Below are 107,759 nucleotides of genomic sequence, written 5' to 3'. Positions count from 1 at the left end.
AATCTAACTAACTTATGTCTTGATCTCTGCAGTCTATTCCTCTTTTAATACAAGAAAGTACTTTGCTAGCTTTCAATATTGCATGCTGTTTTTTAAGTCTATGATCTACCAGAACCCCCAGATCCTTTTCCATTTCTGACTCCCCCAAATGTATTCCTCCTAGACAGTATGAAGCATGCATGTTGTTAGCTCCCAAGTGCATAAATTTATATTTATCTATATTAAATGTCATTTGCCACTTGGCTGCCCAATCACACAGTACATCCAGTACATTCTTGAAGCCATGCTGACTATCATTTATATTATTTTCTAGCAGAAACTCCTCAATGAGGTTCTTTAATAAACTCTCTAGGACCTTTCAAACTATGGACGTTAAACTAACCGGTCTGTAGTTACCTGTATCACATCACATTACATTTACTGTGTTCATCTTTCTGCGATGAAGCATGAAAAAGCCAGCCTTCCGAAAACATGTTTAATGGGACCTTTTTCCGTTTGCTTCCATAGGTGGTGTGCTTAGCAGTGGTGATACTACATCACCCCAGAGGCTTCCCATAGTTTAGTGAATTCTGGATCCAGACACATGAGGTATAATTTGAGCCCAAAACCCACTGTGGCCTTGGCAGTGGCCTTGGCAATAGCCTTTCAGTTCTTTAATTTTTTTTCTAGGGTACACATTCCTTGTAAATGGAAATAAAATATCTATAAATAAATGAGTTATATTTATTATAATTTATAACTGGTATACAATTATTTAAAAATAAACCTAATTAACTCTGCTAACACTACTCACATAAATGTTACCGATTTTCTTTTTGTATGCATTAAAAAAAAAATCTTTGTGGTTTTGCTTTGCAGGAAAGCATATTCCCCCCCCCCAAAAAAAATTGCCCATCATAAGTATTCCAAAAGTAATAATTTTAGCTTAACATTTTGTAACTGGACAAGTATTTTGGACACAATAAAATTAATGGCTATAGTTTCTGCATCTAAACTGAAAAGCAGATGGAACAGTGAATTATTTTAAAGCAAGAGAAAGTTAAATAGATGTGATTAAATGTTGATTTTGATTTAGACCTGCTTCTAAAGTATTTTTTTTCAGGTTATAGTTTTTTTTTTTAATGCATACAAAAAGAAAATCGGTAACATTTATGTGAGTAGTGTTAGCAGAGTTTTTGGAATGTTATAATAGGGAGACCTGCATCTGTTACTTTCCCCAGCTGCTGCTGCATGATTACAGCATATACATTATTCTGGTTTTAGCTTTATGGACATTTAGCACTGGGGTGTCTCTGGCATATAAAGTTCCCCTAAATAGAGATCTGTCAAGTTATCGGCTTGCCACAGTCCCATTGACAGTGGCTCGCATGTGCGATAAGTGCCGGTAGAAAACAAAAAAGAAAAGGGGGCTTTGCTGTGACAGATCGGCACATGCGCAGTGCCTTCATGGAGACGCCAGGAGGGCCACACTTTTTTTTGTGGGGCGGGACCTTTACAGATAAATAGTTTGAGCTGTGCCTTCCTGAACCTATGGCACTGCAGGTGGGTTTCCAGCACAGTTAATACATCCAACCCTGCTCCTCTGCCAAAAGCCTGCAAAAAATACTATTCTCATAAGGAAACATCTGCAAAACCTAAACTAAAGAATCAAGGTAACTATTACTTGAGTTAATACATAAGGAGTTTTTTAGGACATCTAATACAAATTATAAATTTATCATGTTATGAAATTGAACCATTGTTCCTATATTAATCATCAACTGATTGGTAAATATCATGAACTTCCAGAAGCATCATGATCACTGACTATTAATTACCACTGTATGATCATAAAGGTTCAAACTACCATGGAGACCTAATATTTTTACCCTTATCTTTAAACAAAATTTAATGGTCTTCTCACCCCTTTTCATAGTCCCCTTATATTAAGAAAATATCCCTATTATTGCTTATCCCATGTAGCCTTGCCACATTATTTAGGCATTAACAATATACAAATTCTCACAACCCTAGGAGAGCTCTACATTGCTAACGTTTGGAAGCCCCAAAACCCCGGGACAGCTTATTATCTATACCATATAGATTGGAACATGTAAGTAGTAAAAAAAAAAAAAAAAACATCTTATATATTTAATATATACACATATAAATACACAACTTTCTCAAATATACTTACCAATGAAAATTATTTTTTCAATAATACTGATACTTTATGTACAGTCACTTACCCTTGTACAAATAGACATCAATAATAAAAACTATATGTATTTGGCTCTTGTTCTCCAGCTATTGTAACTGATGCCTTCACCTCCCTTGAAGAAGCCTTTTTCTGGCAAATTGCATCGGCATTGCCAGTACATGAAGCTGAGATATTGATCAGGAACATCCAAATTTATACAAAAACTTTTGCAAGCTTGTCCTTGACTGCATATTCTGAAGTCAGTGAATCTTTGTTAAAATACATGCACAATGGAGACATTTTTTCTTTCTTAAGGAATAAGAACTTATCTTGACAACTGTAATAATAAATGCACAAGGTCTTTAAAGCTTATTTATTATAAAGTACAAACAATAATAATATTTGCATAGAAAATTTGTTCATCGTAGCATCTACTAAACATAAAAGAAAGCTGGTGTACAATTCATGCCTAAATCCCATCTTGTTATATAGGTTGATTATTCTGAAGATTACAGATCAGTAGCTGGACCACCCCATCCATACTCTTCCTCCTCTGAGCTAGTACTCCTTGCTCGGTTAAACTTTCTGCGTAATGCATCATGTTCATATTCCCTGCTATGGAAAAAAAATACAAATTTATTGGCCAATTATCCTAAACAAAATTGTACTGCAATCAAGGACATTTTTAGCAGATTTTCCTATATCTATCATTATATATTTAAGTATTTTACACAGTATATGAAGTCCCAGGCAGACATTAACAGGCTATAGGTAATTTAGCAGCATTAGGTTTTGGTAGAATGAAGCACCGTGGCTCAGAGGTTAGCACACTGGCCTTTGCATCGCTGGGTCCCAGGTTTGAATCTCAGCCAGGACACTATCTGCAGGTTTTCCCTTTGTTTGCATGGGTTTCCTCCCACGTTCCAAAAACATGCAGTTAGGTTGATTGGCTTTCCCCAAAGAAATTTTCCTTAGACTGTATTAAAAACATATGACAGTAGGGACATTAGATTGAGAGCCCCTTTGAGAGACATGACTATGGACTTTGTAAAGCGGTGTGTAATGTCTTGGCGCTATATAAATACCGTGTAATAATTATCTTTTGAAGTATACTAACACATAATTACATAATTTCATATCATGTATTTATAGTGAGAACTATAACTGCTTTGCACTGGTAAGCTATGTCTAAAGCCATTGTGGAGACTTACATGTCCCTAAACCCACTCCAGGTTTTTCTACAAGGTTCTGAACACTGTGGGCTACCACAGCTAATCTTTTTCTTCAAAATCAAACTATTTAGGCTCCCATTATGCTTATAAATGTTTTCCAACTGAATGCTTAATGTGGGGGTATGTTAATAATAAATGTCAGGCTGGTGGTGATATCATACAAGGCAGGCAGACAAATAAAGGAACACTGCCATCTTCAGGCTGCGGCAAGGTCTGCAGTACAGGTTGACAATCGAAAATCCGGCCATCGATAATCCGGATCACCTCAGGTCCAGAGGTTGTTGGATTTTTGAATGTCAACCTGTACCATCTATTTAAGAGTGCCACAGTCCCATACATCCACAATATTAAAAATAGATTTAAACTGAAAAAAAAGGATTATATGCCCGTAGAATTGTGGGTAAGTGTGAAAAAAAACAGTACCAAGAAATTAATTAAATTTTAAATTCAAAGGAATCTGTAATGATTGGTGTAGATTACCTATTTCAATGGCAGGTTGTATTAATGTGATTAAAATTTATTTGGTTGCCACAGTTGCTATACATCGTAAGGAAAACACCTATCGGGATCCCAAAAAGTCCCCCCCCCCCCAGAATTTAGGGCATGTTTTATTCAGTGCAGCATGTGCAACATATCTTCACAAATGGAGTTTACAAGTTTTAGGATATTTAATGCTATGACTGATGTGAGCAGATTGCCCTTTTGGTAGCTTACCTTAGAAGATCTAGAGGAGCACATTACAAAATTTGGGGGGACTTACATATGCAAGAAAAGATATTTGCTTACTAGGTGGGCAACTTAATGGAGCTTGGGGGGGGGGGGGGGGGGGGTAAGGGCTTTATTAGAATGATTAGGCAGGGAGCAGAGTTTACTGTAGTTAAAAGTATGTTTGCAGGACACCAGCTTTTTCTTATGTTGAGAGTGTCTGATTTTTAAAGAAAATTTTAGATATATGCAGCTGGAATGTTTTTACGGAATTTTTAACCTAAAGCTGAATTGGGGTTTAAACAATGCAGAGCATGAGTAATCTGCCTTTCCTAATGCTATGGAACATGCACAGGTTCTCACAGTCAACTTTGCAGATTTCACTGTTCAAATTTCATATGCTCAAAAGGACAAAAAGTCAACTATTGGGTGGAAAGAACTCTGGCATGCTTTTAACCTCACTACCACCAACAGGCAGGTTCTTGCTACAGAAAGCCAGTAGCTACCATGCATGCACAGGTTTTTGCTCTCATATTGTTGACTGCTTTTTTTCCCCACCTAATGCTCTGATGTATATAACTGATGGTCTTGGATGGCTTCCCAAAGTTGTGTGGAGCTTGGCTCCCAGAACATTTTAGAGTGAAATGTGACCAAAAGAAGATCCCAAGGGTTAAGAAAAACTGCATTTTACCTTACAGGCAGTTTTATTTTTTTAGATGACAGGCAATGGACTACTCACTTTAAACAGATAGACTGAGCCTAGGACTTTCAAGCAGCAACCCAACATTCCCCATTGCAGACCAAGACATGCAGTGGCAACACAGTTCAAGCAAAACGTTGGTACTGCTGCTAAAACCAAATGTTGGACCTGTAAAAGACTTGTACTTTGAAACTTTGTTACAGAAGAGTTAAGTGTAATAACCCAGCTGTTAGAATTGGTACTTGCCACTACTGTGCTTAATGCGCATTCTGGAATTTGCCACCACTGCAGCCAACGCACAGTTTGGCATGTACTATATTTTTTTATATGTCCACTTATGAGCAAAGGAGGATAAGAATTAAGTAAAAGTTAGTAACAGGTGACTGTTGACAAATTATTGAAGAATAATGTGCTTATTTGACTGTACCTGTTTGTAGTTTCATTTATCAGCTGGTTATCAGGAGGCCGGTCTGTTTCCTAAAATGAAAAAATACAATTTTTTCTCTAAACCAAGCAGACAGCATAAATAGATGATAATTATGTAAATAAATAATACAATTTGCTAATATACAATGTAAACACAATTTAACTGTAATAAAGATTACAAACACTAGAAAAACTTTGGCGATAACCAAGAGATCAATGTGAATTCAAATACGTTTCACTGTTATATCCAGAACTAATGCTAAAAATTTGTGATCTCAAACTATTTGATAAGATTAGGCTATTCTTTCCTTAGTCCAAACATACAGCTGCTCAACAAAACATAAATCTGTTACCGATCAGAAAGGGCAGAGGACCTAATTTTTCTCTTCTACAGTCAAGGTTTTGTCCCTCCCTCAACTTGAGACTAAACGGTTAAAGGAGAAGCAGAATACTGAAAGGAGTTAAGAGTGGAATGATGAAGTGAGCACAAGAAGGTAGTGCACAGAATATAAAATAACAGCCACAAACTATTGTTGGTAGATACAACTATTGGAAATATTTGCAGGAAAGGAATGTGAATAGCATGATGATGAGGCACAATACGCACAAGACAAAAATGTGAACGTCATAACTGCAAGAATTATGTGGTGGAGAGGGTAGTGTGGAGGAATATATGCCCATGAAAGATGTATTACAGAGGGTATGGACAGCAGGGGGGATTTGTAGTGGAAAATGCAAGGGGTATGAAGGGGCAATATCTGCAGAAAAAGAGTATGAAGGACACTGCAGGAATTGTTGGGGAGCACTTGTCAAGTTATGAGAGTAATAGGTTTAGGGGAGGAGTGTGGATGGTACAAGATATCGAGAAAAAGATCAATGGGTGTCCTAAACACACATAAACACATATCTAGAGAGGAGTCCTCCTTAGATAAAAGGTCCCTTAATGAACCTTAACAAAGCTGTGTGGAAAGGAATGCTCACAACCCTCAATAAACTGAATTAATCTTGTAATGAAAAGGGAGCCAAAATTTCTCCACAACAATGTGAGAAACTGACAAAAGTCACACAGAAAATTATTGTGTAATGTATGTTAAATGTAAGAAGTATTAAAAAGCCCATGCAAGTTAGCTGGGTAGATTAACAATTTGTAGTTCAATGGAACGGTTGTTGAGTGGTTTAATAAGGAAATCATAACATGGATTTACAGCCATGGACTCCTAAGGGAGTAGATTACTGTTACCTACATGAGATTTTTGTAACTTTACATGAATATAAAAAAAAATAAAAAACTGTTGAGGTTCACCCTTCGTATTATATGATTTTACACAATTAAATATTTTGTATTTCAAATATTTTATTGGTTTTTGTACAATATCTAAGATAAAAGATGGTTTGTGTAAAACTGCCATTTTATCTTTGAGTAAACATGTCAGTTTATCGTTTGTCATTATCCAGTTCAATTTATTCTTAGTATATTCTAGTGGTATGTTGGAGGCTTTCCAGTAGCAAGCTATTGTTATTCGGGCTGCAAGGAGAATATATGCAATCAAGCGGGCCATTGGTTTAAAAAGTGTTTAGTCCAACCGTTTACGTAAACTGATTTAAATGACTGAGTACATGAGATCATATATTCAGATCCAAAATCTCTGAACCCTGTGGGCATTTCTACCAAGCATGCAATATCGAACCTATCTGACCAATACAAAATAACTGTATTAAATGCAATACAGTGGATTTATATGTCTAAAAGCAGTATGTTGTCTTTCAAGAACATTTATTTTTCAGCATATTATATTGGTATAAGTATAATATATATTTTTTTAATTTATTTAATTTATTTTTTTGACATGATTTTGTGTTTAAAACTTTATTATACTCATACTATTATATTATACTGTAAAATACATTTTCATGAAAAACAATGTACCACTTTTAGACAAATTCAGACAGAAATCAACCACCCAGGAGGTTAATGCCTTTTATGTCTTGATTTAGTCTAATTCCTATTGCAAGGGGTTCTATTGCTAATGCAAACAGAAATGGGGATAGCAGGCACCTCTGTCTAGTCCCTCTCCTTTATCTGAATCAACAGGAACAAATGGCCCTTTAAAGAAATATTTGCCAAGGACATGGAGTAGAGGGAAGCTATAATTCTGCAAAACACTATTCCAAAATCCATCTTCTCATGAAGCATGGAGAGATATTCCCAAGATAAACTGTCAAAGGATTTATGTAAATCTATGGAAATTAGCATAGTTTTTCTACCCCGAATACTATCCCATTTTCCTGTAATAACTAAAATAAGATCTAGTGTTCTTCTGGTTTGGTCTGGGGCCTGACGGTGACGCAGAAAAACCTACCTGGTCCAGATGTATATAATGTCCAAGAAATGTATAAGGTCTATCACTAACATTTTGGTCACTACCTTAAGGTCACAATTGATTATTGATATTGGTCTGTAGCTTCCTACCTCTGAATAATCTGGTTTGGGTATAACGCTAATAAGGGCCTTGTTATCTTCCTCTGGATCTACATTGCCTTCGCTATGATAATAAAAATAATGAGCCAAATGAGGGGCCAGTTCCAGCCTAAACAACCAAAAGTTTTATAGTATGGGTTAGAAAAACCATCTGGGCCAGAGGTGCTATTCCCTTTCATGCCTTTGATAGCTTCCAATATTTCTTCATTACTAAATTTCTTATCTAAGACCTTTAAGTACAATATTTCTTTATTAAAGGATATTCAAGTAAAAATACACATAGTTTAGCAATACTTATCCATATATCTATTTATTTAACAAAAACAGATATATAAAGTCCTCAATGGGACAGAAAAACATGGGTTAAGTGAAAGCAAAAAAAAGGAAAAAAAGGAATTGGATAGGGGAAGAAAAAACAGGATAGAGGTAGAAAAGGAATGAATACATAGCAAAAGATAATGTGTAAAACAGTAAATATAAATTTAACACCTCGTTCCGAACCAGGTGTTCCAGATTTCCTTAAATGTTATTTAGCGATGCACTTGTATCATCTCGCTTCTTAGTCTACTCTACATTCTTTCAACCAATAGATAGAAATTGAAAAATTATGGTTAGCTCCTATTCATCCTAATTCCTTTCTCTGGAATTTGTATCATGCTCCAGAGAGTTCCCCCTATTGGGTCCTATACATTTTTCACAGGGAATATGGCTTCAATGTAAAGATAAATTTGCCCTCACTACTTCTGCATCATTGCTTAATACTTTCCTATTTACCACGCTTCTCCCAAATAGTTTGTTGCGCCAAATGGTTCAACCATGGCGAGATAATTGCCTTTTCCAGTTTTATCTTATTGTGAACCCTTGCACCATACACCTACTGTCATTTTAGGAGCATGGGACAAGTTTAGGCTTACTCATACCTGATTTTATGGGTACCTTCATATACGACATTATGCACATTCTATTACTAAAAATATGCCAATTATTCACTTGACAGAATTTGAGAAACTGTGCGCAGGAGGACCCTCTCAGAGTGGGCTTATTTCTGGGATATACTTGATATTAAATACTGAACCAGCGTGCCCCTTTGTTAAATATACTGTAGTTATATGCTAAAATGGGAACATATCCTAGGGAGAGAGCTGCCATTGGAAATCTGGAAGATTCATATGGGATGGTTTGTAAGAGTTTTATCTGTACTATAAAGAAAATGCATACAAAATATATATGCTAGGATAAAAGAAGTTCAGCTTATGGTACATCGTACGGCCAGAATTTATGATAGATAGGAAAAATTCATGGAAATTTGGGCCCCTTGGGACTCATATCTTTTGTCAGCCACTAACATGTTCCAGCATATAACTACTAATCTTCAGTTAGGCCCTGGTAATATATCTCCTCCCATTACTTCCTCTAATTAAATTACGATATATTTGCCTTCCACTCTACATCCTGCTTGTACCTCTCTTTCCCCCTATCTTCCTTTTTCTTCTCTTTGCCCTCTTTCTATTTCGCCTACAAATTTTATGTTTAGACAATTGTATTACTAGATGTGTTTACTGCTGTTTAAGTTTATTGAAAGAACGTCTCTGTTTTATTTGCTACCTCTTAACCAGAATATTTATATTGTGCTATACTACTTTCCACTGAAACCTGTGATGCGCTACTTTTTTACAAGAGTTAGTATATGTTTTTTTATTCTTGGTTATTGTAAATTATTACTTTGTATTTCTGTTTAAAAAAAACTTTTTGTTTATTATTTAAAAAAACCTCGAAAAAAAATTTTTCAAAAAAAAAAATTACCAACACATATTACCAGCCTTATAGAGAGGTATCAACCACATAAAAAAAAAAACAATAACTAAAAAATAAAAAATGTAGCTGGGAAAATCATGTATTTATACATCAAAAACACATTTAGTGTGATGCAACCATATCCCCCAATCTTTATGATATTGTTTATAATGTTCTTTCTAAGGAACATTGAAATCATGCACTACATCCTATAAATTAGGTATTTCAGTACTTTTAACATTTTCTTAGTTAGTGTTAGTGTGTTAGTGTAGTACAAGTGTTAGTTTGGCACTTCTTAAAATGTGTATAACCACTGTTCTAGCTCCTGAAGGAATTTTATTTATATTAGGGTGAAAAACAACCATTTCTGGATTCGGTTTTATCGAATTTCCAGTGACTTCGGGTGCCAACGTGAAGACCTGGTTCCAAAATGAATGGTCCGATTTGCACTGCCACAGTATATGCAGTAAGGTTCCAAGTCTCCATATTCCCTCCAACAATCCCTAGATTTAGATGCCGAGAAATGTGCCAGCCTTACTGGCGTAAGATACCATTGGTTGAATATTCTCTGAAATAGATCCCAGTGATCTCATATTTTGTACTGCGATAAGTAACTAATGGCACCGACCAGCTAGCATTAGTGACTTTTATATCCAGCCCCTACTCCCATTTTATCATTGACGGGGTCCTGTGGAAATCTAACTTACAACTTATTAAATTTTAAAATATAGTGATTCCCTTTTTCCCTAAAAAGGAATTATTAAAGTATGTATAGATAGAACTGTCTATAGAAAGACTAGAATGCATATCAATTTTTAATTAACAGTGACGTATCCGTAGGTATGTAAAAATTTCCACTGGTGGAAGGCCATAGACATTCTGTAACGATTGAAATAACTAGAACAAATCTTAAATTTTAGTAAGCCCCCTTTGATACCATATGGAAAGATTCAGATGAGGTATAAATAATTCCAGGATCTGTAAATCTGGGGTAAATTGCATAGTTGTATGGGAATCCAGGCGGTAGCCTTGTATCCCCAATAGACCCCATCAAACTCCTTCTTTGCGTCTATAGAGAACAGCAGAGAAGGACATTTGTGCAACTCCACATAATAATATTAATTAGGCATCTGGTACCATCAGAGCCCTGTCTATCCCATACAAACCTGACCTGATCAGGTCTAATTACACATGGAATACCATTTAAAAATCTTACTGTCAGAATTACGTAGTGAGATAGGCCTAAATTGATTAAAGTAGGATCTTTCTCTCTTGGCAATGTAATTATTACTGCCTGTAACATTTCCCACTTAAAAGCACCAGAGGATTCTGCCTCATCAAACACATTTACAAGATAGGGAGATAATTTAAATATAAACTGCTTATAGAATTCATTATGGAATCCATCGTTACAGGTAAATTATGGTTCGGTGTTTATTACTTTATTATACTGCTAGCAGAGATAGAAAAAGCAGCAAAAACTGGAAAGGATTTATTCATGGGAGATTTCAATTACCCTGACATTGACTGGAGTGATGGCACTATAGGAACAGCAAAAGGGAGGAAATTTATGGTACAATTTTAATACAAGATAAATGACAACTAGAAATGACACTCCGCTGGACCTAATTCTTTCTAACAATGCAGAGCTTTTAACCAATGTGCATATAAAGAGAATCTGGGTAGCAGTGACCAGAATATGATTACAATCATGCAATATCACATCTCTAGGTGACCTGTCAGATTTAGGATTGCCCATCACTCAAATACTAGGCGAAGGCAGTCATGATCTGGCAGTAACCTTTCACTAACATCTAAATATTTAATTTATTCCGGACGTCCTCTGATACAAAAATTTCCCCTTCTCTCTCTATTCTCAAGATATTCGGTTTTATTTTGGGCTGTTTCTAGGCGAGATCCTCTAGCAAGGAGATAGCACTAGTGTTCTGTAAAAAACTTGGTGGACAGTGTCATTCATTTTTTTGTTCTATTAATTCTAAACGCTGACCAATAAAATAGAAATCTTGCTTTAAATCCACATTGATTAGTATAGCTTTTTCAAGCTCTCTTTTCAAAAGATCAGCAAATCAGGCTATTAAAGTGGCATTATCTGAATAGCTGCTGGGCTGCTGAAAAAATCCAGAGGGGGCCTTCTTGGGTTACATGGGTCTAAGTCATCCTCTTGTAGTAGACTAAGGACTCTGAGTAAGGAGTCCATATATTGGGCAGAAGCAGGGGATAGTGAATCTCCTTTATTGCTACTATGGAGCTGGAGAATTGCCAGGCACAGCAGTTGCATCAGAGGTAGAATATTTCTGGTTACCTCCCATATGAGATCCAGGGCAGCATGTTGCTCCATTGCTGTAGGAGACCTGCTATGCTCAGTCTCCTCCTGTCTGGCCTGGGATTACCCCTGGGAGCGATCAATTTCACTGGGTGCAGCAGTGGATGCAGAGGTAGAAAGCTCCATTGTATTAGGGGATCAAGTCTGTCATCTCTGTCTGTGCCCTGGGGGGAGGGGGGGTGGATAGAGCTAAACCATGTAGTGTGACTGTGGAAGAGAGTGCAGCCGCCATTTTGGAGGCGACAAGACCCCGTATTGTGTGAAGGGGAGCCTTCTGGAGCAGATGTGTGGCTGTGGAGGCTGTAGGAGTGCTGATGGAGCCATCGAAGGAACAGAGGGTCAGGAAGCGGATCAGCACTTTGTATCACTCGCCCATGCATGTTCACTCCCCACAACTAAGTCTTTTAACCTCCAAATGTTTGTTGCACTTTATTATATTGAAACAAAGTTTGTGAACCAAGGTTCCTTAGGGAGTTGCTAATGGTTTCTTGTGGAATGAGCACTTTATGCCTTTTGGGTCACTTTAAGTGACACCAAGGATCTTTTTTGGCTATCTGTAAGGGTCCTATTCCTCTCACTGGTCAGCAACGTAAAATGCATACTTCCCACTGATCATTATGCCAATATACTGTGAGCTGTAAATATGTATTTAGCAGCAGGGGTCCTGGATGATGACCTAAATGAATGGGAACCTGCTTGATAATATCTTACGACATAGACTTAGAAGATAGATTTGTTGCCCCACCATATAATTATAAGAAGTAAACCAATATACACAATACACACAAAAAGAGGGAGCCAAGTTAGAGTTGAGCAAGAAAAAAAAATAGATGTATGTATGTATTACTTGCAAAATGTTGCCTTCATGGACCTATGGTTGAAGGTTGAACATAGAAAAGCTTTGCAAATGATTTCAATCTAAGCAGATGTTGTGGGGTTGTAACTCAGTATGAGGGATGTGGCTTAGTACAAATACTATACTTATATGATTTTGTAAATATATGGTGTAACCAATGTTTTTGCCCTCTAAAGATACCTCTAAAGATAGTAAGGCTTAATAACCTGATTACTTTTATTAATAAACTTGTTTGGACTAATATAACTAAGTATAGTATATTGGTTGTATATATTCAAAAATGATGTTTTCTACCAATCTAAGCTGTGAGCTAGTATATACACTTCTTTTTTTTTGGCATTTACCTTTTTCAAAACATTTAGAACAGACAATTTTCAAATACCTGTGGAAGTCTGTAAATGTTGTAAGATGGTGAATTACTTCTGAAATAGGATAACTTTCCATCTGGGGACTGGGGACCGCTGTAAGATGGCTCTTCAGCAGGTGATTGGCCTCTGTAAATATAGGAAGGATCATATGAGGAACTAATGTCATGGTAGGAAGGCTGAGTTTCAGATACAGGTTCAGAAGACCGGGCTAGTGCAGGCTCTTGGAACTCCTCTTCCAGTTCATGGTCTGTGTAGGCTCCACCCTCTCCATCAGTCTCCTCATAATCACTGTTGGCACGACTGTCACAGCTCAGGTAATCTGTAGATTTAACTGCTGACTCATTTAAAAGGTCTAATGGGTCATCTCCTGAAGATTCAGCCTTTAATACAAAACAAAATATCAATTATAAAGAATCACTGATAAAGGTATCCCTGTAAAAAATGTTCTTGGGTAAACTTTTACCCCATCTTCAGTAGTCCATATTGCTCTTCCCTGTTCAGCTCGAATGATTTCTTTTAGACTTCGAAACCATGAATCACTTGCTCCACTCAAATTTATAACGGCTAAAACAAAAAAAATAATATAATAAAAAAGGTTTGCTATACGAGAAGTAAAATGAGGAAATATTAGTAAAGGATAAAGCAGAAAAGCAATTTAAAATCACCAGTGAAAAGATGAGAATAGTTCTTTCTCAGTTTGACAGCCTGGGAATACAAACGGCGTGAACTCTTCTTTGATTCAGGGAGTAGCCATTGCCTCATTGCTTTCACTCCTTGTCTGTTCTCAGGGTTGCAAAACACCACAATAGGGTAAAACTGCACATAATTAAGATGTTCCACTGCTGTGGGTGTGATGTCTAATAAAGCATGTTTATTCTAGAAAAGGAAGCAAAAAAATAGTACATTAAAAAAACCTGAAAGTTGCCTTACTGCAAGTTTCGCTTAACGCAAGCTGAATTTACAAGCAAAGCAATAATCAGTTAATTCGATTTAAAATACCCATGAAAACCCATCTGAGTAGTTTTCATTTATAAGTTTCCTAATTTCTTTAAATATACTAGAGTACAACTGGAGTACAACTAGCTCTCTGCATGTAAAGTAGTAGCTATAAAATCCTCATATGAGCTTTGCTTCAGACTTCTTCTAAAGGAAAGGACCACTTTCCTGTACTCTAAACACAATGCTTAAAGAGATACAATCTACCCCTGAAACAACATAAATTTACCTGTCTCAAGCTCCTCTGAGGCACCTATTAAGGTGAAATGCCTCACAAAAAAGAGACTAATGGACTTTGTTATACATGTTTCAAGTAACTCATCTCTCATATGGACCTAATAGGAGAATACATTTCTACAGAAATAGGTGTGTTTGTATAGTTGTATATGCCAAGGAACCCTGTGTCTAACCGCAGGGTTGAGACAACTACTTTATACAAGTTTTTGTGCTTTATTTTTTGATCTACATGTGTAAAACTATTTAGTACTACATTTAGCCAAAAGAAAACCCCTATGTTTGCTTCTTCTATTTCAAATATGTATCTTAATATTTTGGGGTTGGCTGACAGTATCTTCTTTCAAACAGAGGAAATGCAACCTTATCTCATTTACTTTTACTAAAACAATAAGCTAGCCTGATTGTATATACATTTTTGAGTTGAAGTGAGATTTCCTGGGGCACCTTGTATTTACTGAAAGGTGCCTAGGCCCAGTGGCTGCAAAGTCAGCCCATATCATTACCACTTCATTAGCATGCTTGACTATTGGGAGGAGTTTGTGCTGATATGCCTTGTCTATTTTTTTGCCAAACATGACGATGTGCAGTATGGCAAAAACATCTTCATCTTGGTCTTTGTCCAAAGGGCATTGTTCCAAAATATGGTTGAATCAAAATCAACTTTGCAAACCTAAGCTGTGCTGTCGTGTCCTTTTTTTTTTTATAGAGAAGAGGCTTTCGCCTGACAACCCTTTTTTATCTTTCTATATAAAGCCTTCTTTGTTCAGTAATTGTCAAATTGTACTGTCATAGACTTTAACATTTACCATGCTTAACGAAGCCTGTAAGTTCCAAAATGTACAGCTGTGTTCAGAATAAAAGCCATGTGTTTAAAAAAAGTGAATAAAGCTCAAAATCTTTTTAATAGCTTTTATTTCTATACACACAAATGCATAAGGGAACATGCATTCTTTTCCAAATCATAACATGAAGATTATCATAGTATTATTACTATACAGAAATTATAGAAAAGGGAATATTAGGCTTTCAAAAACAAATAGTAGTGTGGAGTTCAATTAGTGAGGTCATTCATCCTGTGAAAAAAAAGGTGTCAATTATTTAAGGCCCTTATTCAAGGAATGAAAAGAACAAATCATCTCTCAAATATGTCTTTCCAGACATTGTTCAAAAGAACAGCATACTTTGATTTACAATTTGTTTGGAGAAGGGAAAACCTATACATAAGTGCAGAAAATGATAGGATTATCAACTAAAATGATCTCAAATGTTTTAAAATGGCAACCAAAACCTGAAAGGCATGTTCTATCCATGTGAATGGTAGTTTTCTTCCAAAACTACCATTCACATGGATAGAAGAGTGGTCAAAATGGCAAATCATCAGCTCCAGGAAGATAAAAGAAGATCTAAAGTTACTTGTGAGTACTGTTACAATTAAAAGACACCAATGTAAAGGGGTCATGTTGCCTTATACTGAGGAAAAATGTCATTAAAATGACAATGCCAAACACACCAGTAAACGAGCAATGTTGTGGTTCCAGACCAACAAGATTGATAGTATAGAATGGCCAACCCAACCCCTGAACCTTTATCCAATAGAAAACTTGTGGGGTTAGATCAAAATTGCCGTTTTCTGAGGAAAAACCCCAAAAAATGTAGAAGAATTGTGGGAGGAAGTCCAACCATCCCGAACTGTAATACCTGTTTACAGGTGCCAGAATTTGGAGTTCTCAGAAATGGTAATTATACAACTAAATATTTGTTCAGTGATTCAAAAGAAATATGAAATATTGAAACATTTTTTCAGTTTACACAGTAAATGTTTGAATTTGTAAAGAAGAATGCAGACACCTATTTGAAAAAGCTAATATTCCCTTTTTCGTACCCTTCTGTAAAGGAATAACACAAATCTGATAAAAGAAAAATGTTCATGTTATTGTTTGGAATAGAATTTGCAGTGTTCCCAATGCATTTGTCTGTATGGAAGTAAAAGCTATTATAAGGATTTTGAACTTTATTAACTTTTATTTTTTAAAACACACTGCTGTTAATCTTAACACAACTGTAGCTCTTAGTTTTTTTGTAATTTCGGCACTCTGACCTTAAGAGTTTGATGGAACTGTCTTGAATGTCTTCAAATGTTTAAACTATTGTTCCACTTGCAAAATATGTAAGCAGGGAGGTTCTTTTTACAGACAGGCCTCCTTTCTTGTGTAGAGACTTAGCTTGGCAGATTTCTCATTCTGGCCTTGCTTCAGAATTATTTCAGAATGAATTACAGCTCTTTGATTTAAGCCCAACTAAACCCAAAATTATGCTATCCAAACTCTAACAGCAATTGGGGTGATAAATGAATACAAAGAACCTGATTAATTAAAGCTCTCCTAAGATGGAGAGGATGCACTTTCGTCAGTAAAGTTGGGTGATTCTGCAAACCTGAAATGGATCTGGTCCAGGACTGAAAATGTTTGCAAATAGAAATCCATTTCAGGTTTGCTGGATCACCCTGCTTCACTGATGAAAGTATCTTCTCCAACCTTGGAGAGCTTTAACCTCCCTGGCAGTTCGAATAATGAGTATTTTTAAATGTAAAAGCTGTACATTTAAAAATACTAATTATTTAAATTTTCCCACCTGGCTCCGCCTACCATCCCCATGGGATGGTAGGCTTGCAAGCAGATGCCCGGCCAGCATCCGCTTCCCCTGGCCTCGCATCGCCAACGCAGATGCCGGCCAGCATCTGTGTAGCCTGGTGATGCCGAAGCAGATGCCAGGCATAGCTGGAGGATGCTGCGGATATCGCTGGAGGATACCGCGGGCACTGCTGGGACGTGGGAACCAGGTAGAAGTGTTAAACTCCCTTACAATTCCACCCTGAGTGTGGCTCGGGGTTTCCGCTTTGTAACTAAAAATTAACCCAGAACCACACTCAGGAATACCTCCAGGGAGGTTAATAAATCAGGCCCAAGCATGTAGAGACATGCTTAGATGTCTGGGCTATAGGTGGGCAGAATAATGTTTTATGGGACATACAGGACAGTATCTGCTTGTATAATACATTTCCTCTCATCTCCTAATTATGTAAGTATAAGGGTCAACAGAGTAAGGGGAATAATATATGCCAGACTACATTTCCCAGAATACTTGCATCACAGTGGTAGTTATATGTCTACAGAAGAGAGTTGTATTCAAGAAGAAAGCGGTAAATAATTGTCTGATAATAAAACAAACTTCTCTGCCTGTTTACAAACTTTTGTTGAATGTATACTAAGCTAAGCATGTGCAGCTCAGTGTATGATCCTGGCCGACATAACGGGCTGCCAGGAATGAATGAATACACTTTTGTCCTAAAGTGAACCTAAACTCCCACATCATGTTTTTTATTAGATTTTTATTCTCACTTTCTTACTAGAATGTCAGTACCATTAGTGGCGCTGGTCTGTGTCAGCTTGCATCCATGACTATTAAAATGTCAATTATATGTATGAAGTGGCCATCTTGTGTGTGGTACTATTGACCTTGCCATCCATTCCAGTCTTTTTTCTCTGCCCTCACTCCTGCCCCCAAGCTCACACCAGTGTGTGCAGATGGATTGTGCTGAGATCTGCTGTTTTGCTTTTCTGCAGCCTCTGCCAAGCATTGATGAGTGACAAGCTCTAGAATGGCAGAAAGCCACTCCCACCAATGATGTAGGGCTCCATACCACTCCTATCAAACGACACACAACTCAAAATCACACCCACAGGTCAACACACAAATGGAGGCCACACCCACCAATTGCACATTCTCCCAGCAGCACTAGCAGCCTCAAGAACACTGTCTCTGCTATGAGAGTCTATGGGGTGAGATTAAGGTAAGAAACGCACAACCACAGCTACTTGTTTTGTTTTTGTATATGCAACTTGCTTCCCTTTACTTATTAAAAGTTTTTGGGGGTTCAGTTTAAAAAACTGTATTACTATGGTGCCATTTTTTACTAGGTGTAACCTGTCCATTTCTCTTCCTAGCCTTAGTAAATCTTTGTTTGTGTGTTTTTTTTCCTCTCACGGTACATTGTCTGCTCCAAGGTTTGAGAGCCTTGAAGTTTCTAAAGAGAATTGCTTTCTTCTCCTGTTCTGAAATAGCGCCTGGCTGACTTGCTACTGACTGGTCCCTCCTGTGTCCTCACTGTCCCTTTTTCCATCCGGGCTAATCCCCTCTCTATTTTGGAGCCTTCTGACAATATGGCTGTCCCCCACTGCTTCCTGTCTTTACCCATCCTGCATCCTAGTGGTTGCCCTCTCCAGCCTCACTGGCCACCACTTCATCTGGGCTGATCTTTGTGCCTTCTTGACTGCTGCATGCTATGTTGCATGTTTTATACGCCTAACTTGAACACTAGTGTATACAGAATAGTTAGAGTAACTAAATTAGCTAAGCTTTTATGATGATACTCAAATACAGTTGTGATACCCAATAGAATGTACAGAGAGGGAAAAAAGTATTTGATCCCCTGCTGATTTAGTACGTTTGCCCTCTGACAAAGAAATGATCAGTCTATATTTGTAATGGTAGGTTTATTGTAAGTGTGAGAGACAGAATAACAACAAAAGAACCCTTAAATACCCAGTGCTCAAAAGTCAGAGCTTGATGTGGATTGTAAGGAGTAAAATAAGTATTTGATCCCTTCACAAAAGATGACTTAGTACTTGGTGGCAACCCCCTTGTTGGCAATCAAAGACGTCAGACGTTTTTTGTAGTTGGCCACCAGGTTTGCACACATCTCAGGAGGGATTTTGTCCAACTACTTTTTGCAGATCCTCTCCAAGTCAGTAAGGTTTCGAGGCTGATGTTTGGCAACTCGAACCTTCAGCTTCCTCCACAGATTTTGTATGGGGATTAGGGTCTGGAGACTGGCTAGGCCACTCCAGGACCTTCATGTACTTCTTCTTGAGCCACTCCTCTGTTGCCTTGGCTGTGTGTTTTGGGTCATTGTCATGCTGGAATATCCATCCACGACCCATTTTCAATGCCATGGCTGAGGGAAGGTGGTGCTCACCCAAGATTTGATGGTACATGGCCCCGTCCATTGTCCCTTCGATGCGGTGAAGGTGTCCTGTCCCCTTAGCAGAAAAACACCCTCAAAGTATAATGTGTCCACCTCCATGTTTGACAGTGGGGATGGTGTTCTTGGGGTCATAGGTGAGTTGAGTTGATGCCAAAAAGCTCAATTTTGGTTCCATCTGACCACAACACTTTCACTCAGTTCTCCTCTGGATCATTCAGATGTTCATTGGCAAACTGCAGATGGGCCTATACATGTGCTATCTTGAGCAGGGGGTCCCTGCAGGCTCTGCAAGATTTCAGGCCTTCATGGCGCAGTGTGTTACCAATTGTTTTCTTGGTGACTATGGTCCCAGCTGCCCTGGGATCATCCCCCCGTGCAGTTTTGGGTATCTTCGTCATTGTTCTCATGATCATTGCAACTCCACGAGGGGAGATCTTGCATGGAGCCCTAGAGTGAGGGAGATTGACATTTATTTTGTGATTCTTCCATTTGCGAATTATCGAACCAACTGTTGTCACCTTCTCACCAAGCTGGTTGGCGATAGTCTTGTAGCCCAGTCCAGCTTTGTGCAGGTCTAAATCTTGTCCCTGGCATTCTTGGACAGCTCTTTGGTCTTGGCCATGGTGGCTAGTTTTGAATCTGATTGATTGCTTCTGTGGACAGGCGTTTTTTATACAGGTACTGTAACAAGCTGGGATTTAGGAACACTCCCTTACAGAGGGTGCTTCTTCATTAGAATGCACATCAAGCTCTGACTTTTGAGCACCGGGTTTTTGAGGGTTCTTTTGTTGAAACCTACCATTACAATTATAGACTGATCATTTCTTTGTCAGAGGGCAAATGTATAAAATCAGCAGGGGATCAAATACTTCTTTCCCTCACTGTATTGTTTTTGTGAGTTTGCAGTTATCTCCTGTGTGCTAGAATTTTACAATGGCATAATATTTTGGACTGTTTATCATTGATTTGATGACCCAAATATGACACTTAGCACTGCAATTAGATTATTTCAAGCATAACATAATAAATAAGATTACCTCCCCCCTAAAATGTGAAAAGTCTAAAAAGATCCTATTTGGACCTTTGCCTGCTGAAGGGATGTGAAACTCGAGTTCTGACTAGGTATTTAAAATGAGCAGAAAGACTGCATAGTTGAAATGACCTAATGAGCAAAAGATTAAAGACCTTAAAACCAAACAAGCTCCTATCTCCTGCATAAAATAATTAAAAGTCCTGGAGGTCATCGCTTGCCCCATTGAGAGAAAATGAAGAAACTTCCCTAAACCAAGTAATATTTTGAATATAATGAGGTCCTTAGTATATATTAGTATTGCCTATTGTCTTTAAATATTTGTATTGCATGCAGTTTTTTGTGAATAAATTTAGGATTAACAGACTAAGTGCTAAAGAATCTTTTACATTTCAGCTTGTCTACTCTCTCTTACCCTCTCAGCGATCTCTCTCACCACTGGAAGTTTTATGACTTTGGACATTCCATCATCCCGAGCAACAGATTCTGGAAATAAAGTCAGACTTTACAAGACATATTTACACTATATTTACAGTCAGATTGTTATCTAAATTCATTTTACATTTTGTTACATTTGTTATATTACTTTACAAATTACCTGTCCATAAAGACCATTTTTTTTAATATAACATGGAATCTTAATTTATAAGATTAATCTTAATTTATATACCTTTTAAAACTAGAACACCTTGGGAGAATATATAATCTTCCAAAAAAAAAAAAGAAATTTAAATACAAAAAGAAGCAAAACCATAACAGCTTTAAGAGAATCACAATTTAAGAAACTATACAAAAAACCTGGGAGAATCAATTCATCCAGCTTTACAACATACCATTTGTAAGAAATGCCCAATATTGGCTAGCATTCTTGTTCTCTCCATGTTTGCATAGGTTTTTTTTAGTAAGCACACAGGTTTCCTCCCACATCTCAAAAACATATTGGTAAGTTACTTTCCCCCAAAACTTAGCCTTGGCAAAATATTTTCCTTTCAAGATAAACTTTGCAGAGTGAAAAAATATTTTTTAAGGTAAGTTTGTCTCAAAAACATACTGGTAATTTACTTTCCCCCAAGGAGTTTTTTTTTTTTTTTTTGTGTCAGAAGATAATTTTATGTTGTGTACTAAAAATATAAACCTAACACTGACAATGAAAAGGACCAATGCTAACAAGACATTTGTGGAATTTATCAAAAAACAATGTTGAAACAATTTTGTCAGATGGAAAAATTAGGAACTGTATATTATTGATAAGAAAATATGAAAGTTGACACTTTCGATTGTTGATTTTTAGGCACTGAGGCCGTTATCCTTCTGATGGAAATAGAGCGGGGAAAGGAAGCAATTGCATTTCCTAAATTTCTATTCTAACAAGTTTTGTTTAATAGAATATGTGAAATAAATAAACTCCTTTTTAAGGGATATTCTCACCAGCAGCCTCATACTCCTGTGGTAACTCTGAACAAAGCTTCATGTGTGCGATGTCTGATATAGGACCCAGTACCACAACTGGTCGCTTGAAACTTGCTGCATAAAAAGATAAATAAAAAATACTGTAACAATAAACATTGAAATTACACATTTGTCGTTGTTGTAACAAAATGTAGCATGTTCATTTTTATTTTTCAATATGAATATAAAGAGAACACGTTGATATAAGGGTCATCTGTGTGCGTTAATGGTTGTAAAAGCTGTTCTATATAGTGTGCAATATGGTGGTAGTGCCCTAAAAAAAGAGTTTTTGGTCCCAACTATGGGTAGTTCACATTATCGTGGGACCCTCTCTCTCTAAACACAGGCTCAGCTGTGCTCAAGCCTGTGCATAAGGGAGCAGCTTCAGCATGGTTTGTTTACATTTGTATCAGTTCTCCTGCACACAGTTTCAGTTAACAACTACTGTTGACATATTGACAAGGTAAAGAGCAGCAGAGAGTAGTCAGAAAGGGAAAAATCTGTCATAATATGTACATATTTTATTTCTGCCCCTGTTTGCTTTATAAAATGCACTGTAGTACAATAGCAGTACTAATAGCATTATAATAAAAAGCATTATTTATATTTAGAAAGGTCTTTTTAAAAGATCCTAAATCAATGATACAATGTCCCTTGAAACAACACATTATATTCCTCTTTTTGTCTAGTAAATATGACTGGTTCCTTAAGGAAACGTGTAAGGGTACTAAATAGGGTACTGTAAGGAAGAGGTGGATAAAGTATAATCATACACTTTTTGATCTATAACCCCAATAAAAAAAAAAATTAAGAAAAGCAATGAAAATAAACGATAAAAGAAAAGAAATGAACCCTTGACAAAACATGCCTTATACGTGTGTTTAGCTTTTTATATGTATGTTTAGCCATTTAAAGATAGCATCATAGATGTAATTTTCTTGTGTGTTGGAACAAATCCAACTTAATTTTGAATTATTATACTATGGACACCCAGGTTTATTCTACATCAGTGGGTCCCAAAGTCCCCCTTTTAATTGACCCTTTTAGAACTGTTCCTTCACTGACACCAACATGGGGGTAAGGTTCTTTCTATTGACACCAATGATGGGACACCATTTCTTTCACTGACACTAATGATGGGCAACTAAACCTCCCAGTAAACAACCAACACAAATGACTGTACCACCCACTCATTTTCCGCTAACCATAGAACAGTGCTGAAATCCATTTTTTGGATATTTGACAATTATACTACTAGGGTGTTCAGACTTTTTCGCTAGATTCACAAGTTGTATGGATGTTATTTTAACTTGTATGTTACCAGAACACTACATTCTGTATATTGTGTTGTACAGAGTACAAATGCAGCAGAATTAGGTACATTGTGTATAGAGCAGAAGTTGCAGTGGAGTGTATGACTCTTACAGTACAACATATACAGTAGTATAGAATATGAAACATAAGGTAATAATGCACAGTGCAAAGTGGTCAGCTGTAAGTAAAACAAGACACTGTGAAGGATTGTAAGTATGTAGCATACAGTAGGATGTGCTTGGGTAAATTTTACACATTGTGCAGCTAGGTTAGTGAAATAGGGTAGAGAGAGTGGTCATCTAGAACATGAAAAATAGCTCTTTTACAAGTCATGTATTGGTGCTTTTGGAAACTTTTTGCTTTTTGGAAAGAATATAAAACAGTAAAAATGGAAATATCCAAAGAATAAATGTGCATTACCACTGAGTACAATGCAAAAATCATGGTCAAACAAAATTCATAGGATCAAAAAAAGGTACCAAGTATGACAATCACATACTGAAAGTGTCCATTCTACCTCAAAGGATTGGGTAAAAAACAAAAAAACAAAAAACAAACAATAAAAAACAAAACATAAGGAACCTAAGGGAGGTATAGGGTAAAGTGTGGTAAGGAATGCTCTCAACAGCACAACCATGGTTAAAGCACAACAAAATAAATTCAGTGCCACACTGTTAGACCTAATTTCGTTAAACCTAAATTCCAGTAATATCACACACCTGCAACTTTGCCTAAATGCAATACAAATGCTAACCACTCAAAAATTAAGGAAAATTACTTACTTGTAATTACCCTTTTCCACTCCCACTCTCAGAACCTAGCTAGATAAATTCAAGGTGGTCCATACACCTAGTGTTCCGTAATTAGCCCGTCTAAAAAAAAAAAAATAGGGGTGGGTATATATGCTTACATGAAGCTTATCCGGAAAGGAAAATTACAATAAGTAATACATTTTCCTTTTTAATGGCTGCTCTATGTTAGCACATGACAGGTAAGAACTAGTACACCCAGGGGGAAAAGTTCAAAAATAAGTAAAGCTCACAAGGAAACCAGCATGCCTTCATTTGACCAAAAAAAGCAGTTGAGAATGCCAGTTTAATGGAGTAGTAACAATGTGTGAGCAGGAGACTAGGTTGCGGCCTTACAGTAGGTGTGCAATTACACTTCAATAGCTGTTGCGCAGGAAGAGGAAATGCTATAAAGGAGCTGTGACCCCTAAATTGATTTCTAATTGTTTGTCCCATTTACTATGCAGATGATTCAGGCAATCCGGGCAGCATGGCCTTCTTATTCTTTGATGAGACCCCAAGGTGAAAAAAACAAAACAAAGTAAGGTATTCTGGATGACAAACGGTAGGTGCCAAGGCATTCAGGTATTCCTCAGGAGAGTCTTGCTGATGTAAGGTTTGCTGGTCTGTTAACCATCTACTATAGGAATGTGGGGAGCAGTCTCCCAATTAGATGATTAGATACAGGAAACATAGGGATGGAAAATCCAAAAAAGGTCCCACAGACTTCTGAACTTTGCTGGATTAGGAATTCAGAGTATTACATCATGGAACCCCTACTAACATAGAGAAAGCAAAGGCTTAAAATATTGCAAGATGGTATTTGGTCATAGTTGCATAGTCATCACTGCAGAGGTTCTGTCTCTTATTGCAAACTCTGTAGCAACGTTGATTGGAGATGGGGTCTGACACTCATGATGGCTTGAAACTAAGGCCTTTTTGCTGGTAACTGCCAAAGTATAAGTCAGGCCACGTATCCAACAATGTCGACTTATATTTCCAGTAGGCAATTAGTCAACATCCTCAGGTGTTTAATTGCAGTTGATATCTCAGGTTTACTGAGCTAGGTGAGTCTGCTAAATCTCCTCTGCCCAAACTTCAGAACTTTGCAATGGCATAAAAGCTGCACCAGCTGTTAAGATGATCCGTTAAAGGTCAATACTCCTCTGAGAAACATCACAAAAGCACATGACATAGTGAAGGGAGACCTATGGCTGGCAGAGACAGACCAAATCCATTCTGGGCTGAGGTGGCCAAAAACATGTTAGCTTGCTGAGCTGGGAAAACAATCTTCATTACAAAAAGTTGGAAAAAAAATCTTCATGAAACAAAAGGATGGTATGAAGTGCCACCCTACTACGCTGGTGTTTATTACAGAATTGCTCCACGTGGCCCATTTTGTCATTTCATAAATATATCTATGCACTATGTAAGGGGTAGGAACTGGGCCCTACAGACTGCTTTGGAACCTGAATGATAGGATAAGCATGCAGGAATGCAATTGAGAGGCAGGAACATGGCTCCGTTATTTTACAACAGGAAGGGTTTGTACTAGAACCTTCATGGCAGGATCACCAGGTAGAAGACACCATTACAGTGTATACACTTAGGGAGAGAAGACTGAAATCCTGCCTACAGCAGATACCAACGTTTTGGAAAAACTGTTTTTGCCGTGTATTGTGATGGTAGGAATTAATAATGCAGATTTTATGCAGTAACTGTACAGTTAATAAAGAGTCACCTTTAAGGGCTGTTAGTTCTTTACCTCTTGCATGTACACACACAAATTGTTCATACTCACTTCAAGGGCTGGTATTCCTTTTACCAATATAGGCACAAACGGTGAGTTGTCACTTTAAGGGCTGATATCCCTTTACACTTGCATCTAAAACATATTTTCTACAAATGGGGCCTTGTCACTTTGGAGGCTATTAATCCTTAAAATTCTGCAGGTACATTTGACTACCAGTATCTTCCATTTAAGGAAAATTACAATTTTTTTTTTTTTTTAACCTAACTTTCTTTTCAAATTTTTATTACCTTGTTGTTGGACAGAAGCTGTAAATGTAAGTACATTTTGATAACTATCTATACTAGGTGACACTCTCCTTAAACGGTCATTGCTTAGTGAACTTGCTGCCTGCCTAAGCTTACCCCTGCACAGCATTGGAATCCACAGAACAAAGATGACCATTTAATTGCACTGTAGTGCATGGCTGGGTTCTTTCCAAATTTTGATTTCTAATATTTAGCATTGAAAGACACATTCCTATTTGTCCGCATTGCACACAAGCATTATTTTGAACAATGGTTTCTTAGCACAGAGCCTAAACAGATCTACTCTTTTCATTCAGATCCTCCACCTGGTGTGGGATTTGCAGTGAACACAGAACTTGACAGACTCAATGCACTTCTGTCAGCAATGCAAGACACACCTGCTGTTGTATGTCTGAACACAGTGCTCTTGTAGCAAGTATTTATTCACATATTGTGTCTGTGGCTCCACATACAAGATTCTTTATGGCATACATTGGATATAAAGTTATCATTGAGGTGTCTCACCAGAACACCCATTATGCAGATTCCATTCACTTTATGATCCAAACATATAGAGCGATTACCATACCTCTGAGCCACAGATGAGTGTATGTGTAGATTAGTTGCTTAAATTTTTCAAGCACTATACCATGCCCCGAAGGACGACCTGGGTGACCTTTAGCAACCATACAGGGGGGACATCACCTGGACGTGGACTTAACCTGGACGGTGGACAGCCAGAGATTGACTCCAATCACGTAGGTGGTTACACCAGTGCAGAGAGTACACAGGAGGAAAAAAAAGATGGAACACTAGGGTATGGACCGCTTTGAATTTATCTAGTTAGGTCCTAAAAGTGGGAGTGGAAAGGGATTAACCTGCCTGAGATGTAGCAGTCAAGAAATAACATTTTTCACAAGTTATCATGCTTCCCACTATAAGGAGATATCCTAGTTTTTTTTCTGTGAAATGGGCACTTTTACAAAAATACAAGATTAGTGTAGGAAAACACTTTAGGGGAAAAAAAAAAGTTTTAAGCCATTTTACCTTCTCGGAGCACCACTTTCTCATAAGGAGGATATTTGGCCTTGCTAGTTATTGCAGACAGATCCTCTCGACTTTTTTTCAATATCTTTTTGGCCCCCCTCAAGCCTCTCAGCTTCCAAAATTCAGCTCTTGGTCCTGAAGATGGCTGAGGTTTGAGAACATTCTCTAGGCTAGCATACTGCTCTGCCCTAAGAAAAAAAGTAAATATAAATAGTCAATTAAACTAAATGTTTAAATATGAAATGCAAACAGAATAAGGAAAGTAAATTTACCTGGTTCTATTTGGTATAATTCCTTTTTTAATTTCCTTCAAATCTCGTCCAACACGGGTAGCTAACCAAGTCCCTATTTTTCCACGGTACATTGTGTCCAAAACATGGAATATTTCACCCCGTGTAAAACTTAGACCTGATGGGGTATCTGCTTCATACTCAAAGTGTGTACGAATATAAAAGGAGTCACCCAAGTTGGACTTTATCATTTTTCTGTAAACTAAAATAAAATTTCTATCAGAAAATAGAAAGTAACAGGGATAAAATGTATATAACACAACTGCAAGCATATATAACATGACATTAAATAGGCCTGCTAACAAAACCTCCTTTCCTAAATATATTTACACATTTAAAACATTTTACACACAATGTTTTCTAATATTTACTGGACTCACCGGAGCACACACTTAAATATTTCCATTTAAACTCACTAACTAGTTGAAATGAGAATGTTTCAAGTCTGTTGTATACAAACACACTGAAAAATATATTCCAATGGGTAATGAATTTAGGAGGCTAAAATTAAATTAAATGTGCAAAACGAAATGTTTAAAATGAAAGACAGATTGCAAAGGAAAGTAAGGCAAACACCTTTACACCCACCAGAAGGACCCCCCTTAGGGGGGAGGGGCGCATCGGCCAGAGCTGCAGGCTACGTCTTTCTGGGGCCACAGTGGTTGGGTTATTTCTCTGGACACAACCCATCCACTCTCCCATAGCAGGCTCATGGGTGGGTTCTGGCATCATGACATCACTCTGGGGGAAGTTTCTTCCCCTCCGAGTGACATGACTCCCTGCGCATGCGCGGTCCAGAGTCCGTGCATTTAATGGTCCACTAGCTCCAAAAGGTTGGCGACCACTGCCTTAAGGCATGTCTCTGGGTTGGTAACTGGGGGAAAAAGAAAAGGCGGATTTACTAAACACTTTTTTCAGCTCTGTGTACAGAAAGAAAAATGACAGAGCTCAAGTCCAAATTACTGATAGCAATGTCACTGCCTTAAATGGACCACAATGGCTTAAAATTAATATGACTGAAAACAATTGGGCAAAACTAAGGTTGACAAAGCACCAGGACCTGATGGATTACATCCATGTGTCCTCAAAAAGCTGAGCGCAGTGATTTCAAAGCCATTGTTCCTAATGTTTAGAGACTCTTAAATCACTGGCATGGTACCAATGGATTGGCATTAGGCCAATGTGGTTCCTATCTTCAAAAAGGGAACAAAGTGATTACCAAGTAACCATAGACTGGTAAGTTTAATGCCCATAGTTTGAAAGGTCTTAGAGAGTTTGATAAATAACCACATAGAAGAGTTTATGCTAGAAAACAATATTATAAGTGATAGTCAGCATGGATTTAAGAAAGACCAAAAACAAAAATGTAAATAAACAGGTAGACAGTGGAGTAGCAGCTGACATAGTATACATTGACTTTGTTAAAGCATTTGACACAGTACCCCACAGATGATTATTATCCAAGTTAAAGTCTATAAATTTAGAAAATTAAATCTGTAAATGGATAAAGAACTGTCTTAAAGACCGAATCCATAGAGTAGTGATTAATGATACATACTCTGAATGGTGTAAGGTTATTAGCTGTGTACCCCAAGGTTCAGTGTTGGGACCTTTACTGTGTAACATCTTTATAAATGATACAGAGTTTGGCATTAAAAGTACCATTTCTGGGTTTGCAGATGACACCAAACTATGTAATGGAATTAAGTCCATACAGGATGTCTATAATCTACAAGCAGACCTGGATGTACTGTTTGATTGGGAAGCCAAGTGGCAAATGACTATTATTATAGATAAATGTAAAGTTATGTACTTGGGTCTAACATCATGTATGCTTCATACTGTCTAGGGGGAATACAATTGGCGGATTCAGAAATAGAAAAGGATCTGGGGGTTCTGGTAGGTCATAGACTTAATAATAGCATGCAAATCCAAGCTGCAATATCAAAAGCTAGCAAAGTACTTTCTTGAATTAAAAGAGGAATAGACTGCAGAGATGGAGACATAATCCTGGCCCTGTACAAAGCATTGGTCAGATCACATCTGGAATATGCAGTCTAGTTTTAAGCACCAGTTCACAAAAAGGACATTGTGGAATTGGAGAAAGTGCAGAGAAGGGCAACTAAACTATGAAAAAGGAACGGAAGAATTCAGATATGAGGAGAGATTAGCTGAACTGAAACTATTCCCCCTCAAGAAGAGACATTTAAAGGGGAGAATGATCACTCTTGTATAAATCAATAAATAAATGGTCCATATAGAGAACTCTCATCCCTATTATTCACTTTAAGATCATTACAAAGAACATGAGGGCACTCTTTATGCCTAGAGGAAAAAAAGTTTAAGCTCTGGATAAGGAATGGAGTATTCACTATAAGGTCTGTGAAAATGTGGAATAGGCTTCCTCAGGAAGTAGTTTCAGCAACTACTATAGCTAGCTTTAAAAAAAAAAGCTGGATGCTTTTCTAGAAGCACAGAATACAACTGGGGATTAAAGCTTTAAAGTAAAGATAACAGAGACTATTGATCCAGGGAACATTTAATTGCATCATGGAAATTGGGAGGTTATTTTTTCCCTGCTGGAGCAAATTATACCAGGGTTTTTTTGCCTTCCTCTGAATCACCTATATCTATAGGGTTTTATATCTGGGATATGTTTTTTTCCCTAGGGGTTGAACTTGATGGACTTTATGTCTTTTTTCAACCTGATTTACCATGTAAGTATTGCTAACAGAATCAGGTAGTAATTAAAATCAGCAAGATAAATGCCATCTCTTATCTCCTCTCATATATGAGCAATGAAGACCACTTATTCATAGATTTGAAAGCAACAGACATTTTTAACTGTTATTTCTTATGCCAAACTCACAGAACTCACAGAATATTTTACATTCCTACATATAAGCCAGCTGTAAATAGGATAGGTTCTACAAAAGAGTGAATCTCAAGCGGATTATTGTAGATTTGTAAAAAGTGTTCATATTACTTACTGTCCTCTTTGCCCTGTGTTAATAATATAACATCTTCATTTTGTGGGATGTTCATTAGATACTGCACTGCATCTTCACGTGTCATGTTATGGAAGCTTGTTTCATTGACCTTTAAATGGCAACATTGAATTACTGCTTTAACATAACAATATAAAAAAAAAAATCTCAACGTATAACAATCTGTTATACTTTATCACAAATACAAACTATGCAATACAAATGGTGTAGTACCTTTGCATAAACCTGCACTTTCACTCCTGCATGCAAGAAGAGCTTGACTAAACACCATAAAAATCTGCAGCTATGATCAAACATCAACTATATTTAAAGGTCACGTTTATAGTCAACTAAATCCCTTTTCTTCATTATTCTGATGCTCAGTTTATACATCAGCAGGTCGACTTGACAAAGTCAATTAATAATATCCACAATTCCCAAGAGGGTAACTATACAATTACATATAATAACATTTAGTTATACATATTATAACGTTTACTTTTTTCGCCTTGTTAATATAAAAAAGAGATGATGTTATTGAGTTTTTGTTTACATACAGTGTAAAAATTACTGTATGTTTGCAAAAAAATCCTTTTTATGAACAGTGTACTAATAAAGTATGTTTGATGTATTTATCATGATTGCTACCACAAAAACTCCCTTCATTACTTGGGCCTTGAAATGTCCTATGAATATATTCTAATTTTTTGTAAGGTAGCAAATATTTGTCTATTAAAACTATTTGTGCTTATTTTTAACTGACAGGAATTACAGCTGGTGATCTCATGCTCCTGTAGCACAACTTCTTTCAGGTTTGACATGTTGTGCAGTAACAAGTTATGAGGAATTAAACAGGTGTACCTAATATATTTACTACTATATTAAGTACACCTGGATGTAAAGCTGATTTTTTTGGTTTCAGAAATTTTAGTTACACATCTTAAACAAGTATGTAACTAAGGGCTTGGATGTGTTGCAATCTACTATGTTGCCAATTGCAGCACAACACATACAGATGTAGTAAATGATGCATTTACAAAACTGCAATGCTGGGTAGCATGTCAGTACATATGGAGTGCCATTATCAATAAATACCAAACATCTAGAACACCTAGACTGCGTACTTTACATGGTTCAGTGATCTAGAGGGTATTAAAGGCATAAGATCAGAGAATATAGTGACTGTAAATGCTTGTAAACAAAATGGTTACTGGGTACCAGTATCACATATCACAAAAAGGAAAATCTTTACAGCAATTTTGGGATCAAAAATCTGAAGTCTCGAGAAACCTGGAGAGAGCTCAAGTATGAAACAAAAATGACAGTCTCATAAAATGTAAGTGCCATTGCAAAAAATACAGCTGCAGATCAAATGCAAGGCTGTTACGGTGATATGTAGTCTGACTGACTGAATCAAATTTTTACACTATAAGATACTAATTGTTAGCACGTATCACAAATCCAAAAAATTCCTCTCTACTCAACACACTAAAGAGTGATGAGACAATAATCTAGTGCAATGTTTCTAAACCATGGTTCCTCTAGAAGTTGCTAGGGGTTCCTTGAGCAATGCGCAATTAATGCCCCTCAGATCAGTTTAAGAGACAGCAATGATCCTTTTGGCTACCTGTAGAAGTGACATTCTTTGCAATGACCACAGCATTGATGTACTGTGAGTTGTAGACATACTAATTATAGCAGAGTGATAGTGATGTCCCTTCTGCAATAGAACATTAACAAGAGACTGTTCTGCTTAGTGCATCCTGGTTCACTTGCTGATGGGAGTTATATGATCCAGTTCTTTAGTTTTAATGATTACAAATGAAGAAACAGGATGGATCAGCAGCAAACAGATTGATGAATAAAGAACGTGTCCAGTTGAATGTGTCTACTACCAGCTATACCATTACCCTGGATACAGAAAAACTTAGCTAAGCAGACAGCTAAGCAATCAGGGTCATTTGAAGTATGAAATTATTCAATATGACAAATAAACTGTACAAATCCAAATCATAAAAACAAAATGTTATCTCTTTAAAAAGGTGATAACTTACTGAGTTTTTGCTATTTGGAATTTCAAGGACTGAAAGATTACTACTTTCGTAGCATCGGATACATAGGAATAACTGTACACTTTTCTTTTGGTCTTTGTATATGTATGCTATATTGAAACTTATGTATACTGAAATACACAACGATTGATATTTTTTTTATATTGTTGAAAAAGTCGAATAAAAAAAAAAGCTTTAAAAAAAAAAAGGTGATAACTACACCTTTTCTGGTCAGTCTTAATAAGCCAAGTTATATTTTATGTTGTTGCCATCACCTGCAAGATCTGGTCACCTTCCTTCATCCCTTCTGCAGCTGCAGGGCTTCCTTCCTGAACAGAAGCAACAAATATTCCTACATCATTTCCTCCTGCAAGTCGCAATCCAATACTTTTCTCTTTTGTGAACTGTATTAAGCGTGCATCTGGGCTATAGCTAAGGATAAAAAACTTTATATGAGATTAAGACGAAATTGTGGAGATCCTAACAGAAGTCCAAAATAGGAAAATAAAAGGAGATAATATGATACTTTGGAAATCACGACACATAATAAATTTTAAAAAGTGTACACCAAAGTAGTGTTCGATAGAGGGTTTTGGACAGGCTACAAGATTTAAGCAAAAACAAATACATGCATATAATAAAAATAAAAAACCCACACAAAACAGAAAAGAAAAAAAAAAACGGCCACCACTGAGGAAAAAAATGTTAAAGGACATGTTCTACCCCACTCGTGGGTCATCTTTCTGCTGGTCATAATCTTGCCCAGGCAAATCCTTGTATTCTGTAATTAGTTGTGTAGATACTTTAGGACCTGAAATAACACAGTGGAGAAAATAATGCCACAACAAAACATAAAATGAGAGTCTTACGCCAACCTAAAAGCAAACAAAACACCACACTCTACAAAACGTTTTTGCATTTTCATTTTTTCAATTGTATTTCTATTTTTTTTATCAAGCATTTGAAAAATTGTAAACTCTCCAAGATCATTATCTGAGAATTCAAGTTAAAATAATATGCCATTTAGGAGGAACCCTGGATATGTATGCAGGCTTACGGTTTTCGTGCTGTACATCATCTTGGTCTAAAAAATGTGTTCCATTAATTTCATGGCTGCAAAACAAAAGCATAACATCACATAATAGCAAAATTTTTAAACACATAAATGAGAATTATCTTTTACTCATTGTAACATCCTTTTCTAAAAAGTCATTGAAGGATACAGCACTGCAAAGAAAGATCTAGAGGATAGAATGCCAAATGTAGGAGAAATCAAAACTGAGAACAATCAAAACAACAGTTACTTTATATGAAAAAATATATTGATGGTACTATACATTAAATGAAAAAAACAAATTCTTAAAAAATAATACATTCTAGTGATTCATAATGCCAAAAGTAAGCCTTATTAAGTGGGATGGTATTCCCTTTGCAAGGTGTACTTCTGGTGTTTTAGGCATATGTCACAAAAAAGGCAGTACTCTTCTGCAATAACTGCAGAATAACATTTGCTAGTGGATCTCCAGACCTTGCAATAAAACCTGCAGCTTCCTGTATAAGTCAGACTCTACGTCAGGTCTACATCTGATGCTCCTTCCCTAAAACAAATTTGTTAAAACACCTGCTGATTTAGAGACCACTCTCCAGGATCCAGACATTTCTAGGTAAGTTAATCTGCATGCCAATGGTCAGGAATGTAAGCCATAGAGAACTACTTTTCCAACCAGCAGAAGATGTGATCTACTTCCTGGCCTGCTGCAGGATTCTTGGTTCAACCTTTGTGATTAACATACAGCACCAGTTCAAAATTGCAAAGAAAAGTTAAGAGTGCATTTGTATTTATCTATTTGGTATGAAAGAACAGAATATCTGATCCAACTACCTTTACAAGTTCATAATTACATAAAGTTCATAAAGTACATATTTAGTTCATTTGAGTCCACCTGTGTACAACCAAAGTGTCACATGATTCATAATATAATGTCATAATATACATTACTACAGTAAATAAAACAGTTTTGAAAGGCCCCTGACTCCACCACAGTAAAGTAACCACTGACAGAAATGAGCACTGCAAAAAAAAGTTACCGAGACAACAAAAGTTGTGGAAAAGTAGGGATAAGGGTTAGGTTACAAAACAAACTCCCAAACATTGAGTTCAAAAACCAAAATGCTAAAAAAAAGGCAGCACTACAAACAGATACCAGGTGGTTGACTCATGAAAGCTCACACATTGAGCAAGAAAGGTATTAATCAAAAATTGAAAAAAAGACACCAGTAGTAACACTGAATGAGCTGCAAAATCTATCCAAAAGGATGTAGGATTCACAGATGGGGGCTGTACAGAAGGGTGACCACGAAAAAAAGTAAATGCTTAGAGAAATAAAAAACACTAAATGAAAGAAATAAGCTAAAACCAAGAGCTCTTGTTTCTGTCACCTTAGGTTTGCAAAAGGTTACCCTCAAGACTGTGGACGCCAGCGTCTGCACTTCTCTATGCTTGACCCATGAGAAGCCCCCACCCTCCACCACATACTGCAGATATCCAAATTCAAAGCAAGTGACACTGGCAGCAAAATCTGACTGGTAGCATTATCTGACAGTACACTGAAACACAGTGTAGCTTGCCACTCCTAAAGCGCTGGCCTGCAGTTACAGTGGCAACAGTATGTTAGCCAGCAGGGTTGGGAAAGAATGCAAACTGGACCTGGCTTCACCCACAGCATGGTTTGCCAAAGAGGGCCCAATTAAGACTTCATCCATTCTGAGGGTAGACCAAGGGGCTGAGAAAGCAGAATCACTGGTAAAAAGATGGGAGTAGTGTGTGATGGGGGTGATTGTGTTTCCTGTTTCTGCTGTGTGGAGTCATGCTTTCTCAGGTACTGTCCTGGAACAATGACTGCAAAAGAGTAGGTTTGATTAGGGTTCTGCACTAAGCCACCAAAAATTACAATAGACATTTAGAATAAAGCACTGCATCACATAGATACTTGCACATCCAATCTGTTATCTCCATCATATGTGGTGGTACATGAACCCTTTGCTGTCAACATAAAATATGGACCCAGACTGAAGGTCTGGGAGATCAATGCTAGGGCTAGAACGAGTTTAACTAAGGATTCAATAAAGACATATACCTATGAGGCGAAACATTAAAACCATTAACAGGTGAAGTGAATATTATTATTTCTTTACAATGGCACCCATCAAGGGATTGATTTGGCAGCAAGTGGATGGTCTGTTTTGAAGGTGATGTGTTTGAATCAGGAAAAACATGCAAGTGAAAGGATCTAAGTACCCTGCATGTGACAGATCTAGTTCCTAGAGCAGTGAAAGAAGGTGGCTTGGTCAGAAAAACTCAATCTTCATTTATATCATGTGAAGGTTGGGGACATGCAAGTTGATTACCTGGGAAAAAATCTCAGGTTGTTGAATTCTTCCACTGCAGCTTTATTCAGAATGAACCTTTGTGAAGTCACAAAAGTTTAGGTACTAAACTTTTTAGAAAAGTTATCCACAAAGTATAATGGACTGGGTGAATTCCTGCTCTGTTTTTTTCTAATACATTCCTCCTGCAGATATAGGTATATATCATAGGTATTCAATTGTAGAACTCTGTCCTCCAACAAAAGATGCAAAATAACAATTGTGCTTCATGTTGTATAGGGACTTACACTGTGCTTTCTAAGCTATTAGCAGAATTCTGCCATATTTGTCCGGCAGGTGGAGGAGGAGGATGAGAAGGAGGTGGTGTCTGGTCAGAACTTAATTCAGAAATATCTGCAAGGAAAAAAAAAGAAAGAGTAAAAACAACTATATGAATTAACTAATAAAATGACCATATAAAAAAAAAACTCTAGAAGTGATTTGATGCTTGACAGAACAAAAGTGTTAATTACAGAACAGAATTGTTACGGTGTAGGACACAATACCAAAAAAGTGGACACACAGACAATGAACTCCCTGAAATCCTCAGCTTTGGCAAAGCTACAATTTAGATTAAAAAAAATGTTTTAATGGTTTTTAAATGTTTGTGCAGCTGCCAGTAATCCAAAGATATCCTGTGAGTGCCTGATCCTGGTCCCAGGAGTATCTTGCTGAACCAGGATACCTTTTACATCAAACTGCCTGATTAGTAAGCACTGTTTGATCGGAAGCATGTCCAGTATTTCACTGCAATCATGCTATTGTACATTATAAAATTTGGAACAAAAAAAAAAATTACATTTTTTAAACAATTCCTTCAAGAGATCCAGTTTTTACATTGGGTCAAAGCATACTTAAAATACTTGAAGCCTACTTAAAAATAAATAAAACCACCCAAACATGCAGTTACAAATTGAGCAGCCAAATAAAGGATAATGAATGGACCTATTCTGTCCAATGAAAAAGTTTTTCCAGGCATTTTTGAGTGGTAAAACTGCTTAAAAACACTTGAAAAAAACCTCAAGTCTGACCAAACCTTTATCATCATATACAGGCATATATAATCATATATAAAAGCATTAATGGATCATATACAGGCATAAATAAAGACAAATACAATACCAGGTTCAGACTTGGCTTGGGATCGAGAGGTCCTGCACGGCTTCCATCTAGTCACTTGCACCACATTGTCTGCACATTTGACTGCTGGAAGCAGCAGTGAGAGGTACTGAACACGGCTCACTGTTGCCCCTATTTATTATTTATGGGGCTGCTGTGGGCAGAAGCTTTGTGTGGTATCTTCACTGAAATGATGAAGCAGTAACCGCCCTACAAGCTCATGGCCAGTCTGAACAAAGCCTCAAAAAGAACATGTTCAGACTTGCCATGAGGTTGAGGTGCGTTTTCCACTTCCTCATGATAGGGAACCACTGCCTCTGAGAAGACACTAATGTAGCCACATAGAAAATGAATAGGGGTGGCAGTGTGTGGTAATGGTACTGCTCATTGCCACCAGCTGTCAAATGTGTAGATGCTAGTTCCAGTGGTGTGGTATGTGTGACTGTCTGGCAAGGTGCAAGCTGTTGAGGGCCTAGTGCAATCACTCGATCCAGATGCTGGTGTGAACCTGCCTGCAAGATGACATCTTAGCCTAGGCAAAGTAGTTTTCCAGGTGATCAAATATTGCATTTTCAATGACAAAAGTCACTATATGCCTGTTGACCAGCATTATTGGACCCATTCTTCAGGGCCCAGGTCATTCTGAACCTAGCCTTATACCCAACAGTGAAAACAGAACACCACAAATATAGGTTTATTGCTCATTAGTCCTTCTCCTTTTCTATCAGCATACCTCCCTCTGAAGGTTATTACCAGTTCAAATTCCGGTAGTCACACTGTTTGCTTTTAACAAATGCAATAAACATCCCATTACCCAGAACGACCTGGCATGAAAAAAAAAAAAAAGTGGCATAGACATGGCATAGACGGTTTCCAGCGTTTTAAAGGCAAGCTTTAAAACGCTAATAAAAGTGCATTAAAACGCATATTAATGCAGTAGGAACGTTTACATGCGTTTTTTAAAACAACCATGTAGACCCAGCCTAAGCCATTTAATAGTGCATCACTCCTGTGGTTCCCATGGTTTCTCGGCGCCCCAAAACATCCATATTTAGGATCTCTAATGCTTTCCCAGGCTAGTAAATTGAGTATAGACTTTCTACTGCAGCTATTATACTGCCCTGTGCTTTTGTGGGACAATCTGATTATATAGGACAGGTATTTTTATCTGACTATAAGAGGGTTTTGCAAATGGACATGAACAGGTCTAAACAAGCCCTTAAGTTTGATCCTTTACAGGTAAATATAACTAAAAATGATATACAATATATAATAAAATATAAAGGCATATAAAGATTTCATACAGGCACATACAGGTTCAGATCCCACATGGCTTTCAGCAGCTTGGACTTGAAGGTCATAACCATGCAGCCTTATATCGGATGTCTAGGTGTGATCCACCTATCGGTACCGATATATTGCCAAGCATCAGGCTGACAGAATTTTCCTTATATACATTTTGAGAGTGTCTATAATTGATATTGGGCTCAAGCAGATTATAGGATGGCCTACAGATCAAAATACACAGACAGATAACTAATGAGTTGTACGGCTATACTGCTTTAACAATCTGAAATTGGACACACTTTTTTTTTTTAATTCTCTTTAGTAATTGGTTACAAATTTGTAAAAAACTTGGGTAGTTAAAGCTGCATATGAGGTAAATGAGAAAACCTGCATAAGCAGAAGTTAAAATTGTAAAATTCCTGATGCTAAAACATTAGGTTTATCTCCTTTTAAAGTTGGGTACTTACTACCTCTCATACCTTCACAAATTATAGGGAGCCTTAGATGTGAACATGGATGGGGTCAAGCTTAACTTCCAAGAAGAGCTAAAGTTGGTAAATTCAGCTGCCTGGTAAATATAAATTACTGCTTCATATGACACATACATTTTCCCTGAAATAAGCCTGTGCATGTTTTTTTTTAAGCTCTTTTAATTGTACAGAATTTTTGGAACTGTACTGTCCACAGGAGTTAGAGGGAATATGTCAGAATGTAGAACACTTAATAAGACAGACATTCTTCAGCTTATGTGTCACATGCTGGCTTTGGGGTAGTGAAGCTGAAACCTAGTCACCATTCTCAAACTAGTATGCAGCATACGACAAGCGATGCCTTGCTTCCTTTACACTTTTTTTTAAGCACCTTTCTTTTGAATATGGCAAGGTGCTCAGCTCCTGTCATATTCAAAGACAGCTGTCCACGGCTGCCCTCCTTTGCTACTACTGCTTAGGCTCTTAATATTTTTACATGTTCTCTTTAGGATAGCAACTGTTTAATGTTCTGCAGTTCTTACTATCCCCTTTTTGTTCCCCCTCCCCAATCCATTTTTTTGCTCCTTAATCTACAAGTTTAAATACTTGGTTAGTAATTTCCTGTTTAACGCTTATCTGCAAATCTGACAGACCCAAATTCAAAACACCAAAGTACACTATTAAATACCAGGGAACTGGAAGTGCTTGTTCTACAAGGTTGTAACTTGGTTCTAAATGGCAGTAATTTTAATATGAAGCTAGCCTAAGGAAGACATGACTTGAAACGAGCAGGAGGAGCATCTATAAAACATAATACTTTACAGTTACCTAGGTTTAACCCAGGTGTTTTTTTTTGTGTACATTTTATTTGTTTGATTGGAATGCATACACGTAAAAGCCTAAATAAAAAAATTGGGCCAGTGAATCAGTCAAAAATTAGTATAAACGTTATTAGGACAAACATTGACCTATACACTTTAAACTCTTTAAAAATATATATATAAATTACTCTTAGTATACAGAACAAGTGCATCCATATATATTCATCCAATAGGCCAGCTGGATCAGGCGTATTTACACATTTGTGGCAATCCTTCACAAAGACATTTTGGTGGTGGAATTGCCAGTTTTAAAAGCTGCTCAGATTGTTGTCATCCCCCAATATTAATAATAATATCAAATGTGCTCGAGTGGTAATTTCAATGTAATTTATTTTGGATTATTTAAGTAACTTTTTTGAAATTCACTGGAAAGTCAGGAGTTTGCATTAGGCACCCTTTGTAAGCCTGAAGCAAGATTTTTTTTTTTATTACAACAATATACCATTCATTCTTACAACCTTTATCCCTGAAAGCCTTTCTCCAGTTTTAACCCTGGAAGGAACAGGCCTGATTTCATCTATGCTATCTAGTCTATCCCCTTTAGAGAGGCTTTGTATTTTCAAATATGAGATAACTCAATTCTCAATTTATGCCTACCTACAAATTTGGTTGTTCGGTTGTTTCATTACTTTCCCCACAATACCCAAGCTTACTCCTCTATAAAGATCTGTAGGGAGGGGCTGGTTTCCTCTATTTATAAACTCCTTCATTGTAATAAACAATTGTCCTCACACAATTTCCCTATGCTTCTGTTGGGAAAGTGTCTTGGAAATACTTGCTATAAGAACAGAGAAAATGCATACAAAACAATTTTCAGATGGTACTCCAGCAATTTCCCATTGTCTTTCTTCACTGTAATGATCACTGCTATTGTGTTCACAGAGGTCATTTAAAACAGATTTTCTGGAACAGGCATCATAAACAGGAATGCCGAGATCAGTTCATCCTATGTATTTGAAGTGTTAGGCTACGTACACACTTGCAATGCTTCTCGTACGATAATCAGCTCAGGGCTGATATCATACGAGAATATCTGGCGTGTGTACAGCACCCGTCTCTCATCATCTGAACGACCATCCGGGCAGATCCACAGACAATGGACGACAAACGTTCGTAATGGAAGCGAAGGGGGAGAGCATGCAGTGAGGTGCCGCTCCGTCGTTCTCCCCCTCCCCTCCATAGAGCGGTGCTGTATGTACAGCATTCGTTCATGCATCGTGCAGTCCTGAAATCATGAAAGATCCTTTCCAACGACAATTATTGCACGTGTGTAGCCAGCTTTATGGGCCTCTATATCACTTTTGATTTAGTCACTTATCTCCTATATTTCCCCAATTTCTATCCTAATACCTCTGGCAAGTAAACTATGCTCATTTTCTCACTGTTTACCACACACGTGGAAATCAGTTTCTGCCCCATCTGCTTTGAAAGTAAACCAAGCTCGATGTGTTCTTACCTTCAAAATCTATAATGCCATGGGTCACAAACATTAAAAGTTCAGGTTAATCAAAAAATGGATGTAAACTACAGTCATCAAGATACTCAAACAACCAATTTTTAAGCTTTATTTTGACCATTAAAAATTTTCAATTTTTTACCCAAGAGTTTATCTACAACGACTACTTTCAGACACCTATTTCAAGTTTTACACATTATGGGAAAGATGGTATCTAAATATCACTTACTGTCAAGAATGGAGTTCCCGTCCTCACTCTCACTGTCATTAATTGGAGGAATGTTAACAAGAAATTGACGATTATCCCTTAAAACTGTGAGTGTAAGTTTGCCTTTTGACTTCTCAATAAGCCGGCGAGTGTCAGCCAAAGACATATTTTCACTTGTAACTCCATTAATCTATAAAATAAAAATGTATTTTGCATTTCAGTGTTTAACAAAACTTTAAATGACTGATTCAATGTCTATTACTATGTCATCTAACATTGTTGCAAGCTCTTTATTGTTCCTTCTCTTCTGTCACTGCTCTTTAGCGATCCCCAGATAGTAGCTGTAAAAACTGAATTTTGCCAATAAAAGAAAAATATTGGGGTTTGTGTCATTGTATTTAGGTGAAATAAACACGTGGTGTTTTTTTTAATTCAAAATTATGAATTTTGTAGCCTGACGTGTTTCATCTAGTGGCTTCCTCAGTGGTGTAAAGACGTAGATAAACTCATAACTCTTTAATTTAATTTAAGAGAACAATCAGTGGTACATTTAGTACAGTTTAAAATCAATAAAGCAGATCACACAATCAATCACAACTCAAAAGCTCAAAAGTAATTGGACAAATTAAAAAGCTGAAAATAAAATGTTCATTTCTAATACTTCGTTGAAAACCCTTTGCTGGCAATGACAGCCTGTAGTCTTGAACTCATGGACATCACCAGATGCCGAGTTCCCTCCTTTTTAATGCTCTGCCAGGCCTTTACTGCAGCAGCTTTCAGTTGCTGTTTGTGGGCCTTTCTGTCCGAAGTTTAGTCTTCAACAAATGAAATGCATGCTCAATTGGGTTCAGATCAGGTGAGAAGATTTCCACTTGCTTTAATAAACTCCTGGGTTGCTTTGGCTGTATGTTTTGGGTCATTGTCAATCTGTATTATGAAACACCTCCCAAACAATTTCACTGCATTTAGCTGGATTTGAGCACACAGTATGTCTCTGAACACCTCAGAATTCATTTGGCTGCTTCTGTCCTGTGTCACATCATCGACAAACACTAGTGTCCCGGAGTCACTGGCAGCCATGCATGCCCAGCCACGTTTTACAGATGATGTGGTATGCTTTGGATCATGAGCTGTTCCACGCCTTTTCCATACTTTTTTCTTGCCATCATCCTGGTAAAGGTTTTCTTGGTTTCATCTGTCCAAAGAATGTTTTTCCACAACTGTGCTGGGTTTTTTAGATGTTTATAAGCAAAGTCCAATCTAGACTTTCTATTCTTGAGGCTTATGAGTGGCTTGCACCTTGCAGTGCACCCTCTGTATTTACTTTCATGCAGTCTTCTCTTTATGGTAGACTTGGATATCGATACGCCTACTTCCTGGAGAGTGTTGTTCACTTGGTTGGCTGTTGTGAAGGGGTTTCTCTTCATCATGGAAATGATTCTGCGATCATCCACCACTGTTGTCTTCTGTTGATGTCCATGTCTTTTGGCGTTGCTGAGTTCACCAGTGCTTTGTTTCTTTCTCATGATGTAACAAACTGTAGATTTTGCCACTCCTAATATTGTAGCAATTTCTCGGATGGGTTATTTCTGTTTTTGCAGCTAAAGCATGGCTTGTTTCATCTGCATGCCCATGAAATAGCCTTTGATTCAATGGTCCAATAGCCCCTGAAATTTAGTAATTGTGTATTAAAAAAAAAAAAGCCTTTAGTTCCTAACATTTTATGCAATATTTTTGTTCAAACCACTGAATTAAAGCTGAAAGTCTGCAGTTCAACTTTGTACTTTGAAAAAAACAACTTTTCAAAGTTGTCTGTCCAAATATTTATGGACCTAACTGTATACATACACACACAGTATGATATTTCATATTATTGATACTAGATCAAAATGAATGAATGTACTATAATTTCAAAAGCAGATATGTATATACAGTATGATATTGTATATTATTTTTATTAGAACAATGTATATGAATGTATATTGAATCCCAAACTATCCAATTTAGGTGTATAATACGTATGATGAATGTACCGTATTTTTTGCCGTATAAGACGCACTTTTTCTTCCCCAAAACTTGGGGGGAAAAGTTAGTGCGTCCTATACGACAAATGTGTTAAAAAAAATATTTAAAATATTATACTCACCCGATACCCGATCCTGCGTGTGTCTCTGGCTGCAGCGTGTCTCTCTTCTCTCCTCTGCCAGCATCGTGTTGTCTCCTGTCTGTAAAGCAAAGCGAAAGAAGCCGGCACAGCGCCACCTGCTGTTCCCTGTCCTAACTGCCGTACAATAGAAAAAAAGCACAGAGTGATCAGAAGGGGAATTTGAATGACAGAGTGAACAGAAGGGGAGTTTGAATGACACAGAGTGATCACAAAGGGAATTTGAAAGGTACAGAGTGATCAGAAAGGGAATTTAAATGGCACATGAGTGATCAGAAGGGGAATACCCTTTCAGAATCCTTTTTTCTAGATTTTCCTCCTTTAAAATTGGGTGCGTCTTATATTCCGGAGCGTCTTATACGGCGAAAAATACGGTAAATCTAATTATTTACATAAACATATCTTTTTCAAACAAAAATTCTGTATTGTGTCTTGTGATCTTGGACATGCTTTTAATAGTGACTGCATTATCCAGATAGAGGATTAAAGAAAAGAAAAAAAAAAAAAAAAAACACTGTGTCATAACCTAGCTTTTTACTATAGACAAATATACTGATAAATATGTTATTTTCTTGGTTAGAGTTGGTTAAGTTACCCAAAACATCATCAATGATCATGAATTATTCGTAAATATGGCTCCACATGGTTTAAAGGATGCCAAACGTTAAACCACGGTTTTCATATGCTCTACAATTATATATATATATATATATTCATTCAGAAAAGATCAGTAGTGGTGAAAAAAAAGATCATTTTAAATACCTTAAGAATAAGATCTCCCTCCTGTAGGGACTTTTCCTGAGCAGCCAGCCCTGTGTCTGTGATATGTTTAATAAAGATTTGACTACCAAGCTTCAAACCATATTCTGTAACATAAAAGAAACATTTTATATAGAAGAAACCAGTGAAATTCACTGTTATTTTGTAGTTTATGTAACTAGGCTCAAGGAAGAACAAGTGTGTAAGGAAACCAATGTCAATAAAGTATAACATACCTTGGTTTTCTGTGTGTTTCACTAATATAGTTTTAACAGGTTTGGAGGGCACATCCTGAATTGGCAATCGCTTGAAACCAGACACAAGTTCAAGACCGCTAAAAGGCCTTTCTGCAATATCACTTCCCAAGTCTGTTTTTGAATAGTCTCCAGCATCACTATCGGAGTACCCCCTACTACTAACTGTTTCTCTCCATCTGTTTGAGCCAACTGAGTCCCTTTCAGAGCCTTGTCTCTCTCTGCCAGTTCTCTTTTTTGAATAATTTCCTACTCCACTTCCAACACTCTTCATCTTGTGATGTCTCGTATGGTAAGATGAATGAATAGATCCCCCTGAGCTACGTCCACTGGAAGAATCCCCTTCATAACCTCTTGCAGTATCATCATGTGGCTCCCTGCTGAAGCTCTCATGTCTCTCTCTCCAGGCTCCAGAAGAATCCACTTCCTCTTTTCCTTCTTTATCAAGTGAACTTGAATACATAAGCTCTGACGTGTGAGACACCCTGGAGCTTTGAGTAGGGCCTGTGGAGACTGGGGGTACAGAATTGCTTACAGGAAGTTGAATTGTTCGTGGACGTTTCACAGTCTGTAAAAGGAATGTGCAAAATAGAAAATGTGAAGTTTAGCATATTTAACTTGATTTATTAAAATAAATTTGATTTACTTTGCAAATAATTTCATGCAAACTCTACATAAATTTTTGCTAAACAAAAGAATATTCTTTTTCCAAATATCAATGAGGTACTTTTCAGTTATACTCAAAAACCAAAGACCAAGATCAACTTAGAAAATTTTAAAGACACTTCAGAGTATGGTGGAGAATATCACCTCTGTGAGAGTGATTACCCCTACTAGCAATTTGTTAGGCCAAGAATATTTTATTGCTACAGAGGATCATGGACAAAAGCGAGCTGACAAGGTGACAGCGCATATTTAAAGAAAATCTACTAAGACAGAAAAATGATATTTTAGTCAATTCTGCCATCTATCTTGTCATTTTTATTCTAAATATTCTTTAGTCATCTTCGCATAACTACAGCATGCATCTAGTGAAGCCTGAAAATTGCAACTCCTTTCCAGCATAATTGCCAAGACCAAAGACAAAATAAAAAGCCAACATCAGGACTTAAATACCACTGTGATTGTGTAAGGATGCCTAAGAGTGATCAGAAACTTTAGAACAGGCATGACAGCAAAACCTCAACAGTTACTAAAACAAATCAACCTATTTAACTTCAAAAAAGAAAAAATTCATTAGCAAAATGACTGATAATTGCTTATTACAGACACCAACACTCATTGAATTATAACCAATACTGTAAACAAGTTCAAAGACTTGGAGTTACCTGGATCCCTTGGAGAAAAACATTTCTATTGTACAATGTGTGCTTTCTAAAAATATACAATACTTTACCTGTTAACATAATGGTGTAACATTTTTAGCAGGTGTTTAAATTTTAGGTTCACCAAACAAATTGTCAGGATCCAAACCCAGGGTATCTTTTCCTACTAAGCCACCTGAAGTGCTGGATAGCTCCTTGCCTGATCTTACAGTCAGCTTTCATAGATACCCAGTGACTAGATCAATATCAGGCTTCTCCATTTTTCTTGCTATTTAAGCCACTAGAGGGATAGGGACAGTTAGTACTTGGAAAAAGTACCTGGGGGCAAATCTTCAGCAAGTAAAAATCAAAGCAGCTAGCAGAACACCAGCACCACTACTAAGCACACCACCAATGGTAAAGGACAGAAAGAGGTTAAAACATGCATACCCAGACAAGATAGAAAGACAGATTCCCCCCAAGCTTCAAAGTGGACACAGGTTTTTAAATGGCCATTCTGTTTTGAGAAGATGATTCTTTCTCTCAAGAAATCAAGACAAGTAATTTGTGTGAATCACAGGACAAAAAGAGCTGATGAGGTAGAGGAGCCGTGTGATAATGCACAGCATTTATTAAATCAGGAGGAGCTATAAGAGCTGAAGAAGCATTGGTAGCATTGGCATAGCACAATTGTTTTTCACGGTATTAGATCAGCTGCTTCTGCTGGTGGCAGTAGTGGTGTCCCATATAACAGCAGGTATACTTGGCAGCACTTAGTGTCAAATTTTCGGCATGCTATAAGTCAGAATCAAACTATGATGGTGATGTTGTTTCGGATATAAAATGGGAATTGAATAAATACAGTAGTGAGGAAAATGACTAAGGTACTGTTCAGTAACATCCATCTGGAAAAAATCAAGTTTTTGAAAGGCAGGAGTTCTCAAAGTTACAGGTTTCTGACTTTTGAATGTGCAGTTACCTCTGACTCACACAGCCCTGACAGCTTCAATTTGTTAGAGTTTAGTTCATCAAGAGTCCCCCTGTGTGGACCTTTTTTAAGTCAGTGCATAATTTATCTTTTGTTGTGTGTAACATACATAAATATAGGGTAAACTGTAAGCCACTGGGCACACATTATTTCCCCTCATCCAGCACATAAAGAAGCATCATCTGCTTATTTAGGAAATCCTACCATATACTTGTCATCCACCATCCATATCTTAAAGGGATAAAAAAAAAATGTTTTTGCTACTACTGCGGTGTTGTTGGTCATGAGAGTCAGTCATTATCAGCGCAGGAAATTAACATTATAGATGTACAGGAAGGGCCAATTTCACCTCTCCCACAGAGCCCTCCCCTTCCTTCACTTTTTCATACCACTCCTCCACTGGAGGATGTCTGTCCAGGAAATAGAAGTATGCTCCCGGCCATCCATTGGCATGCCAGCTGGCCATTCTCCCAACTAAGCTACCAGTGGTACTGTCAATGCCATACAAGTTGGTAAAAGCCAGCTAATTTAAAAAAACTTATAAAAAAAAAATGCTCCTGGAAGATACCAAGTCAACGTTACTTTTCAAACCAAGCTGTGATGGAACTTCCGCAGATTGTATGTTGCTAGAAAAAGCTCTTCTGCCCTTGCAGAGACACAATGATCCCCATTCCATAAATTGATCTACATATCTACCTGCTAGAATTTAACATTACATACACAGTATTGGACTGTACAAGAAAGGAAACAGTCATCGATTATCTGAATTTAACAATGTTAAAAAAAAATTTGGTAAAGTAACAAAACACAATATAGCTAATAAACAAAATAACATTTTTAATGTATTTTTTTTATTGAAGTCAACTGTTGAAAATACAATACAAAATACTTTAACAATATACATACATGGAAATACAGGACAAGTACAATAAATGGTAGTATATTTAGGGGCATTTTTTACATAGTCTTCAATGATAAAGTTGCATGGTTGTTGCATTCTAAAAACTGAGTAGGCCATATTACATATTACCAAAAAAAAAGTTTTTTTTAACCAGTCTTTAAACAAAGGGTTAAGATACATTAGGTGAAGGCAGAAATAAATAGCTTGTGGCTGAAACAAATGGAGTTGTCAAGATTATGGTTCTGGAAGTTGTTGTGTAATAAAATCAGTTGTGTAATAAAATAGGAGGATCACCTTCTACGGTTCTGCAAAGATACCAAGAAGTGTGACAGAAGCAGTTATATACATGAGTTTTAGTGGGATTGTAGAGGGTATTATAAAAGCTTTCCCATGTTTCAAAATACACTTGCATTTTTGTATCTTCGTGAAGGGAGACTTCAATCCATTCCATGATGTTTTGTTAAAAAGAGACACATCGAAGATGGGAAAGTTGAGATCCAGCAATGTAAGATAATTTTTTTCCCCACTGACGATAGGAGTAAAAACAATCTGCGTGCCCCTTTGGAGAACTGGGTTCCATTCTTCTCCGCAATACCCAATATAGGCCATTCTGGTGTAAATGGCAAGTAGTTTATTAAAAATTTTTAATCACCGGGCATTCCCATACATTGCGATATAGATATGTTGATGGCGTTCCACATTTTAAACAAGTATCCAAATTTGTCAAACCTATATGGTAAGCTCATCTAGGGAATAAGTAAGCTTTGTGGAAGGGACGGGAAAACATTTCTCAGTATTGTATTGCTGTGATAGCTTTCCATGAAACCCGGTACATTTTGAGGAGCTTAGGTACTTCTGAGAAATATCTGTCAATCCCTGGCTGTTTTTTGAATAATCTAGCTCATCTACCACAAGATGTGGTAGAATTTTGAAATTACTTTGGAAGGCTTGGGACTTTGGTCATTCAAGCACTACAGACTCTAGTTTGAATCAGAAGCAATATGCTGTTCGACATAAATGAGAATTTCTTCTTTAATTGAGGCATAGTTGCCATATTGAATACAAAAGAGGACTGAGAAGTTTTTATGAATATAGAGGATGAAGATTAAAGTCTATTTGAGTATATGTATAGTAAGAGGTCGAAGGGATTCAATCTTTTAAAGCTTTGCAGCAGTGCCACCTGACTATATAGGGCTATGTCTGGTAAATTAAGGCCTGCATGGATGTTGGTTGTTGGAGAACTCTATGGCTGGCTGCAGTACACTTGCCTCCCTAAATTAATTGTCGGAATATGAGGATGATTTCTTTCAACTTTTGGAGGGACAAATATACTGCAACAGTTTGTAAAAGGAAAAGCAGGCGGGGAAATACTATCATTTTAACCAAGGATACTCTGCTCATGAATGAAAATGTGAGCGAGGACCAAGCTCTCATGGTTGGTGAGAATTAACTTCATATGAATTAGCGAGATTTCTGGGGATCTGCACTCCTAAGTACCGAAAATGTGATTTTGCCTATTGGAAAGGATACTGTGAACTCCAATTAAGTTTACGTTTGGGGTAAAGAAGGGCGGCTATGGATTTGTCAAAATGATTGATATAACTGCAGACTAAATGTTTGGAATAGCTGCATGGTAACTAGGAGGGAAATAAATAACTGGTTCAGAAATGAATAAAAGAATATCATATGCAAATGCTGTTACTTCATTTCCGTGGTGCCAAATTTATTGCCTCAGAATTGTTAATCTTTTTCCAGAATGCACAGTAGTGGGTCTGGGGGTAAGTTGAACACTAGAGGAGATTAGACATCCCTGTCGAGTACCAGTGTTCATAGGTATGGGTTGAGAAAGTTGATTGTTTACTAAAGAATGTGTAGTGGGGTAGTTATACAGATATTTATTGTAAGTTTAGAACTGGGCACCAATTTCTCTAATTACATCAAAATTGAGTGTAGGTAGGTCCAAAGGATTTTATCATTTGCCTTCTTCACGTAAAGGCTCAATAAATGATTTTAATTGTATGGTAGGGTGGTATCTGCTATGGCGGTATATTCCTGTAGTGATCCCCAGCCATCTGTTGGCAATTATTAAGGCCATATTTATAATATGTGTTCAAAAGAGCTATAGAAGGTCAATAAGAGGGTCTTTGAAAGGTTTCAATATGAGCAAGGTGTAAGCTTCCATAAAGGTTGGGAATGGGGTTTGATTAGTGAAGAAGTCATTGAATATCTCTTTCAGAAATGGTAAAATGTATTGCTCTAAAGGTTTATAAAATTTAGCTAGGAGTTCATCAGGACCCAGTACATTTCCCAGAGGACGATCTCTGAATGCTTTCGACATTTCTTGTATGTTAATCAGGGCATTCAAAGTAGTTTGTTGCAATGGTGAGAGAGTTGGTTAAAGTTAACCCTTTGTAAGAAAGCATCCACCTTTTCTAGGTCAGGAGGGACAGCTGAGTAAATTTGTGAGAAATATTGTTCTAATAGCTGCACAATTTCGTTTGTGTAGTATTTTGTGCCTGTGGTTGGGAGTTTTGGCATATGAATAGTTTGTTTGGGTACTGAGGGTGTTGCTAAATTAGCTAAAAGGGAATCTGTCTTGTTGTCCTAGCGATAGTATTTATATTGAGTGTATGTTGCTTTATTAGGGGCTTGTGTATGTGGGTGGTTGCCTAAAATTAAGGAAGCTTGTATCTTCATTAGGGCTATTCGTATGTACACAGTAAGTTGCTGTTACATTTTCCCAAAGTGACTTGCGAAGCTTGGTTTCTTTAGCATTGGTTTTAGCTACATAGAATGCAATTTGAAGAAGAAGAGGTATCTCAGTGTTGTATAATATCATCCTGGAAGTTTGCCCAGAGTTCACTATATATGGCTTAACGGGGAAACGCCATGTGAAAGTAAAAGAAATAGGGCGCAGTAATGCCAATGGAGCATGATCAGATAGAAAAATGGAAAGGAGTAATAGCTAATCAATGTTAGTAAGAAATAATTTGACAGTAATCAATCCTAGAAAAGGTTTTGCGGGCTTTAGACTAACATGGGTACTCTCGTGATGTTGGGTTTCAAACTCGCCATGGGTCTAAAATTGGTAGGGAATTTATGAGGCAATAAATTGCATCTCAGTGGTGGGGGCCTGTGGGTGTGATCAGTCAAGGTTTAGTTTTACTCTAAAATCTCTCGCTTCTAATAGGTTTGGGCAGGCATTGGAAAGGGGTATGTGAAAATAATTGTGAGTTTAGGCTATTAGGGGGCGTACAAATTAAGTAGCGCATAGATCATGTCTTGGACCTTAATTTTCATTAGTATTTATATCATGATATAGGATTTATCACTGTCTTTACTTTTTGGAAGGCCAAGGATTATCAGAAAACAATGGCCACACCTCTTTCATTGTGTTGGTAGTGAGCACTTCTTCTACCCATGAGCCAGGTAGGATAGGTTAATAAATTGTACATGAAAGTACAATTGTCATATAAAAATGACAAGACTGTCCCTTTCATCAGTTTTGTTAGGATAGTAAACTCAATATCGGCCACAGATAACACAACCCTGCTAAACCATACTGAAATATCCCTAAATAAAGTACTTGCATTTTAATCTTTTACAAACAGCAGTAACAAAACAACCTATTTTCCTAACAATTTATAAACATTCTATCCGTTTTAGGGAAGGCGATCAGCTTAAAAATAGGCACCAGCCTGATAATCCCCACTAATTGGGGACAAGAGTCTAGTTACAAACCGTAAGTGGAAGTGTCAAAGACATATAAAATTGCTGAACTGCAAAGATAAATACGTAATGTTAAAAATTGAGGCAACCTCAATAGTACTGTAATAACTCAGATAATCTATCCTCTGGTAAGGATTAAAATGATTCCTGAAGACAGGCTAGCAATGTATCTGTATCCTCAAGTATCATGAGGAATCCACCGATAATGACTCTCAGTTTAGCTGGAAACAGCAAAGCAGATAAGAGGAGTTCATCGTCCAGGCCATGGAAAAATTTTTCAATTACTAGGTGTGGTTTTGCCAAAGTTATCAGTCTTTCTGGACCAATGCGATGTACCCTTTTGATTGCACTTGCCCAGAAGGGGTTCCAGTTGCAAAGCTTACATCAAATCCACCAACAGGAAGTGTTGTAGATGCTGTTTGTTGGTTTCCAGGATGTCCAGGTAACACAGGTTAGAATGTCTGTTTGTATTTTCTAGACCCTCGCATTTTTCTAATAGGGAGGACAGTTGATCTTTTTGCTCAGTAATTGTCACTTGGTGTTCCAAAATTTGGCCCTCTAGGTCACTCACTCTCTGCTCTAGTTTTGATATTAATGTAGTTTTGGCGAAAACATGTTGCAGGGCTGAATCAATGGATCAAAGTAGTTCGGTAGTATTAATCAATGTTGTCAAAGTAGGGGAGTAGCAAATTATAGAGACCTCTTGTGAAGGTTGTGATCCCAGCAAAGGGGCCAGTGATAAAAAGGATTTAATTCGTTCAATGGTGTGTCTTGCTGCTGGACAGACTGTAGTGGTGAGTTCCCTGTGGCTTAGTTTGATTTGCCCATATTATTTGGTGTTGCGCGTGTGATGTATTTTTACATTCCCTGATATGAGCAGCCAGGAACTCAAAGAAATTTATAAAGCAATTTTCCCACACCAAAGTAGAAAGTTCAGTAAAGAGGTTGTGCCAAGTGAAGGCAGTGCCTTAAAATACCACTAGGTGAAGCTGGAGGCCGTGTTGCTTATTAGTGAGGTACAACCCAATCCTGATCACAAAGCAAAAAAGATAATGAGAGGTAACAGACAGGGTCCAGATTCCCAACTGTACTCAACAGCCGGGTAAGTGTAGGTAGCTCGTCCCGAATGCCTGGCCAGAATAAAAAAGGAGGAGAGCTTCCAGTGGTAAAGAGGGGTGTTTGTGGCAGCACTGGTAATATGTAGTGCTGTATGGGGGTTAGAGTTGTAGAATGCCCAGGCCATGCGGCCAAGATGGGCACTGATTCTTTCACCAGGCTAATGTGAGCACTGGGATCCAGGAGGGGGGTGGTGCAATCGCACTCCATTTTCAAGCACCACTCCTGCTGAGCATGGATGTTCCTACAGCTTGTCTTAAGCAGGACGCTGTTCACACAATTTATTCTACTGCAAGGGAGGGGCAGGAGAGGGCAATGACAAGCGTCCCCCCAGGACCAAGGGTTCAATAGGAAAAGTCATTGGTCTGAAGAATCAACAGATCTTAACATGAATTTAGAATTGGGAGCATGCAAAAAAGATGGAAGACCGTACACAGGTTGATCATTTTAATGGTTGCAAACCTTTCAAACAAAGATGGAGGAGAAACAGATCATCTTTTCAAGCCATCATAGATTTGTCTGTAGACTAAAGTGTAATTAGGCCCAGGAGAAATTATAGTTCTGCTGAAGAAAGGTAGTGAGCTAATGTTGCAGGTTAATACAGAAAATGGACAATTTTGTTCATTCTAAGGCTTGAAAAAGAGGCAAAAAGAATAAAATATTTTGAGGTCATAATGTATACAATATAGGCCTATAGGTAGGGATATCCATTTAATCTTTACCTGATATGGAAATAACACCGATGAACACAGAGTTTGCATTTAGGGAAAGCAGGTAACCCTGCCTAAGGTAGTTATGGTGCTTATTTATGGGTGAACTTGTGAATCCATCTGGACGAGGTTCACTGCCCATTTAAAGGAGTTTGTGATATCACTAAGTGTTTCCTGAACAGTAATGAACCATCCGACATTTTTGTGTGGAGGCTTGGGATTTTGTGGGTTGCCAGTTGGAGCAGGGAGACATGCTTAGGGTCCCTGAAATAAAAAAGGTCTTCGATTTGTCTAACATCTAAGCAAAGTGATCCATCCCTAATCAGGGTTGCACTTAGTTATCAGTTGGTCTGGGGAGGTCCCCCTCCTAACCCTGTTAATTGAAATATCAGTGGGTCACAATCCAAAGGGATAGTGGACAAAATGCAGGCCACCAAGATGGAGGAGACTATGATCTGATCTGATCTGATGGGGTTTCTTTAACACAGGGCAGTGGCAACTTTCTAGGAAGACATGTTGCTTGCTGAAGCCAATGGGAGTCAAATACATTTGTTAGCTGGGAAAACAGCAGTATCAATAATGTCAGCCCACTCTTTTTTTAAAGCCACTCTGGATTTAATTCAGCATAGCAAACATAAGGAAGACATGTATCCTTTGTTTAGCAACCATGGAGGTATTAGTGGGGAGTGTACAACTTCGAGGGAGGCAGGCTACATGAAGAGTATGGGAGGAAAAGAAGGAACGGTCAGGTATGATGATAGGGGTTGACACAGGTTTCACCCTTTTGGGCCTCCTTAGAGAAGAGTAAGATACATAGGCAGATACATTTGATTATGTAGAAATATGTTGAAAGGGTATCTTCTGGATGCTCAAATAAGTCAAGTTGTATGTTCTCTTGTTTGTGCAATAACAAGCGTATAACTGTCAGAGAGATGACTACTGGATAGCCACACTCTCTGACCCCTTCTATCACTGCAATTTTAAGGATTTTTTTCAAGCCTTTTGAAAAGGGAGGCACACTAATATAAACAAACATTGTGCAGCCTTCTTAGGATAGCATTTTCCTGTAAAGTGCATTATAGTGCCTTTTCTTGCCAGCAAGCATCTCTCTAGTCTCCACTACATTGGTCCTAAGCCCCTTTGTCCCAGCCAGCACTGGCAGACCCAGCAGCAGAAGCACTAGCACTACAAATCAGGCCACCTTCAGCCTAATGGTCATAATGACCAATTTCCATTAGCTGCAGCAGCATGAAAGAATCCCCAAATTTGTTTAAGCCAGGTTGTTGGAAGCTGTAGCTAGGTGGTAAAAAAGTGGGCGCAGCAAGACACTAGATCCTAGTTGCTTAGTTATTTATGCCATAGGTATCCAGTATTCCCTAATATTGTGTCAGTGTTCTACCTACCCCCTTTATTTTGTTCCAACTTTCTAATGCCTGACCCTTTAATTTGTCTCATTTTTCCATCTATTTTGTGTTATGCCCTAACGGTCCATTGCCATGCATTGAAACCCAACTTTCTAGTGTTCTCCTAATTTTAGTTCATATTACCAGTAAAAAAAAAACTACTGGCAACTGCTAGATTAACCTAAATCTTAGGCTAAATCTATTTGAAACAACTTTTGTGGGGAAAAAAAATCACCCTTAATTTTGCCACAAACAGACCATGGAGTCCCGCGCTGCCTCGGCTTTCCTTTGCTCACTATTCCATCCATCATTGTCGCCATTGTTTTTTTAGGTTCTACCTCACATCACCTGATCTTGCACTGTGCAGGTGTGAGATCAGGTGATGATTTCCTGAAAATGTAAAATAAAAAAAATGCTGATCTCACTGTGTATACGTGAGATTGAGCACTTTTGTTTTCATTATAGTAAAGCCCCTGATGATGTAGAAGGAGCAGCCCACAGCCTCCTGGGATATGTGATGCAATTATACAAAAAATCTGCGGGTTTCCATCTGTAGCGGTGCAGATAGAAAGGGGGAAGGGTTAAATTATTTTTTTAAATAATTTTAAAAAGTATTAAAAAAAAAAAAAGTTCCATTATACAAAAGGGATAGCCACCCTCTTCTATAATGTTAAAAATGTGGAGATGCTTTAGGAACATTATGCATGTGAACATGTGATATCAGATGAGGGTGGGACTGCTGGTGTCACCTTTTCATCACTGCACAGCATGTGGTAGGGGTGGGACAGGCAGTGTTCTGCTTCATCAATGCAAAACAGTCATAAGCAAGATGAGGGAGTATGATGGCCGTGTACCCGTGTGGACTATAATGATGTAATTTTTAGCACAGTATGATAGTGGTGTGTGTAAAAGCTGCATGTCATATTCTGAAGACTAACAACTCTCGGTGTCACAACCTTTATATCTCCTAAACCATCGACATGCTGCTTTTACACACACAGCTATCACAGTGTTGCCAATGTCTTTGCACACTCCCATTTATACACAGTCAGCTTTTTTTGATAAAGCAAAAAAGCTGTTTGTGCCTAGCTATCATCTGTTCAGATGACAAGATACCAATGATAAGAACTGAGCAAAGAAGGCATGTGTGGTGGGCGGATCGCACGTGAGAAGGCCTCCGCAGAGAACTAGCTGAATAATCACTCCAAAACGAATTACACTGTTTGCTACGAGTATGGCGTGATGAAACATTTAAAAAGAACCAATCCTGGATATGTGATCCAGAGACCTGTTCCTGATGTGAAGGAGTACATGTGGAACCAGCACAACCATCCAGAGCACAACTGGAGGAAAGCAAAACAGAAAAAAGGATTCAGACTGCCCCCATGCAGTCCAAAATTAGTCAAAGAAACTATTTAAAGTAATTTTATGTTTAATTTTTACACAGAATTTCCAAATCTAGTTATTCTATTCCACTCACTTCTAATCTTTCTCTACCATTTTGAAAACAAATTTACTAATCACTCACTCTGTTTCAATCCTGATACAATCAATTGGTTTGATCACTAACTATTCTACTGTTAACACTACCTGTTTACTGAACCTGGCCTGTTTACAGCAATGGACTTGCTTGCTATTGGATCTGACACTGTTCCCAGGTCATGACACAAATATTAATTCTGAACATTAAAATACTAGCTAATTATACTATTTACAATCTTACAATTTTAAGTTTGGATATTTTTGGAAACATGTAAATGACTTACCACATTGGCCGTCTTGGAGCAGGACTTCAGTGTGTGGATTGCAAATGATGAAGTCACATTTTCCATTGAAACACCATTGACCATTACAATGCGATCCCTTGTGCTGCAAAATGCATAAATATCAGCAAACACTATACACATTTAGTTTAAACAGAACATCTATGACCAAAATAATAATAATTGAAAAATTATCTTTTGCTTACTGTAATCGACCATCTGCAGGTCCACCAGGAATGATGTCTGAAACAATGACTGAGCAATCACCATCTCTGCTACTTGGACGGTCTCTGCCTCCAGCGATAGCAATACCAAAGCCTTTTCGAGGGTCCTGCAGATTATTTTGATACAAAAAAAGAAGAGATTGTTCACTTTATTAGACATTCTACATAATGTTACAAGATGATTCTTCAAAAACCCAACCCAGAATACCAATCATTTGCAGGGGAATAAGACATTTTACCTATTTCATTTTTTCAGTTTAGCTGTGGTCAAACACTAAAGTCAGACTTAATTTAACAGTTGGATCAATAGTATTAGAATGGCAAATCTGAATTTCTAATCATTGAATTACCTGACCTGTGCTATTCTTAATGCTGTGGTTATCTGAACAAGTAGAAAAATCAGTTCATGTGTCGACAAGAATCGTGTTGATGATAAAGAGCTCAGAAGGAAGTGGATTGAATGAAGCTGGCTATCAGAAATCTAGCAACAGATAAAGTACTGCATGGAATATTGATATTTAATGGTTTAAAACAGACCTAAACTTGGGGAAAAAAACATACTTACCTTTAATCATGCAGATTCCTAGATGGCACTTGTCCTTCCCTCAATCCGGTCCCACGTTGTCCTAGAATTCATGTTCCTCCCGGCACGGATCACACTATGTGCAGTGTGATGCAGAGCAGGGATTGGCTGCAACACAGTAACACACTGCTGCATGCATTTCTATCCCATGAAGTGTACTGCCCAATTCATAATGGACAGAAATACAGCTGAATATGCATTGTGGTTGGACATAGATCACTGCATACACCACAATGTGACCAAAGACTAACTCCAGGAGTAGCAATAGACACTACGTGTACAACATCATGGCCAAACTTGAAATAGAAACTACAGTAAAAAGTTAACTTAAAAAGAACAGTACAATATGAACAATATGTTTCGTGTTTTCTGTTTCCTATTTTACTTTTCCATCACATTCCTGCACTATTTTTTGTCCTCCTTCTGCATCACAGTCCTGCGCTGTTTTTTGTCCTCCTTTTTCTGCATCACATTCGAGAGCTGTTCTGTTCCCACACTCTCTTATGCTTTAATTCTCATTATTCTATCATATTTATCTTGCTTTTAACCATGAGAGTCAAAAAAAAATTAATAAAAAAAGTAGGATATAATATAATATATATATATATATATATATATATATATATATATATATATACACACATACACACACACACACACATACCTGTATATATATATATATATATATATATATATATATATATATATATATAAATTTTTACTGTACATGTATATGTACGTTTTAATAAAATTTTGCTTGCTGCAGCATCAGCACGCGGTCTGCACCCCTCACCACCTCGGACACAGTTTAGAGCGTTGTGCTCACAGTCTTAATCCTGTGTAGTAGGTTTTCCTTTAGTTTTAGCGATATTGGTGAGAGCATTCTTTCATGGAGCATTCCATTAAGGTAGGTATAAGTGCTCTGCCTGTGCCAATTCTTTTATTTGAGTGGGTGGTTTACGTTCAAGTTGACTAAACAAATTTATGAGTTTCACTATGTGAAGCACAAAAATACAAAACTTGTGCACAGTGTTCAAGAAAGAACTGAATAAAGTAAAGGCTTCACAATGGTCAGGTGCTGGCACAGAGGATGTGTGTGTACCCAAACCGTGGTACTTTAATCTGCTATCTTTCACCTCCGAGTACAAGGAAAGTCGTTTGTCAGTGTCCAACCTGCGAGATGACAACAATGATGCAGGGACAAGCACACAATGCCTGGATGGCATGCTGTTAGCTCAGAAGTTTATAAAAATAAAACAATTTTACAGATTTTTATTGAAGGCAATGCTAAACTCTCATGCTATCCTGCCATTCCACTGCTCCAGATGTATTGCAGTACTGCATGTACTGAATACAGTTTTGTTTAGCTTACACTGTAGCATTTTGAGGTACCGCATGCTGAAGATCCACCAGACCCGTGAATTGGCTGCTGTTTTCCCCCGAAGCCATTTGTGCTGCTGTAGCATATTCTTGCTCCATTTGTGGGCCAAAAGGTGCACTGTTCTAGAAAATTATTATTAATTTAAGAAAAGATCACCTTGTCAATTTTGTCCATACACAGATTAATAGCACTATGAAAGAATAAGAAGTGATTTGCTAGAATGCCAAATTCATTTTCAACCACCCTCCTCGCACGGGAAAGCCTACAGTTGTAATTTTTTTTCTTTTGTTTTTATTTTTTTCTGAGGGAATGGTTTCAATAAGTTAGCATGTAACATGAAAGCTTCATCTGCAACAAACACACAGTTCATACCATCTACAGTTTGGTTGTTACTAGGAAGGTGCAGTTGCTTATTGATCAACTTTTAATGTAATGGTGTCGTGTCCAGGACCCCTCCATCAGACATTTGCTTGTTTTTGACAATATGTTTCCAACATGTTTCCCGTCAATTGCTCCTACACAATTCAGGAAGTTCCAAAATTGTTTGAAATTTGCAGCTATGATCAGCCATTCCTCCGGTGTTTTTTTCTTGCAGACTTCCTCTAGAGACCTTGCAGAGACTTCACATGCTGCAACATCCACTCCAGTCATTTCTGACATCACCCAAAAAAAAGAGGCGGAAATGAAAACAAGAGGAGCTGGAAAAAAAGAAAGCATTGAAGCAAGCTATGGCAATACTCAGCCATCAAGAGGATGAGTATAATGCCTGTATCTAGTTACCTTCCATACCACCAATATGAGCCCTGCACCACTGCTCTTCCTCAGTTCAGCCAAGTGACTATGACAATGAAAACCACCATTTTACTAATTTTTAAAAAAAGAATGTTTCAAACTTGTTTTTTGCACTTTTGTTCCCAAATGTGAGACTATATAAATTTGGCATGTATTACTCGCCATGTTATAGACTGGATAGTGGATACCTCCAGGTACTCCAATTTTGAGTTGGAAATGAACTTGGTAACACCATGGGATTTGAAAGCTTTACTCCACTGTAAGGTCTCACAGTTACCTGCCTTAATCAGATATAATTTGCTAGTGAGGGATACGGTACTCACTTGGAGAGAGATTAGACGTAAATTAAAACTACCTGCGTATGTATCCAAGTACCTTCCTATTAATGGTGATCCAGGTTTTGTATCTGGATATATGAGTAAAGTGTTTCATAAATGGAAAGAAAAAGGGCTATGTTAATGGAAGGATTTATTGGAGAGAGAGACCAACCGAATGTTGTCTGCTCAAGCTCTTCAGACGAAGTATGATCTGCCAGGATGGTCGGTTCACCCCTCGTACTATTTACAAGCTGTGACATATTACAAATCAATGACACATGTGCAGGATGATCCTATATGTGCGGGATGATCCTATGCAGCAGGATGTATTTGATAAACTGACTAGCGTCACCCTCTATATTTAATATTTACCAATTCTATCAAAGTATCTTTAATAAACCACTTACAGAAACAAATGTGACACAGATCTGGTGGCTTATACAAGGCTACCAGAATGTACGGAATTGTATGGTGAACGAGGTCTGGAGGGAATCACATTTCAAAATTATACATAGAGCATAGAGCATGAGGAAACCTGATTCGGCCGAGTTGCAGAGGACATATTCATACTGTCCTAAATGTGGAGCATTAAATACTACATTAACACATTATTTGTGGACTTGTCCGCAGATAGGTCAGTTATGGGATGAGGTGTTACAATTTATAAATTAAACCACAGATCAAATGCTCCTTAAGGACCCCATTTTGTGTTTATTTGGTTCTTGGGAGCATGAGGACTCTGTCCCATTCCCAGTTAAATATAGAGGTTGGACCAGTATATGTCTACTAACGGCTAGGAGAGTGATTCTACAGGATTGGATTAATTCTGAGGCCCCGTCTGTACGGGAGGTACTCGCATTGGTAAAAGTAGTATTTGATAGGGAATTATTTGAGTCAGAGAGAGAGGGAGATAAACGGATCACCCGCTTCTTCCAGATATGGTACCAATATATAGAAAAAGTACTTAGTGTACAGGAAAAATTGATCATCTATGAACGCTTCAAACATTCTACGTGGATAATAACACAGGGACTGCTGTAATTTAAAATGATTGTGAGCATCCTGGACGGTATGGATTGTTATGTACTATAATGCTTTCCAATAAGATTATTCATCATTTATGTTTGTAAAGAATTTTCGGGCCTATAGATAGATAGATAGATAGTTAGAGTTTTTGTGTTTATTTACTTTTCTTTTTATGTTATGTTCTATGTTTTATTGTATTGTATTTTATTTGGATTGTGATATGTTATGGAAACTAGCTGTGAAGTAACACTGGAATTGTATTTTTGTTTTTTTTTATAGATTGTGTTGTATTATTTTTTTTTTGTTGTTGTACTAGTTGGAAAAACAAAATAAAAATTTTATTTAAAAAAAACAAAAAACAATGGTATATTTTTTTGGAAACCAAATCTTTCTGTAATAATTGTATGGGATACCTACCTTCATGTATTTATCTTTCAAGCATTCAATAATTGCTGCACATGTCTTAGGGATAATATGACCTATTACCCTCAGTAAGATCCCAGTAGAGAGCTTCATGTCCTTCCAGTGGCAAGAAACCTCTGTTCCGCTGTTACGGACTTTCGCATGCAGGGTTTTTGTTTCTGGAGAAAAGGCCCTACTGCTGTATGTAGTTTTGAAAGTACACATCTGACATTCGAAGATAAATTTTTATAGTCTTCAGGGAACGTAAAGCGCAGTTCACATAGATTTTTCTTGTGGGAAATGGTGTCACAGTTCATCAACCAATCTTTAAACCACACTCTGTGTTTCTTCACAACTTGTCCTTGTACATCATGTTCATCACCTAACAAACACACCATAGCAAGGGCTGCTTTCTTTTTATGTAAGAACATGTGGAAAGACATACTGCAGGAAGAAGTAATCGAGCAGTGTTCAGGACGAACGTTCGTTGAGAAAATGACTGTTTGTTCTTGACCGCATTCTTTTTGTGTCACATTTCCCCTGTGTATATGAAATGTGTGCTACACCTCCACTTCCTATTTATGCAAATTCCCCAGGAAGCAGGTCAAACGCATGTACAGCAAAGGTGAACCAAAGGTAGGAAATGATCCCTTAGATGCCTTTTTCAGAGTAGGCCAAAAGCTGGTGGTCAGTGAAACATTATTTCCTTGTGCTGGTGGTCAGCAAATTCAAAAAGAACCTCAACTGAGAATCACTGCCAAAGAGTGTTGATTCAGGGAATATCCATTTCTTTAGTGTTAACTAATAGTGTTAGTTATTTGTGGTATAGAAATAGATTTGTATTTGGTGCTTCATTTTTTTTAAATTTTGTGTTTTTGTGGACTCCAAGTCTTGAACACCCAAAAATTAGTACAGCAAAAAAAAAAAATAGTAGATGATCGTTCCAAGAGGCCTGGACAGAGTCAGTTGGAGTGACTGAACGCAATCTGAAAGCGTTATGTATTCTATGTAATGAAAGTGTTGTGTGTCGCACATCAAGTGTCAGACAGCACCTTGACACCAACCACAAAAGTGTCGCCAAACTTGGTGAAACTGAAAGAAAAGAGTTTCTTGAAATTGAGGAAATATCAATCCCAGTATGCAACTATCTTTCTAGAACAAGTCATCTGACAGATGCCAGTTTTCAAATTTCACGGTGCATATCAAAACATTTCTGATGGGGATATCATCGAAACAGACATGTTGTCTGGGAGTAAATCCCTTTTTCATCATTTCCCAAACAGGGATAAAACTATTCAAAGCATGTCTGACATGCCAGCAGAAATACCGTTAAAGATGGAGACCAGCGCATGGCAAGTGATGTTAGTCAGCAGCTCACCACTGACTTACAAAAGGCAGCCTGTTACTCCATGTGCTTGGATGAAAGCACAGATATAAACTAGGCAAGGCTAGCAGTAATTTTGCGTTATGCTGTTGGTGACATCATGAGAGAAGAGCTGGTGAAACTGGTGTCTTTGCCTGAGAGAACACAAGGGATAGATATCTACACGGCTGTGATTGAGGCTTTTTTGTTACAAGACATAAATCCAGAAAAAGTGGTTTCAATTACTAGTGATGGGGCACCTTCTATGGTGGGAGCAACATCTGGTTTCATACTTCTTTGTTAAAGAAACAAAACATCAAGTCATTGAAAAGATTACATCCTGACTGTCTGATCGAAACTATGAACATTTCCGACTAATTCCCTACACTCCTAGAGTTAGTAGGTTAAGCATAAGGATATTTTACATGTAACAGAAAACAGTTTACCTTTAACTATAGTAATTACACACATGACTTTCAACAAGTCAATTTTTTTACAAAAATCCTAGCATTATATTTTTTTTCCAGTGTCAGACCAAATGCTGAAAAAGCCTGCAAAGAGTTTATTCTAGAATCCTTTTTATTCTAGGAAGCTAACAAAAGCCTAAAAGTTTTCATTGCATCCCAAAGTCCTAAAATTGTTATTATGAATCAGGATGGTCTCAGAATTGGAGTGGTTAGAAATTATTAACTTTAAAATTTCAGTGTTATGAATCAGGATGGTATCAGAATTGGAGAGGTTAGAAATTATTAACATAAAAATCAAAACAAAGAAATTTTAATGTTAGTACATTTTTTTTTTTTTTGCTACATTTAAGTAATTGTAACAGGTCTTGTCCCTCCCCTAGCCCTAGTTCATCTCTGTCAATGTGCTAACTCCTCGTACCAACATGCCACTCTAAGTACATCACTACTGGAGTACACCTGATGCTTTGTGGTGCTTCTCCCTCTCCCAGCCAAAACACTACTATGAAGGGTAATACCGCTTGACACAAACTCTACTTAACCTTTATTATTTACATCAATAAAACTTGGCAGGACTCCCTAAAAAACAACTGGTGGAACCTCTATTATGTGATAAGTGATAATTTACATTTTATTATCGTAGCAAAGTTTGATTTAAATGAGGAAAAGGAATTCCAACAACTTGGTTTCCGCTCCATCCATATTAATATTTTATTAAAACATCAACATAACAATTCAATCTATTCTGAAATTATATAAAATAAATCCAATGCCTACCAGCAGTGTGTTTGAGCACTAGATGCTTAGTTTTCTTGCTAATTTACTGTTCAGCTTCAGGCAATACTTAAAAGGTGACAAGGAAAAACCAAAAGAAACTTTTCTACTCACTGAAATATCTTTGCCTCCTAATTTACTAATGACACAGTTCTGACCTTGAAAACAAAGATCTTGAGATTGAGATCTTAAAAAACAAAACAGGAAAACAGCAGAAAGAGTGTCTCCTACTTCTTATCAATCAGTAATTTTTCACCTAATATTAAGTGCACAACTTGTGACTTTAAAGAGCCATTTGTGTCTAAAGAGAGAAGTTAAAGACATGTTTTGTTTTTGCCCCAAACCCCATACATATACCACATTAACATATGTGCCATTATTCAAATGTTATGGACTATGGGCTAGCAATGTTTATAGAAGTTAGATATTGCTATTGTAAATATAAAATAAAGTCACAGGCTACTGTTATGTAATCAATATGTAGATTCTTATTTCTATTAACTCACCTAGTACAAATATAAAATTTTCAAATGACTTACTCGGACAAGTGTAACAGTATACTGTTCCCATATTGTCATCTCCTCCATCTCAGGGACCTAAAATAAGGGAAACAAAAATAAACATCATTAAAAAGTAAATAAATATACAGTTAAGTCCATAAATATTTGGGCAGAGACAACTTTTTTCTAATTTTGGTTCTGTACATTACCACAATTAATTTTAAATAAAAACTTTTAGCTTTAATTCAGTGGTTTGAACAAAAATATTGCTAAAAAATGTGAGGAACTTAAGCCTTTTTGAAGACAATCACGCCATTTGGGGGGGATCAAAAGTAATTGGACAAATTAAAAAGCTGAAAATAAAATGTTCATTTCTAATACTTGGTTGAAAACCCTTTGCTTGGCAATGACGCCCTGTGGTCTTGAACTCATGGACATGACCAGATGATGGGTTTCCTCCTTTTTAATGCACTGCCAGGCCTTTACTGCAGCGGCTTTCAGTTGCTGTTTGTTTTGGGGCCTTTCTGTCCGAAGTTTAGACTCCAACAAGTGAAATGCATGCTCAATTGGGTTCAGATCAGGTGACTGACTTGGCAATTCAAGAATATTTGACTTCTTTGCCTTAATGAACTCCTGGGTTGCTTTGGCTGTATGTTTTGGGTCATTGTCCATCTGTATTATTAAACGCCTCCCAATCAATGTGACTGCATTTAGCTGGATTTGAGCAAACAGTAAGTCTCTGAACAACTCAGAATTCATTCGGCTGCTTCTGTCCTGTGTCACATCATGGATAAACACTAGTATTCCAGTGCCACTGGCAGCTATGCACACCCAAGCCATCACACTGCCTCCACCATGTTTTACAGATCATGTGGTATGCTTTGGATCATGAGCTGTTCCACGCCTTCCCCATACTTTTTTCTTGCCATCATTCTGGTAAAGGTTGATCTTGGTTTCATCAGTCCAAAGAATGATTTTCCAGAACTGTGCTGGCTTTTTTTAGATGTTTTTGAGCAAAGTCCAATCTAGCCTTTCTATTCTTGAGGCTTATGAGTGGCTTGCACCTTGCAGTGCTCCCTCTGTATTTACTTTCATGCAGTCTTCTCTTTATGGTAGACTTGGATATCGATATGTCTACCTCCTGGAGAGTGTTGTTCACTTGGTTGGCTGTTGTGAAGGGGTTTCTCTTCACCATGGAAATGATTCTGCGATCATCCACCACTGTTGTCTTCTGTGGACATCCAGGACTTTTGGGGTTGCTGAGTTCACCAGTGCTTTGTTTCTTTCTCATGATGTACCAGACTGTAGATTTTGGCACTCCTAATATTGTAACAATTTCTCAGATGGGTTTTTTCTGTTTGCAGCTTAAGGATGGCTTGTTTCACCTGCATGCAGAGGTCCTTTGACCACATGTGGTCTTCCACATACAGGCAAACCCGCCCCTCAAATCAACTCCAGGCCTTTTATCTGCTTAATTGATAATGACATACCGAAGGAATTGCCCACACCTGCCCATGAAATAACCTTTAAGTCGATTGTCCAAATACTCTTGAGCCCATAAAATGAAGTGATTGTGTAAAAAAAAAAAAAATAAATAAAATAAAAGGCTTTATTTAGTTCCTCACATTTTCAAGCAATCATTTTGTTCAACCCACTGAATTAAAGCTGAAAGTCTGCAGTTCAACTGCATCTGAGTTGTTTCATTTAAAAATATTTGTGATTATGTACAGAACAAAAATTAGAAAAAAAGTTGTCAAAATATTTATGGACCTATCTGTAGTTATAAAACAGAGGTGTTAGCACCGCCAAACTGAATACTTTTACTATGCAGTACTACAATTCACTTTGTAAAAACATTTCTTAAATCAGAAGAAAAAAAGCAAATGCATATTTTGTTTTTTTTTTTTTTGTATAATTTAAAATTAAAAATGGGATAGGATGAACATTTGCCAATTCTATTTTGCTTGAATTTTTAGTCATCCCACATTCTTATATATTTTATCTTTATATTTACATGAAAATGAAATGGCTGACATATACACATTATTTGTTTGCTGTTCATGTTTTGATAATTATATTTCATGTACACATTTCTAAATGTACTAAAGAGAACGTTTAATAAATTTAAAGTAAGCACATATTTTAAGTTATTTTTATGTTATAAAAAATAGTAAATATTGAAAAAATAACCCAATTGAAGCAAGGTAGATTAGAAACCTTAATTTGTAATAGCTGATGAGGGAGTTTTGTGTTTTATCTAAATATAAACCATATATTCCAGGAAAAAAAAACATTTGAACTGCAATAAATAAAAATACCAATGAATTTAGCACAATCCCCCAAGCCCTGACAGTATACTTGAAGCTCAAATTCAATACTGAATATTTAGGGGACTCTACTCTTTTTGCACGTTTTTCTGCCCTACTAGAGAGGGAACAAAGCCAGACTCAAAACAAGACTTTCAAACCCTGGGTTAGCACCTAAATTTAATGGAACAAAAGTTGGATGAAACTATCTGCCGAGTAACACATCAACACAACGCAATTACCCCTTTGGAAGATTGCTGGGAAATAGCTTTAAATAAATTAGAAAACCTGTAAAACAGATCCAGGTATGGTAATTTCCATATCCTTGGTCTTCCTGAAATTATTAGGAACCTTGATTCATCTGTAAAAACTTTTCTTAAAAAATTTACTCCAATCTTTTGATGATTTACATCTAGAATCTGACCACATACACAGGGAAATGATGGAGCTTCTAGAGATGTTATTGTAAAGTTACATTATTATCAAACCAAAGTAGCACTCATGAAAGTGGTCAGATACCGCTCCGACTTATCTATTGAAAGCTATCCTATACAGATACTTGCAGGCCTGTCTCCAGCCACTACTAAAATAAATTTAATGCTGTTTCTACGTTAACAGAAGGAGAAAAACCCTGCCAAGCCCTGGTCTCCAAATATATTCTTTTTTATTACCTAAACATAAAGTTTTGAGAATTGAAATTGCTTAGTATTAAATTGTGCTTATTCATACTTAAATTCCTGTTATACTAGGTTTGATGTTCGGGGGGACAAACATGGCCTACCTTGGAGTGGTGAGATGCCCTTTTTTACAGATCCTGCTCCTCATATTGTCAGGTTCCCTGGCCTTTCTTGTTCTGTATTTAGTCATAAATTTTCTAACAATGATTACATTATCCTTTCAGACAACCCCCCCCCCCCAGTGATCCCCTCCACCAGTTTGTGAAAACTGGACTTCTATTTGATAAGTGGGTACTCTAGGTAAGGGTGAAAATATCTTAGAACTATTTAAAGGTTTAAACTTTATAGTATATACATTTCATGCCGACTACTTCTAACCAAGGTCTAACTCGTTTAACTCATAATGTACAAGGTTCTAATTCTCCTGTTAAAAGGGTTAAGGCTTTTCAATATTATCATGCTAAGGGGGAGGATGTACTAGCGTTGCAGAAAATCCTTTTCTCTCGTTAGCACCCCAAATACTGTCACAGACGTTTTCCTTTGGTATTCCTGGCTAATGCCAAGGAAAACAAGGGAGGGGTGACATTATGCTTTTTCAAGTCAGTCTTATTCACAATGCACTCTGAACACAGGGAACAGGATTGCCGATATGTCATGGTAGTGGGCAATCTTGGAGGATCTATGGTCTCTATACTATGCCCCCACCGTGAGACAATATACATTCTTTAGTCTTTAGAGGGTTCTTTGATCGGAGACTCCAACTTGGCCTTAGACTATGCTGTTAGATAGTTTTGACTTGGTAATTTTAAAAATAGCTTGCAAGCCAAAAAAGTGTGGGCACCCCTGCACTGGATACTTTTTTTGTATCACCCAATGTAGGGTGATACAAAGGTAAATTACATATTAGCATCTGGATTGTTGCAAGAACCCATGAGTAAAGTCTGCTTTAGTATGCTGTGTGGGCAGCACAAAAGGATTCTTTCCACGACATCTTTCCACGAATACAGTCACAGACCTCTGATTATACAGATACCCTAAGACAACATTTTATGAAGGGAAGCAGCTTCAGAAAGCCCGGGAGTGTTTGGATGCTAAGGGTGCGGATTCGAACTGCCATCCAATGCATCCTGCTCCCCTGCAGCTATGGTGTACTTGGATAGTGATGATCTAGGAGAAGGAGGTAAGAACATCCCCTCCTCTGTTAAAATATGCAAGCAGCCATGTGTTCCCTTGTGCACATGGGTTAACCTGGGGATAACCCCCCCCCCCTCCCCTGCTCTCAAGAAACAGACTCACTACTTGGAGTCCTCAGCCTTCCTTCAGCAGTGGATTATGACCCCTCCAGCCCAGATAGTATACCTTCAGCCCAATCTCATTCCATGGAATTTTCTGAGAATGTCACTCTTATAGCCAAATTTGTAGCCTTGTTGGAGAGGGGACTAGATAAAGCCAGAATAAAAACCCCCTCTGACCTGAAGCAAGACTTCCGATCCCTGGGTTAGCACCTAGATTTATTTGAACAAAAGTTAGATAAATCCATTCACTGGGTAACACAAAATACTACAGCTTTTTCCTCTTTAGAAGAACGATTGGAACTAGCACAGAATAAAAGAGAAGGTTTGGAAAATCGATCCAATCATAATTTTAGAATCCGAGGTGAAAATGCCTGAAAATATTAAAAATCTTAATACAACTGTAAAAGCATTCCTTAAATCGTTACTACCATCTCGTGATGATTTACATCTAGGAGTTTGACCTCTTGCACAGGGCCGCATTGGCACCTAGAGATGATGATGCCTCGAGAGATGTTAGTGATAGCAAAGCTTTATTACGTTTACACTTATAAAGGCGGTTAGATTTCTCCCTGAAATATCCATTGAATGTTATCCTGTACATATATTTCCGGATTGGTCACCGGCTATGATCCAAAAACGGAGGACATAAAAATTTCTTCTCCAGTGACTTCTATCACACAACATTAATTATTGCTGGGCCTTCCCCTTTAGGCTATGTTTAGGTTACCAACATAAATGCCATGCTATTTCAACTTTCACTGAAGGTTAAAACTTGCTCAGGGACCTGGGACTTATCCTTCCAACAGATCGCCAGCAGGTGGAGCTACATCACCACTTTCTCCCATCAGGACCAATTGCCACCATCTCCCAAACCAATAAGGAAGAGTTTTGAACAACTAGATTGTTTTATATCAACATAAAGTAGTCATCCTTTTTTTTGGACATCTGCTGATTACTTATATCAAGCCATTATTATACATTATATATATCCTTGTCCATTAAACTTGTATTTAGCTATGTGAATGTTAGGTTGTTGAATTGTATTTTAAGTTTTTTGTCTTTTTTTGTTTAATCCAATTTCATATAGCTATATTGGATGGAAGACCAGAGGGAGTAAACATGGCCTCTCCTGGAGTGGTGGTATGCAATTTTTGCCTTTTTTGTTTTGGTTTTTGCCAAAAGCATTTCAATATGGTTTGTTATACTTTGGGGCAGGGTCCTCTCCTCCTGTATCACTGTCTGTATTAGTCTGTCATTTGCAATCCCTATTTAATGTACAGCGCTGCGTAATATGTTGGCGCCATATAAATCCTGTTTAATAATAATAATACTTTATGAGGCTTTTTTCCCCCTCTTGAACTGCCTGCCTGGTGATGGTCGGGTCAAACAGAATTTTTTACAGGTTATAGGGATTTACAGGCTGTAGGGATATAGGGATGATGCAGATACGCTCAATATGCATATTTTCTGTTGGTGAATTTATTACCAATGGATAACACAGGTCAACATGTCATTTTCATCAGATATAGTTTTATGTGGGCTTTGTAGTATGTTTGATGCATTTTTTTTTATGTGTATTGATGCGTATTGTAGTATTTTTTATTATAATCAAAAGTTTACCTTTCATTACCCATGATATGCAAGGTCTCAATTCTTTCATTAGGAGGACCAAGGCCTTTCAATATTACTATGCAATGGGAGTGAGTGGATATACTAGCTTTACAGGAAACACCTTTTTCCAATGAATCTTATCTCAAATATTTTCATAGACACTTCCCACAAGTGTTCCTATCAACTGCCCATGTAAAAAAGAGAGGGGTGGCATTGTGCTTTTCCAGGTAAGTTCACACTGCATTCTGAACATAAAGACCAGGATGACCGATATGTTATGGTGGTGGGCAATCTCGGGGGTCCATTGTCTCCATAGTATGCTATTATGCTCCCACAATGGTACAATTTGTGTTTTTTCAAGATATGTTTGGTAAACTATTCCGTTAAATAGGGAGCTTTGGTCCTGATACGGAACTAACTTGGCTTGAGACCAAATATTAGACAAGACATCAAGACCCACATATAAACACCCTTCAAAAAAAAAAAAAGCTTGCGGTTTCAGTCTCTGTTATTATTATTATTATTATTATTATACAGTATTTATATAGCGCCATCATATTACGCAGCGCTGTACAGAGTCCATAGTTGTGTCACTAACTGTCCCTCAAAGGAGCTCACAATCTAATGTCCCTACTATAGTCATATGTCATTAATGTAGTCTAGGAAGAATTTAGGGGGAAGCCAATGAACCTAACTGCATGTTTTTGGGATGTGGGAGGAAACCGGAGCACCCGGAGGAAACCCACGCAGACACGGGGAGAACCTGCAAACTCCATGCAGGTAGTGTCCTGGCTGGGATTCGAACCTAGGACCTAGCGCTGCAAAGGCCAGAGTGCTAACCCCTGAGCCACCGTGCTGCCCTGTTGCAAGATATTGATTTGGTGGTGTTTTTGGTGGATGTTTGAAGAGAACACAACCCTTCTACCAGGGATTACACATTTTATTCAGCACATTAACAATACTCGAGAATAGACCATGTCTTTATTTATTCTAGCATTCTAGCCACCCCATGGTCTGACCATGACCCGGTACTATTTCGCCTAAAAGGTATTGTCTCAAAAAAAAAAAAAGGGATCGCAATGGAGAATAAATGAATCCTTATTAAGTGACCCCATACATTGAATGTCCATTTGAAACCATCTAATGGAATATTTCTGATTTAATGACCTGCAAGATACATCCCCAGCTATTAATTGGGACACCCATAAGGCGCACATTAGAGGTCAATTTATTTTATTAGGTACTAAACTAAGAAACAAGCTTCTCTCCTTAAAGAACAAAAACAACAGAAGTTACTTCAGTTACAACAACAACAAAAACAATGCCCTCAAGTAGACCTAGGAGGACAAATTGAAGCTCTTCCAATGGAATTAAACCTTTGTCTCACAACTAAAGCAGAAAAGTCACTGAGATGGACTAGATGGACTAGATACATTTTTTACCTGGGGGGGGGGGGATAAACTAGGAGCCTTATTAGCTCATAAACCTAACCCCAGGGGAAACACTTTATCTCTTAAGATGAAATTTGATGATGGGAGGTTGTCACAGAATCCTAAAATGGTTTTAGAGGAATTCCACGATTTTTATCAAAAACTATACTATAAGCACTGCCGTCTATGTTGGAAGCCATATTGGAGTCCTTTTTTCCCCCAGACTTCCAGGTACTTTAACTATGAGATAAAGGATGTGGAGAGATGAGAACTCTATATCATGCGGGATGGCGGTGCCCACAAGTCCAGAGATTCTGGATTCGTATTTATAATCCTTTATACTCAGTCAACATTCCAAAACGAGTGGAAAGTGCCTATTTTCTCAAATGGAAGACTCTGTTCTGAGACAGTCAGCTAGATTGGTTAGTTATATTCTGTTAGCAGCCTGCATTACTATTGCATGGAAAGCTTCCACCATACCCCATGATTACACTAAACACAAAATTATTTGGATTATGATTAATGATAAATTGACCTGTACTCAAGAACAACCTAAACAAATTCTACAAGACATAGGTTTGGTACATGTTGGTAATGTGTAAATTTCTAGAGTGGAACCCCCTCCATACTTAACCCGATGGTTTCACCTCCTTTGTGGCCACCTTAAATGTCTTTCCCCTTGTCTCCACCCTATGACAACTCCCTGACCCCTGGTTATTATAGATACTTATGACAAAGGTTAAAGGGAACCAAAAGACAAGTGATGGTTTTGATATAAAATTTAAATAAGTGGAGGTTATATGCTATTTCTTTTTTTTTTTTTTTTTTGTGGTAAGGGAATTTAAAGAAACTATATTTTTTTATTATGAGTAAGATTTGTTTATGAATTGGCTACCCCTTTTTAAGAGGATCCCTTCCCTCCTAATGTTTCAACTTACCTGTAATTTATATTTGAAAAACTTAATAAAAACTTTTGTCTCTTTTCATTCTGTTTGAAATTGAGAACAAGCAGACCAATAACCTTCCATTGAGGATCATTGTATAATCTCATCCTGATCTACCGATTTATTTTGTACATGGTGAAGTTATGTAATTTATTATTTATGCCCTCTCCTCCTTTATTTTTAAAACCATTCTGAAAAAATAACAAAAACCTTTGAAATAAAGATACTCAATGCAATCATCAGAATGTTTGCGAGATACTGCTTGTGAGGATGTGGGTTTGCATTAAAAGTGCAAACTGCAGTTTCTGCAATGTGGGTCCAGACTACTGTGGACAAAGCTGACAGCAGCAGCTTTTGTACCTGAAGGCTGTGAATGAAAGGTCAACCTTTGTTTCTGAGGTCTGGAGGCAGCAGTATTTATCTATGTAAGGCCGATTTCTTGTGCTCTACAGCTGCATCCATACTGGGACAAGTGCTGACATCAGCAGAGACTCCCATCTTGTTTTTAGCTCCAAAGTACATTATGCATTGCCACATTAACACCCCATCCGTGCAATAAAGTTTGCTTGTAAGTTATCTTTTTTTTCCCACTGCATAGCTTAGTGTTATATACGGGTATTGAAATTATACTTTAATTGCAAAACAATAGATCATTTAAAATAGGTTAAAATGTACTGGTCCCAACACTAAACATTGGGATATAAAACAATCAGCTTTAGACCCATAGAGTAATTATATTTAATCACTACTTTTTAAATAGGGGATTTAGGCCAGTTTCTTTTTACAAACAGAATTTTCTAAACCATCGGACATTACCTATTATTCATCAGAGGTGGTACCTAAAAGACAAACACATTTGCAAGTCCAAGAATGCTATATTACATCCACTTTTTGCTTTCTTCCACATAAAATTCAAGTAGGTTTGTTTGACAACTTTAGCCTTTTGTAAACCCATTCTGAAAACTGCTTATAATATAACTTTGTAGTAGCAACTCTTCTGTGTGGTTTTCGAACTCTAGAAGTTAAACTTAAGAGGTCTATGTTTACTTGAAAACTTGGATTCCTTTTTTAAAACAGCAACCACAATGGCCTGTAACCAATCCATTGCTACCAAGCCAGCTCATTAAAGAGTCTTTAAAAATGAGAAACAATGGCTAAAAGTGACAGCTCAATTCTTTGAAAACAAATGAGTAAGAGGCAGTTGTTGCAGGTCCCCAACATATAGTTGAGCTCCACAGTTTTCTTTTGCATTTGATAAGCAGTAGAAGGTACCTGGGAAGGGACACAGTGTGAACCTAATAAATAGAAGTGGTGCTTAACCACTTCAGTTCTCACACTCTTATACCCCCCATGGACAATTTTTACATTTCTGTTATGGGCCTGTTTATCAGTGAGAATCTTAATGATAGTTTGAGATAACTAATACATATTGTACAGTCATTTATAAAAAGCATATTACAATAAAAACATCTTAAGACAATGTTAATATTTCTATGTTACAAAATAAATGTTTTTTCATTGCTGAAGCATGGCCATAGCATCATTAAAGGCTGTTTTTTTAAAAAAAAAAAAAAAGCTTAGCAGAAGGAGGGGCCAAGACATAGCAGTGGAACCATTATTTGTAATACGTTGTGCAGATGCAGCTAGAAGCTGAAAGCCGGTTGCTGCTGTATGTTTTGGCAGCTCATTTCTGTTTGATGAAGCTTATACCCACTTTTTAGGGGTAACACAATTGACATTCAAATGTTCAAACGGGCATGCCTATAGTTACCATTTAATAGCCAGAGTTCAGTTCTAGCCAAAATGTATTTACTTTCCTATTACTATGATGTAATTTATAAATTCATCCACACTGCATATGTGGCTGAGTAACCTTTTAATTTTTTATTAACAGGTTAGAACCTTTTTTCACCGTACTTATTATGCACCAAATGAGAATCAAACCACACAGAAGAAGGCATCCTGTTGCTCTCCTGTGAGCAAGAACAATGTCAGATTTTAAGAACTTATAGTATTCATTTTTAAAAATAAAATGTTATTAAGAAGAGGGCAATTTATTTTATTCTATGGTCTGGATTTAATGAAAACTCTGTTGTGTGCTCTACAATAGCTTTCTGTCCTACCAGTTGTGATGAAATCATAAGTGTATACTTTAAAATGCCAGGGCACAAGACGTCTATTGTTTAAACAGGTACATAAGGACAGTAAAAATATTCCATGTTCATTCAATGAGCACATTCATTAATGAGTGTTGCTCACATACTTTTCAAAGGAAGTGAGATTACTTTTCCTAAATAATAAACACAAAAATTTTACACAGCATTATAAAGTAGAGGATAGGTATTTTAGTACCTGAAAAAACTTACAATATGGTAATACCATACTACATATAAAAACACACATACATAAAATCCAGGTTGATCAAATACCAGTTCAAATCATTATGTTTTAGGTTGTGAGAGACCTGGATGTTACAAATTTAAAATGCTGTCCAACAAGACTATCTTATTTTTGCTCATGTGTTTGAACAGTAAACTATTAGAGCAGCATAAAAATGTATACAGCTAGCTACAGACATTGGATTGAGGTCAGCAGTGGTTGCAGAGCAGTGAACCCAGTTGAAACTTTAGGTAAATAACAGAAGATCAAAGTTTATAGAAATGGCCCCTAGAACCTTCAAGATTTGAGGACAGTTTGTGGGGAAGAATGGGTCAAAGTCACACTCGAGCAATGCATGCTACTTGTTTCGTCATATAGGAGTAGTCTTGAAGCTGTCATTATCAACAAAGCTTTTCTAATAAGTACTAAATAAATTTCAATAAGCGTGTTCAATAATTATTCCCTGTGCCATTTCACTCTACACATAATTTATGGGCACACTTGTTTTGATTTCTTTTTATATGTGGATCGCATAGGTTTCTACCAACATCTCATGTAATTTTCATGTCAATTGCCCCATTAGAAATATATTTACTGGGAAAAATGTTGGCGTGTTCAATACAAATTTCACCTGCTGTATTTATAAAATCGATCCCTTATTGTAAATGTCTTTGAGTACATGTTGGAATTTGTATAAAGATTATTTTTCAGCCACTGGCTACTATATTTATATTGAAATGTATTCTGTGTATTGATTATATAATATATATATATATATATATATATATATATATATATATATATATACAAAAAAATAATAATAAATAAATATCTGCGTAAACTTTAGGCATCTTTTTTGAACAACAAACAAAGATTATAAAATACTAACTGAACCACTATATATTAATGATCTCCCAAGCCTAAAGTCTTTGTGATCCCCTTAGGAATCCTTATGGCCAAAGGTGTCAGAAAGAGACAACCCTGTTACATTTGAATTTGTTTTTTCACTAAAGCAAAGTTCTACATTACAAGTCCAGTTGTGCTCTGTCTAGAGATTATATTGTTTGTATCACATTTCTATGATAAATACATGTTAAAATTGCCCAAAAAAAACCCTCGTTCTTTACCTTCTTCAATTGTACCTAGTATCCACAGGAGGGTTTTGGCAAACTGATAAATTACAAAGAGGAGTTTTGAGTCTTCCCTATAATTAGTCATGCATATCTGTTCACTCAATGCCCTGATGGTAGGCTCTATTTTTGTGCATACAATTTATAAGGGTTTTTAGTATTTGAACTCCTAAGTATTGTATCTTCCCCTTGCATCAAAAAAATGGGTAACGCTCACTCCATGACTCTCTCACATACTTTATATATAAAGCACTGGTTTTATTGATGTGTATGTTACCCCAATATAAGGCTACATTGAGTAAAATAATTCCAACATGAGAGTAAAACTATGTTTGGGATTGGATTTATACAGTAATAAGTCCTCTGCAAAAGCATTCAATTTCTAAGTATGTGAGCCCACCTTGATGACATCAAAATCTGGTAATGTTTCAAGAAGCCTAAGAAGGGGGCCTAAATTAGATTACAAAATTGGAGAATGGGGGCAGCCCTGTGTGGTTCCCCTGTACATTACAATAGAGTTCGATAAGTCACTATTATTAAACAATTTAGTGGACGGACAATGATAAAATATACTGTATATATAAGAGAATAATTGCTCTGCTTGATCATATGGCATTCAATAGTGGCCATTCTATTTTGTCAAAGGCCTTTTCTGCATCTAGACTCAACAACATGGATCTAGAGTTGGCGTGTCATGTGGCTTGTACCACGGCTATAATAATTCCTATGCTGGAGTGTTTGTTATGTGCAAATCCCAGTTGGAGATCGGTCAATATAGCAGGGAGTAAATTCTGCAACCTATTTGCCATTATTTTAGCAAGAATCTTGAAGTCACAATTTAATAGTGAAATTGGTCTGTAGGAAGCTAATAAGTTTGGATCTTTTCCCGGTTTAGGAATTAGTGTAGTGTAAGCCTCATTAAAATCTGGATATGGAGCATGATGGGACAAAATCTGATTGTAAACTTCTGTGAGCAGAGGGCTAATTTCTTGAGCTGAATTTGATCCATCAGGGCCTGGGGTTTTATTTGTTTCTATTGTACGGAGAACTTCTGATAGCAGGGCATTCAAAATCTCCCTGCGCACTGCTGAAAGTTTGGGTAATTTGGCATTTTATAACAGATGCAGGAGCAAATCAGGTTGGGTTTCCTGAGCCAAATACAATTTTGATCATTTTCAAAGGCTGCTAGAACCTCCGGGTGGGTTGTATGGATGGCATTGGTGGATGGGTCTTTCACCCTCAGTATGTGGTGTTTAGGAGCAAGCAGGTTGGCCAAACGGGGAAATAAGGTGCCAATTTTGTTTCCCCATATTTATAAAGTTTGTGCTTGGTAAAAGGCTATGTGTTTTATTTTGGGTGGAGAAAATGGGCAGTTGAACTACCGCCTCTTGCCAAAATTTATTGGTATCTCTATCAGTATGTTGGAGGTACAATATATATGCTTGTGTAACTTGTTCCTGAAGGATGTGGTATTGTTGGTAGTATTCCCGATTCTGTTGTGAGGTAAATGTCATGATATGGCCTCTCATTACAGCCTTCATGGTACGCCACAGAAAAATCAGGGTATCCCAGTGAAGCAATTTATCATCCAAGCCATTTGCCCAGTGAGATTGAAGAAAAGCTTTAAAAGGAGGAGGATCTAGATAAAAAGGCTGGGAATCCAAACAAAAATGTTTTCCCAATTGGCTTCTTCCGGTTAAATCGCAGGGTCAAGGCGGCATGGTCAGAGAACGTAAAGTTACCAACTGATACTTCAGACACCCAAGTAAGCAAGCCCTATGCTAATAACATAATCAATACTAGAGAATGTGGAGTGCACCTTTGAATAACAGGTATATTATCTCTGTGTTGGGTGGAGAAGACGCCACACATCGTTACTGTGGGGTTACTGTGTAACCTTCTATTCAGTTCTCTACACCCATTATGAATGCTGCAGCCAGACTCACCCATCATTCACACCAGTCCTTTTCTGCTGCCTCTCTTTATAGTTTTTTTCACTGGCTTTTATTTCACTTTAGAATCAAATTCAAGCTTCTGTGCTTTGCCTTCAAATGCCTCCACAGCTCTAGTCCCACTTACCTGAAAAATACAGCCCTAGCCACTCTCTTTGCTCCTCTGATGTCCTACCGATGACTTCCTCTCTCATAACCTCATCACATGCATGGCTCCAAGACTTTTCTAGAGCTGTTCCGACTGTCCTTCGTGTCCAGTATGGTTTACCCCTTCTGCTCATTTAAAAGAGCACTCAAAACCCATTTTGTTCATACTTGCCTACCTGTCTTCAAGACCCTCACTACTTACCCACCATTCCATATCCCTCCTTCCTAATGTGCTGCTTTCCCCAACTCTTAGATCGTAAGCTTTTCTATAGGCAGGGTCTCTCCTCCTTCTTGTATAACGGTCAGTATCTGTCTGTCATTCGCAACCCTTTTTTATTGTACAGCGCTGTGTAATATGTTGGCAATATAAAAAAATACTGTTTATTAATATTATGCAGATGACTTAATATTATTTAATCCTATATTATTCTTCCTATGATTTAGTCCTAGATCTGTAAGAACAGTGTCCACTTTCTCTGTGCGTGCAGGGAATGAATGAATTTCATCCCAGCCAAGCCAATCAAGATGGCCAAACACCTCAAAGAAGAAGTGAAGAAAGAAGACCGCAGCGCCCTGAGGAAATAGGGACAGGTGTTTAGGGTCTAAGGGTCAAATGTCTTATTGAGTCATGGCCAGGCCACTATCTGTAAAAAATTGGGATTATTATTTAAGTTGGTGTGGGTTTCAGGTCTAAGTGGGTTAAGAGACTTCCCCAAATTGGCATTTGTTAATGACCTATGACTTTTGTAGGGAGATTGTAAGTTGCTCTGATTTACAGTTAATAGTTCTCCCCAGAAGGTTTTAGCCAGTTGCTCTGCCCGGCAGCCATGCCTCCACCATCAACACCATCCATCTTTTTTTGGTATTTGCTTAGAATTTTTTCATTGGTAGCACAGTGTGATAGGTGTGTGTGTCTGTGTAAAAGCTGCTTGTCTTATTCTGCAGCCTAAGAACTTACTGTGTACAAATCTTCATAAATCTTAAACCATTGGTAGTAACAACAACAAAAGCAACTTGCATCAGTGGGCGATGAGGATCGAGAGCACCCTGCGGCAAAGAGGTGAATGATATGAAACTCTAAGAACTAACAGGTACTCGCTCTGAAACAAGGTTGACTGCCCTCAAAATGTTCCAATCCATTGTCTGCCAACTTGAACAACATGCATTGTAACCACTGCAATAATACCAGGGTAAACGGTATACCTGTGTCAACATCTTGTTCTGATCTATTGGCTTTGATAATTTCCACTCTCAACTCTGCCCTCAGGCACCCTCCTACCACAGCCCTTGAGTTAGATAGTGTACACAGAGTGGGTAACACAGACACTGCAGCTCTAGATCGCCAGCGCAATATTCTCTGCAGGGTCCACTTTTACAATCAAAAACAGAAGATTATGTGCAGAGCTTGGCACAATGGTCCTGTGGACATTGATGGGGCTACGGTCTCTTTACTTGCGAACCTTTCTCAACTAACCCCTACAAATGAGACAAGTAGTAAGTCCACTCCTTAGTGTGATCCAACAAGAAGGTGCCCAATACCAGTGGGGCCATGCATTCCATCTCCAAGTCCTTAAAGGCGACCAATTCTTTACAAGCCAGATCAGCTCTCAGAACTTTCCCGGTTTCTGGACACTGTCCTGGTTTCTGTACCCGAGTGTCAACTGAGGCAACCTCTTATTCACACCAGGCACAACAGATCCAGATGCTGGCAGGGACAACTGCTAGGAAATTCTGTGGAGTCAGCAAATTCTTGATCATAGGCTCCTTACCTCACCTAACAGGACCAATCTTTTTCTATATATTGTTAGCTCTGGAACTTTTACTATTGTTTACATACTATTTTTATCTATTTGCTGTCTCATATTGCATTTTGATTCAGACACTTAAAAGGCCTAGATTTTGTTTTTGTTGAAGTTTATATGCTTGTACTTATATTACTGAAAGCCAGTTGAGTTATGGTTTTTATGGACCAGGACTTGATTTTTCTCCTGGTTATGTGACTCCAACTGTTAGAGTTAATTCAGTGCATATGGATGACAATGCAGGGCTCAGTTACTATAATATGCTACGTTATTAGTAGTCCTGAAACTGGTATTTTTGTTCATGCTCCTTTTCTTTTACGGTCTCATATTGTTCATCACACGGTACGGGGAATCATAATCCTCAAGGCCACAAATTGTATGTTTTTACTGAGGCTCTCAGCGTGATGTACAATTATTTTTCCAGAGCTAGTTCAGAATTTGCCTGTGTGTTACTTTTATCTGAACATAGTATATTTCTTAGTTTCCTTGTTTCTTCTCCCTACACCTCCCCACTCCCCTATCAGGCTTACTCTCCTCACCCCTCCCACTCCATGCCTCTCCCTTTTGGGCTGACATTTCATAACAAAAGTTATGGATACATTTTGACTAATGTCATTTAATGTAAAGGTCACCAGATTTTAAAGCTAAGGAAGTTTGTAGTTTCATTTATCACACTCGCTCATAGCAATTTGTGGAAGTGCAGAGTGATCCTCATGATAGATGTGTGTTTGTAAAGGGAGTTGTCCAACAACATAATTTTTTGCCCAACAACATTTGTTTGCTTTTATGTATCCAAAGTTAACCAGCTTTCTTTTTTGGATGAAGCCTTTTAGATGTTTCCAGAGGAGCAACTCACCTTTCCTGCACTACCCTAAACATAATTGTGTACGAAGTTTAGCTTCTTCCTTTCAGGTACCCTTCACATAAGAAGTAATGTGTCCTCTTAAAACTGCCTTACCTGTTTCCCATACCAACAATGAGGTATCCCAGTGTTGGATATTATCATGTAGAAACCAACACATTTATATATACATATTCCCTGCCTGTGGGATTTCTTACACGTCAAAGATCCAAGAGAGGGAGGTGTCTAATAATTCGGTGAACTGGGGATGCACCACCAGTTCTATTAGAGGAAGATATATCAAGTTTTACATCTAAGATGCCATTAAAATCCCCTGCAATAATGAGATTGGAATTTTCCCCTTCCAAAAAAAGTTTTATTATGTGATCAAAGAAATGTGCATTGGGTCCAGAGGGGGCATAAACATTAAGAAAAGAGTATATAGTGCCCTGGATGTTTGCTTTCATCAAAATATACCAAGAACCCGAGTCTATCTGCAAGTCAGTAGTCTGGAAGGGTAGAGATCTACGTATTAAATCGCCACTCCGCATTTCTTTTTTTCCCGTATAGGAAAAGGTTAGCACTTCCCCCACTCAAGATCCAGGCATCCTCATAGTAACACCTGCCTTCAGATGCGTCTCTTGAAGAAACACCAGGTCAGGAATCTAAGTGTGCAAATGTGAAGTTACCTTGTGCCTCTTAATGGGATGGTTGAGGCCTCCCACATTCCAAGTAATAATTTTAAGGATGGATGAAGAAGCCAGGAGGATATTGTTAGAGTAAAACCTTGTGGCCATCATTATCTATACAAAGGAGAACAATGGGGACAAGGCAAAAAAGGGATGACTTGGCTGTCCCAGACTGACAAGAGCTCTTAGTGCCCTTAGCACCCAAAAGCGACCAAAAAAAAAAATGAACAGTGAGTGATTAGTGAGACTCATCAACTATAATTATTTTTAACATTTTTTCCCCCACTCCTAAATAGGAACGGAAGAAAAATGTGCTTTCCCATAAACAGGGAGGGCTTGCAACTTGAGAAATCAAGTGACATATAAGGAGTGAAAAGAAGGGGTAATCTAATTTACCGTTGGGAAATAAATTGTGCATGGGAATATAAAAAGTGTAATATATATATAACTTTGGTATTATCCAAAAGCAAAAACAAATAAATATAAAAGGGTACTATGATAGCTCTGGTAATTCACTTGGGACATATGAAGGGAAGGAACTGATTTACCATTAGGAGATAAATAGTGTGTAGGAGATGTAAAAAATATCCAACATATAAATTAGAAATTCCAATAAAAAGGAGACTCAAAACGAATTTTAAAGATACATTGCCTATGTGTGTTTAAAGATATATGTGCATATCATTTGTTTTCAAAGTCAAGGACGCACACCATATTCAGCAAGCAGGGTATAATCCCAATTAAAGCCCAAAAAAAGAAAAAAAAAAATAGTATTCAATTAGCCGAGTCAGGTACAAAAATCTCTTCAAGGCGAGATAGGACCAAAGAAAAACATTGGCTTTGGAATATTCAGAGCCTGAGGGATGTCCACTGTAATAAAGCAGGCCAAATCAACAGATTTGTAAGATTCTGGAATGCTAATCAAGCAAAGATTGGCTTGGCGGTCATTATTCTCCAAGTCTTCACACCTGTCAGACAGGGAAGCAAGTTGTTTGACATTCTATGGCCTGGTCCTCTAAATCACTGATACGCTGTTCCATCTCAGCGATTCAGGTAGTGTTATAAGCAATCTGTTAAAATGCAGTTTCAACTGAGGAAAATTTTTTCTCAAAGTAGGGTAATAAAATGTTAGATACCTCTTGTGCAGTAGCACAACAAGTATGTTGGGAAGGTTGCATATTAAGTTCCATAGATGGAGTTGCAGGAGGAGAGGAAGAAGCACATGTTGCAGCACATTTAACAAGTGTGGTGGATTGGTATAGACACAACGGCTGCAAAAAATGGACCACAGTAAAAAGCTCCTTTTCAGAATCAATTTTATCCGGCATGCCTTGCGTTGCACAATTCTACTCTAAGCAGTTATCTAAACATTCCGTGACTGGCAATATTTGACACATAGACAATATTTGTAATCATTCCATGGTTCTCCGAGTTTAAACAATTGTGCCAACCTGGAATACCTTTCAGAGGTAAGTTATCTTAACTTTTCATACGCCAGTGGAAACAAGAATTTAACTACACATCTTCAACTAATCAGACTGAGCTATCTTATTTTTCTTATAGAGCTTCAATAGCCAGCTGCTACCAGAAGATGAACCATATGTTCCTCTCCAGATGGTATGATGGAAATGTATTTGGTACTTTTTAATCCTGCTTTAAACTACAGACATTTTGGAAACAGGTTTTTAAATATTCACCAACTCACTAGTCTCCATTATCACTGGCCAAGAGACTATTTTCCCCTTCTCTTTCATTAAAATACTCTTTTTTACAAAAGATATAAAATATTAATTTGGTAAATGCTGCTAAAGCTTGTATTAAACCAGTCTGGAAAAACATCAACCCACTCACAGTGACCCAATGGTTCCAAAGATTAATATTATGCATATGGAAGATCTCATATCCACCATTAAAGGGACCACAGAACAAATTATTCAGATATGGTGTCATAGATCACGGCAGGACCAGGGGATCTGTGCCTTTGTCTGCGCTACCCACCTCACATTCCTCTGCAGCCAGCAGAAGCAGCAGCCCTGTTCAGAAGTCCTGTCCGCTGATCACTTTCTGCTCTCAGTCATGTGATCCCGAGAGCTTTACTTCAGAGAACCAGAATATTCCACAGATATTACAATTCTTCATCTGCTGGCAGAAGTGTAAAGACCAACTGAGCTGCCTCTGCTCCAGCACTCCCTCTGGTGGTGAGTTCACTTACTTGCTGGTCATGCGATTCCCATTTGCCACATGACCTCCCCTATAAAAGCAAGCGACTGGCAACAGGAAGTTCTTCTTGGCTCTGTTCCCGGGTTCCAGTTGTTCCTGTCTGCATTTCCTGTTACCAATCCTCCTGTGTACCGACCCCGGCTTTGACAACTACTGACCGCTGGCTGCCCTGACCTTTGGTTATTCTCGACAACTCTGTATGCTGCCTGTCCTGACCTCTGGCTTGTCTGACCATGCTCCTGTCTCACGTACGTTTTATTCCTGTCAGCAGTACAAGCCTCTGCGCGCACCGGAGCCCCAACCTGCTTGGACTCTGCGCCCATGCACGTCTCTGCCAACTGGGCTGATGACAAGGAGGGTCAACCATCCCACCTTGTGGCAACATGACACATGGTTCTACTGGCATGACTTAATGACTGATAATTGAACAAACTACTTTTGATATACCTTATTTTAATGATGCCTTGCCCTGATCCCCCACCCCCTTCCTTCCTTCTCTATACCCGATTTCTTTTGATCTTTACCCTCAACGGAAAAATACTAAAAAAGTATTTACGTGAAACTAAATTAGCATAGATCTCGACAATCTGTGTATGCTTCTCTAATATGTATGACTTTATAACCAATGTTTATTAGTGGAAAAATGTTGAGTATCTGAATGACATGTTCTATGTTGTTAACGAATGATGATAAATGCCTAATGTGGGCAGGCAGTAAGTTTTGTGGGGTAGAGTTTCTTATGTTCTGATGATGCCATGGTAATAAAATAGAGGAGTTTAGCCACAAGTGTCCCTCACTTGCACCTACATTTTTGGTTTCTTAGACCTCCCCAATGAAGTTGTGGTTCAATGAAAAAATAACATTGAACAAAGAATAACCTCCTGATTTATAACTCATATGGTAAACAACTTATACATAGATCATATATAGTTCATGGTTTGGATTCATATATATATATAAATTTATTTGGCTTATTTAATAAACATGGGGTGTAGGGGAATTAGGAGGATATATCTTGGGTCACACCAGGAAAACAGCAATAATTGAATGTAAGGCCAGTTAAATACTACGTATCATATATGTACATTTTATGGATAGTGGTAGAATTATTCTATGAACTCATTTATGTAAACATGGTTACAATAATAAACTATGTAACTTATTTCTAGTCTTATACAAAGGGATTATCTCTTGTAGATCCTGTATTTCCATTGAATGGTTAAATAATCAGTTTCTACTTTGGTGCTGTGTCTCTCCTCTCTCTCCTCCGCTTATCCTGCTGCTTGTAATTCCACCTGTTGTGCTGGTGTGATGGGATATTATTGGGCCATCATACTCCAGTAGAAGCCTGACTTACATACGCATATCTTTGTTTATAATATTTGTTGAGAAATCCCTTAATGTATGTATTTGTGTTTTTTAAGTATTGTATTTTTTAAAACTTTTGTAGATCTCATGGTTTTTACCTAAGGACTGGAAAATAGTTCCATGAAACACATTGAAAGCTACTAACTGACATTTGTTCAGCTATGTGATGATATAATTTATATGATGTATTTCATCGGTTTTAAATATTGTGTTTTATTATGCTTGTTAAAAAAAATCTTGATGTTTTAAATTAAATTTTATGTTAAGTTACTTAAACATACATCTCAAAATCTAACTAAAATCTAGTTTTAAAGTGTTAACTAGATATAGTCTCCGGGAACATCTGAAGTTAGGCTGAATCCACACTGGCGGAAAGGTTGCATTTACTGCACTTACCCCTTCCTCACGCCAGAACTACTGCTGGGTGAAAAAAACCTAGCAGTTACTGTCCGTTTCCAATCCCAGGTGCCCAGCAGTTGCCATTTAGGAGCAGTAAATTGCACAGTTTTTACTTTTAACGTTAACTATACCTACAGTTATTTCCATAAATATTTGGACAGGGACAACTTATTTCTAATTTTGGCTCTGTACATTACCACAAATAATTTTAAATGAAACAACTCAGATGCAGTTGAACTGCAGACTTTCAGTTTTAATTCAGTGGGTTGAACAAAAAGATTGCATAAAAATTTGAGGATCAAAAGCCTTTTTTTTTTTTTACACAACCACTTTATTTCAGGGGCTCAAAAGTGGGATAGGGTTTTTTTTCTGGGAAATGTTTATTTCCTAGTGGTTGAACATATGAACATATGGATAAACAATGTCTTTCTTGACTATGCAACTATGTAGACCACTGCAACCTGAAAAATTTGGGAATTAAGGAATTGGATGCAGAATTTGATGTAGCAACCTTTCTGGAGCCAAAACTCCTGAATTACCTGAAGCACCTGAATGATGTAAACACCACTTACTAAATGTACAATCCTTTAAACAAGTGGTCAGAGTATTAAGGACATTTGTCAAGCAAATGAGAAACAAATTTATAGTCTACACAACAAACAATTTTTTGTGTATGTGTTACACCTGTAATTCTGGGCAGATAACTGGGACAGATTAGCACAGGTCTGCAACTGATTTAGCACTGCAGTTAGGACAGGTTTTCACTCACAACAGAAGCACATTTCAAGGGTCATTGGCAGTTTTATAAAAGAACAGAGATAGGAATTTAATAAATGCACTGACAAATTATCCTAAACCTGTCTCCCTGCAGATGCCTATCACTGCCATGTGACAGGATTGATAAATGCCCCCTTTACATCTTTGAGGCTACAAATGCAAAAATAAAGCTGAATGGGGCTAGGAATTTAATATAAACATACAAATAAAGCTGAAAAAATTAGGTTTCAAAGATTCATGACCAAGAGAAACTGCCTCTCAAGCTGGTTTGACTGGTTATTATTTTCAGTGATAAACATTTCATCGAAACTGAGCTCCCTAGAGCCATGGAATGTGCAGTCCTAAAACCTGATTTGCACTGCTACAAAAAGTTACAACATATGGGACAGAGTGACTGGCAATGAATCATGCTACAGCAATTTTTAACATTCATAAAACTTATTTCTGGCAAAATGTTAACAAAAATTGGTCTTGAAAGGAACTTTTAACCCAACCCACAAGCATTAGCATAAAGAACACACACAGCTAGCTACATCATGGAGCTGGAGGAGAAATACCAAACAATGTGTGCATAGACCACGCTGTAGTACATACCGCCAGTGTTTTGTAACAAAACTTGGTGTCTACGTAAAAGTACATTTTCAACACAAAGCAATACATTATTTATGGTGAAAATGCAGTATATTATGGGAACTGTGTGCTAGACTTTTTCTAAAACTGGTGGTTTGGCAGGGCATGTGTATACACAATATTTTAACTGTATTATTTGCATATACAGGGTGTGTTACAGAAGAGGTCAGGTCTACTGCCCACAGAACATGTATGGGAAGGGAGGTTACCACTTACTGTTTTAAATCTGAAGTTTATTCTGCCTATAGTTTGCCTTCCCTAGTTTCTACCCCCATTAACATGCTAATCAGATTTTTAAATTTACCACTAAAATGAAAAAGTGTCTAAATACGTCCCTTCAACTGAATCAATATTGACTTTAGCTCTGTCTTGCAGTCCTTCCCCCAAAAATACTGCAGAAAAAAAAGAGTGGGTAGAACTAGGTGTTATTAGGTGCTCACTGACATAGTAGATGTATGTAAATCAGCAGTACCTGCAAAACGTTTTGCATTTAGTTGTATTGCAATACTTGCATACACAGCCCTAATGGGAATGCCCATTCTGCTCTGAATCTTATAGGGGCAGAGTAACAATGTTGCCATGCAATCACAGAAAGCTGAATTAGGTGGCACTAGCAGGCTCAACAGGCATTTGTCAAACTTTGCAGACTAATAATAAAACAAAATATTAAAAAAAATAAAAAACTAAGTGCAGATACATTTATAGTATAGTGCTGTCACAAGCCATTGTTTCATTTGGATAAAAAAAAACTTCCTAAAGTTTTAATGATTTTTTTTTTGTACAGCTTAGGAGCCTGTACAAACTGAAGAAGAAGATAGACTTCAGCTTTAAATAAAGGCTGGTTAATAGTCATCATTAAATTCAGGAATAAACACATTTCTAATACGGAAAACAGTATTATGGGCGCTTTGCTTGCTTTTATAAGATTCTAAAGTAAGTAAAATTATTATAGTTGCTTTATCTGAATTCACAAAATTAACAACAACAAAATACCATCAACCATGCTGCCATGTACATTATGTTGTTTTGTGTCATGGTACCTTTACACACTAACTTGAATAAAGCCATAAAGTTGCTGCACGTAAAGGACCATGTCATCCACATGGGTGTTTCTCACCCCACCCTCTTCCTGGTAAAACTAATGGGTATAGTTTTTTTAAAGTTAATATATAGAGTATTAAACAACATATATCTTGAATTATTACTGCAATTTTTCCTCCTGCAGTAATTTTTGATGTGGCAAACATTTTTAATGAATAACTATTTTTTCATTTCAGACACCTTCTTAGTTTAATTTTGGGCACTGAAAACTTTTTTTGGGGATGATATCAGTTAGTCAGTAGAACTGACTGTGAAGAAAAGGGTTCATAAAAGCCCTCCTGTTTACCATCTGCAATTTTTTTTGTCTAGGAACCTGCTCTAAAACTGAAGATCTGTAGATATGATTAAACTGGTCTTTAGCTGCCCAGATAACGTTTCAAGTAAACCACTACACTGAACTCTGTATTTGCATATACATTATATAACATGCATTATATCTGTAAGTGCACTATGCAACTAGATGAATAGAGCCTTCAAATACACAATTTGAATATTCAAGTGTGTATACATCTTTTTTTATTTTAGTAAGAGCATAAAATGCTTCCTGTTTTAATTGTTGCCTATATTTGTACATGTCAGAATTTCCATTCACTACCTCATCCAGAGATTGAAACAGATTTAGAGGATATCTGTACTAAATGTGTTAAATTCCTATTTCAGACAGTTGCCATTCGAATGGCCATTAGTACAAAGAGAGGGGTACAACTCACAAGTGGGAGAAATAAAACTTGACAGAGGGTCTAACACCTCCTGACTCCATTAATAACTCTTTACCTATATAGATGTTTTTTAGGAAGTAATTTGCTGTTTAGAGACATCACTCTTTCTCAAAGAAATATTGTACGGCACTGAAACTTTGTTAAATTATTAAGCAGGTAAAACAGAATTTAGTCCAGTTCTAACCTGAGATACCATGTCCAACATATCTACCACATAGCAAAACAGACCTGTAATCTTGCAAGCAGCAATAAAGCACAACCATGGTCAAGCAGTTCAAACCAGGAAACAAAGCATTTATATTTAATTGAAAAGCATGGCACATATTGTGTTGCAGAAAAAAAACATGTATTGTTAATTGAAAAGCATGGCACATAGTTTGTTGCAGCCTGATACTACAATAGTTTTTTTTCTCAAATCTACACTCAGTACCCCATAATGACAAAGTGAAAACAACATTTTAGATAATTTAGTAAAATCTAATAAAAAGGCAAAAAATACTACATTTACATCAGAAGTATTCAGACCCTTTACTTACTACCTAGTTGAATCACCTGTAGCAGCAAATACAGCCTCAAGTCTTTTTGGGTATGATGCAACAAGCTTTGCACACCTAGATTGGATAATTCTTCTTTGCAAATCCTCTCAAACTCAGTCAGAATGGATGGGGACTGTTAGTGGAGAGACATTTTCATGTCTCTTGATAGACCCAGTCAGACCCTTGACCCGAACCCTTTCTTGGACATTTACGGAGCATTGTTGAACAAGTTTACATTAGGGATCTCTGTACTTTGATCCTTTCACCTTTCCTTCCACCCTGACCATCTCCCAGTCACTGCTGCTGACAAAACCCTCCCACAGCATGATGCTGCCACCACCATGCTTCACTGTTGGGATATTGGACATTTAATAAACATTAAGTGATTAATAGACATTAGGTGTTTTGAGTCCAAACCATTCAATCTTGGTTTCATCAGACCAGAAAATCTTGTTCCTCATAATCGAAAAAGTGATTTTTGCAAACTCCAAACAGGCTTCCACTTTGCCATTAAGCCCAGTTTGGTGGAGGGCTGTGGTTATAGTTGACATTCTGGAACTTAGTCCAGACTCTCAACAGATCTTCCACTAAAGCCTTTCTCACTCACTCTCTTGCTTGCATGCTTAGTTTTACCAGGCAACCAGATATTGGAAGAGTTCTGGTTGTTGCAAGCTCCTTCCATTTTAGAACTATGGAGGCCACTGTGATCTAGGCTTTGAGCTCTAGGGTCTTCTGTAGAGAGGGGTGCACCTTTCCAAATCATGTCCAAGCAAATTAATTAACCACAGGCAGAATCCAATAAAGGTGTAGAATCATTTCAGCAGGGACCAAAAAATGAGTGGCACCTAAGCTAAATTTCAGATGTTGTTGCAAAAGGTAAATGGTAAAGGTAAATGTGATTATAAGTGTTTTTTTTTATAAAATACAAAATTATGTCTCAAATTATGTTTTCACTTTGTCATTATAGGTTAGTGAGTGTAGATTATTGAGGGGAAAAAATATTTTTAAAGATCGTAATGATCATCAGGCTGCAACCAAACTGAAAAAAATGAAGGGGGTATGAATAATTTCTGAAGCCACTGAATTTTAATAATAGAATAATAGGAACTTGCTTTTGACTTAAATGTATAAAAAAATTAAACATTTACACATTTTTATTATCTGAAGGTATTCAGCTTTTTTAAGCCTCAATGCTTCTGTTTTGCTTTTTTTTTTCTTCATCCTAATAAAACTACAAACTATCACTTTAAAATGAAACTAAACTCAAAACAGCAAAAAAAAAAAAAAAAATACACTTACCTTCAATCCCGCAGGGCAGTCCGATCCTCCGGGGGTATCCTGCATAGGGCCTCACGTCACTCCAGCATTTGTCCCTGAGCCAGCGCTCCTGACGCCGCCATCTTCTTTTCTTCTTCCTACATTACCCGACCCAGGCGCAAGATTGGGTACCGTAGGATACCCAAAAAAAAAAAATTGCCTATCCCACTGCACAAATGTGAGATTGGCAAATTTTTCTCTTTGCGCAAAAAGGCTTCTTCTGCGCATCCCCGAGATGCTCGGGCATGCACACAAGGAACGCCCAAGAGCCTCCCAGGATGCCTGACGTAGGGATCCCAGGAGGCTTTGAGCTCCTATTCATTCTCGATCGCCTAGAATTAGGGTGGGGGGTACTGCTCCTTTTTTTTGTTACTTCTTACTTCTCTACTCTGTACACTATGTTGTAAATTGCATTGTCTTGACAGGTACACTTAATGTCCTGTGCAGTATGTTACATAGACCTATCCCCTGCACTGCTTGTTATGTTGCGTATTCCAAAGTGTAAATATTCTGTGTTTTAGGTTTTAGGTTTATGTGTGCCTCGCTCATAGAACAGTGATTATGAAGTAAATTGTTAGTATGACTGCAGTCTATGTACAGTGTGTGAAATACGTAGTCTCAGACTTTAAATTTTATTTCCATACAACCTTTTTTTTCCCTTTTTGGTTTTGACTAGAGCAGGGTCGGTTAGACCCCCTTTTTGTGATGTTGGCCACTGTCTTCGAGAAAGAAAGTAAATCTAGGTACACACTTGCAATAATTATCATTAGAAAACGAACGACTAATGATTATGCATAAGTATTCTAAAACGATCGTATTGTACGCAATTCTGTACATGTTGTAACAATACGATTGTTCAAATATAATCCACCAATAGTGTACACACGCTAGATACGATTGTTTGAACCATGCAGGGAGTGACATGTAAAGGAAAAAGGGTATTGCAGAAACACCCATGATCACTGAATGACCGTACACACAATAAATAGTAAACGATCCTCGCTCAATCAGATCCGCTGAGACGGTCATTCGTTTCCAGCGACAATCCTTGTCCATCGGCGTCGGTCAGTCATTGTGCACTTTATTTGTTAACGATTATCGGACGATCGGTCATTAGTCGTTCGTTTTCAACGATAATTACTGCAAGTGTGTACGCAGTTTAAGAGTGAAATCCAAAATTGTACCATTGTCTCTAGAAAATTAATTGAAAATCTTAATGGGAACACCTAAGAGAGGCATTCCTATTGTGCCCAACTCTGTTTATAATCCTGATACAACTGGCTACTAGGAATGAACATTCATATTGAATGTAACATCATTCTGGCCTGAACAATCAAGACGGACAAAGATCCTAAAACCTGACACAAAAACACACACACACACCATTATTTTATTGCATCGCCTTTCCCTTTTTCCTACTTACTCTTTTTTCATACCAAGGTTTAATTCAATTTTAGCCATTTTATATTTAGCCACACACATTGTGGCACTTCATGTGTCTCCCTCAGCCAGGTGACATTCTCTACCCTTGGTCTTCTACAGGTACCATAAGCAACATTCCATACCATAAGAAAATTCCTCTTCTATCTAGCAAAAGCATTTTTAAGCCATTGGTTTATATTAGGTTATCAAATCTACTTCTGGTGTAAGATATTTTCTGAAAAGCAGGAAATGAGTCCAGGCTAGATGGGATCCCTGGGGAACTCTCCTACTGGTGCCAGCTTGTACACAAACAGCACACACTGCTTGGATTATGTGGCGGCTGACCATAGGTTGCTTCTTACTTTACAACAAATACAGTCACGTTCTTTACCGTAGTAACCCGACCAGGACAATAAGTTGTTTCTCCCCAGGGAAATATAACAGTCACAACCTGCGCCGGGGTAGTGAAGCGGCTGTGTAATGGAAGCTTTATCTCTCAGGCTGCACCCAGTATTATCACCTCCATGCAGGTATAGTTCCCTTCCTCAGCGGAAGCCGCGATACAGCGCTCCAATGCGCAGGAAATAAAATAGTTTCCCGACTTGTGCGCCTGTTTCAGTGATGTGACCTCCAGTAACTACATTCAGTCACACAGGCCACACAGCCCATTCGGATGTTGCAGGTGGCCACCATAGAGAATATATTTAGCTGCTGACGGTTTCTAAATATTTTACCAATAATTCAAAGACATATTTTATCCGGGTGACCCGCAATACAAACACTGGTTTAGGAAAAAAGGAACAATATAAACCTTACCTGGTGACGGCCGGGCGGCTTCAGCAGGCGCTCTTCCCTCTACAGGTGTATGCAGTCTCTGAGCATTTCCTGGTTCAGTGCCGCTTAACCCTGTCACTGCCAGGCATCCTCCCCCTACACTTCTATCGCTTACAGCTATAGGCAAGTCTAACAAACGAAAGTCTATTGCTATTGTATGTTTTTATGGTACATTGGGCATGTAGAGAGAGCTATGCATTCAGCTTAGTGAAGGTGAATTAGTTATTAGTTTTTACACTCAACAGAAAAGTCAATTTATTTTTTCATTTTACTAGCACTTGACTAGGTGGCTCCTTTGCATTATGTGGAAATGTGTTGCTGAAGACATTAGTTGGTGTGCTGGGTTTGCCAGTCATTCATAAAGCAAAACCTTTGTGCTGTAATGTAACCGTACCTGCCTCATTGTAATTTCTGTTTAAATACACTCACCTGTCCCCATTCCTTCTTCTCTTCCTTATTTCAGTCTTTAGGCATTTTGATTAACCAGGCCTCAAATTTTCAAACTGGGACTTTATTTAATTTGGCAAATTATAAGATCATGTTGGCTTTTTATTTTGTTCCACTTTATTGGCACCTTAGCATCGCTGTGTGCTGGACATTTTCATGTGATGTGGTGTGATACAATGGGCTTTTACCAACTTCATTTGAAAGTACTGATGTGTAACTAGATTTGACATTATAGTACATTTAGGCCTTGTTTCCACTGTCTGCAGTATTTTCTATAACATACCTGCTTTGCCTTGCATTGTGTCAGCAGTCCAAATATATGAATAGCTAAAAAAAGTTAATTCAGTATTTAGTAAATGTGAAATGAGCACTTGTCAGTTGATCCAATCATTTGTTTGCATAATAATTTTTATGGTCTGCAAAACAATATTATTTGCCTACATTTTTTTAAATTAAAAAGTGTCCCTTTTCTCTGTCCGTAAAAGTTTGGAGGTATATTATTGTCAAATCCTGTCATAACCCTACCATGCAGGATCCCAAGGGAAAATTCTGTTAGGCACAGTTTTGAATCCCTCCAACTCTCCAATTCCCCAATATTGCATGGCCCTATGAGCTACTTTTTCTGTTCGCACTTCAGCGCACTATCATTACACTTTAAGGTTTTTGGGGGCCACCTAGAGGCAATTAGCAGAACTACACCTGAGTGCAGGACACTATTATATTTATTATTATTATTATTATTATTAAAAAAGTATTTATATAGCACCAACGTGCATTTTACACAGCACTGTACATAATCAGGGGTTGTAAATGACAGACAGATACAGGCTAACACAGGAGGAGGAAAAGACAAGTCCTATTATATTATTTATTATTGTTATCCTGTATTACAGCCAACATATTATGCTGAGCTTTTCAAAGTCAATGGGTCTTTACACCAGCAGTGAGGTTGCAGTGCGTTTCCTTCTTCCTCACTCCAGGAACCACTGCCACTTGGGGAGATGTTACATGTAGCATCTCCCCAAGCGGCAGCCGCATAGGGAAAGAATAGGGGCTGCATTGAGCTGTACTAGTACCATTCACAGCTGTCAGATGTGAAAATGCTGGATCTTTTTGAACTAACAATACTGTGGGAGTGCTCAAGCGTCTGGCAGGGAGCAGAATAAAATCACGTGATGCAGAGGCATTTGTGAAACCATCCATAGTCATGTCACTAGCTGTTCTTCAAAGAGGCTCACAATCTAATGTCCTGACCATAGTCATATGTCATTAACACGGCTTCAGGTCAATTTGGGGGAAGCTAATTAACCTAAAAGCATTTTTTTGGAATGTGGGAGAAAACCAGAGTACCTGAGAAAATCCATTCAAACATGGGGAGAACATACAAACTCCATACAGATAGTGTCCTGGCCAAGATTCAAACCTGAGACCCAGTGCAGCAAAGACTGCACTAACCTCCACCATGCCACCCACACTGGATGATCTATGCAGCCAGCACAAAAGTGGGTCAGTGTAGGAAAATGGGGGTGTTGGGACACAGTGAGAGGACCTCTGAAAACCAGAATTGTCATTTCAAAACAGGAATGGTTGGGAGCTATGTGACACTGTAACATGGGCATAGATAAGAGACACTCCTGAGTGGGACACTGAATGATGTTGGAAGTCCTGGCTCTTTACAGGCTGAGCTGTTTTGAGGGACAACTGGGTAGTCATAATGATAGCAACAAATGTCAGCAGTACAGTTTGCACAGACCTAGACACTGATCAGGATATGACGGATTCACTGTATGCCTACAACTGCTTCAGAATGCAGATATGCAGTAAGACTGTAAGGCTTATAACAAGTACTAAATCATAAGAGCCAAACTCATTTGTTAACTGTGCTGCAAACTGTGATTTATATATACTATGATTTATTTTATATATATATATATATATATATATATATGAAATCAGGTGGTAATGCTGTGGACAGTGTACGAAGAAGAATGACTGAATTTCTTGTTAGCGTGTAACACGGTTATGGACTGGGCTCTAACAGGTGAAAGTATAACATGGGTGTAGCAGCAACTAGAATATGGGGTAGTTACAGGGTGTAACAGGAACCTTCATTGTATGGAATGTATGATAAAAAGGACCATGTTTGTGTTTATCATTAATGTAGTGTGTGACAATTTGTGGAAAGAAATATACAACAAGGAATCGTTCATGATGAATCATGATGGTAATATTTGTAATGTGTAGTAATGACTGCAACAACTGAATGATTGCAGTGTTTGGCCTCACATCAGTATTGTGAATAATGCAGGCTATTTTCTTGGATTTTCTCATTACTATTACTACTACTATTACTAAGCTGCACTGTATATAATTGAATAATGAATGTGTTTGCTTGTGGAGGAATACGGGATTTTAAAACTTGAACATATACTGATATTTTGTCAACAACCATGTTAGAGACCCAGGCTTACGGGTTTATAATTTTATTACATATAAAGTTTAACCTATTTCTTTTCAAGAATAGCATGTTTTTGAGGTAGCTAAAATAATATATGTCAAACAAACACAGAAAGACATAAAGGAATGACATAAACTTAAGTGGAGAGTTTGCTGTGTGTTTAAGTAAACTGTTTACAAAATGTCTAATCTGTACATATCTGAAAAGCTCGCCCGAAGGCAGAGTCCAGTGTTCCTGCAGATACGCGAAGGACCTGATCCCAGAAAACGAGAACAGGTCATACACATATCGGACAGGCCTTTGTGCCCACCAGAGAAAAGCTCTTGGGTTCTCATATGCTGGTGTAAAAATAGGGCAATTTATAATACCAATTAAGGGGGTGTGAACAGACATCAGGCCTGCGGAAACCTTCACCCTATCCCATATACCCAGGGCATAAGACAGCGTGGGATCAGACACCAGAGGGTGTTTGGAGGAAGGTAACCATAGAAGATTATGTATTTGCACTGCTGGGAGTTCTGCAGCATACAATTGAGCCCAAATTGGTAAGCCATTAGTGCAGTGGAGTGCCACTAATGGAACTAGTTGAGCAGCCTGCATATACCTGCCGAAATTAGGGACCGAAAGCCCCCCTTTTAATCTATGTCGGTGCAGTACTTTATCTGGTACTCGTGGTCTCCCAGGGTCCCAGATAAATCGTAACACTTTCTTCTGTTCGTCTTTATGCACTTGCATGGGGACTGGAACTGGAAGGGTACGAAATAGGTACAATAACTTCGGGAGATAGGTCATCTTTATAGCATGTATTCTACCTATCCAGGACAGCGGGAGATTCTGCCATTTGGAGCGCAAGGTAGAGAGTTCGCGGAACAAAGGCGGATAGTTAGCCTGATATATTGAGGACATTTAGGAAGTGATATTTATACCTAAGTATGGTATAACTCTCAACCATTTATAGGCAAAGTAATGTAGCAACGCTTCAACAACCGGTAATGGCAAGGAAACATTTAAAGCTTTAGATTTTTCATTATTTATTACTAAACCTGATATCTCTGAAAATTGGGTAAGTAAAATGTGCAAATTTGGCAAGGTCATGATTGGGGCTGTTAATGTTAGCAATATATCATCTGCAAACAGCATAATTTTGTGCACCTTATTAAACACTGCTATACCAGCTATATCCGGATGTGAACGAACTGCCGCTGCCAATGGCTCGAGGGCTAATATGAACAATATAGAAGAAAGAGGGCAGCCCTGTCTGGTCCCCCGCAATATCGTGAATGGAGTGGAGGTATGGCCCATATATTTCACAGTAGCAGAAGGCGAGGCATACAGTGCTTCAATCCAGTGCAAAAAATGAGTGCCAAAACCCCATCTACCGAGAGCATAGAACAAGTATTGCCATGATATAGAGTCAAAGGCCTTCCGCACATCCAACGATAACATCATACATTCAATTGATTTAGCCTGTGATAGATATAACAATTGAAGGGCTCTGCGAACATTATCTCCAGCTTGACGTCGTGGGACAAAGCCCACTTGGTCACTGTGTATTAGACTACTTAGGAATCTATTCAGTCTTGTAGCTAAGATTTTGGCCAGTAATTTCACGTCTACATTTAGGAGTGAAATAGGTCGATAGCCCAGGATGTATGGTCGGTCGATGGTTTAGGTATCATGGCAATAGATGCCTTCAAGGATTCCGGATGAAAAGCACGCCCTTGGTTCAGATCATTAAACATAGTTTGCAAATGAGGCGTTAAGGCTGCTGACATTTTTTTGTAGAACAATGGAGAGAAATCATCTGGACCCGGACTCTTACCCACTTTTAAGGATTTAATAGCCATTTTAATTTCTGAAGCCATGATATCTCTCTGTAACCCCTCTAAGTCTGTACTATTGATTTTAGGCAAATCAATATTAGCAAAGAAACGATCAGCTCTGCATGTGTCCAGTGCAGGAGGTGCCGAATAAAGATCCGCTAACCGAGCCTGAAACTCCTGGACAATATCCAGGGAGTTGCTAGTCAAATGCTTATTGGCCGTACGAAGGGAAATCGGAGTATGATGCGGTGTCAAGGTTCGTAACCTTTTAGCAAGCAATGTACCAGGTTTGTTACCACAGTAATAAAACTTATGCCTCGTTCGCTGCAATTGATATACTGCTTGATCAGATAGACAAAGGTTTAATTCAGCGCGTGCTTTACGCAATGCAATTAAAGTGCCTAATGTAGGGTTCACCTTATGTAATTGAACTTGTCGCAAATAAGCTGACTCTAACCGGGTCTGGGCTTGGGTGCGTTTTCGCTTCTTAACGGCTGCTAGCTGAATAAGGTGACCACGTATTACCACTTTATAAGCTTCCCACAGTATCGTGGGAGTTGATACTGAGTCTGTATTCAGATGAAAGAATTCTGTAGTAAGATCCGTCAGTTTTTGCAACGTTTCTGGACAAGTTAGTAGGGAATCGTTAATTGACCACTGCCTAGCATAAGGTTTAATCACTATGGATGAGCATGTTATTACCACTGGGTCATGGTCTGACCACGGCACTGTTGGTATACTGGCTTCTAGTATAACAGGTAACAAGGTTCTAGGAACCCATATGTGGTCAATTCTTGAATAAGAATTATGGGAAGCTGAATAGAATGTATAGTCACGAGACATAGGATGAAACTCTCACCAAATATCAAGCATGCCCAGACTCTGGAAGCAGTCTTGTATTGCTTTACTCTCAGAAGAGGGAGAGGTAGAAGAATTAGTGCTTTTGTCTAATTTGTTGTTGAACACAGTATTAGAATCACCACAGCAAATCAGAGTTCCCTTCATACTTAACCGTGTTTCCTCCAACATATCTCGAAAAAAAGGATACAGGAGGAGAGTTGGGGGCATAATATGCTAGCAAGGTGACCTCCGTGTTCTGTAAAGTGCCACACAGAATCAGATAACGACCATTCGGGTCCGCCACCTGATGGGTGCATTTAAATAGCATAGACTGGTGAAAGGCTATAAGTACCCCTCTATGTTTCTTACTTGCCGGAGCATGAAGGACTTGAGGATAGCGAGTGTGCATGAACTTAGGAGTTGAAGACACTGAAAAGTGTGTCTCTTGCATGCGCGCTATATCTATGCCCGAGGAGTGACAGTAGTTAAACACTGTTTTCCATTTGGCTGGTGAGTTTAGACCCTTGGCATTGATTGACATTATACGTAAAGACATTTCAAAGAGAAAAAGAACCTGATACAATATAGAAGGCACCCAGGTTGGCAGTCGAGTACATCAACATATACAAAACATAACAGAAAACAAAAGTAAAAACAGAAAATTAACATAAAACTAACTACTAAAAAAAGACCGACAGAAGACATACAAAAAATACCCATAAGTGAGTCTAACAAAAGGACCACTAGAGCCGATAGGGCTCGAGGAATCCTGAGGTAACAAATCATAGTTAGGATTACCTGATCCTACAGTCCAATCCTGCAGATCCAATGTAATCCAATGGGGCGTCATGTATCCAACAAGCGGGCTGGAGATGAAACAAAAGTGTTTACGGAAAATAAAAAAAATAAAAAAAAAAAAATTTTAAGCGAAAAGGTGGAAAAGAGACCCGTATATGTTTGCATCACGGAGAACTACCAAAAAGATTATCCAGGAGACTTAGATTAGAAGACTTGAGAGGCTAGACGGGTAAGCGCTTGAGATCGGTGATCAAGGCTTCGTTGAGGTGTATTGGAGAGACCAGATGAATCCGAGCATGGCATTCCTGAGATTCGCTGGTCAGAAGGTGAAGTTGTTGCCGGCAGGTGCGAAAGACCAAGCTGTGTAAGACAGGTTTGAGCATCTTCAGGGGTTGAAAATTGGTACTGGCCTCCTTGCACCTGGAACAGCAGTTTGAAGGGGTATCCCCAACGGTAACGAATCCCATTAGCCGATAGGACGTGCAGAAAAGGTCGAAGGGCTCTTCGTTTTGCTAAGGTAGAAGAGGCCAAATCAGCAAACAAACCATATTCAATGCCCTGAAATTGTAAACAGGAGCTGTTCCGGGCCTTTAATAGGAGAACATCTTTAGTACGAAAAAAATGGAACTTCACCACAATATCTCTAGGCGGGCCATTCACCTTCTTAGGGCCTAGGGAGCGGTGGACCCTGTCAAGCTCTAGACGTTCTAAAGGGAGCTCCGGTGCCAGCTCTTGAAACATAGCTGTAACATAGCCTTGTAGATCTATAACAGTCCCAGGAATGCCTCTAATACGAAGGTTGCTGCGTCTTGATCGGTTCTCATAGTCCTCCAATTGATCCTTCAAGGTGGAAATCTCTTTTTGTGCTGCGTCCATATCGTGATCCAGGCTTTCCAGCACTGTAGTGGCGTCGTCCATTCTGGTTTCCAGGGTTTCAGTACGTTGGCCAATTTCGCAAATGTCCCGGCGTAATTCCGATATAATGGATGTTATAGCTTGGGATAGCTCCTCATGAATCATGGCTCTCATCTTTTGGAAAAAGATGGAATCTTCGCTTAGGGTGTTCTCTTGTAAACCGTTAGGTGTAGCATCCATGCTGTCTTCAGAATGAAGTGCAGGAGAAGAGGCCGAGGACGCCGGAGGTGATGGTGCCGGCGCCATCTTCGATTTAGAGGCCGCACCGCAGGATGAATTCTGCAGCGCCGCGGGACGCTTTGATTTGGACGCCGGACCCATCTGGATTTCTTCCCGGTGAGATTATCGGATATAAGGAATGTAGAGAAGTGTCGCTGAGTCCGTGTGACACGCTACTTTTCTTGCTAGCAGCCCGAAGTCGAGTGGAGCCTAACTAGGAGGCAACCATCCGTCAGGCTACGCGCATGCGCCCTCTGTGTTATTGTTTTTAATTTCAGTTATTTAAACATTGATGTTCTTTATTTTAAATATAACATTATTAGCTATACATGAAATAAATCAATTTTGTCTGTTTTATGTTTTTATTGTTTTTGTATAAGTTTGGCTGTTGATGAAATGAGTAAACATTTGCTTTGTTATGTCCTCTTCTTGGTTTTATGATGCAGTCTTATTTCCACATGACCAGTGTTGTCTACTTGGATGCTGGATAACAATTACAGCACTGTACATATCTCCTTTTCACATTCTGGTTGGGCAGCAATAATGTAATCAACTGTATAGTAAAAGACACCTTGTTAAATGACTGCTGTCGCTCCCATTTTGAGTAAAGATTTATTTAGGTTTATACTATGGTTTAAGGGAAGGGTGCCCAACATATGACCCACGTGCCACATCTGGCCCATGGAGGTGCCAAATACAGCCCTCTTCTCATTCACTCTCTGCTCGTTGTCTTGCGAGGACGAGGCACTGGTGTCCTATGAGATAATCCTACCTATGGAATGTATCCTACCAGATGATTGGGCATGTACAATGACGTCACATAAAGCTGTGTCTGCGCGCACATCTGCTATCTTTTTCTATTCGATCGTGCTACCGAAGGAGAGGGAGCTTCCTTAGCATGCTCTGTGTTAACTCCCTGAGAGTGGGCGTGCATCACTCTAGTTTTAAATAAACATCTTTAAGGTTGTTTGCATTGTGGCTGCCAGTTTTTACTCAATATCAACAGCAGCTCCAATATGAAAAAAGGTTGGGTACCACTGGTTTAAGGTGTGCTATGATGTGGTGAAGGCTGTACATTAGTGGGCACATAAAGGTTTAGTGGGAGGGTTTTACGGGGGCAATTTATTGCTATTGATTCAGTGTGTATGTACCTTGAGAAAAGTGGGTAGTGCTCCACTGTAACACAAGAAGTAATAAGAAAACTGCTCCTTTTCAAGACCTATGGGTTCTCAGATATTCCAACCTCCTATAATTTCCAGCATCCCCATGGCATTGATCTTTGTGTGTGTATTGGAATGCACAGAAACATTAGGCACACGCACGCACACATAATGCTGAGTGAACAATAAATTTGCAGCACATAAAATTCCACCAATAGACTAATAGACTATTCATTTTCCAGCTGGCAAACCTAAAGTGGACTGCTAAGATAGACCGACAGTCTGTGCAGATGTGGCAGAGCATAAAAACCCTCACTGACTTTTTGAGTTAATTACAAACCTCTTAAAAATTGTATTGTCTAGAACTGGGGTCCTAAACTTAAAGGGACCTGTCCAAATAGTTTTTTTTTTCACAAGTGAGAGCTTGCTACTGGCTTTAAAATGTGTTTTCCCAGGACCCCTACCCTGGTAGCTTTACTTGCTGCGCACTGACCCTGACAAGACGGTTCCACCTGGTTCAAGGTAAACTTGGAAACACTCTCTATACATTTGTAAATGTGTACCTTCTTAATTCTGACCAGCTGTCCTTTTTGGAACATGTTTTGACAGTTCTCACTGACATTGACCTGGGTACTATAATAATGGGGGTGACTTTAACCCGACTCTCAACCCAACTCTGGATGTTTCCAGGAGTCGTTCGCACTTGCCGTACTCCTTACATAGGAGATTGAAGTCCCTTTTACATGACAATCAATTAGTTATTATCTGTTGTATACAACACCCAGGTGCCAGGGATTACACATAAATTTGTCAGTTCATAAAACGTATTCCAGAATAGAATCTTTTTTCAGTGTCCCACTGTACTATCCCCCAAATCCTTGACTCGGATATAGGCCCCACAACGTTATCAGACCCTGCCCCTGCTACTTTGGTGGTCTCAATGGGACTTGCTGTCCCTAGGTCATGTTCCTGGAGGCTGAATGAATCCTTACACGAAACCCCTGGCCTTCCTGAGAAACTTTTTTTGCTCCTAATGATGTTTCCACTGACAATACACTCCCTGTATGGGAGGCCCATAAATGTTTTATTCGTGGTCTCTTTATCCAACAGGATAGTAGACTCAAAAAGCGGAGAGGTCTGAATCTTTGCTCACAGAACTTCATCAGTTGGGAACAGTACATAAGCGACATCACACGGTTGATCTGGATACCAGAATGCTTATAAATTGAGACCAAATCAACAGTCCATATAGGGAGAAAGCCAAAGCTCAGCTACTTCGATGTAGGCCTTTCTATTTTGAACACGTCAACCATTGTGGTAGAGCTCTATGCTCATAGGCCTCTATGTACATTCCTAGTGTCAAAAGCTCCTTGGGCACAATAGTACACACCACAGCTGAGATTGCACAGTTTTTTAATGACTTCTGTCGCCACCTATAAAATCTGCAACCAAAGTCTGTGAATTCTAACCCACAGGAAAAGATAACTAGGACTTGTGATTATCTCAAAGCCTCTGATCTCCCTACTCTATTCCAGGATACTATAGACCTCCTGGATAGACCGATCACTCTTCTTGAAGTGCAGGCTGCTATCAGGCTAGCGTCCTCAGGGAAAGCCCCGGATCCTGATGGCCTTACGTTATCCTATTACAAGAAATTTCTTCCCTTGCTTGGTCCTCGTCATGACCTCCCCCAGGATGCTCTAGCGGCACACATCTCTGGTATTTTAAAACCTGATAAGGATCCTTTATCATGTGGCAGTTATCGTCCCATCTCTTTGTTGAATTGTGACTTGAAACTGTTCACAAGTATTCTGGCCCACAGACTGATCCCAGTCCTCAACAAAACCATACATGCGTGAGGCTAGGGACAACACTATCCACACCCTGAACAATATTCACCACGCTCATACTCATAGGACACCGCTCATGCTTCTCTCCACAGATGCGGAAAAAGCATTCGACCGGGTTGACTGGACATTCCTTATCAACGAAATATTCTCAATGGGATAAAGCACTTTGCTCATCACCCAGTGCCAGTGTGAGAATCAATGGCGGGCTATCGTCGCGGTTTAGTATTGCCAATAGTACCAGACAAGGTTGCCTTTTATCTCCGCTCCTATTCATCCTATCCATAGAGCCCCTTTTGAGAATGGTGCAAGCTAATCCTAACATAAAAGGTGTACGTGCAGGCTCCAATGAACATAAAGTGGCAGCCTGAACTGATGTCTTGCTCTTTTATGTCTCTAAGCCAACTACTTCTCTCCCCAATCTCATGGTAGAGCTTTATAAGTTTGCTGAACTACCAAACTACAAAATAAATTTACAGAAATCGGAGGCTCTGAATATCTATCACTATTCCTAGCTGACCCCTTCTTTTCCATTCAAATGGGCGCATTCCTCCATATCGTACCTGGGCACCCAGATCCCGGTCCAGTTGTCGCGTACTGTTGTGCTTAATTTTGTTCCACTCCTGAACCAAATTAGGAAGGATCTACAGAAATGGAAACAGATGACCTTTACTTGGTTTGGGCGCTGTAACATCCTTAAAATGAATGTGCTGCCTAGATTGCTGTATGTGCTTGGGCCCCTCATGGTGTTAGGACTCTAGCCCTACGACACCCCTTGATTGGTCCAACCCTAAAAGTAATCTCTAAATTTTTCAGTTCCCAGAAAGTGACCACATATCCATCTCCTTTGTCTCCAGTTCTAAAAAATACAAAATTTCCTTCTGCACTTTCTGGTCTAGTATTCTGCCTCTGGCGTGACCAAGGAGATTTCAGGGCTATGCATTTTATCTAGAATGATGCTTGGATTCCCCTGTCCACCCTGCAATGAAATAGGGACTTACCCCCCCTCCCGTTCCATACAACTCTTGTATGTGTTTAGGTCCCTACCTCATCCAAGTAACTTTAGCCGGTCTATGCTACCATTGGAATCCTTATGTGTTGCTCAATACTCCCTGAGAGGTACTCTTTCTTATATTTACCAGTTACTCATAACACTTCATGCCTCGGAGTTGCCAAATTTGTGATTAAATGGGAGGCTGAGTTACACATGAAGTTCACAGACACACAGAAAGAGATGCTACTCCACTTTAGTCATAAGGCCTCTATATGCAATAGATACCAAGAGACCAATTACAAATTGGCCAGTCGCTGGAAGAGGATGCTTTTCAAGATGCAAAGCTTTTTCCTGGCACAGATGACACTTGTTGGAGGTGAAGGACAGCAAGTGGTACATTTCTGCACATTTTTTGGGAATGCCCTAAACTGTAGACATTTTGTTCCTCAGTTGCTGACATTACTATCAAGCTTACTGAGGTGGACATTAGGGATAAACCTGCCTTAGCTTTACTGCATGTGTCTGACCTCTCGAAAAAGGCTTATAAAAAATTACTTAGACATCTCCTTAATGCAGCTAAGGCGTGTATCCCAGCTTGTTGGAAGCATGACAGCCCGCTGACTTTAGACCAGTGGTTAAAGAGGGTAGCGGATGTACACCCCATGGAAAACATGATCACCACTGACTCTGACACTTCAGCTAAATTCACACAAACGTGGTTTCCCTGGATTCAATTCAGTACCTCTTTCCGAATACTCTAGCTTGCTGCACCACACTCAACCTGACATATCGCACACATCTCCGGTTTGATTATGTTTTTTACACTGACCTGGACGTGATTCCTGATTTCCGAATAGAACCTGGACACCCTTACATATGCCCCTCACCCCCCCCCCTTTGTTTTTGTCCCTTTAGATTAAAAAAGAGGAAATGGACAGGAACCAAACGGGTTTCATACCCTATCGCCATGCTAGTGATAACACAAGAAGAGTGCTAGATATTATTGATATTATAAATACCGTGTTTCCCCGATGATAAGGCAGGGCCATCAAATAAGACAGCCCCCCCTTTTTAGGTAAAAATGAAAAATAAGCCCCCCCCCCATAACTGTGTACTGTAGTCTTCTTCATGGGTAAATAAGGCATCCCCCTGAAAATAAGCCCTAGAGCATATTTTGGCCTTCAAAAAAAAATAAGACAGTGTCTTATCATCGGGGAAACAGGGTAAGAGGAAGTTGGCCTCTTTAGTACTTAGTTTAGATGCTGAAAAGGCGTTTGATCGCCATTTATGTTTTCTGTTCTGCATAAAATGGGTTTTGCGGGGGCCTTTGTTCAAGCGATCGAGGCATTGTACATATCCCCTTCAGCCTCGGTTAAACTGCCCCACGCCTCATCTGCTACATTTGCCATTAAAAATGGCACTCGACAGGGGTGCCCCTTGTCCCCCCTATTGTTTGCCCTTTGTATTGAGCCCTTGGCGATCTCTATAAGGTCCAACCCAGATATCCAGGGTGTCCGATTGGGAGGGGGGGGGGCTCTTATACAGTATCCCTGTATGCAGACGATGTTCTTTTAACCTTGACTCAACCAATCACATCCCTCCCTAATTTAGGCAAGGAATTAAATACCTATGGTGAGGTATCGGGATATAAAATGAATGCTTCAAAAACAGAGGCGTTACCTCTCCGAATACCGACCCCACAATTGTTGGCCCTTCAGAACTCTCATTCCTTCATGTGGAAGGCCCTTTTTTGCATACACTTAAATACCTCAGGTGTTCAGATTACTTCCACTTATACCCAACTCTACTCACATAATTTTCCACGTTTATTCAAAGAACTGCAATCTCTCTTAGGTCAGTGGAGCAATCATCAGCTAGTTCTGCTTGAGCGTATTGCATCATTGAAAATGATACTCCTTCCTAAACTACTTTACTTGTTTGGCACACTACCGGTCCGAGTACCCCCCCAAGCACTAAAAACTATGCAAGCAGCGTTCTTAAACTTCATTTGGGCACACAAATGGCATAGATTAGCTAGGACGGTAGTGTGCACCCCCAGAACAATAGGGGGCCTAGGGGCCCCAGACTTGTACAAATATTATTTAGCGGCTCATCTGCGATATCTGCCACTGTGGACCTCACCTTACTCTCCCACGGTGTGTAGAGAAATAAAGGTGGGTTGGATAGCTCCTATACACCCCAATGTTATGCTTTGGGGCTCATCCCTGCTCGTAACGGATAAAGACTTGCTCGCCCTTATGGTGTTCACAAGGACTGTTTGGCGGAGTTGCAGACATAAATACAGCCTTCTATTGGAACCCTCAAGCCTGACATCTGTAATTCACACCCCACAGATTCCTGATAGTTTGCAGGGGGTAATGTCAGGTCCCTGAAGGGATAGGGGATTATTCCAAGTTAGACATCTGCTACATCTAGTGGAGAAGCGGTTGCTTACCTTTCAAGAACTATGCGAGAAGGTTCACGCACATCTTTTTATGCTTGTTTACAAATTAGGCATTATATCCAGTCCCTTCAGCCCTCAGCCAGATTCCTAACTATGACTCCTTTTGAAAGGTTGTGTGCGGAGGGCCCGTATACCAAAGGAGTTGTCTCTTCTTGCATAACTCTTTGAGAGACTCCTCTGGCAAATTTCCATATATGCGTAAGTGGGAGGAAGTACTGAACCGAACGTTGGACTCAGATGCATGGTTAGAAATTTGGGAAGCAGCGAACAAAAGCTCTATATGTACGCTGTATAAAGAAAATTTGTACAAAATAATTCTTCGGTGGTATCATACCCTGGAGGTGTTACAGAGGTTGTTCCCTGGGACTGACCACACTTGCTGGCGATGTGGAGTCTCCCGGGGCTCCCTGGAACACATTTTTTGGTTTTGTCCCATTATCCATGAGTATTGGTCTTGAGTGAACAAGTTGCTGTGTGATGTACTCCAACAACAGATACCTTTGGACCCTCTCACCCACCTACTGGGTCAACCCCTCACATTCCTACCGAAATACACCCGTATGCTAGCTGCTCATATTTTGGTTGCAGCCACCAACTGGAAATCTACTCGGTCCCCCTCTACTACTGATCTACATACACAAATTCAGGAGATACGTCTTATTGAGTATCTCACGGCCCTTATTAGAGACACTGTGATTAAATTTGAGGCAACATGGGAAGTCTGTTTTATTTTGTTTTGTTTTTTTCCTCTGATATCAACCCATACCCAACCTGCATTTACCTGGCCTCTTCCACCTTCTGCTGTTACATCCTGTCCTGTATTCCTTCCTGAGAAATGAAGCACAAAATGACTTCAGATCAAAACTGGATCTTGAGTGAAATCTGACACAGGTATACAAGATACCAAAACATACATACCAATAATCTATCTAACAAAACTATTTACCATTTTCAGAAAAATTATTAAAGGTGTGAAAGCTTGTCTTGAATGTGCACTGATTCTTTACTTTATCAAAAACTCAAAACAATGAACATAAATGCTACAGCAATCCAAAACTCACTCTCATAAAAGCTCATGTAGATGACCTAGAAAATAAAATCAGGAAAAATAATCTTAGGATTAGAGACCTTTCAGAAACAGTATCTGACAC

At 38.2% G+C, this 107,759-nt stretch overlaps 1 protein-coding gene across 4 annotated transcripts; it reads right to left on the bottom strand.

The window, feature by feature from the left end:
• Positions 1–2,537: 2,537 nt before the first annotated feature.
• On the bottom strand, positions 2,538–92,688 carry TJP3 (tight junction protein 3). 4 transcript variants are annotated; one of them, XM_072405107.1, is made up of 21 exons: positions 92,626–92,688; positions 64,157–64,213; positions 56,498–56,622; positions 56,295–56,397; positions 44,360–44,945; positions 44,127–44,230; positions 41,222–41,390; positions 36,028–36,133; positions 33,411–33,466; positions 33,077–33,164; positions 32,629–32,785; positions 30,306–30,414; positions 27,298–27,517; positions 27,026–27,213; positions 21,819–21,914; positions 20,806–20,876; positions 13,749–13,959; positions 13,547–13,647; positions 13,098–13,463; positions 5,244–5,293; positions 2,538–2,794 (listed from the first exon to the last, which is right to left on the bottom strand). In XM_072405107.1, the coding sequence occupies exons 2-21, from the start codon at positions 64,202–64,204 to the stop codon at positions 2,689–2,691; spliced, it is 3,060 nt and encodes a 1,019-aa protein (XP_072261208.1). In that variant the 5' UTR covers positions 64,205–64,213; positions 92,626–92,688; the 3' UTR covers positions 2,538–2,688. The 4 variants fall into 4 exon arrangements, with proteins under 4 accessions (XP_072261208.1, XP_072261210.1, XP_072261211.1 ...); XM_072405109.1 differs by having other exon boundaries at positions 2,538–2,791; XM_072405110.1 differs by having other exon boundaries at positions 64,124–64,213; positions 92,626–92,657.
• Between the last annotated feature and the right edge of the window lie 15,071 nt (positions 92,689–107,759).

This window comes from Pyxicephalus adspersus, chromosome 3 (assembly GCF_032062135.1).
Source record: "Pyxicephalus adspersus chromosome 3, UCB_Pads_2.0, whole genome shotgun sequence".
NCBI classification, from domain to species: Eukaryota; Metazoa; Chordata; class Amphibia; order Anura; family Pyxicephalidae; genus Pyxicephalus; species Pyxicephalus adspersus.
The sequence above is the reverse complement of the archived record's forward strand: the minus strand, read 5'-3'. Positions and strand labels throughout refer to the sequence as shown.

What these genes read in the sequence shown, in the direction of transcription:
- TJP3 (XM_072405107.1), bottom strand. Translation starts at nt 64,204, where the DNA reads ATGGAGGAGATGACAATATGGGAACAGTATACTGTTACACTTGTCCGA. An exon ending in AACACAGGGCAAAGAGGACA is followed by an intron (nt 27,518 to 30,305) that starts GTAAGTAATATG and finishes ATTTTATTTTAG; the next exon opens with TTTACAGAAAAATGATAAAG. An exon ending in GAAAGTGGTGCTCCGAGAAG is followed by an intron (nt 21,915 to 27,025) that starts GTAAAATGGCTT and finishes CTTTTTATGCAG; the next exon opens with CAAGTTTCAAGCGACCAGTT.